This window comes from Marmota flaviventris, chromosome 2, assembly GCF_047511675.1.
Source record: "Marmota flaviventris isolate mMarFla1 chromosome 2, mMarFla1.hap1, whole genome shotgun sequence".
In the NCBI taxonomy this organism is placed as follows: Eukaryota; Metazoa; Chordata; class Mammalia; order Rodentia; family Sciuridae; genus Marmota; species Marmota flaviventris.
Window position 1 is genome coordinate 78,825,076 of NC_092499.1, and position 144,179 is coordinate 78,969,254.

General features: G+C 36.4%; 1 protein-coding gene across 6 annotated transcripts; it reads left to right on the forward strand.

The window, feature by feature from the left end:
• Window positions 1-27,155: 27,155 nt before the first annotated feature.
• On the forward strand, window positions 27,156-103,930 carry Ddhd1 (DDHD domain containing 1). 6 transcript variants are annotated; one of them, XM_071608038.1, is made up of 14 exons: window positions 27,156-28,152; window positions 54,834-55,007; window positions 55,714-55,734; window positions 64,063-64,191; window positions 65,437-65,584; window positions 70,955-71,061; window positions 75,156-75,262; window positions 83,795-84,057; window positions 85,808-85,883; window positions 90,214-90,363; window positions 92,493-92,745; window positions 93,741-93,932; window positions 96,438-96,521; window positions 101,291-103,930. In XM_071608038.1, the coding sequence occupies exons 1-14, from the start codon at window positions 27,303-27,305 to the stop codon at window positions 101,470-101,472; spliced, it is 2,736 nt and encodes a 911-aa protein (XP_071464139.1). In that variant the 5' UTR covers window positions 27,156-27,302; the 3' UTR covers window positions 101,473-103,930. The 6 variants fall into 6 exon arrangements, with proteins under 6 accessions (XP_071464139.1, XP_027785435.1, XP_071464140.1 ...); XM_027929634.2 differs by lacking the exon at window positions 55,714-55,734 and adding an exon at window positions 61,932-62,033; XM_071608039.1 differs by lacking the exons at window positions 55,714-55,734; window positions 96,438-96,521 and adding an exon at window positions 61,932-62,033.
• Window positions 103,931-144,179: the final 40,249 nt, after the last annotated feature.

Sequence of the window (144,179 nt, forward strand, 5' to 3'; positions counted from 1 at the left end):
CCAAGAAGAGACCCAGAAAGAATTTATGGCTCCTTCAATGTTCCACATCCAGATTCCTACTCTGGTGAGGTCTGCTTGTCCATTTCTTTCTTTGATCCATTAATAATCAATGCTCTCTTTTTTGCTTAAGCTAAGTTTAATAGGTTTCTGGTTTTTGCAACCAAAATAATTCAAATTAATGCAATGGAATTTTAGATATTTTCCTGGGATCTTTTGACAAACAATGGATGAGAATAATAAGATTTCCAATTGACATGTGAACAGTGTTTTTGTCAGTTTTTTTTCCCACTGTGACCAAAATACCTAAAAAAAACAACTTAGAGGATAAAAAGTTTATTTGAGGCTCCCAGTTTCAGAAATTTCAGTCCAGATATGGCCAATTCCATAGCTCTAGGCCCAAGGTGAGGTAGCACATCATCGCTGAAGGGCTCTGCAGGGGAAAGCTACTCAGTTCATGGCAGGGTCAGGAAGCACAGTGGGAAGAAGGACCCGCAGAAAAGATGCACCTTTCAGGTCACACCCCAAATGACCCACGTCCTCCAGCCACACCCCATCTGCCTGCAGTTACCAGCTACTCAGTCCTTTCAAATTAGGATGGACTAATTAGGTTATAGCTCTCATAATCATCTCTGAATATTTCTGCATTAATAGGAGTTTTTGGGAGACACTTCATATCCAAACCATAGCATTCTTCCCCTAGCCCCCAAAAGCTCATGTCCATCTCAGAATGCAAAATGCATTTAGTTCATCTCCAAGAATGCCATAGTCTTAACAGTTCCAGCACTGCTCAAAGGTCTAAGTACAGAGATTCTCTTGAGATTCAAGATAAATTCTCAGTGTGAGGCCCTACAGAAATCAAAATTAGGTTACAGATATGCAATATACAGTGGCATTGCAAAATCAGGGAATAGGGACATAGAAACAAAAGATAAGATCAAAACAGTACTGAAACTCAGCCAGGCAAACAAACTCTTCTGTAACTCACATACAGCATCTAGAACACATGGTGCCAATATGTGCTCTCCAAAAGACCTGGGAAGACCCTCCCCTTGGGCCTTGCCAGTTACAGTGTACATGGGCTCTCTTTTGGCCTGGCTCTCTCCATAACCAAGAGCTTTTCTCAGCAAGAGCTTTTCTGGCATCTCTTAAATCCTGGAGTCTCCATTTCAGCCTCAGCTTCACAGTTTCATGCATCAACCTCTCAGGGGAAGCGCACAGGGACTTTAAACCTGCTATGTTTTGCCTGGCCTCCAAATCTTTCTTTGTAGTCTCAATGGAAGCCTCCATGATCCCTTAAATCAAGCATTCTGCATTACTGCAGGACTAGCACCCACCACATGAATGATGCCAAGGTCCGCTGCCAATTCCTGCAATACTTGAGCCCCCCTGGAATCACAACTGCAATGGCCTCTGAGTGCCTGCACAGCTCAGCAGGGTGAAACAACTTTCTAGGTCTCCTGCATACAAAGGATGCTCCCCTGATCTCTTCTCAAAGGAATTTTCCCTTTTATATCCATAAGCCTTCAGTGGATGTGGTCTTGCAAATTCCTGAGGAGCCCTGAAGGCATCTTTCCTATAGTTCCTGTGCAAAGTACTTAGTATCACTATAGGGGCTATTATCTTTTCAACAAGCATAAGTGGTCCCAGTTTTATTTGTACTTTTCTGGACAAATTCCAAGTTTTTAAAATCTTAGTTCTTTCCACTCCCAATTCTCACAGTGAACTTGGCTTAAAGCTGCCAGCAATAGCCATGCCACCCACTGGATGTTGAGCTGCCTTGAAATTTCCTCCACCAGATTAATTAGTCCATCACTTTTAAATTCAGTCTCCCACAAAGTCTCAGGACATTGACAAAAATGTAAAAAAATTCTTTGGCAGAATATAACCTGAGCATCCTTTAGTTCAATTTCCAGGAGAGTCCTCATTTTCCTCTGAAACCTCATAAGCACAGTCTGCATTCCTATTGACATTCTGATCTTCTGAGCTCCCACAGAACCACCCATTAAGCTTCGCTTACAACATGTTAAAGCTTTTTCAGTTTGCAACTCTAACTTTTCAAAATTCCACCAATAAACCAGCTCCAAAAGTCTGAACCACATGGTCAGGTTAATCATAACAATGATCCCTTCCTGGTACCAATTTCTGTTTTAGTCAGCTTTTCATTGCTGTCACCAAAATACCCAACAAGAACAACTTAAAAGAGGAACAGTTTACTTGGGGTCCAAGGTTTCAGACATATCGGTCCTTTGATGGCTGATTCCATTGCCCTAGGCCCAAGGGGAGGTGACACATCAAAGCTGCAGGGCCAAGCAGGAGCCTGTTGCTTGGTTTATGGTGGGGGTCAGGAAGAAAAGTGGGGAAGCAGTGGCACATGCCTGTAATCCCAGCAGCTCAGGAGGATCATGAGTCCAAAGCCAGCCTCAGCAATTTAGTGTGGTGCTAAGCAACTCAGAGAGACCCTGTCTCTAATAAAATACAAATTAGGGTTAGGGATGTGGCTCAGTGGTCAAGTACCCCTGATTTCAATCTCTTGTTCCCCAAAAAAAGTTAAAAAAAAAAAAAAAGAAAAGTGGGGAGGCTGCAGGGAAGACACACCCTTCCAGAGCATGCCCAGAGTGACCCATCTCCTCCAGTTCTACTCCACCTGCCTACAGTTATCCCCCAGTCAGACCATTCAAACTAGGATGGACTGATTAGATTAAGGCTCTAATTATTTTAATCTCTGAGCATTCCTGCATTAACACAGGAGTCATGGAGGGACACCTCATATTTAACCATAACACAAGCCTTTAACAGATGCAAAAATTAAGTTGACACAAAGAAAGTTTTAATAGTTTCCCAAGGATACATAGCTAGTCAGTGACAGAACTTTGGTGGGAAACCTTATACTCAAACCATAACAAATAGACCCATTAGATGTCTATGAACCTTCAGACTCAATTCCTGAGGGCAGGATGCCATCTTGGTCTTTGATCTACCCATGGTACTGTAGAAAGTCTCAGAATCCCTAGAACAAGCACCTCTTCTTGAATGGTAACAATTAGTTTGTGGTCCTGATTATATCAGTAACTGTGATGTCTCTATCAAGAAAGATCAGAAAAACCATCAGAGATCCTAAGGCCTCTTACAACTGATATTTTCTCATGTGTTAATTAAACATACCTCTTAAAAAAACCGCTTATATGCTATTATCCTACTAAACTCCTTCATGGCCACCCCAGAAAATAAATATCAACTCAGGCTGGATCAGCCCAGTGAACCCCAGATCAAATTATAGTGTCCAACTAAGCACTGTTCCAGCTCAGCTGAATTGACAAATTGAAATTGATAATTAAGATGTTGTTTTAGTGGAGACACCTTGGGGTATTTTTACCATTATTGCACAAAAGAGAAAGTAAGCTTCATTATTTCCCCACCCTCCACTGTCTAAGGCCCAAGGGCACGTTTCCAGGTGATTTGAGCCACCAGTATGTAGCAGGGCAGGTGGGTCAGGATGGAGCTAGGTTCTCACCAGCCTGAGGCAGAGTAACATGAAGAGCTTGTTAAATCTGGGTGTTAAGGCTCCATCTCTGCCACAGTCTGGCTGGGCACAAATGCCGCAGTCTGGCTGGGCACACAATCACGAGCCACCACACAGCTTGTAGATTCAAACAGCAACTCTTTATTCCCGAACTCACACCAGCCGTCTACAATCACGTTCTGGGGAAATCCACGTTCTCTGCCCAAATCCACCTCCACTGGGCTTCTATCTCCCAAAAAATACTCTGAATCCTGTGAGAACTCAAGGAGAACTCAGGCAGCAGGATACGCCCTATTCCCAGCAGGAATAATCTTAAACCTTAAACCTGGAACCTAAACTGGGAACGCCCTAAACACGATTATCTTAAACCGGGAACACCCTAATCCGCCCTGGTCCTTGAACAAGGTCACATACATTCAATGTCACTGCAACATGGGGTACGCTGGCAAGGAAATTGTCATACCTACTTGGCTAATGGCTCCCAGCACATCTCAGAATTCCTGGTTCACTAGGTTGGAAGTTTTGCATTTCTAAAATTAGTTTCAATATGACTTGAACTGTTAGTTGTGCAGTTGGAAACTTACTTCAAGAACTATGGAGATAGGAAATCTTGAGGAGTTGATACTTGGAGCCAGGTTTAATTATTCCTGAGAGGTTGTCAAATTGGAACATGGTTATATCCAAGATTGCTGGTGGAGAGAACCTCCACAGATGTTTCACGATGGTCCTTGCCTTTCCTATTTTGAGCTTTCCTAGAAAAATTCTAAGAGCATTCTAAGACATCAGGTGTATCTCTTTTCAAAGTCTTATGAAATGACATACCAATTGAAAGGACTATGTTCCCTCTTGAATCATCTGTCTTATTGCTGTGTAATGTGAGAAGAGCACTTTAATGAAACTCTTGTGTTCCAGCCTTATATCAATCTTTTATGACACATCCTTGATCAACAGTAACACGCCCCAAGTTAATCTTAAAATGTGGTCTTCTGACACTCCTTATGAATGCTACTGCATGTAAGGAACCACAGTGAGGCCAAGGAAAATGCAGGTATCTACATGGACTGCCTGTAATGCAGTTACACTACACAGTGGGAAGAAGGGTTCAAAGCAGAAGAGGGCATGTGGCATTTCAAGAGCGTGAACAAAGTTCTGGAAGAGTCATGAAGGGGTCATAGTTCAGAGAGAAATCACTGAGAGTTTTATGGTATGGATTTTTTGCCCTCAAAGTTTTGAGCTTCTGGAAATTAACCCTTTGTTATTTGGTGTTTTCATATTTTTCACAGTACTATGAATGATTAATCTAACCTCAGTGGTATAACCTTGTCTTCTCTAGGAAATAAAAAGAGAGCTGCATAGGAAAAAAGAAAGTAAAAGGTTACTGACATAAAGGGAAGCCGGAAGTAATGGAAGAATGAGTGGATACTCATAGTAGTTCAATGAGGGCAGGATACCTTCTTGGTCTTTGATCTACCCATGGCACTGTAGAAAGTCTCAGAATCCCTAGAACTTCTCTCTAAACTTTCTCTCTCTCTCTCTCTCAAACACACACACACCTTCAACCCACGATGCCCTTTGCAGCTTAGCCAGAGCCAAGCTAGCTGGATAATTGCAATTTTAGAGCAGCAAAGAGCATGAAACAGGTTATCAGTGCTAGGGGTGTAGCTCAGGTGTGCAGCATCACCTAGCACATGTGAAGCCCTGGGTTCCATCCCCAGCACCACAAATAAAACAAAACGGAAAAAAAATGAGTTATTAATCTTATAAATCAGAGCTGTTATAACAATCATATTTGTAGTTTCACTGGGACCTGCATTCATATTTAGTATTAGAAAAAATGTGCTATGTATACTGATCTCCTGAGAATTCCAAAACAGTGAGAATGAATGGAGAGAGAATGTATGTGGCATTCAAAATGTGACACAACTTTCTCTTTAGTATATATTTAGTTCAGTTAGACATAGGCATTTGATCATACTTAAATTGAAATGGAAAAAAAAGTATCTAATATTTTAAGCAAAAAAATGGGGGAGAAATACCTATACTTTACTATTATATTACAAAGAAAAATTTAACTGTTGTCTCAGTATATAATGTTATGGTTTTCAATTTTATTTAACTACTCTAAGTATATTTCATTTTAAAAGTCAGACTAGAGCAAAAATATTATGATGATGAAGGTAGTTGTTTTTTAAATAACAACAGTTTCCTTTTAGTTCCAAATCCTGGGAGACTACATCAATGAACTGTCTTTTATTTAAATGATTGTTTGATGTATTTACGACCATGCCTCCTAACTGCTGCTGGTGATTAGTCATATTTGTCCATTCTGAGCTAAGCAAGCTTCCCTCCCACCCAACATCAAAGACAAAAGAAAAAAGTCTTAATTATTTATAAAGCAAAAATGGAATCAAGGCAATGATGACTTTGGCAGAAATATGGATATCTATGGGGCATCATAGAAAGCACAATATTAAGTTTTGTTTTTAACTAGCTATAAGATGTTGAATAGCTCATTCAAATCTCTGGGTCTTAGTTTCTTCTTCTATCAAATAGAGTGAATGGACTTTTCTTTGGATTAGATATGGCTTCAGGGTGTCTCCTAAGGTTACATGTGTTGAAGTTTAATCCCCATTTTGAAGTTAACAGGGTGGGAACTTAATCTAGCAATAGTGTTTAAAGGTAAAGCCTTTGGGAAGTGATTTGGATTAGGGTGGAGACTCCCTGGTGGCTTTATAAGAGAAAGACCAGAAAAGACACATCCATAGTTCCTGACTCTTATCATGTGATGTCTTGTGATTATGATCAAAATTTGACAAGCAAATCATTACCAGAGGCAGGCCCTTGAATCTTCAGAATGAACTGTGAGCTATATAATCCTCTTTTCTTTATATAGTTACATAGCCTCAGGTATATCATTATATAAATGCAAAATGGGCTAATACAGAATTGTAATTGTAATTGGTCCTGAACTATAAGCTTCAGACTTCTCAGTAGAGTTTGTTAAATGTATTCATGCCCATCCTCCCATGCCAGCTCCTACACTCCAGAGCACTCCATCAGAGGCCTGGCAGGTACATTTCTAAAAGCTTCTCTATATAATACTGAATGGTCTTCTTGTTTATCTTCTCTACCTATCACCTATACTTTTCTAAGCTATGAAATATATCTTTAGTTTCTCTCATTTTATCTTAAAGTTGAGTCAAGTAAGAGAAGTACTTATATGGAAATGAAAATTTGGATATTTATTGAACAAGAATGCTTTTTTCTCATATTCTGGTTGAAATCTCAGAATTTTAAGACCTAAAGACCATCACAATCTTAGGATACCTCTAGAAACTTCAAAAATGATATTTGATTCTGTAGCCTTTTAAATCTTCTAAAACTTCACTGCCTTCAACACTTGGTCTGCTTCATACTGAAATATCTATCTAGATAATCTATCTATTTATTTTAATCTTTGTTTAGGAAAAATACATTCTTTCTAGCTTGGATAGTCATTTAATCATAATCAATAACATCTGTTAAATGCTTTCTTGTGCCTGATCTCATGCTAGAAGATATACAAAACAAATTTAAAATAAATTATTGCTCTTCTCTGAAAATGTTTTAAAATCAATACCCTAAATGTCTAGCCTGGAAGATATACAGTTTCATGGTCTGACGCATAGAATTTTCCCTTGATCATCGTGGATTTTTCTCCCTCAAGGGATTTGGATATTTCTTTATTTTTATCCACAGACCCAGCCTCCCCAACCTCCCTGTTGGGGATTGAACCCAGGGCCTCATGCATGCTAGGTAAGCATTCTACACTGGGCAATAGCCCCAGCTCCAGATCAGCCTCTTAAAAAAATAAATATGCATTTTCATTCTGATTCAATAAACTAAAAAGCAGATTTGATTCCTTGTCTTCTGGGAGCATCTCAAGTCTAAGGAATATGGACACTCTTTTAGTCCCCAAAGCCTAGCACACTGCTTGGCACAGAATACATGCTTAATAAATGTTTGAATAGATGGATGTGTATCTCCTTTTTCTGGCTAACTCTCAAAGGCAAGAAAACAGTAGTCTGCCTCAACTGTTCTGAATCTTCACACATATTATCAGGAGAATGAGCATCCATCTTTCTTGTCTTGAGGTTTCTGATTTCTGGCATTTCTTCCCAGTGGTGATGCCGTGAACAGACCAAGTGAGGAACTGTGAATGGGCAGTTCTATAATTTATTATTTCCATTGATTTTTGACTTCAAGGGTTCTCATCACTGCCTGCTGATTGCTGAGTTGCCTCAATCTGGCTTACCTTTTGTAGCAACTGGAACAGCTACAACTTCTGAATAGTTAATATCTGCTAACAGCTGTTCACATTTATCTTTGTCTGTACAGCATCCAGCACAGTGCTTGGATTTAATATCAGTGGGTTCAATAAATGTTTAAATTAAACTGAATTGCAGAAGTCAATGTGTTTAAAAACTATGAATGCTTGGCTCCTATGCCTAGAGATTCTGATTTAATTGGCCTTTATCAGAGTGTTTAAAAGTTTTTTAGATGACTCTAAGGTACAGCCTAGGCTGAGGATTATTAGATATTCTTTATAAACACTGTCTATAGTTAAGAGGGAGATTCGTGGTTCATAAAAAGCCACAGGGTGTTAAAAAGGGATTAACATCTTAACAGAAAATTTTCTCCCTAATGTAGTCAGAAAGCAAAGCTCAGAAAATAAAGGAGGTACAGAGAGAAATTAGCTCAATTGACACTCCCTTTATTAAACCTTTCAATGGTATTTTGATGTTCCTAAGATAAAATCAGAGATTCTTAGCATGACCTACAAAGCCTCTGTCATGACCCTAATTTGGCTGTCCATCCTCATCTGGTGCTATTTCCTCCCTTACTCACTTTGAAGCCAGGTTGCTGGCCATCTTTTAGTTCCATAGACTGCCAGGCCTCTCCACTTCCAACCCTCCCAGATGCTGTGTCCCTCTTCCTGGAATTCTGCCCACTCTTCATCCATACTCTGAGCCCACTGTGGAAATCCCCAATTGAATATCACTTTGTCATGGAAGAATATTTTCCTTGACCCCCTCAGGCTAGAGATTGCTAGTCTCTTAGCACTTGTCATAGCACTCATTATAGCTATTATCAATGATGTATTAGGTTCATTGTTTAATGATTGTCTTCTCCATATAGGAATGGGATAGGATCTGTCTTGTTCATTCATTAATAGGGCTGTGCTACTGAATCAATCTATAACTTTGGGCATATTATTTAACCTCTCCAAGTTTCAAGTTGCTTATCAGTAAAATGGTAATATCAATATACCTATCTCATAGGATTTCTATAACAACTAAATGAGATCATTCATGCAAAAGGCTTGCAGCCCAAAGTCAGTGCTAAGAAAATGTTTAGAGTGATTCTTCTGAAGAGGTCATTAGCTTAGATGTGGTTCCAGATGAACTCTTAAAGTTCCTTCCAAATGCCATCTCACAATTGTATGATGCCATGTAGCTTTGGAATTTAGGAACTAAAGTTAAATATCAAAATGTGAACTTTATAGTAAAATACATTGGAATGACTTAAAAGATTAGTCGCTGTTATTCAATTTGAAGATGTTTCTTTGTTCGGAAATACATCAATCCTCTTATTTTGGAATTTAAATGTCTTTCTTTATGAAATAATGCCAATAGTTTATTATAAATCTATTTTAATTTTTTTTACTTGACAGAATTAAAAGTTGGCAACCTTAAATTAGTCTCTTCAAGTTTTGTTTTCAAAATTAACTTATTCACGAAAAGCAAATATCTAGAAACCACGGAACTACAGTGGAATGCTCTTCCTTTCATTTTTTTTAAAGACATTAAAAATGAGGAGATATATATATATGTGTCAACTAATAACTTTTAGAGTATTATGAATGCTCCTGCCCCTTTATCTATATAATTTGCTTTGCTACAGATGAACATCTGAGTAAAGTTCCATTAAGGACCCTCCAGGGGTCTGGAAGCCTGTGAAATTGTCTACAGGTTAAACAGTCTTTGCTTATAGGCAATTACACTACTTATTTTCCTAGACTTGGTATCCAGTAGTGTTGAATTTATGATAAAAATTACTTGATGATGCTAATATCTAGATGACAACTCTTAACATTCTCCATTACTTGACTTTCAGCTGAAGCACTGATCAAACAAAATATGCACACATGACTGACGGAAAGACCTTGGAAGATACTGGATGAAATTGAACCTTATTCCTATTTTCAATCAGACCTTATGAAATTGCTGTTACTAATACGATGCAAACTCATATTTTGAAATAATTTTGAGATTAAATAAGGAAATAAGAACCTATGTTATTAAGGAAATGAAAATTCATGTCAGCAATGAAGTCTACGAATTCTATTGAAATGAACTTGAAAAGTCTAGAGCATGCTTCCACGATTCCCTTCTCACTTACACTACAGCATTGCACATTAAAACTCTGATTAATTCTGGCCATGACCACACTTAAATGGTAACATGATATAATGTGAACTAATGGCCTTTTGCTTTAAACTAATACGTGGAGGAATCTTTCACTATTAAAACATCTGAACTGCTCTAGCCCATTTCTCCCAATCAGCTCTGAGCATCAGGCTTCTTTGAATGGACAAAGGACTGGTCTCTTGTCTGACTTTTGATCTGCCTTCCATGACAGGCCTGCTTTGAAAGGAACAGAGAGATTAAGGAGATGAGTGGCTGCTGGGAATGTGACAAGTGACAGTTTCCATCAGCATTTATCACTACTTGGCAAAAATCTAGGGAAGTCTTAGAATCAGTCCTCTGTGAACCATGACAACAATTATAAGCCACACTGAGCTGTGCTTCCAAATCCAGGAGTACATGTCTATTATCATAACCAGATAACAAGCCTCCAACTGTGAAAATCACTAGAATTTAATCTTTCCCCCGTAATAAAACAATCATTCATTGACAAGGAGATGTGTATATGTTATCTTTAATCATTACAATAACCTCTAAGATGATCTTTATTTTATGGTTAAGAAAAACAAGACTGAGAAATATTTGGTCATGTGTACAAGAGCATACAGCCATTAAGCATAGAGGGCAGGAACCAACTCAGGCCTGTCCAGCTCTGAAGCCCAGGCTTCAGCCGATGTGCCCACCTGTCCCTTACTGTACACAAGGTAAGACTGCTCTCTGCAAAACTGGGCTGTGCTTGTGAAGCTATCTTTCCATTAAGCTTTGTCCCCAAGTACCCTCTTTGTACTCAGAGGGGACCAACCCATCAGGGATTCTTAAGTGTTAGGCTTGTTTGTTCGTTCCTGTCATTTTTCCAAAACCCAAAGCTAGGCATAATGTGTGCATTTGTTTCAGGGCATCTATTTCCCCCCGGGGTCTTAAATTAGCTCATCTCAACCCTCCCTTCACCTCAGAAAAGTCTCTCAAGCAAGTTTATTAACCATCAGCCTATAATTCTTTTGCCTGATAATGCTTCAGTGTCTGATCCTGAAGATGTGTTCTGCTGGTTTGCCACCAAGAAAATCAGAGTCATAGAAATTTGTCATTTATAATATTTAAATTAACTAGTTCCTAGTGATGGAAGGATTACAAACAAACTTGTTAAAAAGAAGTTTGTGTCAACTATAGTTCTTATCCAAAATATGGTATGTTTGTCAGTGAAGTGATTGAAGACAAATTAGAGCATAGCTTTAACACCTTTGTTTGTGTTCTAGTCCCAGTGTGACTGCCAAATCCACCTCCTCATGTTTGGGCAATAACATTCCAAGGGGAGTCCTAATGTTTGAAACACACATCCAATGTCTGGCAGAGAAAGAAGGCTCAGAATTAGGAAGGCAGGAGAATGGTGCCTAAGTCCAAGAGTTAATAATCTGACAGCTACTTACCTGATAAATTTGCTAAGGAGACATTGAACCAGTTGTGCTCAGGTAGGCAGGATAGTGGAAGGCTAAGTATATTCCAGGTAATTCCTGTGCACTGAGCCTGGCCTACTTACCTAAGCAAAAGTGGAATGAAAGGACTCAACTGGCTGGGTATGGTGACCCACGCCTGTAATCACAGCTGCTTGGGAGGCTTAGGCAGGAGGATTGTGAGTTTAAAGTCAGCCTCAGCAACTTAGCAAGGCACTAACTTAGCAACTAAATCAAGAACCTGTCTCTAAGTAAAATATTTTAAAAAGGGCTGGGTATATGGTTCAGTGGTGAAGTGCCCCTGGATTCAATCCCTGGTACCAAAATAATAATAATAATAATAATAATAATAATAACCACCCAACTGTGCTAGAAGATCTTAGAGAGAAGACTATTACAACTTTTTCACTTAGAATACAGGCAATCAGAAGTGATGTCTGAAAGGCATTATTTTTAAAGACCTTCTTTGTTCAACATATAAGGAATATACTAAGAAGCTACCCTTGAAAGTAAATTCTGACTATATTTCAAAATCAAGAAACAACACACATACATGGAAGGAAATTTTTTAAAAATATTGAAGAGACCACTTCCCTCCTCTTGTTACCATGAACCTCTAACAATTCTGGTTTAGTATCTTTAAGCCCACTACATATACGAAGCACACACAAAATAAATGTCTTTTCCCATTCCTTGTTTTGAATCTAACAAGCATCCCCTATTTCTCCACCAGCCCTGTCAATGGCTTCTTCTGACTGTTGCTCTACCAATTCAGTGCCCAACAGCCATGTAGATACCCTCTCACATCTTGTCCTCTCATTTCTGCCCTAGAGCCTGGGCAGTCTGCTAGGTCCTTCAGTTCTCCCCACTCCCTTCTCTGAATTGTTCCTCCTTTTCCCGATTTGTCCCAGAATTTCATTAAAAAAGGGGTGAGGGTTCCCTATCTTTTACCCTAAACCATGTAGTGGTTGCTCCCACAGGGAGAAAAAAGTAAAAATTTCTCCCCGACAATGATCTTAAATTCCATCTACAGTGATGCATTCCTTTCTGTTAACTGTCAACTTATCCATACTGTCCTCTTTTGGTTTTTTGTTTTTGTTGTTGTTGTTTGTTTGTTTAATTTTAATTTCTTATAGTAGAGATTGAACCCAGGAGTATTTTACAACCAAGCCACATCCCCAGCCCTTTTTTATTTTTTATTTTCAGACAGGCTTTCACTAAGTTGCTGAGGCTGGCCTCAAACTTGCTATTCTCCTGCATCAATCTCACAAGTTTCTGGGATTATAGGTGTACACCCCAATGCCCAGCCATACTGTTCCCTTTTAAAATTTAAATATTCCCATAAGGACTTTTGTTATGATTGAATTTATCTCAATATTTTCCCTCAGGGCAGAGAAAACCAAGATAACAGAAGCACCTTAGGACTAGAAAGCAATAAAAGAAAGAAGAGTGGGAAGAGAAGTGGTATGCAGTATCATCATTCTCCAATTTTGCTGTTAGGACAGCACTGGACTTGTGAAGACAATGTCCTGTAAAAGGACAATGTTCTTTTACATCTTTAAAATAAAAAAGTCAAAATAGTGTAACAGTCTATTATTTCTTTGCAGTACTGGGGATTGAACCTAGGGTCTCACACATGCTAAATAAGTGCTCTATCACTGAGCTACATCCCCAGGCCTGGTCTATTATTGCTGACTTATGCTCCAAATTAGAGACTGTTGAACCATGAATTCTGGTGTAGTGGAATAATATTTTGAGATATTAATCTAGAGTTTCTCTTTTTCCTCCATCCATCCTTCCCTCCCCCAGCCCACTCAGCCAGTAGTTCCTAGCACCACCCTGCCCTTCCCTGAGTCCTGGAAGCCAGGGCATTCCCTAGTCACTGTCTTTTTTGGCGGGGTGGAGGGGGAAACCAGGGATTGAACTCAGGGGCACTCAACCACTGAGCCACATCCCCAGACCTATTTTGTATTTTTTAATTTAAGACAGGGTCTCACTGAGTTGCTTAACACCTCACTTTTTCTGAGGCTGGCTTTTAACTCAAGATCCTCTTGCCTCAGCCTCCTGAGCTACTGGGATTACAAGTTTGCACCACTGCACCCGGCCCTAGTCACTGTCTTCAGGGTAGAGCCTGGGCAGCCTGATAGGTGAGATCTTTCAGTACTCATTCAACCAGCTGTCAGTGAGTAGAAATGGCTGTGTGATAGTTCCTTTGCTCAGAGGGCCTGAGATAGCCTCACAGAATTTTCTATATGCCACGTGGCACTTAAACAATGTTCTAAATGTGGCTCAGAGAGGTCTAGCGGGTCTGGAGAGGCCTTGAGATTGGGACAAAGAAGATGCAACAGTGATCTATCTGTAACAACCAGGAAAACTGGTTGTTCCTGGACCATCTCGCCAGATGTTCCAGGAAGCAGAAATGATAAAGTTATAACAGATGCTCCCAACTCTGACCCCCCTTGGCACAGGGGAGCACCCACAACTCAGACCCAGAGATTTGTTTTCATCCATGTGGAAAAGAGAAAAAAGAGGGTACCTTTATCATGTAATTGAATATGTAGCCAAACATGTATACCTACTACATGGGTTAGCGGAACAAATTACAATTTAGCTAATAGAAAAGCAATTTTAAGAAATAAAAAGGGCAAAAGGTTTACATAGAAGTAAATTTGGAGCTTTTGCCTCATGTCATGTGAGTCACACTGTGACACAGGATCCTGTTCCTGGGACCCCAGCACTAGAAATTCCTGCTGGAGCAACACTACCCACCTCCTGCTCCAGAGGCTTTGCCCAGCGTATGCAAATTGTCTGGGATTGTAGTTCAGTTTGCAAGAGTTACAATACACTTCTTTCAGACCCCAAATTCTGAAAATTCCTTTGCAAGAACACTGAAGCCTAAATACTTTAAGAAAGAGCTTGGAGTTGAAAGAAAAATATTGAATAATATAAAACATAAAAATAAGATACTAATGAAAAAAAGAGAAATATAAGCAAGACATTTAATACAAAAAATCATTAAACAGTTCTATGCCATAGTCACCCTCTTCCATTTCCTAGAACACCCCCAGCACAGACTATTTCAATAGTCTTAGTTTCCTCTGGATTAACATGATATATCAAAGTTCAATTATCTACATCTTGGTTGGGGCAAAGAGTGGCATGCTAGATTCCCCCCATTTGGCACAAGGGCAAACAAGTTTATGTAGTCACAGATGCCAAACTTGGAGGCGGAAGAAACAATCACAAAAGGTCACAGCTAGAAATAAACTTAGCTCAATTTCCTCAGATAACAGACTAGAAAAGTCAGACCAAGTGAGGGTGAAAGAGTTGCTAGAGATCACATGTCTAGTTAGTGACCAAATTGAGTCTAGAATCTAGGTTTCCTAATTTTCTGTCCCATATTTATTCCTCCCTTTCATTCCAACGTGGTGCTATTAGCTATGCATCTTGAAACACAGGCTTTCTCTGATGTCTAATTAAGAGTACTATTATGGTTTGGACCTTTAATGTCCCCCAAAAGGCTCATGTTTTGAAAGCATGGTCCACAATACAACAAGGTTCAGAGATGGGGCCTTTAGTAATGATTAGATCATAAAAGATGCAACCTCATTAGTGGATTAATCCATTTGATGGATTAATAATTTAAATGGACACTGGGTGGGAACTGTAGATAGATGGCAGAAGGAGGTCACTGGGGATATACCCTTTCTCTCTGTTCACTGGATGCCATAAGCTGAACAACTTTCCTCAGCCCCACCCTTCTGTTATGATGTCACTTTGGGCCCAGAGCAATGGAGACAGCTGACCATTGACTGAACCTCTGAAACTGTGAGCCCAAAATAAATTTTTCCTCCTCTAAGTCATTCTTATCAGGTATTTTGTCACAGCAACACGAAGCTAAGACAAATACCAACATTTTTATTCCCATGTCTATAAAAATAAAGGGTGTTGCTAAGGACAGCGGGGATCAGTAAGAACTAAAGTGCCTTCCTCCAAAGAGAAAGTTACTACAGCCCAAATATTCTGTTTCCCACAGCTGGAGCTTTGTCTGGAAGGGTTCTGAAAAATACTTTTGCAAAATAGCAGTAAAAATGTTTAAAACTGTTAATTAGCAATTAATTATTTTAATTAAGTAGTAATTTTCAAATATTAATAACTTGAAAGCTATTAATAATTTATTTTTCTTAACCCATCACTTGAATAGAGCTGGTGGTCTACAGCAACCTTTAGTTGGGGAAAGGACAAACCATCATTGCATCAGCATGTCCTTAGTGGGCTCTAGGGAACAAGATTAAACACAGAAAGTAAACACAAGAAATCTGGGCAGGAAAGATGGGATTTTTCTCAGTGTTATTGCCAATTAAACAGAATTGTTATTCAGTTTTTTCTTTGAAAGAAAGAAGTAACAATTATGTTCACTTAGGGAAAGATATCTTCTAAGAAACTTGCATTATTTTTAAAATTATGTATTAGAAAACTCTTTGCCCTTGGGGTAAAGCCAAACTTAAGGAAGCCTAGTTTTGGTGGGCTACAATGAAACAGAGGACCACCATTAAAAATATATGGTATAGTCATTTTAAGGAAGTTGAAAAAAATTTCTTATGTTCCACAGGAAATGAGGAAGAAGGCAGTGGCAGAGGGGCACTTTTTGAATGCAGATATCTTTTAATATTTGTGGAAAGACTTTCTTTAAAAAGTCACTTCAATTTGAAAATGAGTTATTGGCTGCTTTTGTATGATATCATTTTATATAGAGTACCAAGATTCATTAGCATCCCTTATCAGGGTACAAGGTCCAGTGAGAGACAGTATAACTGAAGGAAGAAATCAGTGAATAATTCAGTCCTGTCTCATGGGTTTTTCCAATGATCTCCCATGGCATGCTTACATAAACCATTTCTCGAAATACCCCCTCACCTTTACATTATAGTAGCAATCTCATCTTCTTTAATTCATCCTACACTGACTAATTAATCTTCCTTTAAAAAATAGAAAAGAAGATTTAATGGATGAGATATTACTGTCCTGCTAAAGTACTTTTCAATATCTTTATATTATAGACAATAAATTCTAGTCTCCTGGGCATGACATTTGGGGTCCTCTGTGAAGGGGTACAAACTTTGCTTGGCACAATGTGATGTGCAAATACTGTTTTTATTTTACTTTTTTCTTCTTTTTTTGCTAATGTGCTAGAACATTTTATCTTATTCTTCTAACAGTTTCTCAAGTTTTCCTTTTCTCTTTTGCCATAACTATTCATAGCTTCTGTTCAGTATTCTGATGAAAACTTATTACTTTGTCCATCTTAGTAACTATTTATTAAAACTTACAATCTTGTGCCAGTCATGTTTATAACAAAATTTTCAGTTTGTTGATTATATTAACTTACAGGTGATTTTATTTCTAGGGCCAGAGTTTGTCCTCCTTTTAATTCAGGTCTGGAATCTTTTGAGAAACTCTCTCTGTATTCTTATTTTCTACTCAATTCATAGTAACTACCCACAGTTCCAGTTCCAGGTACAGCTGTCCCTCAGGATCCACAGGGGATTGGTTCCAGAACTTCTCAAGGGTACCAAAATCTATGAATATTCAAGTACCTTATATAAAATGGCATAGTGTAATTGGCCCTCCATATCCATGGCTTCAGTCAACACTGGATCCAAATATTTGGGAAAATCAAATTGTATCTGTCCTGAACATGAGTCTTTGTTTCTTTTTGTCATTATTTTCTAAACAATACAGTAGAACAACTATTTGCATATCATTTACATTATATTAGGTATTACATTATATTAAGTATCTAGAGATAATTTAAACTATGTGGGGAGATACAGGTAGTTCATATGCAAATGCTATGCCAAAAGGTCTTGAGCATTTTAGGATTTTGTATCCAAGGCACTAGGGGAGTGGGGGATCCTAGAACTAATCCCCCATAGAAACTGATTATTGTATTTGCAAACAATGTACATACACACCCATCATTATACTTTAAATCTCTCTAATTACTTATAATACTTAATACAATGTAAATATGATGTCTGTAGTTGTTGTACTGTATCTTTTAGAAAGTCATGACAAAAAAAATGTTTTTTACATGTTCCATACAGAATAATTTTTTTCTGAGTGTTGTCTATCAGCTGATGGTTGATTCACTTCCGCAGAAGCACCAAGAGAGCTAATTTGATGTTATACATCAACATTGACTGGTCTTACAAGTTTAGACTCTATGTCTTTGCCAATCTGATAAGGATTGTTGTGTTCGTGGAAAAGACCTACACTTTTCCTTCTAAGTGGCAGAAGCTCCTTTGTGTCCAAGGTGATATTGATGGACCTGAGTCCTATATATGTGATACATTCTGCTTGGAATATTTGTCTGTACCACCACCCCCATCCCCCAACCTGCTTTTTAGTTACCTTCTATTCACCTTTCTGGTCCTAGTTTAGGTATTTCTTTTTCTGGGAAGGTTTTTGTGACCAAATGTCCCCCCATGTTTGCCCTCCATAGATGGTTTGAGCATGCCTCTAAATGTTATAATAGCATCCTTCAAGGCCCCCCTCCATGACTCCTTTCACATACTACAACTGTATATTTAATTGTCCACCTCTCCCATGAGACTGTAAATTCTGTAAGGGTCAGGTTATCTTTGTGTGTAATAACCCATAGGCATAGCGGGCATTTGATATGCATTTGTTCATTGATCTTTTGTTAGTTGCCCCTAATAATTCAGAACTCTTAGAAGTCATTTCAGTTGTTCCTTATCTTACAAGTAGGAAAATATTGCCTGACCATTATTTATAGTAGGTGAAAGATGCCATTGAGAATAAAATTATCTTTGCTTCTTTTTCTCCCCTAAGAATTATAACATTGAATTCCATATTTTCACCTCTAACTTAAACTATTAAGTCATCAAATCCAAAAACTCCAAGAAAGTTTCATTTAACTTAAAATTCAAATAACTCTAGTGGGGTCTCCATAGTTTACATGGTCTTTGAAAGAGATTTGATATTTATAGGCACGAAGAATCTTACAGATCCTTGGATTCTGCAAAAGAATATTTCAAACCATATTAAAGAGTGTGCTAAATTTTAGTTCTGAAAACACCATAGATGGGGCCACTGGTGTAAGATGGCCAGTTGTATTAAGTAGGGGACAGTTCAGAGTTGCAACAAGGATGCCACGTGACCTAGAATTCAGGTCTATGGCCTATCCAAGAAATTGCATTAAGATAGAGGAAGCCAAAAAGAGTTTGTCAACCGCTCCAGAGAAATGAATATGAGTAATTGCAGGCACTTTCGAGCACTGAGACCTTGAGTTCCTTTCCCTGACCTCTGTATGGTCTCACCAAGAGTTCTGGAGAAAAACATGGTTAAGTGATTAAGGAATCCCAGGGCTAGAGAGAAATGCAAATAAATAAGGTATTTTAGATGCTAAACACCTTTGGTTCTACTTTGTAAGATTTATAGATAATAGGAGACCAAAGGCAAAAACCAAATCATTTTTAAATATAAGAAAGTCTTTAGTTGCATAATGTATTTTTGACAGCTATGGCAAGTGACAGTCATGGGAGATATCACAAGAGCTTTCACATATACCATCTCATTTGTGTCAATCTTCACTGCAACAATAAGGCAAGTGTTGTTGTGTTATTATTCTCACATACCTGATGAAGAATCTGAAGCTCAAACTCACGTAGATATTCTTTGTCAGAACTGAAAATGGAACCTCACCCTGTCTGCAATCTACATGTGACTTCTGTGACACTTGTAGATAGTGATTTTGTTCCAAAATGCCACTTAGCTAGATTGACATGGTCATGAAGGAGAGTACTTGAGAAAGAGAAATCTCTAAAGTGGGTAGGCATGGTTGATTATTAAATAATATTATTTTCCATTTTATTTTACTTATTTTAAAAGCTAATTTTTAAACTTTAGAAGTAAAGTACATATGTATGCTTATTGTATAAAGTTCAAATAATATGGAACCTAAAATCTACCTTTATTTCCTTTCCACCATCCAGAATAAGTATGTGGGTTGTTTAGAGCTTTTCTTTCAAAGTTTTACCAGTGCTTTACATATATGTAAAGATAAATAAATATGTGTGTGTGTGTGTGCATATATATAGTGTAGATTTGTGGGATTTTTCTTTGTATTGTTTTTGTTCTTTGGCTATATTGAGGATTAAACCCAAGGCCTCATGGATGTGAGACAAGCACTCTACCACTGAGCTACATACCTATCATTTTCTTTTAAAATTTTGAGATACGGTCTCAACTAAGTTGCTTCAAATTTGTGATCCTCCTGTCTCAGACTCCTGAGTAACTGAGATTACAGGCATGCATCTCTGTGCTCATTTTGTTCATGTTTTTGATGTAAAAATGAAAATAAACCAGAGATAAATTTCTGCAACTTGCAATTTTCATTTAAGATGCCTTGGAGATTTCTGGGCCACTACAATCTTTTAAATTGTTCTTTGCATAGTCATATTATGCAATAGGTTGTTTAACTATTTTGCTACTTTCATTCTTATGTCAACATATTTTCTATTACAGATGGCATTTTGGTTTTGTTTAGTTTGTGATAATTGTCAGTTTTCAAAACAGAGATGGTATAGAAATGATATTGTCCTGTATTTATATCTATGTCAGTAAGGGTTTATGAAAGATAGTGTCTCTCCATCCTCCTTCCCCAAATATTTTGTAAAAAAATTTTGAGAAATTACCGATAAGAATATCCATAACCAAGTAGTATAATACTATGTTTATCAACTAAAATTCAGGTGAAAATCATAATTCCCTTTGTCAAATAATACTTTATTTCCTTGTTTACATATAAAGAACAAATATCAATAACCAATTATTTCATCTTATTGAGACTACAAATCATATAACTAATCTGCTAGAAGACTCAGAGCCAAATTGTGGCCCATCTCCATTTTCAAATATATAGGACTTTACCCAATATGTTTCATTTCCTGAATTCTTATGTTTCTAAACTCAATTTTCCCCTTTCTCCAATTCTGTTCAGTTTGTTGTTGGAATGTATTTTTAGAAATCACCTTAAATCCTAACCAAAAAGTGAAATGATAGATAATTGGATAGACAGATAAATGAATTGAAAGGATTGAGTCAAAAGGCACCATTTCCTGAACTATCCTCTCAAACTATTTTTTTTTGCAATGAATCATTGCCTTTATTATAGTAGGCTAATTAAACAATCTTTTTTATATTATACCCTTTTCTGTATTTGGAATGTTGAACTCCTGCATCTGTATGTATGATCATTATATTTACCATTTTCATTTTGATATACAAACGTTCCCCAAGTAAAACTTTAGGTTACAACTGTTAAACAATGTAGATTAAATATTAGAGTTTCCATATTCATATTCACAGTTCATAATTGGTTGAAGAAAGTATCCCCCACCCCGCCAGATTCTTGTCTATCTGGACCCTCAAAATGTTACCTTATTTGGAAATACGAGTCTTTGCAGAAGAAATTACTTAAGATGAAGTAATACCATGTTAGAATGGATCATAAATCCAATGACTGCTGTCTTCATAAAAAGAAAAGGGACTCAGTGACATGGAAAAGAAGGCCATGTGGCTTCAGAGGCAGAGATTGGAACAAAGCAGCTACAACCAAGAAACACAAGGAACACCTGTAATTGTTGGCATCCACCAGAAGACAGGTGAGAGGGATGGAACAGTTTCTTCCTCAGAGCCTCTAGAAGGAACACTGCTGAAACATTTATTTTAGACTTCCAGCCTCCAAAACTGTGAGAGAAGAAATCCCTACTGTTTTAAGCCAGGTAGTTTATGGATTTTTTTTTTACAGCAGCCTAGAAAACTTATCCTTCTATATCTTCCTTAAAATTATCTCAAGAGCAGTTGTTGTTTATAATTTCTAACATGGTGCTGTGGTTTGAATATAGTTTGTCCTCACTAAAACTCATGTTGAAGCTTAATTTGTCGGTATGAAGGTGCTGAAAGGTGTTGGTACCTTTAAACGGTAATTAAGTCATGGAGGCTCTATCCTCAAGAAGCAATTAATGTAGTTCCCACCAGGTGGGTTAGTTATCTCTAGAGCAGCTTATTATAAAGTGAACCTGGCGCTATTTATAAGCCTCTCCAAAACCCATGGCACTTGCTTCCCCTTTCCATTTCTCCACCATGACATGAGGCAGCATCAAAATACAATACAGCATGAGGCCCTCATCCTAAGCCAAGAAGTTGTTAGCACATGTTCTTACCCACTTACAGAATCATAAGCTAAAGTAAACTTCTTTTCTTTACAAATTACTCAGTCTCAGGTATTTTGTTATAGCAACAGAAAATAGACAAAGGCACATAAGTAGAAATATGAGTGATCAAAGTTTATAATTTTTAACTTACCCAGGAAATTAATATTAATAATCAAATGAAGGACCATAAGTTCTCATCGATGATTAAGAATTAGTTTGAATCTTAAGTTCTAAACTTAAGTGAAGAAAGAATGAATTCCAAATGCAGGGCCATTAGTACTCATTTCTTATATCTAAAATAGAGGTTGCTTAATCTTCAAGATAAAATTTCTGAAGAACTTTGCATTCCTACCATCCCTTTAAAATTTGTTAAAATTGTATCCAATGGTTAGCTAGTATGGTTCAAAAATGTAATAAGAGAACCATGGAAAAGTTTGCAAGATTATGAGTCTAGAATATTTTTGTTCAAGCTGAAAAACTTTAAATCTGAAATGCTGACATAAGAATAAACATATTTTCTTAAGCAGCAGATGTAAAAACAGTAAGTCAATTCTGCCACTATAGAAACTCAGCAAATTACTCAGAGTTGTGCTAGTAGAAACCCCTATTGGAACATAACTCCTCTTTTCCTAATTTGTTATATGAAAATCAGGATAAAACAAACATATTAAAATGGTACTTATAAATCTCTCTCAGCACAATATTATTACTACACATTACTGTTACTGAAGATTCATATGAATCATATATTTTATACTTTGTGAAAAAATATGTGCATTTAATTCAGATCTGGGGTGGGGTAGTAAGAAAATCCTAAAGAATAGAAGTCATTGAATACATCTATTCTGTATCTCATGGCATTCTATGGCAATGGCTTAACTCACTTTTCTATTCAGAAAGGGCAGGAATATAGATAGCCAATCTCTTTCTGACATTAAAAAAAAAAGCTGATGAGGATTTTGTGTTGCTTCCATGGAATATGCATCAATATTGTATTGACTTACATTTTCTTTCATTTGAATATATACTTTCAGCACCACTGACCTCTAAGGGATAGAGGAATATAAACCATTTTTATGGGGTATTGGTAAGAACAATTTTGTGGATATGCCTTTCATAAATCTTTGGGTAACTGCACTTGATTATTCTAAATTTTCAGTGTGATTTCAGTTAAAAATAAAACAAAAACATCTTTAAAAGAGCACTAGACAAATATTTGTTGAATAAATAAATGGAAAGATGAATGACTTTATTCATTATGTATTCTATGTTCCTTCTGCTCACCATCTCCCTTTGGATTGTAATTTGTTTCCTCTATTGATCTGTCTTTTTTCTTTTTTTTAAAGAGAGAGAGAGAGAGAGAGAGAGAGAGAGAGAGAGAGAGAGAATTTTTTTTAATATTTATTTTTTAGTTTTCGGCAGGCATAACATCTTTGTTTGTATGTGGTGCTGAGGATCGAATCCGGGCCGCACGCATGCCAGGCGAGCGCGCTACCGCTTGAGCCACATCCCCAGCCCTCTCTATTGATCTGTCTTTAAGGGAATGACCTCTGTGTGGTGGTGATGCAGCTATACTAGCCTTCCATTTATGTTCCTCGTAAGAATGAAAGAGTTGCTATTGTAGTTTTATTTAAAGATACTACTAGACCATGAATGCTTGACTTTTGAGCCTAGCAGAGTGCCTGAAACTTGGTAAACACCTGTTTGGGGCTTAAGTAGCTCCCAGTAATGGTTCACAATTCAAGAAAGATGCAAGATTCTATATGCACACCATTTCCTGCCTTGTTTGGCTTCTTTTCTCTGAATAAAAAAAAAAAACATTTAAAAATGCATCAGCATTGAATCTTAAGATTAAAGTCAGATACAGTGGTACAGTTACATAATCCCTGCTACTCAGGAGGATGAAACAGAAAGATGATAAGTGTGAGGCCCACCTGACCAACTTGGCAAGACTTTGTCTCAAAATGATAAAATAATGCAGATGTAGCTCAGTGTTACAGGCCCCTGTGTTCAATCCCTAGTACTGGGGGAAATAATCTTGATCTATCTCAGGTATTTTTTCATAGCCATAGGAAGCTAACACAATACCTAATATGCATCCAGCGAATGTTCCCTGTTTCAATCAAGGATGTTGTTCTATTTAGTCAATACACTGAAAACACTCTCATTTTATGAAATGGGATAGATACTAATCCTAAACAAAAGGAAGTAAAATTTAAAATACAGTGGGTGACTTATCAAACGAGATATAGCAGGTGAGCAGTTTGGTTATATGTCTTCCTTCTTTCTGCGTTTTAAATGTATGTATTTTCCATTGCACACTTTGGAGAGACATTTCAAGTGTGAGTGTGGGGTACTGACTCAGAATAAATTACATGGCATAAGACTGTCCCCGGTATTATAATACAGGTGAAAACAGGTTAAAATGAACCACAGGAACAAGCTTTATAAGTAAAATGGAGAATAAAAGGCAAAGATGGCAAGAAACTGAACCATGTAAATTTTGAAAGGTGAGAAGGGTAAGATGTCCATTGTTGCCAGATAGCCCCTGCCAGACCCTAATGGAGAAAAAAGGATGGTAGAAAGTGCAGGTGACCTATTTATCTTTTGTAGTACAAAGCAACTGGCTTTACCTCTTTTTTCCTTTCCACACCAAGAACTCCCTCACACTTGGTTCTACACTGCTAGTTCTAGCAGCAGAAAAGCTCATTAATGTCAGAAGTCTGAATCAACACATATTTTCCTTCTGCAAAGGAGGCTTAGTCTTGGGTAATTAAAATGTAATAGAATGCTTTACACAGACCTAAGGAAGTTCAGATACTTATGTGTCCATTGAATGAATTAATTATGTGGAATTGGTGAGGAGTCACTTGAAGCCTGTTTTAGAAGGTGGGGAATGAGGGTCCCAACCACTCTTCCCTCTTGTCAAGATTATATAACCTGAAAAGATGCTTTAGAAAGTGAATGAAGCATAGCAGCAGGAAGCCTCAGATAAAATATGACTTTCTAAAGTGCTCCGTCCACGGCACTAAAGCAGAAAAGTTGAGAAGAACAGTTTCATAACCTTTTTCTTGATATGGCTAGGAAATGAAAAAGAAATAAACACACACAATCACTTGAAATTAGATACTATACTTTCAAATACCTTTTGCTTACTTTTGGCCTGGAACCCACTACAAGTTGTCCTCCTAGTCCTAGCTAAGGGTCAGAAACAAGTTCAACACTCACACCAAATTCTAGACCTAGATAGCAAGTTCAGAAGAGAGGTGAGGACACCCTTCTCCTGGCACCCAGATTATGTTGAGCATCAACTTCTTCAAGAAAGATCATTCTAAGAGTGTGACTTTACCCAGTGAATCACAGGAGGATAATCTTTTCAAAATAATCAAGTAAGCACAATACTTAACAATAGAAATATTCATTCAATACAAGGCAACGAGTATTTTTATTTTACAGAGGATAATATTCACCAATGGGAATAGCATCATCCTTAAGAGTAAAATTTAACTAAAATAATCTGACCAGATAACTATACAGTTAGGCTGTATTCTATCAAGAAACATAAAGAAATAAGATTTTTAAATGCTTTGATATATTTAAAAAAATTTTTTTGTAGTTGTAAATGAACAGAATGCCTTTGTTTATTTTTATGTGGTGCTAAGGATTGAACCCAGTGTCTCACACATGCTTGGCTAGTGCTCTACCACTGAGCTACAGCCCCAACCCTTGATATCTTATTTTTAAGCCCTTTTGTGCTATCTTTCACACTGTACTATAATTTACCTGTTTACTTATCTATATATCCCACTAGGCTACAGGTTCTTGAAGAAAGAACTTAAGTCTCTTCCATTATCTTTTGTATCACCAGCTAGTACAGAATTGCCTAGCACATAGGTACCTATCAAAACACTGTAGAATTAGTACTTTCAGGGGTAATTAAATAGATGAAGGTGCATATGCAAGTTCATATTCTGCATATTGTCAACAGAACCATTAGCGAAGAAATTGAGATTCAGGTACACAGAAGGCATTATGAATGGAAATTGATCTTGGATGCTTTGAATTAGGGCTGCAGTGTATAATTGGTCAAGTTGTTCACTACACAACATTAACCAACCAAAAGCACAAAGTGAAGCAGAAAATCTAGCCCATGCTTCACTTGCCAACCCATGAACCACAACATCACTCTGTATTTGCTTATAGGAAGCAATGCCTTTTTTCAAATTGTCATAAAAGTATTATTATACATGCTGGAGGTGGTCCTGATTTTGTGTGTGTGTGTGTTTGTGTGTGTTTCTGATTTTGTAACTCATTTTCTGGGATCTCCTTTATATAGTTTATTTATAAAATAAAATAAAATTTTATTCATCACCCTGTGTTGAGACTACAGAGAAAAACAATGAAATCTCTGATAAGAAAATTGCCCTACCAACCTGATTTCATTGCAAAGAGAGTAAATGAAACAGTGAGGATTTCTATTCTTGAATTGAAAACACTGAGGCTGGAAATTGTTTTTCTCTGTAGTCTAACACAGGGTGATGAATAAAATTTTATTTTATAAATAAACTATATAAAGGAGATCCCAGAAAATGAGTTACAAAATCAGAAACACACACACACACACCTAAAAAAAAAAAAACCTGAAAGAAATCTTTAAAGGTCATAGACTTCATCACTACAAGGAATTTTTATAGCTCCCCTGGTTCAATAATCTCTTAATTTTACAGATAAGGAAAGCACAAAGATCAGGGAGATTTGCCTGTAGTTAGTTAACAAAGCTGTCTAAAACCTCTATTCTAAATTTCAATTGAATAATCTTTCTACTACATCTGGATGGACTTGCCATCATTATCAATAAACATTGACTGTGCACCTATATGTGGGAAAAGCTGAGACTTACACACTTGGTTTCCATCAAAGGCCTTACAATGTGGTTGAGAAAACAGGAAGTATTGAAAGGTAAGCAATAATATGTGACATACGAAGGGAGGTTGACTCCAGTTTCTGAATGGGAGTGGTGACAATTCTGGAAATGCACTAGGTGACCATGAAGGCCCAGGTGAGGCTGCACGTGGATTTGAAGTCATGAAAGTGAGCACGCAACTTCCTGGGGCCTTTTGGAAGCACAGCTGAAGCCTCCGGTTCATGACCCAAATTGTAAGGATGAGTCGGGGAAAGCCTCACCACAGTTGGGATGGGAACTCTTAGGGCGGGGACAAGGCAGCAGTGTAGCAAGGCTGGAGAGACTGGGACAGGGAGCTGCTAAAGCCCAAGGTTGGCGGATGACCCGAACCGACCCTGAGCTCCGGGCCCAAGGGATACGGAGGCGTGGCGCCCACGGAAACCTGGCTTCCGGGGCGGTACGCGAACGTGGGGCGGGGCCGGGGCGAGTAACGCCCACGTCTGGGTGCGTCACAATGGGGCGGGCCGCAAAGCGCGGCTGCGGCAGTCGCTGGCCTCGAGGGGGCGGAGCTGCCGCTGCTGCCGCCGCCGCCGCAGCAGCACTGTTCGGGATTTGAAAGATTAAAAACTCCGGGTGGAGAGGCCAGCGGCGTTGAATGTGTGGCGGAAGCGCCTGGGGCCACGGCTCGGCGCGCGGCCGGGCAGCCGGCAGCGTCTCCACACCATGAATTACCCGGGCCGTGGGTCCCCGCGGAGCACTGAGCATAACGGCCGGGGTAGCGGAGGCTGGGAGCTGGGCTCGGATGCGGGGTCGGCATTCGGCGGCAGCGTCTGCTGCTTCGAGCACCTGCCGGGCGGGGATCCGGGCGAAGGCAGCGTGCCCCTAACCCTGCTGCGCGGGGAGCCCGGGCTGCACTTGGCGCCGGACGCCGAGGACCTCAACCACCTGGCGCTGGAGTCCTGCCTCAGTGACGAGAACTATGATTTCAGCTCCGCCGAGTCGGGGTCCTCGCTGCGCTACTACAGCGAGGGCGAGAGCGGCGGCGGCGGCGGCAGCGGCAGCACCCCGTCGCTGCCGCCGCCGCCGCAGCAGCCACCGCTGGTCGCGACGAACTCGGGGGGCAGTGGGGCTGCGGGAGGGGGTTCCGGGGAGAGGAAGCGAACCCGGCCCAGCGGCCCGACAGCCCGGCACCGCTACGAGGTGGTGACGGAGCTGGGCCCTGAGGAGGTTCGCTGGTTCTACAAGGAAGACAAGAAAACCTGGAAGCCCTTCATCGGCTACGATTCTCTCCGCATCGAGCTGGCTTTCCGGACCCTGCTACAAGCCACTAGCGCTCGGCCCCAGGCCGAGGACCCGGATAACCAGCATGTGTGCGGCCCGGCTTCCCCGCTGGGCCGGGCCTCTAGCTCCGGAGAGGAAGACGACGAGGACCGCGCCTGCGGCTTCTGCTCGCGGGCGGCTGGGCTTGAGCCCCAGATGGAGGAGCTGGTGAACATCGAGCCGGTTTGCGTGCGCGGCGGCCTCTACGAGGTGGATGTGACCCAAGGAGAGTGCTACCCAGTGTACTGGAACCGTAAGTAGCAGGCCAAGGTTGGGGCGGGACGAGCTGCCCTGCAGGGCCCGACACGCACTGGAGCTGGTTATGTGGTTATGCGCGGGGGGTCTGACGTTTGGTCGAGTTAGGATGGAAATTGTTCAGGGAGAGCCAGCCTGTGAAGGTAATGGAGCAGATGGCAAAGCCCAGGCTGTTTAGGGTCAGGAGGAGAGGATTCCGCCCGAGGTAGCGTGTCCTGGGTGAGCCAAGTGCTGCTGCCATCCCTTGGAGGTAATCCAGGAACCGGTCCCCAATCTGAAAGGTTTCATTTCATGATCCTACCAGAGCTTTGTCCACCCGGGCATCTGATTCGGTCTCATCTACCCTGAATCGCCTATTATTTAAATAGCAGCATTTCCTCTGGCTGTAGGAAGGTTTGAGAGGATCTGTATGAGAATCAACAGTTCAGTTATGGATTTAGCGGGAAAAAAAGATTAATCCCTGATGGGAAAGGAAAGGTGATATGTTGTTCCCACTGGGTGCATTCAGGAGAGGTGGAAAGCACTGCGGTAAACAGGTCTGACAATGGGTCCTCGCACTCTCAGGAATACTTTATTTTTTCTGCAGGTTCTCATTTATATATATTAATTTTGCCGCTCAATCTTGAAAAATGACAAGCCCTATGCCTCGGTTTCCTCATCTATAAAGTGGGGATATTGTAAACGAGAAAATATACCTAAAGGGCTTGGAACAGTACTCAAAACACATGTGTTATATGAGTATAAACAATATTCCCTAGACAACAGCGCAACTAGGCTTAGAATTAAATTAGGAAGAAGGCGATCAGAAATATCTGTCACTGAGTGCAGATGTTATATGTGCAATATATGGTAAGTATTCAGTAGTGACAGAAACTTCTGGCAATCAGTAATTTGAATATACAATATTAACTTTTATGGGCCCAATGCAATGCCCTGAAATGTTTTCATTTATTGTCATTATCTTTACAGTTTCTGTACATCTTATAACATTTTACATTGTATTAATTGTATGTATTGATCACTTAGCTTCCTTTCAGTGTGTTTAGTGACTTATGGACACAGTCTATCACCTTTATCTTTGTACTCTCATAAGGCCTAGTGCAATAGGTATTCAATAACTATGTATTAAATTACAACCAGTGATTCTGATAATATTAAAACATTGATATGTTAAGCACAAGTTACTAAGATAGCAATTACAACCTGTGCCAAATCATCAAACTAAAATATGCACTATGTCCTATTATGCTTTAGATGACACTAAAGGCATTTGTTACCATGTTTTTAAGGTCAGATCCTTGGGAAATTCTGTTACATCACCCTTTTGATTATAAGCCCACTACGGATGGGGTATGCTTGTATTCATTCGTGCAGTTCTTTGGTATTTACTGAATAATTGTATGTGCTGACACAGTACTCCTGTGAAGGTATTAGGAAAATTAGGAAAAAGAAAAATTCTTACCTTTCAGGGGCTTCCCACTTAGTGTGTCTTTAAGTGACCTAAACATCCTTGTAGTGTTTTTTTTGTTTCCTGGAGATAGAACACAAAGATTCAGTGGAGCCAAACAGTAGAAGAAAAATGCAGATCATCTTTTGAGTGGGGACTAGAAACTGAGAAATGAATCTTACCCTTAGGTTAAACTGAAGTGTTCATCTAGAATACTGTATGTTCTTTTGGTTAATGGTAAGATTTGTAATGCTAGCTTGGTGCTTCAGTTTACAAAGTGATTTTTGACATTTATTCTTTCTCTGTATTGGCAAATCAGTGCTAACTTTCAGCATAGGAAGAAATGAACTCAGTGAAATTAATGAACTTGTCCAAGGTCACTCAGTAGACAGTGATAAAGCAGTTCATTAATCCAGTGGGGAATACAGTGAGGTATCCAAAAAGCTTCTGACCCATCCAAGGGTGAGGATATCAGGAAAGCTTCCCAAAGGATGTAGGTTTCAATTGTTAAGTGCTAAAGGATGAATTTAATCAGGTGGAGGAAGCAGGGTGACATAAGGAAAAGCATTTCAGCTAGATGGAATAGCATATGCAAGGACATAGAGGAATGAAACAGCATGGCATTTTGAGGAAATGAGGGTGGCACCTGCAGGGGCCAAAGACACACTGGATGGATTTGGGAACTGAGGCTTCTCCAACCTTCTTTCCTGAGATGGAAATATTTAAGGGCTAGTGTTTGTTCTGGGACAGAATGCAGACTGTGAAGCACAGTTGGGAGAGTACCGTACAGTCTAAATGTGCAGTGCGAATAAGGCATTTGGATTTTATTCTGTGAGTCACAGAGATCCAACCAGTTGAAAGTTCTTTGAATCTCAGGTGTGATAAGTTCCTATGCAGTGGTTGGATTGGAGAATGGGAAACATTTGTCATTAGAATATTAGTGTCATAAATTCATCAAGAAATGGTGAGGGGCCTATAAAAGTTAACCTGAAGGTAAGGTGAACTGAGGCTTCTCCAGCCTTCTTTCCTAAAGCAGATAGCTATTTAAGGCCAATTATAGCTTATAAATTAAGAAAATAATTTATATTATTATCATAAGAGCAACACCTATTTTTTCCTCCATGTTTGTATTTTCTAAATAGCACTCTACAAGATAACAACCCTGTGTGTCCCAAGAACATCATACAAGCTAAATGAAAATATTATAGTATTTTTATGGTGCTCTATTAAGTATTCCATTTCTCATAAAATCCACTGTAATTTTGTTCTAACTGGTTCTTTAGATGTCTGTATTATATTAGTTGTCATACCTTGCATTCAGTTCCAGAGTGGTCTCTTCATCATTTCCTAAAATGGAGGAACTCTTAGGATACTTGCATCTTTTGATCTTTACCCCATTTCGGTAAAGAATTCGGTTTTTCATTTTAGCCTCTTTTGGAAACTTTCTGAATAGTGGTAATGAAAGTTTTAAAAAGAGGGCTAAGTTCCTACGTAGAATCCTACAAATTCCTACATAGGAATTACATAGAATGTAGAAGTTCCTACATAGAATGGTGGTAGGAGTCCATTGGCCATTTAGATTTTTGTGTCCTAATTTATCCCACTGCTTCTGGATGTCAAGGTGAACAAGTTAACTACCCTTAGTCTAAAAGAAAGGAATTAATTTGTTCTTCCTTTTGAACTTTACTTGCAGATAAAATTTGAAGTACTTGGGCACACAAGAACAGTATTTGACTTTTATAGATAAGAAGTCAGTATTATGTATTAAAAATTCAGTTGTCCGAAACTTATTTTTGTTTTATCATATTGTTTAGATTTTCTTCTGGCTACATGTGGGCATTTTAGATAAAAACTGATCATTGCTGAGTAATGGCAAAGTGAACTCCCCTGTTTCCAGTGTTCCTCCTAAGCTGCTTATATTAACTTCATAGACTTGTTTTGAGAATTAGTATATACAACATGCTTGAAACAGTAGGTTGGCCCATAGTATAGTGTTAACTATATCTATGTGGATCTCAATAACTATGCACCTTAGTTAACTAGTTCAGTGCTCACAGTTTGGTGTTACTGGCCTACACCTCATCAGAAGTGAAAGACTCTAAAGGATATTGGCAAGAAAGTGGCCAAAGCATTTAGTAATAACTGAAGACATATAGAACATTATAGATATATTTCACAAGCTTACAATAATCTTGTAGCAAGTCCGATGACATTGATATATTGTGCAGTATATACTACTAGATAGAGAGTATGTAATTTCTATTCATTGACCAAATCAATAAAATTACTTAATTGATCAAAATTGTATATGACTGTGTAGTTTCCAGAAGCAGTCAACTACAAATCACAGGTTTCTCCTCTACACTTTCTGGTATACTTTTATATAAGGTCTACTTGCATTGTTATAATTTGAAACCACTTTCAGTTTCAGATACTTTAGAAAGTAATCAGTTGTCTTTGTGATATGTTGAAAGGGAAATTATATTTCCAACAAAATGAGAGAAAAATTGGAGCTTTCCCCAAAAATATATGAGGTTTATTAACTTGGCATAGATGTAACCAGCTATTATTCATTCAAGAGTGAATAAGAATTCTTTATGTGACATAGAGCATCATGGGAAAATAATGGAGTCCAAGTGGGTTTTGTGTTTTGTTGAGATCATTGATAAGTTTCTGCCTCCGGAACTGTAGGAAGTAGAGACCAGGCATTAATATGCCTGATCTTGAAAAAATGTTGGAAACTTACTTCCTATTATTTTTTAACTGTTTTAAGTCCTTACTAGTCCACACTTGAAAGCAGCCTGGGCTACACTGGAACTATGACTCCTCAAGTTTACAGAACCCTGGCAGAAGTCTTCTGAGAATCCACCCTATCCCAGATCAAGTCTTCTGTAGAGTGCATTTTTCAGTGAAAAAGCACAGGAATGTGAATAGTGACAAAGATGGAGGACGGGACTTAGCACTACCTGACCAATGCAGTCAAGGTTTCCATTACCTTTTGCAATGTGCCATTAGTTTAAAAAATGATCTAACATCATTTATTGATGTGTCTTATTACAATATTACATTGTAATAATAATAATAATAATAATATGTTGTACCAATGCTTTATATAAATGTTTGGAGTAATTAGTATGATTTTCTTTCCTTTGTCAAACTCTTCTTTCCTCTTGTACTATTTTGTTATAAAACAAGCTTTTTGTACTCTTTCCTCTTCCAAATTTTATTTCTTGGGTCTCTTATTTTCTCATCAGTTCCTGTGGTTTGTGTTTTGTGTTTTGTTGAGATCATTGATGTCTGGAACCCTACAGCTGATCCTTTTTGGTAGAGAACAAGAAAAAGCTGGATGTGCTAGTCGAGGAGTGATAATGGACACCAAGGGGAGAAGAGTGGGAAGACAGGGAGAGGAAAGGGAAATGGGGAATGTATTCATAGGAAGCCTAAGATGAAGATTTTTGGCAGAAAAGATTGGGAGGTAAATAGAATCCCTGATAATTGGGGAATCTGTTTTTAAGACCTTTATCTTTTGATGAGTAGGATGGAATTTAAACTGTACATGTTATAAAAAAAAAATCTAACAACAGTGATAAAAGGTGTAGATGCAAAGAATTCTGTCTTTTTTGCCATGATCCATTCCTAAAAGGTCAGTTAAAAAGTAGAACATATTTTACAGTACCTCTCTTTTGATTTTGCATCTATAAGGAGAAATTGGCCGACAAGAAAATGTTGAATTACAAATGACTGGTTATTGGGATGAAAATCTTAATACAGATACTTTTTGATGATATCTCTGAGTTAGGGAGCAAGTGAAATTTAAGGTTAAACAGTTGGAATTGCTTGTGCCAGAGAGCTATAGAAACACATAGAAAAACTGATAGGATTGTATAGAAGTAATTCTATTTTAGTGTATTCTTCATAGTTTTACCAGATTGCCAATAAGAATAAATTATGTTTATCCTAATGCTTTATTATATTAAGCTGTATCTAGATAGTCTTTATAATCATTGTTCTTGTGCATTCAAATAAGCTCTGTTGATTGACTGCCAGGGGCCAGGCCAGACTTTGGAAATTACATTGGTATTTATTTTTCGGTATCCCAATACCTCAGATATCTGGAGATCTTAAGAGAAATTTAAGTTTCATCTGAATGGTGGATGCATTTTCAAATAGTTGTAAGTTAAGCTTTTATGTGCTAGAATATAATTTTAACTCTTTTGAGTAGAAATTCATTACTAATTCTCCCTTGATGTGCTTCTCAATGAATCATTATTCTGAACACTAATGGAGAACAGTCCTTGAGACACATGATATGGGACAAGAAGTTGATGAACTATGCTAAAACTTAAGGTTTCTGAATCATAAGCTGTGAATGTGCTGCTCAGCAACTTCATATGATGCACAGGGAACAGAATTGGAATTATTTCCGAACTTTAGTGTAGACATAGTTAATACAGACTCACTCTTATATTTTACTACGTAATAAAAATGGTTAAATTTTGGTTCATATTTTATTGACCGAATCCTTTATTCTCATTCTAGAGAATTGCTTCTAACTAGACCTCTGGTAAGACCTGCATTTTAAAACATTGTGTTTTTACCTTCCTCCAAGTTTGTTTATGATTTGGAAAACAGTTTTTGCTTCAAATCAAAAGACAATCATCAGAGAGTCTCCTTCAGAGTAAACCAATTGAGCACCATTCAAACTAAGAAATGCACAGGGTGGCTGCTGAAGAACTGTCTGTGGTACTCACTCTTCCAGTGTGGCTATCTGGTACTAAAATGAACCTTTACTGTATGGCTAGCACTGAGACAAGAGTACATATCTAGGTTTATGACCAAGTGCTTGCCTTTGCTCATCATTCTCATTGTACTGCCAACCACTGATAACACTTCTTACGTAGGATTAAGATAAGTTACCTATATCTTGCTCTTAGTCTTTCACTAGAAAAAATGGGACCTCATATTTTAGAGAATCTTTTTAGATATAGTTGCAGTTTATTCTTTAAGCTGTTTACATTCATTTAGCCTGTGTTATTGTTTTGTATAAACTACATTATCTATTCTACTTTCTTTGATAGGAAGAAGGCTTAACTCTACCTCATAGTGTGTACCCCAATTCTGAATGTAGGCTTGACTTTTTTGGAATTCTGATTGCCTGGCATGTCTGTCTTTTAAGGAAAGATTTACAACCCACCAAAGAATATGGTAGGCCACACCTAAAGAGTAGACTTGGTTCACATTTGTTTTCAAATCACCTTTCACCTTAACACAGCTTGTCAGGTTTCCTCTTTGCTGCCTCCATTCAATTATAAACTAGCTTTTCTAGAGAGGCAGCATTGGGTAGTGGTTAAGAATGTTAAGGGCCATGGGAGCCAGACCATTTGGGCCCAAGTCCCAGCTCTGCCATATACTATTTGTTTGACTTCAAGCTACTTAAATTCTCTGTGCCTTAGTTTCTTCTTCTGTAAAATGTGGATGATAGTATCTGCCTCTTAGAATTATTTTAGTAAATGAGTTAAAACATTTAAAAACTTGAAATATACCATGATGAATATATTGTAAGTTCTATATAACTGTTAATTATTACTGTTTCTCCATTTTCCTGCGTTTTCTGTGACTCCAGATTTATACCCTACGTGGCATTCTTGACTCTTTTGTTTTTATTTTTATTTGTAGTCTCTTTCATGACTTTATATCTTCTTGACCTGCTGTCTTGGTGATCACCTCTTAAATAGGCAGAGCCCTGGAGCCCCTGTAACTGTCACCTGCCCCTGTGAGAAGCTGTCATTTTTGCTTGGCTTCTCAGGCCTAGAAAGATCTGTGCTATTTGAGTCTTCCTGACTTGGCTCTCAGAGAAGTGTACCTGTCATTCTCTTGTGAATCTACTGCCTATGGGAAAGAGGAATTTGTTCCCATTAAAACATTCTAAATTCTTAAGCATCTACTTTTATTGATTGATATGTAGATCCTCTCACCAAATATAGGAGGAACTGACTCTACTCCCAAAGCTCATTTAGATCATCTCTACCCCCTACCAAGATTTTTGATACAATTGAGAACTTTACAGTTTTCTAAAAGACTGCTCAGTTTTCAATTGAGCAGAGCCAGTAGTGTTCTTGGTTTTCTGCCATGCTGGCAAGGGGAAAATGGCCCACAACAATCCCTTACAGTGCAGGAGACCTCAGTATGCAGACTTTGATTTCTCCTGACCTGCAGCTGAATGAAGAATGATAGGGACAGCAGCTAGGCTATGGCAACTAATATAAGATGTGATTTGAAATAATCTTGAATCTACCGTTAGTCAGGGATTTGAGGTAGTCCTCCCTTCCCTAGTTTGGCAATAAAATCTGTATGTGTTCAGAGAACAAATCTTTATTGTCAAATTGCTTTAGTTTGAATCTTTGATTTACTATATGTAGCTCTTTGACTTTGAACAAGTTACAGTCTCTCTCTGGCCTAGTTTCTCCTTTGCAGATGGGCATTACTCTTGCTCCACCGAGTTATTATCAAGATAATTATGATTTCTATTACGACTCTGTTGATGTCTCACTAAGTTGCCCAGGCTGGTCTGAAACTTGCCATCCTCCTGCCTCACCTTGTAAGAAGCTGGGAGTGAAATGTGCCACAGTGCCCAGCTCAGCAGACAGTTTGTAAGAGATTTTAATGAACAATTTTGCTTCACTTTTGAAAGGTATTTGTGCAGGGTTTTATAATCCTCAGCTAACATTTTTTTGTTTCCTTTAGAACTTTAAACATGTCACTTCATTGTCTTTCATTGTGGTTTCTGATGAGAAGTTTACAGTTATTTTAATATCTTCATTCTTTGGGGTATCAGCATTCTTATTCCTGGTTTACCCCCCATTTATCAATGACTTCTAGCAATTTTGTTATAATGTGTTTTAGTGAGATTTTCTTCATATTTCATCTGGGTAGTATTGTTGAGATTTTAGGAACGTGGAGTTTGTAGTTTTCATCAAATTTGTAAAATGTTGGCATTCTGATTTTCATTTTTTTTCTTTGTTTCATTTTAGATAGTTTCTATTGTTATGTTTCTATTATGTGTTATTGAATGAATATGTCCTGTTGCTATGTTATGAGCTTAAAGAATTTCACTGACTTTCTGCAATGTCTGATATAATGTTGATCTCATTTAGTTATTTTTCATTTTTAATATTGTATTTTCCATCTCTAGAAGTTCAATTTTAGTTTTTATTTGTTGTGGTTTTTGGTTTTTATCTATAAAGTATAATGTTATTTTACATATTTTTCTGCTAATTTTACCACCTGAATGTGTTTCTGTTGACTTGACTTTTCCCTGGCTATTGGCCGAGTTTTGTGCTTTGCATAGCTTAGGTATTCTTTGGATTTTATAGGATTCCTGTAGTATTGTTGAACTTTGTTCAACGTACATAATTAAGTGAATTCGTGTTAGTTTGATTTTATCAAGACTTTCTTTTAACCTTTGGTAGGTCAGAACAGTTTTTGGTATGGAAATGATTTATTCCTACCACATCAAAACTTTTCAGAGGACATTGGTCAATTCCTTGTGGATTAGGTGTTCGTATTCTGGCTGATTGGAACAGAAACTATTCTAAGCCCTACGTGGACTTTAGAAATGTCCTGCCTTTCCATGGCTTCAGGCGTTTTTCTCCTGTGTGTGCATAAATGGTACTTGGCCAAAGACTTTGGAGGGACTCTTCTAGAGATATCCAGCTCTGCCTTCCCGGATGGCCCTCTAGCATATAGTAGGTGGTCAATAAGTGGTAATTTAAATTATTTTTACTTAGGCCTCTCAATCAGAATCAGACCAACAGTGTTTAATACTAGATTTTTTTTTTTTTTTTAAGCATAAGAAAGTACCTGACTTTTCTTAGGACTTATTTCTTTAATATTTTCCTCTAAAATTAGTAACTGCTTTAGTAATGATTTTGGCAGAAAGGTTATTTGGGATGTTATTAGAGTAGGTTACCTAGGATTTGAGAAAAACTGTCTGGTTGAACAGGTACCATCTTCATTCACATTTTTATATTACCTAAATTTCAAACATCATGTGTAGGAAGAAATAAATAGCCTCTGAAGGACTGTGCAAGGCAAATGTATAAAAATATCTGTATACTTTGAGAAAAAGTGCCCCTGGCTATTCTGATATGTGTCCATAAATATTTATTTGAATGAATGGATGTCCAATCCCTTTCCCATATTTTGCTTCATAAATTCTGACCATTTTGTCCTCCCTCAACTTTTGAGTTGTTTTACAACTCAACAAGATTGCTAGTTTTCATTGGATTACCTCTCTATATACCATAACCTGAAATCCTCTCCAGCACTAAGCATAGACAGCAGTGGGAATCCTCTTAGTCCTTCTGCCAGTTGTACAGTATCTTAAAATCATCATTCCATATATTTTTGTCTGTTTTTCTATTGCTTAAGGTGGGATAATAAATGTAGAATGTGTTACTCAATCCTTGCTGGAAGTAGAAATGTGTCCTTCCAGTTTTGCAAATTGATTTACTCTCCATATTTATCTTTTTATTTCTCTACTAGGCAAAATGTAGTACTCTCATATACTGCATGCCTTCCTGCCCAGGAATGTTGAAATGGAGAACAGTAACACCTTTAGTGAGCTGATATAAATTAAGTGGCTGTTTGCCAGAGTTGACTTGAAATGACTTCTACAACTATTTTTATGGGCTTTAGGATAGAAGTAATTGTTAGAATTTCATATTGAAACTGTTTGCTAATGGCTCTTTTTTACCTGTGGCCTAATTGAGCCAATTGCTGCATTTAATGATTCCAAAATGGACTGAATGTTTATAACTCCCCTAAAATTCATATGACCTTCGAGGTGATGATAGTGCGTGGAGAGAGTGGGCTTTGGGAAGTGATTATGTCATGAGGGCTGAAAGGAATCAGTCCTTTTACAGAGGAGCCTGAGGGAGCTTGTTTGCCCCTTCTGCCATCTGAGGACAGGTCCTCACCAAACACTGAACCTGCCAGTACCTTGATCTTAGATCTCCCACTCTCCAAAACTGTGAGAAATATAAATTTCTATTGTTTATAAGTCACCTAAATCTTTTGTTGTAGCAGCCTGAATGGACCAAGACAGCTTCCTAGTCTCCACCTTTCTTTTTCAGTCTTGTTTTTTATAACTCAGTGTAAAAACTGACTCTTACAGATCTGTTTTCACATCAGAGTACCTGCTTTTTACGATACCATCAGGAATGAGCCAGTCACAGTGTGTCCACAGAGCTCTCCTCTTCAAGTCTTAGCATATATGCGATTCTTGGTTCTCTGGACCTGCTTCTTCATTTTTTCTAGCATAGAGTTTTCATTTTGGAATTTGGGGAAAAAATAGTAGGAAAAATGGGCTTTGGATAAACCGAATGGCTAAGACTTCCAAAAGACTAGTCTTTCCCCACTATCTACTTTGATACAGTGATTGAACCCAGGGGCATTCTACCACTGAACTACATCCCCAGCCCTTCTGCTTTTTATTTTGAGACAGGGTCTCCCTGAATCTGGGGTTGTTCTCAAACGTGGAATCCTTCTGCTTCAGCCTCCTAAGTAGCCAGGATTACAGTTGCGTACCACCAGACCTGACCAGAAAGCTACTCTTGATATAACCAGGTTTAACTGCTACACGTGGATTTAGAAACTTTACAACATACTCCATAAGTCAGAGTAATGCCAGAGCATGGAATGGCATTTTAGAGTTTACACAGTGCTTTTACATGTTATTTTATTAATGCCCATTGTTGCCCCTCTGTGAGACAATAGCTTCGTGTTACACATGAAACACTGAGCCTCAGAAAGGTTAAGAGATGGAACTGGAATTATAGCCCAGGCTTCTGAGTCCTTAACTAGTTCTCTATTTTGTAATGTCTGTGATCTCACAATTTACACCATCAGAACAGATATGAAGGTTAGGTTGTCAGCAGTTCCTAATAGCCTGGATTATTTTGTAACCTATATAAGGCTTCCTTGTCCTACTTTATTACCATTTATTCCACCTGTTTGATGATTTTCTAAAAATAATCTTCAAATAAATTTCTTTTTTTAGGAGTGTCTTATGTTTTCCTCTGCTTCTTTTTGCATATGTTTAAGCTTTGCATCTGTGCTCATTAGCATTCTGAATTTGACTATACAAATCTGTCTTTTCTCTTTTTTCTCTAGTTCCTCTTTCTTAAAAAAGATTTTGGTTTTTCTTTTGATTTCTACAAGGTTTCAAGTTTAACTTTTTTTCCAAGCTTAATTTTTGAGGTGATTGTTTCATTTATAGTTAGTCCTCCTAAAGAGTAAGTATTTGACAATCTGACATTTGCCATCTTCCTAATGTACTTTTCTTTTGTAACATGAATTGTTTTGTTTCAATACATGTTTAAAAATCTTAATTCATCTATTCATCTGATGTCTAGTAGGTTAAAAAAGAAGGGTGGGAAGTGATCAGCTCTACTTAAAGTGAAAAACTCATAAGAGAAAATTGTGCTTAAGTCTTAAAGAAGGGCATATTATATATAGGCTGAAGGAATGTCAGGTATAAAGACATGGAGTCCTAAAGAAGGCCAGTACATTCAGAGGTTCTGTTTGGAAGGGGCATTAGGAGTATGGTAGAAGAAGAAAACTAGATAGATAGGGACTAGAATTTTGTCCTGTAAGAATAAAATATTGATAGATATAAAAATGGAGAAGTAACTTGATCAGATTTGCGTGTTTAGATTACCACGTTGACCGCTGCATAGAAGAATCAAGGAAAGTTGGAAGAGTTAGTTTACAATGAGGAAACTCACTAGTTTTCTAAGTGAGACAGGGAGATTCTAGGGTGGCATTCTGGTTATTGGAGGGATGGAGAAAGATGTCAAGGTGATAGAATGTGCAATATCAGCATTGCAAGTAAGAGGATGTGTGGACCAGGTTATCTCTGTTTTTTACTTGGTTGGATTGTGGGAGAACAAACGTTCCATCCAGATCCTCTTTGGGGTGGCAGAGAGAAGCTAAAAGTTAATTTTGACATACTGCATCTAAGGTAGCTACTGCACAACCAGGTGGAAGTGTCCAGTGGACAATTGAGTTATAGATTTGGAGCTGAAAAACAGTGCTGGAATTCAAGATTCAAAGATCCTCAGTTATTTAAACCAGTGGTCTTTAAAATGGGTTATGCAAAACAGTGCATTTGGGGGGTGACATAATAGAAATATTTGAATTTATATTTATTTCATTTAACATTTCTATTTTTGTATGTCTTAGAATGGATAAAACATTTCAGAAGAGTAATAATGCGTGTGTGTGTGTATGAACATGTTCAAAATATTTTTAGCTTTTAGCTCTGAATGATAAAATTTGGAAATAACTGATTTAAACTGGTTGGGAACCATTGGTCACTTTTGAGTACTTTATAATACATAATCTGAAAAATCTGCTTTAAAAATACATGTTTCTAGGGCTGGGGTTGTGGCTCAATGGTGGAGCACTTGCCTAGCACGTGCAGGGCTCTGGGTTCAATCCTCAGCAACACATAAAAATAAAATAAAGGTGTTGTGTCTAACTACAACTAAAACAAAATATTTTTAAAAATACATGTTTCTATTGGGCATGCCAATAGAAATCAGAAGGCTGGGGCAAGAGAGTCATAAGTTTGAGGCCAGCCTGGGCAAATTAATGAGACCTTGTTTCAAAATAAAATTTTTCTAAATGCTTGGGATGAAGTTCATGATAGATTGCCTAGCATGCTCAGGGCCCTGTGGTTCAGTCCCTAGTACCAAGAAAAAAATACTTATTACTGTACCCTGTCTCCAGAAACTCATTTATTAAATTGTGTGAAGGAATATGGAAAATCTTTTAATTCTTCAGTGCATATGAGAGAATTAATACTCAGCCAGGTTTGGAAATCACGGATTAAAACATGGAAAACATATTGAGTAGAAAGAGTAGACAAAGTTTGAATAACACTCTGCTTATTTTAAAAGTTTCAGTTATATCACTGCATATTCTTATTATTTCAGGCACTATTTATTGTAGGTAGAATGGCTATAGTTAGCATAGAATTGATGATCTCCACTAAGCTAAAATTAGCATTGAGAATTCAAATATCTGTTTTAATATTGTTTATTCCATCTTTTGGCAGAAGTTTCTGTCCCATATCTATGCAGAGTCTATCAATTTTTGTTTTTTGTTATTGTTTGTTTACTTAATCGAATACCTAGAGAGAAAAATTTCCCTAAGCCTATAAAATTCTGCATTACTTTCACCAAAATATTATTTGCATTACCAAAATATTATTTGGAAGGCTCAGTATAAAATGGCCTATGATTTAAAGTCTATTCACCGTATTGAAATGAGATTGCTAAAAATGTCTAAAATCTGCCTTTTATGAATTAAAATTTGAGAAAAGAATGAGAATAATGTGAATGCCTCAAAGGATCATGTAACAAAACTATTGAGAATCACTATGGGTTGAATTGTGTCCCCCTGAGATTTAATACATTGGAGCCCTAACCATCAATACCTCAGAGTGTGACTATATTTGCAGTTAGGACTATAAAGAGGTGATGAGGTTAAAATGAGGCTATGAGGTTGGACCCTGATCTACTCTAATGCAGTCTGGACTGATATGCTAATAAGGGGAGGAAATGTGGACCTCCAAAGGAAAGACTATGAGAGGACACAGTGAGATGGTGACCATCTACAAGGAGAAAGAAGTATCGTAAGAAATTAAACCTACTAATACGTTGATCTTGAACTCAAAGATGCCAATTATAAAAAAAATTAATTTCTTTTGTGTAAGCCACCCATTCAGTACCATTTTGTTATGACAGCCCTAGCAAACTAATACAGAGATAATAAACCAATTAATCAATTTTACAGTTATATGGCTGAAGAAAATGCATGTAGGTTTAAAAACCCATTTAGCAGTATTTCTTAAAAGACTTGGTGTTTAAGGTATAATTATATTGTCCAGAATATCTTACCTTTTGAGAAATTTGCCTGAAGTTGGTCAATGGAGATATTATCTTTAGCCTAAGCCCTCTTTAGTATTCATAGTGTGATTGTTGCTTTCAGATATGACCCAAGGTATATTTTGAGGTATTTCTTTCATAAAATAGAATTTTGTATAATTGCTAACTCTAATCCAACTTTACAGTTATAATATTGTAGCCAAGCTAAATAATGTTAGGATATTAACTATGGCTACTTTTGCCTGCATTATTCCCTCAGTGAACAAGCAAGTATTCAGGTGTTTGAATGTAAGGTAATATTTTGATATTTAGTTCCTAGTTTACTTCCTTTCATTTCATTTACCAGTTAAATAATGATTAACTCTCTGCTTAACTTTTTTATCTTACCAATCACTTAGGTACTATCAGTTTATTATTTTAATTGTTTATTTTATTATGATAGATTTCAAACATAAAAAAACAACATAACCAATAATCAGTAATCCCTTAAACTAGCTTAAATATTAAAATTTACAGATAGAATCAAAATCTTCCTTTCCTTTAATCCAGATGTGACTTTTTTGAGATTTATCCATGCCAACATATCTAACTCCAGATATTTGTTTCTATTATGCATAGTACTTTTCCATAGCATAAATATAGCATAGTTTTATTTTCCTCTTTGGACATTTAAGTTGTTTGGAGTTTTTTTGCTATTGTAAACATTGCCATAATAAACATTTTTATATATCTCCCTTGTGCATGTGTGCCAGAATTTCTCTAGATTACATACTTAACAAATGTAGTGTTTCAAATTCTGTTTCTCTCTTACCAGTGAGTCTGAGCATATTTTATGTTATAAGTGTATTAATTATTTTGTTATATCAGTTAAAGTCCAATGAGGAGTCAGAAACTGCTCATTCATTTCTAACCAAGGAAGTGTAACATAAAGACATTAATGGAGGAATAAAGTAATGGGGCAAAAAGAACCGTATAAAGAAATAGCAGATACAGGTCGCAGCCACCACCCTGAGACTGAGAGCACACAGGAAGAAGACATATTAAGATTTATACTAGTTCGAGAGTAGCAGTGGTCACTGGAGTGCAGTCCCATTGAGATTGCTAGAAAATCTGCTCTGTTAGTGCTGGAGGAGAGCTTCACAAGAAGTCATGTTGTCTTGAAAGCTGCCTTAGAGTGTGTGAAGGGCAGTTCAAGGGGTGGTGCCTAGCAAGCAGGTGATATTCCACTATAAAACTCACTGGGGAATTATGGTATCAGGGGAAGCTGCACATGAGAATATGCCATGTCTCAGCACCAGAGCAGTGCTGAAAATTGAAATGTGCATCCTGAAGGAGCCCAACAAGGTAAGCACACTGGCACCAAGAGGAGAAATCCCTTCCTCTTTCAGCATTCTTCCAGTGTCACCTGGCAAAGCCCAGCATTGGGTCAGCTGGCAAGGGAAAATTATTTAGAGTTCATCTCTTCCTTAGAGCATGTAAGGAAGGGTGGATTGGGAGCTGAGAGGCAATGAATTGGTAACATAAATAATATCCTTTGCCCATATTTTAAAACTGAGTTGCTTACATTTTTGATTTGTAGAAGTTTTTTTTATTTTTAAAGAAAACAGAATGAAGGCATTTTGTTTTTTATAATCACATTTAAATTCTTACATACTATTTTGTCAAGTGACTTTAATTTAGTTTATCTTCTTTATATTCAAGCACTCCAGGATTTTCAGTACCATGAATAACATGCTAACAGTTCTGTAAAAGTCAAGCCAGGGCTTAGTGATAAGTGTGAAGATGGTCTGCTATCATTGTGATAGTAAAAAAAATTGTAGGCTCCTTACTTGCATTAGTGTAAGTGTAAGATGCTCTAATGACTATCCCATGTATTAATGCAAGTAGGATTAGATATTTTGGTAAACAGATTCATGAATTATATTAATAATGTAGAATCATAGACTAAATATGTTGGATAGCATGGACATTGAGAGAGTATGCAAAAAAGAATATAGTTTTATTTTTGGTAAGGAAATCACTTGAGAAAAGAACTGTTTGAAAGACTTTGATATAGTATAATTTAACAAAACTCCATTCAGTCTAAACTAACCTGGATAAGTTGCTAACTTGTCTGAGAGTGATACAGAATATCAGTAAAGAAAGTTGACAGTAGCAACTTAGACAATGTTTGATGTATTTCGGTGGTCAAAAGCTCTTCAACTCTGTTCCCACTGCAATATCCATATCTTCCACAAGGCTTTTATAATAAAGGTGTTGGCTAGAAAATGTACAAATCCATTTAGCATATTCAATTTACTAAGGGGAAAATGTTAAATACTTTAAAAAGTTTTCCATACTTTCTGGGTTATCAGTCAATTTTGATGACATCTTAATTATTCAGATTACTACATTTCAATAACCAAAGTATTATTGCATGACACTATTTTTTTTATTATTAGAGCTTTATAGTTATACATAGTAGTTGAGTTCAGCCTGACAAATGGATACATGCATGGAAATCAATTTCAGTACATGATCTCTCCTTTTCCCTCCCCCTTTTCTCTCCTTTCTGTTCTCCCTCCCCTCTCCCATTCTTCTTCCTCTATTCCACTAGACTTTCTTTCACTCCTGTATTAATTCGTATTTGATTGATTCACTATGTTGTCTTAGCCTTCCCTCCCCTTTTTTTATTTTACTCTAACTTCCACATATGAGAGAAAGCATTTGAGCTTTGAATTTCTGAGTTTAGCTAATTTACATGTAGCATGATATTCTCCATTTCCATCCATTTACTGACAAATGCCATACTTTAAATTCTTTTTTTTGACTGAATAGAACTCCATTGTGCGTGCGTGTGTGTGTGTGTGTGTGTGTGTGTGTGTGTGTATTGCCATTTCTTAATCTCTTCATCTATTGATGTGAATCTGGGTTGATTCCATAATTTAGCTATTGTGAATTGTATTACTGTAAACACTGAGGTGGCTATATTGCTGTAGTATGCCAACTTTAGATCTTTTGAGAAACTACCAAGTGGGATAGCTGGGTCATATGGTAGTTTCATTGGTAGTTTTTTGAGGAATCTCCATACTGCTTTCCAGAGTGGTTGTACTAGTCCAACCAACAGTGTACACAAATGTACCTTTTTCTCCACAACCTCACCAGCATTTATTGTTATTTGTATTCTTGGTCATTGCCATTCTGACAGTAATGAGATGAAATCTTACTGCTAATTGCTAGAGATGTTGAACATTTTTCATCTATTTGTTGGCCATTTGTGTTTCATCTTCTGAGAAGTTTTCATTTCATTCTTTTGCCCATTTATTAATTGGCTTATTTGTAGGTTTTGGGTTTTTTTAGGGGAAGCAGTTAATTTTTATGAGTTTTTTATATATTCTGTATATTAATTCCCTACCATAAAGGTAGCTGGCCAAGATTTTCTCCCATTATATAGGCTCTCTATTCAAGCTCTTGTTTCCTTTGCTGTGCAGAAGCATTTTAGTCTGATGACATCCCACTTATTGATTCTTGGTTTTATTTCTTGCACTTTGGAGGTATTATTAAGGAAGTTGGTGCCAGTACCTATATGATGGAGTGTTGACCCTGTTTTCTTCGAGCAGTTGTAAAATTTATGGTCTAATTTCTAAGTCTTTGCCCCATTTTGATTTGAGTTTTGTGCAGGGTGAAAGATAAGGAGTCTAATTTCATTTTTCTACATAGAGCTATTCAGTTTCCCAGCATCATTTGTTTAAAAAGCTGACTTTTCTCTAAGATATATTTTTGGCACCTTTTTCAAATATCGGATGATTGTAGGTACATGGATTTGTCTCTGTATCTTCTATTCCATTGGTCTTCTTGTCTATTTTGATGCCAATATCATGCTGTGTGTTTCTACAACTCTCTAGTATAATTTCAGATCAGGTATTGTGATGCTTCCTGCCTTGCTCTTTTTTTTTTGCTTAGTATTGTTTTGGCTATTCTGGGTCTTTTATTCTTCCAAAGGAATTTAAGAATTGTTTTTTCTAATTATGTAAAGAATATCATTGGTATTTTTATGGAGATTGCTTTGAATCTGTATATTGCTTTTGGTAGTATAGCCATTTTGACTATTAATTCTGCCTATTCAAAAACATGGGATGTCTTCGCATTTTCTAAGGTCTTCAGTTTCTTTCTTCAGTGTTCTGTAATATCATTGTAAAGTTCTTCTGCCTCTTTGGTTAGAGTAATTCCCAAGTATGTATATATGTATGTATATATGTATTATTAGATTATTGTGAAATGGGATGGTTTTCCTGGTTTCTTTCTCATCTGTATCATTGTTGAATTATAGGAAAGCAGTTGATTTAGGGGTAGTGATCTTGTATCCTGCTATTTTGCTAAACTCATTTATAAGCTCTAGAAGTCTTCTGGTTGAGTTTTCTGCGTCTTCTACATATAGGATCGTATCATTGGCAAACAGAGATAGTTTAACTTCTTTTCCTATTTGTATCCCTTTGATTTCCTTTTCTTGTCTGATCACTCTGGCTAATGTTTTTAGGACTATATTGAATAGGAATAATGTGAGTAGACAGCCTTGTCTTATTTCTGAAATTAGTGGAAATACGTTTAGTTTTTCTCCATTTAGTATGATATTGGCTTTGGGTTTATCGTAAATGGCCTTTATGACATGGAGGTAAGTTCCTTCCGAGCCTAGCTTCTGCTGCATTTTGAATGTGAATAGGTGTTGGATTTTATCAAAAGTCTTTTCTGCATCTATTGGGATGATCATGTGATTTTTGTCCTTAATTTTAAGTAATGAATCACTTTTATTGATTTGCGTATGTTGAACCAACCTTGCATTTCTGGAATGAAACCCGCTTGCTCATGTTGTATTATTTTTTGATGTGTTTTTGAATGTGGTCTGCTAATATTTTATTAAGGATTTTTGTATCTATGTTCATTAGGCATATTGGTCTATAGTTTTCTTTCCTTGATGCATCTTTGCTGGTTTTGGTATCAGGGTTATACTGGCCTCATAAAAAGTACTTGAGAGTGTTCCCTTACAATTTTGTAGAATAATTTAAAAGAATGGTTTTAGTTTTTCTGTAAAGGTCTAGTACAAGTCAGCTAAGAATCCATCAGGTCCTGAGCTTTTCTTTTTTTGAAGACTTTTAATTGCTGTTTGAATTTCATTGCTTGATGTTAGTCTATTTATGTTTTCTAGATCTTCGTGATTTAATTTGAGGAGGTCAAATGTGTCTAACAAATGTATGACACTAATTTGAATGGGGTTATCGAGCAAAGAAATTGTATCTGAATAATTCTGTAAAGAGGAATTTTTATATTTTTTATATTTTTTATTCTAATTAGTTATACATGATAGTAGAATGCATTTTGACACATCATACATTCTTCTGGTTGTACACATTGTAGAAACACACAAGTCATGTAATCATATATGTACATAGGGTAATAATGTCTGATTCATTCAACTATTCTTCCTACTCCATACCCCTCCCTTCACTCCCCTCTGCCTAAAGCAAAAGTACCTTTATTTTTCCATAGCCCCCCACACCTTATTGTGAATTAGCATCTGCATATTAGAGAAAACATTTGACCTTTAGTTTTTTTGGGATGGGCTTATTTTGCTTAGCATGATATCCAGCTCAAGTATATTACATATTAGGCATTAAAGTGAAAAACTTTTTGTTTGACAAGTCTAATATATTTGTTTTTGTAACCAAGTTTAAAGATAGTTACCAAAATACCAAGTTGTCTACTCTAATTTTACTAATGCTTAACAGCTTTTGCATGCCCTACACAGGGAAGTTGAAGTCTTTTAGAACCTGGTGCCTCTGCTATAGCTCCAAGGAAGTCATTAGCACCATTACCTACTCAATCCTAGCTGCTGTTAAGAAACAAAAATTTTACGGGATATAGTTTCTGTCCTAGAGAAGAAATATATACCTGGAGGCCTTAGAATGCATTTTTCTTTAAGGAAACCTTATAAAAGATGGCTTGGTAGAAATAGTGCATTAATACATTAAATATATAATGGTTTAAGGAGGCCTCTGTGGGGCTAAGCTGGGATCTGAATCATCTTTTTTTTAATTTTTTTTTTTTTTAGTTGTTGATAGACCTTTATTTTGTTTATGTATATATACGTGGTGCTGAGAATCGAACCCAGTGCTTCACACATGCCAGGCAAGTGCGCTACGGCTGAGCCCCAGCCCCTGAACCATCTTTTATAGCATTAATTCTGTAAGAAGTATATTCAGAGTTCCTAGATAGTAAGTTTACAATAAATCTTAAAAATGAATAACAGCATTTTCCTTAATTTTCTACCCTTCTTGTCTTCCATGTCTCCATTCTCCTCTCTTATTTCTTCTTCCCTTGAATACCAGTGCTTCACCATTACTATTACTATTTTCTGTGATTTCCTTCTTCCTTAAGTCAAATGTGATCAGATGTCCATTATAAATTTTTGCATAGGTGAATTTTAGCCATGCCTTGGATCCTAAATGGGGAAAGCTCTAGGGGCATGGATGAGCTCCAGGGAAAAGGCCCTTAAGACTTCCTTTCTGTTCTTATCATATATTGCAAAATAATGTAGATATAAATACTTTATTTTTTTTTAATTCCAATAAAGGCCTTTCTTTAATCATGTTTTGCTAAAGTTATAATTACAATAATGACTTCGGGTTTTTTTCTGATAAATGGTTTTTGTAAGTGCTGGTCTGCCGCAGTCTGGCTGGGCACAAATCACGAGCCACTGAAGCAGGAACAAACTTTATTTTTAAACTGCAGGAAAACACTTCACACAGCTCCCGGGGAATCCTCCCGAACGCGCCAGGAGGCTTGTCCAGGAACCCCCAGCCGGAAATATCTCTCCCGGAAATCCCTCCTCCTGCACTTCCCCAACCAATGGGAACTCTCGGGGAATCCCCGGAAATCCCCACGAGAACTCCAAAATAGTGCGAGAACTCAAAAGTTGCGGCAGAGGCGGATAGTAATGCCTCACCTGTCAATCAATACTGTTGGCAAAATGCCAGGGGCCATACAGACTCAGCCGTGGCTCTCAGCACTGGTCTTTACATTAAGTTTAAATTGACTTTCAGTGACTATTGTTGTGAACAAAAAAAAAAAAAAGCAATATTTTGAATCTCTTGTTCAAATTTATTCTTTGCATCTGTTAATCCTGAACAAAATTTTTCTCTGGTCCCTTTCTATATGGTTCATTGTGTAGCAGATATGCTCAGGTCTTGCCAATCTGTAACTACAAAGTGATGTCACATTTAAAAACTATATATGTGCAGGTGTATATCAGTTAGCAGTAGGTTCTATAAAATATGATAAAAAAAGCCAAAATGATAGTGTCTTAAATGAGTACAGTTCTCTCCACATAAAAGAAGTGTAGCTGTCCAAAGTCCAAGCCTATGTGGTAGGTACTATGGCTTGTTATTCACAGGAGGAATCACCATCCTTTGTAAGTGACTTAGTTCAGAAATTCAGGGCATACAGGTGACACAATTGCTTCTGAAATTAAACAAGTAGAAAGTGGGAGTGCGTACTTGGATTAGACTGAAGCCTACCTAATGAGTAAGGGATAAGTTTTCGAGTGATTTGGGAGACACAGTAAACACAGCTTAGTGTCCAGTTTAGTTGTAAAAAAAAGCATTTAAGGAGGGCAAATTTGGATAACTCCAAGTTTTCTGACTTGATCCATCAGCTAAATACAGTCAGCATGCCCTTCACTAAAATAGGGAATACAGGTGGAGGAACAGATTTGTGTTTTGTTTTGTTTTGTTCTAGGAAGTGAAGTGTTCCATAATTATTTGTGGTTCAGCACAACTAAAGAACCTGTATACCCTGGGAGAGAGCTAACAGGGTGCTTTTCTATTTGGAAAGTTGCATAGTTTAAAATAACTTGAATGAAGTTAGGAGTCACTTTAGGTTGGAATCTTGTTTTACACATTGCCATTTATGTGCTTTTGGGCAGGTGATTTAGTTTCATTAAGACTCAGCTTATTGGGAAATAAAAACTATAAGATTATTGTTAAGATTAAATGAGATGAGCTTCTTGATCTGAATGAAAGACAATGGAAGCAGTTGTGTTAGACCACGATGCAAAGACCACGGACTCCAACTGAAATCAAATTAAAGCAAGCTTATAATTTCAACCAGCCGGGCAGGAACAGAAGACAGCCCTGCAGCTTGGAGCACAGCTTTATAGCACAGAAATTTACACGAAGCGTGCTTTGAGAACTTACAGATAACAAAATTTTGACAAGCGTAGCACAAAGGCTAGTTAATATTGTAGCGGGCCCTGATATCAGAATTTATGAGGGTCATTAGAGCTTCAGAGAGGGTCGTTATCTGGTCAGGGAGAGCCAGGCATGAATTCAAGGCATGGGCAGGCATTCCAAGCAAGTTTAGAAATCGCAGTAATTTATAGTAAACCGAAATTAGCTTTTCATGCCTTTTGGCGAGATGGCTCCTAATCTTAAAAGGGAATTAGGCTGGGTTTATCAGTTGTCCAAATCTAAATCTCTCCAGTGTCTTGACAAAGAACCATAAGACCAAAAAGGATATTCCTCATACCTTCAACATTGCTATGATATAGGTACCATGAATTTTTCATTACCTTTAATGTAAACAAACATCAAATTTAAACAGTTCCGGTTGCTGCTATAAGCCTGTGAATGTGAAGAGTTAGGCAAGAGGAGGCCTAAGAGGCAATGAAGAGAAGAGGAGAGGGGAGATAGGTTAACATAAACCACGGTCGCCCAAAGAGAGAGAGTACCAACAGTAACTGCTAAAATACAAATCCTATAATTAGCTACAGGGAAGGTGTGTGAGGGAGGGGAAGGGAAGTGAGAGGGACCAGAAGTAGCAGCAGCTGAGAAGTAGTGCTCCTGGAAAAGGAGATGAAGAAAAGCATGGTAGTGCGTGGAAAGAAGGAAGTAAGGACAAAAGGGAAGGGCCCTAGAGAAATAAAAGAGAAACAAGGCCCAGCAGCACATCCCCCCAACTCCACCCTGACATTGTCTGTTAGAGGGGCCCCTTTCCAGTGTGAAGAAGCAAAGATTCTTAAACTGAGAACTCTGCCCACAAAATGGCCAAGAATAGAATGAATTAAATGCTATACAAAGCTAGTTTAAGAAAAAAACAGAAAAATGTGAATGAAAACATTTCAGTTGGTAGAAATTCTTCCCCCCCAAAGCAAACACAAAACAAAAGGAACTATATGTCAGTGTTCCAACCTAACAAAATATTCTCAAGCTAACTTATGGACATACTCAAAACAAAATACCACTTAGAAGCAAAAATTGAAAAAATCTAAGAGACTACAAAAAAAGGAAGAACTGTGACGTTTGATTAAATTCAAAAGAATTGAAGAAAAAGGCAAAGCTGGGCATAGGGATGTAGCTGAGTGCTGGAGCACTTGCCTAGCAGGTCAGGTGCAAGGCCCTGAGTTCAATCCCCCACAGGTACCCCCCCACCGTCAAAAGTAAAGCCACATTATATCCAGGGGAGATTAAATTCAAATAAAAATTTAATTGGAGGACTGGGGACGTAGCTCAGTTGGTAGAGTGCTTGCCTTGCATACTCGAGGCCCTAGTTCAATCTCCAGCACCACAAAAAAAAAAAAAAAAAAATCTAATTGAGACCATTGATGAAAAGAAGGAAAACAGCTAAAAGAATGAAATGAGATACAGAAAGAAGTAAATAAATAAATAAAACAAGCAAGCAAGAAAGAAAACTTTATAGAGTAGTTAAACTACAGATACAGGCAAAAGAAGACCCAAACACTTAAAATTTCCTTGGATTATGATTTAATTAGTCCCTGAAGAATAAAAGTCAGTAGAACAGAACTAATTAAATCATGATGCAAGGAGAAAAAGTATCTCACTACTAGTAAAGAAAAATTAGAGAAATAAAGGAAAATTAGAAAATCAGATTCCTTAAGAACAATATTCAAAAGAAAGCTACAGTAGAACAGCATTTTTTACAACTCTAAAGTGCAGGCAAGTGCAGTTTGAATGTGTAAGAGTTTAGGGACTACTTAGTAAAAATTTAACATACTTAAATATAAATCCAAGACTGAAACAGTGGTGGGGACATGAGTGTAATTGTTATATGGTCTTACAAAGGGAAAATAAAAATAGAATAATATAATTCTCTATTGTATACAGAGTAAGTTGGAGTCATATTATCATATAAATGGACAGACCAAATAATAAAAGGTTAAGTAAGCAAAAAGGAGATTTGACACACACAAAGGTATACACTAGAACAAAAATGCAGATCTTTCTTAGACCAAAAGAAAGTACAAAACCACAAAAATACCATATAGAGAAAAAAAGAGGGGCTGGGGTGGTGGCTCAGGGGTAGAGCGCTTGCCTAGCATGTGTGAGGCACTGGGTTTGATTCTCAGCACTGCATATAAAAAAATACAAGTCCATTGACAACTAAAAAATATTTTTTTTAAAAAGTATGATGATAAATTTGGCAATTATAAAAGAATAAGAGTTGAGTTCAAATATAATATAGCTATATCAACATTACATAGCCATATAAACATTAATGGACTTATTCAAAAGAAAAATATTTTCAAATGACATCATAAAGCAAAACCCAATTGGATGTTATAAACAAGAGACATGTCTAAAAATGTGATTAAAAAAAAAAAAAAGATTTAAAGGGATGTAGCCAAGCATTGAGATTTATGCCTATAATCCCAGTGACTCGGGAGGCTGAGGCAGGAGGATCCCAATTTCCAAGGCCTACCTCAGCAACTTAGTGAGACCCTGTCTCAAAATAAAAAATAAAAAGGACTGAGGGTATAGTTCATTGGTTGAGTGCCCCTAGGTTTAATCCCCAGTACACAAAAGATAAATAAAGAGTTTCACAGGCAAATGGAAATAATAAGAAATCAGGGGTTGATAAATAAAGTAAAATCTAGGTTTAAAAAAAAAACTTGACAGAGTACACTTATAATATTAAAAGTCATAATTTACAATGAAGTTACAATGTTTTTTGTATGCACTAAATATTAGCAAACACCACCATATAGCAGAATTACTATAGCAGAATATTGGAGAATGCAGGAAGCAACAGAAAAACATAAGAAAATTTTAACATCATAGTTCAAATCTAGTAGGGCCAGATGTTTCAAAATCACCTTGTTCATTTCCTGTTCCAAACCTAGAATTAGCTATTTTATAAAGGAGACTTGGATTCTTGTGAGAAATATTTGGAGATCTTTATATTAGGGGGGTGCTCGCATATTCAGTCTTTGTTTCTAGACTTCTCTAGCTTGAACTTTTTTTTTTTTAAATGCATCCTTAGTTCATGCTGACATTTATAATTATGATAACAAGGGTTTTCTTTGATTTTTATATTTGTATCTCTTGTTAAAATTCTAGTTTCCTAATGATTTTAATAGATCAGTACGTTCACCTTAACCTATGGTTGAAAATGAGCAGTACCAATTTTCTTGTTAAAAGTGTGATTAGTGCAGAGAGTTTAAGATAATATATATTGTTCTTTATGTCCTTAAGATATTTCCTAATATATATGTTTTAAGTTAAGTTGAAATGATTTCTCTTTATACGGTTAATTTACCAGCTCCCTACATAGTTTTTTTTCATTTTGCTTTTTACTCTTAGAGTTTTGTTATTTTTATTCTGATTTATTTTTGCTTTATTTTAAAACTTTAAGGATTCAAGCAAGATAGCTTAACTAACAGTAGAAATAAAAGTTAGGCTTTTGGAAACAGTGTTTAATTGGAGAAAAGTTATTCAAGAAAATTATTCTTGATTTTTTTTTTCTAAAATTGATGAGCAATTTATTAAAATTAAGAGTTTCATTTATCCCCTGTGTGCTAACTGGGATCCCATAACTTTCAAGGGATCCCTAAAAAGTATATCACACTACTGTCATACACACTATTTCCAAATACTAGTTCTGGGATTTTAATCTCAATATATTCGATATATTTGGAACTCTCAGTAAAGCCTTGTATGAAACTTCTTAACCCTTTAGTCTCCTTATTATGGTTACTCAAGTCCTCAGTTATATAAATAGTTGCTTATCTGTCTGTCTACTGCTAAAGTAATCTTTATGTGTAATATTGAAGTAAAATTTATGCTGATATACCCTGGCTTGAAATCTGGATTTTAAAACTTTAAATGATTATACTGGGTCATGAAAGTCTGGTTTTGTGACAGTAGCAACAATAAGTAAGATTGTAATTATTGTGTCTCATTTTAAGTGGTTTAATTCTACAATGTATAATTTTATCATTTTTCTTTTCAGAGGCTGATAAAATACCAGTAATGCGTGGACAGTGGTTTATTGATGGTACTTGGCAGCCTCTAGAAGAAGAAGAAAGTAATTTAATTGAGCAAGAACATCTCAGATGTTTTAGGGGTCAGCAGATGCAGGAAAATTTTGATCTTGAAGTATCAAAATCCTTAGATGGAAAAGATGGTAAGACCAGTTAATATATTTAATACATTCTGTAAATTGAGTAAATTATTGATAAAGTTTAAAAGTAGCTCATAAATTCGGTAGTAGTAATTCAGGAGGATTAAAATTTGTAAAATTTTGTTTGTTTATTTTTTGTGGTTATGGGGATCCAACCTAGAGCCTCAACATAGTAGGCAAGCACTGTACCACTGAGCTACAATCCCCAGCCCTAAAAATATTTGATAACTATTCTAAAATTAAAAACTGCTATAAATTTCAGAGCTGTCTCAATATTTATTTTACTAAATATGTATGTTTCACTGCATGATACTAACACCATGTATTGCAAATATATGTATATATTGTACTCCCTAAATTAGTCTTTTTTGGCAGTTTTTTAGTTATCCAAAAAAACCTTGAACTTAGTAGAAAAATTCCTTATTATGTCAAAGAAGCAGTTTTGTTAATGTTGGTTCTTTTCCTAAAGTTTAAAAACCTGTAACTGCTTTTGTGTATTCTTAACTGTCTCTCCAATGAGAACATATCAATTGCTAATTCGAAATAGTCTGCCCCTTATATTTCCTTATTCAGTATTTGGATATGTTTGCAATAGTTAAAAATATAATAGTAGCAAAGATTGCTGTGTTTTCATTATGTGTCTGAATCTTGAGTAAACTTTAAATGCATGGTAAAGTTAAAAATACTTCTATTGTTCCATTTACTGCAGGCAGTGGGATCAACTATTCTGGTGAGTATAAATGTACAGGTAGATTAGAATGTATAGCTATCTCTAAATTTTTACCTTAAAGAGTTTCTTCATCCATGCTTGCCTCTATTTGGAAGGTTTCTTGGCAAGCCCTACTGAACCTAGTGAATTGAGGAAAAAAAAATACAAAGTGAGAGATTTCTTTTCTTCCTCCTAAAACATTTCTAATGCAGAAAAACTCAATATTGATCAGGTAATTCACAGACTACAGCTTGAAAAAACAAATTACATGGCTGGAAATGATTGTTCATATAACAAGTAATGGCAAAACAATAAGCTTTATATTAGCCGAAAATTTTTTTTTATTAGTAAGTTCTCTTTTTCTCTTTTCTTCTCTTTATTCTTTTATCTTTTTCTGAACACACACACACACATTGACCATGAGCATGTAAATTAGACAGTTTAGCTTATATCAAATTAAAATATCTTTTGTATCTACTTGGTTAAAAGTTTGTATAACTGAGAAAAGTTGTGACTTCTTAATAAATTTACCAAATTTGTATAATAGTTCTGTTATGTGCAGATATCATATTCTAGGAATTTGAAATTTATATTCTCATTTTCTTATCTGTAGAATCAAATATGTCCTTATTTCACTGTAAAATTCAACATGAAGGTTTTATATATCAATATTACAAAGCAGTTCAGTATAAGAACCATAGCTATATTCCTACAAACTGCTATAGAAATAATATTTTATTCTTGTTTTAAGAAAAATATTTACACAAATAACTTTTGTATACTTCTGGTTTTATGTTAGTGACTAGAATATTTTATAACCTCTCATCACTACTACCAGAAAAATCTCAGACCTACTTTATAATATCTCAAAGACGGACCCATTTTATCATAAAATAGTTTCATTGCCTTTAGTGAATTATGAGTTTTAGAAATTTTTTCCCCTGTGTTCTTAAGTCTTCTACCTCAAAAATGTTAATTCACCTTAATACTCGTGCATTAAACAAGTCTAAGAGGTTGGAGGAGGAAAAAGATGAGTCTGTAAAATATTAGTACAATGTTCTCCTTTCTCATACCGTGTTGAAACATTTGCTTTGTCATCCTGTGGAGGTGAATCATCAGCTCTGTTTCACTTGTAGATCCCTGGTCTTATCTATTTGGAATCTTTTTTCAATTCAAATTAAACTTTCATATATCCATTTACTCTTCTCCCTGATTAGATGTTAAATGTAGCAAGATTCTTCAGTTTTCCTCAAAAGTGCCCCAATTTAAAGAAGTCTGATAGGAGAACATGGTTTATTTGTGTAAATAGGTTTTTTAGTGTATGTCTTTGATGTATCAATCCAGGATATTATAGTATTGTGGGTTTTTTTGTTATCTTTAAAAATATACATTGAGTAGTAAAATTCTAATTAGTAATAGCAATATGGTTAAACTGATAAAGCATTTTTGCATTGTAATCTATCAAAAATAATGATTCTTTGAGGTTCATTAGAAGAAAATTTTATTTTTTTTAAATATGCCATGACAGATTCAGCATGCTTTGTTACTACAGATTACAAATTCAATTCAGAATAAATATAACACTCATAATTTTCCATCATTTTGTTATTCAGTATTATATTAAACATACATTTATGTATTAAAATGTGACATTGACTTTGAAGATTATAGGAAATTTTGTAGTACATTTGAAAATTATGGCTGGTCTTAAGGAAAGAATATAGCCCCCCGAAAAGCTACCATCATTGGGAAAATAACTCAAACTTAATCCTGTCTAAAGATTAAAAAATATGATCTTTTAATTATTTTGCTCTTACTTCTAAGCTTTTAAATTTTTATGTTTTATTAGTCAGTGGAGGAAATGAACTTCTCACCTTAATTGTCTTGCATATAAAGCCTTGACTCTGCATGTTGTCAAGAGATTTTGAATGCTTTCTTGAGTTAATAGTATTGTGGTAGGCACCTTTGTGAAAGAATAAACAAGGTTTTTTGCCCTCAAGGAATTTTCAATATTTTAGAGAAGAGAGTGACAACATGTGAGGATAGTTACAAAGTAAGTACAAGGTAACACAGTAGACAATGAATATTAAATATTCTGAAAGAGTTTTGGAATAACTAGAGTCAGTGATTACAGTGCAGTGGAGTAATTAAAATAAGGTTTTCTGGAAAATCCCATTTAATGAAAACATTTAAGAATACTATATTCAGGGACTCTTACTAAGTGCTCTGAGGAATTTCAAAGAAACTAAACAAAATTCTTGCCTTCAGAGACATTAAAATAAAATGATAACTCCCTTTTTCCTGGCCTTATCTAGTTGGGGTAGCTGTTGCCACAAATGAATTGGATGTGTTTTCTCCTTATTAATATTCCTATTAGTCTCAACATAAGCATGGAATTAAATATATTGATGAAAGTTTGATATAACTCTTTCTACCATCCCAATAAAAATAACCTACAAAACAATTACTTTTTGTAATTTAAATACTTGAATCTAAACTTAGTTCTTAGCCAGGCACAGTGGTGCATACCTTTAATCCAAGTGACTGGAGGTTGAAGCACAAGGAGGATCACAAGTTCAAGGCCAGCCTCAGCAACCTAATTGGAATCTTAGCAACTCCATTGTCAACATTTAAGAACACAAAAGGACTGGAGTTGTAACCCAGTGGTAAAGTACTCCTGGGTTCAATCCCTAATATCCAAAGTAAAATAAACTTGATTCTCTCTGAAAACTAAAATGAAAAATTGATTCTCTTTACTCTACCTCATAGCCTAGGAAACATCTATAGCCTAACAAATGAAAGTTCATAGTTTCACTTGAAATGAGGTGTAGAAATCACCTTCAAATAAGGAATTTGGTAAATATTAAAACCTAGTAATGATTACTCTTTTACTCATTTACAATTCATTCAAGCACATGCAATAATTTTAAAAGAAAAAAATAAGTTGAACTACATGGGTTAGTGTTGTACACCACTCTGACAAAAAAATGCATAATCTCAATTCCATAGTGAGAAAACATCTGATAAACTCAGATTGAGGGCCATTCCAGAAAATAACTAACCAATAGTCTTCAAAGTCATAAAAGACAAGGAAAGATTGAGAAATTTGTCACAGGTAAGAGAAGACATGACAACAAAATGCCATATGGTATAGTAGATTAGGTCCTAGAATAGAAAAAGACATTGTAGAAAAATAGAGAAATCTGTACAAAGACTATATATTAGTTGGTAGTATTATACCAGTTAATTTCTTAGTTTTGATAATTATACTTTAATTATACACAATGCTAACATAAGTGGAAGCTGGGTAAAGGAAATATGGTAGGTAATTCCTTGTACCGTTTTTCCTACTTTCTATTAAGTCCAAAATTATTCCAAAATGAATTGTTTTTAAGGCCAGTAGAGGAATTAAAACAAAATACTAAAACTCTTAGCCCCAAAACAGGGAAAAAGAAACAGAGAAACAACAGGTGAGACAAGGGAATATATAGTTGGCCTGAATTTACCACATCTGTAACTATAATAAATGTGAACTAATACTCCAGTTAAAAGTCAGAGGTTGTCAGATTTGATGAGAATGCAACACCTGGCTAGATGCTCTCTGTAAAGAGTCACAGTAAAGTCACAGATAAGTTTAAAGTAAAAGTTAGGGTTTTTACAGTTAAAGCTAATTTGAAATGCTGTGACCATACAGATGCTGGCAGCTCTCTGACGTTATAACAGCTTGCATTTTGGAAGGCAAAGTGTGTATTCCCATCACTTGCTAGATAAGGATATCCCATAGTATGAAAATAGCATTTCAGGAGTCAGTTTAAAAGATGGGGGAGTGTAGTAACCTTCTAACCAGCTTTCCTTTTCTTACTTGGGTGATTAAGATTTCTATCTTCTAGCATTTCGTTATTATTTTTTTATAAATTTATCTAACTTAATTTCTCTGAGATCCAAGAAAGATTGCTGGGAGTTTTCTCATTATCATTAGCAGATTTGGGAAGCACAGGCTGCCTTCCAGAGACTGCAGTTTTCTAGGTTTCCCACTTTTATACAGGGAAAGGTTCTTGAGTTTTTCTATTGGAAGGATTAATATATCATCAGCCAACCCCCTTTGGATATTCTTACTGCTTTCAGAATTATATGAAAATTTCTTTAAGAGGTGAATTAGTAAGGAAATATCAATAGTGTTTTAAATCTTTTTCATTGCTGTATAAAACTAATATTTGAAAGACTATTTTTTTTAAATATTACCATTTAATAAATTGACATTTTCACTTGTATTTTTAGTTCATGCATGTTTGCTAATAAGATTTACTAACTAAAACATGTATGTATGTATTTATGTATCTCATTGCTGGGGTTTGCACCCAGGGCCTCACACATTCTAGGAAAGTGCTCAACCACTGAGCCACACCCCTAACCCTAAAAATTCATTTTAAATGAAAAACAAGTTAATTAGTACTTTCTATCCTTGTGTGGATTGATAGTGAAACTTTTTTTTTTTTCTACTAAGGGTAGTACCTGTAATACTGTGCTTTGGGTTGAAAAAAATTAAGCTCTTTGCTACAAAATATTTGACAAATAAAATAAATGATGTTCAAATGAAAACAAATTTGGAAGGTAAACCATATCTATTTAACTTATGGAAATGTTTTCAATATTTTTCTATTTTGAGGGTAAAAAACTTTTTTTCTCTCTTTCTCTGTATATTGGGGTGTTATTCTTTTACTTTAAGTTACTATTCTTTTAGAGAAGAAAACCTTTATAAGATGGTATTTGGTTCATGTTAGTTTTACTACTATATTTATAAAATCTAATTTTTGTTTCTCTGTATAATAAATTCTTGAGTTTATGTCAGTTTGGTCCACTTTGGTGTGTTAGCTTCATTTCCTAATTTAAAACTGTTTCATGGCTAAGTGGTATATCTCTTCCTGAATAACTGACCAGAAGGCACATGAAAGAAGAAACATTTCAGGGATGAAAATTGCTTCAGTTGTCATATTTTACCTCTGTAACATTGAAATCTTTTTATAATCCTGACGTAGAAACCCAGCTTTTAGCCCTAGTCTGCAGTGCTTATAGCCATATAATTACCTAGAGATATAGTTATTAAGTATATAGGTATAGTTATTAATGCCTGATAAACATTTCCAAAATTCCTTTATTGCACAAATCTTTGCATAATACCACATCTGTATATACAACAGATTTGTTATATTCTCATATTATATAATAAGAATTTTTTATTTGAGCAGTATTTAACCTTTGAATGTCAAATTAATGTAAAAAGGGAGTGAGCATGAAAATTAGAACGTAAGTTTTAACTAAATCAAAAATATTCTGTTATTTATTCAACTGAACTGCAAATAAATGATGTGTAAAATTCAATTCCAGGCAGATTTTAATAATTGCATACTTTAAACATAAATCTATGAATATATACAGCTAGCAAAGTTTGGCAGGGACCATGTGGATTTTAAGGTTATCTACTGATTTACCAAATATCAAGTCTGTGCCTTGCTTTCCTCTATGTTGTCTGTTAAATGCTTTCAAGATGTCACAGCATACATTTTTACTAATGATATTCTTTTTATTCCTAAACACCATAAATCTTTCCAAAAGGGATAGTTAAAAGTGTTTCTGATTTGGTTTTCTGTTTAAAATATTCATTTTTTAAAAGTCTTTTAACAACTTAAATGGAGTTATGAAAAGACATTTGTTTCTGAGGGGGACCTCGGGCCACTGCACTTCAGTGCTAGAAAGCATCAAATGAAATGTATACTGTGCTGTCTTCTTAGACAAGCTGTGTTAGAGGTTAAAATGTTATTCATTGCATTCTCAATTTGTACAGTTGTTGGCTGTTTCAGAGTCACAAATTTGGTGAGAGTAAATAACCTTAGTATAAAGATGGAGTTTATAAATCTCTTCAACATTCAAAAATACCATGTTCTATTTATGCAAAGACAATAAATGATAATCACATAACTGTAACTAATAAATTTAGCTATCATTTGCCTTTGTTTTTTTAGTAAACATAGAGCATATATTTGATAAACATTAAACTAATTTTTGCTTTACTGAATTTTAACTAAAAAGTATATAAATAAAACATTTAGAATAATGTTTGTCAAATACAACTCTTTTTTAAAGTTAATTCTAGATCAAAAAGGCCAAAGGACAAAACTCATTTAAATTTACTTTGAAGCTCAGTGTTTTTGCTTTCTTAGTTGTCCACCACCTCCCTCCCTTCTCCCTCCCTTCTCTGTTCAAATGGAGAGGATATAAGGAGAGTACAGATGCGGCAGGTCTTAAAAGAAAGCGTTCCCAAGGTACAGTAATTGTAGTTTTATTTCTCTGTGTAGTTGTATTCCCAGCTTTTAGCATTCAGTTGTGTTTAAAGTATAGAAATTTTAGTTTTCTTTTAAATGTGTGCATTATGCTATTTTGCTTAATGTTACTTAATTTATTTTATATGTTTATAAACATTGTAAACTATGTATGGCCCAGTAATGAAATGTGTACCAGTATTAAGATGTTTTACTTTAATACAATATGTAGCTGATTTTAAGGAAGAACAAAATTTTGCTGACATAACACTGTTCTCTAAATAGTTCAATCTTATAGTTTCAATATTTTAAGCATGTTGCTGAAAACTTTTTTAACAAAACTGTGGTTTACAAACAATTGTTAAAACCTTGCACAAATTTTTTAATTAATGAAGAGTTCTTCTACTTAAAAAGCTGAACTTGTACATTGTTTTCTTTGGAACTGAAGATATTATTTATTGGGTTAATTGAATCTTGATCTTGGTTTAGTGTCAGTAATATATCCTGTCAGGTAAGTAAAATATAAGTTGGTTTTTATTTTTTTCATTAACTTTTGAAATTACGTTTGTAGCATATCTACATTTTCTTATAGTGTATTGTGTATTCTAATAGGAAGTAGGTTTTCTTTAAAATGTCTTTTGACCTTAGATCTTGACCAGGGCTGTATCATTTTTTATATTTAGCTTAAGGTTATTTTCAGCTCCTCTTCAAATCAGAAGAATTAGACTCTGCCAGTAATTAGCTTTGTGGCAGGTAATTTAATCTCTTTTACCTCTATATCTTTATATATGTAATGGGGGCTAATATTTTGCCTTATAAGGAGTTTTTTTTTTTTTAAAGAGAGAGAGAGAATTTTTTTTTAATATTTATTTTTTTTAGTTTTCGGCGGACACAACATCTTTGTTTATATGTGGTGTTGAGGATCGTACCTGGGCTGCATGCATGCTACCGCTTGAGCCACATCCCCAGCCCTTAAATGGAGTTTTAATAGATAAACTAGATATAAAGTGGAAGCCATTTTCTTGGAAGATGAAAATTCAAATTTTTCTTGTCTGTGTGTCAAGAGATAGAGAGGAAAAGTTTAAGGCCTTCAGAATATAAGAATATGAAAGTATGAGCCAGGCGTGATGGCGCACACCCAGACCAAGGTGAGAGGATCGTGAATTCTACGACAGCCTGACAGCATAGCACAACCCAGTCTGTTTTCTCAATTTTTTGCTTCCACAAATATTACTGAATTCATAACAGGTTCTAGGCACTATGTATTTTGTGCTAGGGATACAAAAGTGATCAAGATACATTCCCTGCCTCACAGAGCTTATAAAGTCCTGACACATAATAGGTTTGGATTTCTTTCCTTAAGACCTAATTTTTACCAAGCATAATCCTGTTATAGAAATGTAATAACCATAATGATGAACATCAATGGATGAACATTTCTTTAATTTTTCACTAAACATCTATGACTTTGGGTTTCTTCTGTGATGAGCAATATCCAGTGATAATTGGCTTTAGTATACATTCCAAAATTACCCTATATTCTAATAGATTATTCTCTTCTGAGTATCTTGTTCTGTCTTGTACCAAGTGACATTTTTACAGATCTTTTGATACCTTTAGTAAAATCAACAGAAAAATTGAAACTTAATATTTCAGTGTCAGTTATTGAGGACTTTGAAATAGGTATATATTCCTTAGACCTAAGAGTCATATCACCTGGGAGCACAGTTTTTAAATAATCAAAACAGCTATTATTAAGTACATATGAGAGGCTAAAATCATGGTAGTTTCACCAGTCACTCTGTTGTTTTAACAAGTTATCATTTCCCTATGGCATTATTAATCCTTTATAAAGTCCTTATCTATTACTTTCTTGACTTAAATTTTTTTAAACAGAGTATTTTTTCTGTTGAACTGAATATATTTATGAGGTTTTAGATAATATCGATTCAAATGTCTGAGCATTTTAATTTTTCATACAAATGAAGTTTGTTTTCAGACCTTCAAGTTAATTTTTTCCTTTTTGTAACAGCTATTTATAGTTTCAAATTGAGTCGAAACCATGTGGACTGGCATAGTATGGATGAAGTATATCTTTATAGTGATGCAACCACATCTAAAATTGCAAGAACAGTCACCCAAAAACTAGGATTTTCTAAAGGTAATTGTTAAATATTACTACACTTTGTCAAGTTTTGGGGAATTGGGATGGGTTTTTTTCCCCTTATATCCAAAGTAGACAATTCAAATTTTATTTTTATTTTATTTTATTTATTTTTTATATGAATGTATAATCTTTTTAGTTTATTTTAAATAGGTATTAAATTTAGTGTTAGATGAAACTTTAAGCTGATTGAATTGACATGCATTCATCAGTTAATAATTATATATTTAGATTGATCTGACAAAATTAATAGATTACTTTTATACTTCTTAATGCACAAAAAAGTCAAACCTGAGGCAGTAAAGATAAAACATGGCAATTGGCAATTGAAATATAGAGTCGAGGAAAGTAAAGTCTGAAAAATTTCCATTGTATTTAGTGACAGTGGAGGTCACGGGTAACTTGGTGGGGCAGAAGCCAGAGTGGCATGAGTCTAAGCTTAAGTGGAAGGTGAGGAAAATGAAGGCAGTGAGAAAGACTGCTCTTAAAAGAACTTTTACTACGAGAGAGAGATTGATTGAGATTGGTACCTGGGGAAGAGATGAGAGTACTATCAAAAAATAAATTTTAAAAAATAATTTCAAAGTCTGACAGAATTTTACTATCTCCTTTTTAATTTTAATTTCTTTAAAATGTGCTAGAATATCTTTTCATATGCTTACTATATTTATTTTGAAAATTACCTTATCATTTCTTTAGCCCATTTTACTATATAAATGATGTTCTTTTACATTTTGATTAGCAAGATCTCCTTGTATATGTAGGGAGTTGACTTATTATGTGTCATATTTTGCCTAAATTTTCCTAGTTTTCCATTCATCCTTTTAATACTTACTAGTATTTTTTTAGTTTCAAAGAAGTTTTTAATTTTTATGTATTCAGTTTATACTTGCTTTTCTTTTTCCTAATAAGTTCTGGCTTTGGTATCATGTCTAGTTTACTTTATATCAACCAAACCAATATATCATCTTTTTAAAAAAATGTTTTTAGCTGTAGATGGACATAATAACTTTATTTTATATATGGTGCTGAGGATCAAACCCATTGCCTCACACATGTTAGGCAAGTACTCTACCACTGAGCCACAACCCCAGCCCCCAATATATCATCTTAAAAATGTTATTTCCTCCTCTGTACACCAGTATAATTTTTTCTTTATATTGTTATTACTACTTCTTTAAACACTGTAAAAATTCTGTCTCTCAGAAAGATGGTAAACTAAGAATCATAATTTTTCTACAGCATCAAGTAGTGGGACCAGACTTCATAGAGGTTATGTAGAAGAAGCCACAGTAGAAGACAAGCCATCACAGACTACCCACATTGTGTTTGTTGTGCATGGCATTGGACAGAAAATGGACCAAGGAAGAATTATCAAAAATACAGCCATGTGAGTTCTTTGATGAATATACTCTACATCTACTCTAGAATGCAAACTTTTATCTAGGGTATGAGAGCTATTAATAGAGTTTACTTGTTCTGCATGTTTCTCCAATGGCAGCTATTCTAACATTGGCCAAGTTTCTGAACCAAATTATGAGAGTGATTGTTATCTAGATAATGATGATGATGTTTTGTTCTTTCCCCTACTGTATGCAGAAGAGGAGGGATCTGAAAGCCTTTTTAGACTAATAAGTTAATTTACATTAATCTAAGGTTAAACACAAGAGAGAGACCTGTGTTAAATTTATATCTTAATCTCTGAACTTCAGAAACTGAGAATATTTCAAAGTTGCACAAGTCTGAAAGGGCTCAGAATTATTTAAATTGCCAGTTAGCAGCTTAACCTGTCCAATTAATTGCCACCAGAGAAAACATTGGCTACTTCACCAACACACAAGACAAGTCATTTATCTCATTAATTTAAAGAGATTTGAGCATAAAGCTGAATCAGTTATAGAAGTATGGATGTGTGGATTAGTGTGTATCAAAAGATTTAAGTACTTGTGTTAAAAAGGAAATATTAAGGCTAGAAGTTCCACCACAAATTTGGCCCTGAGCCATTTCTTTAAAGGATAGCCACTATAGAAAAATCTGATAAGGTGCAGATTTATGATATAATGAAAACAAGTCAGTTGCTATTTAGAAACAGTTATCTGATTCTGAGGCTTCAAGTAAGTGTTTCTTGAGTCCTTATAAAGCAAATAATGTGTGATGCTAAAGAGTATGTCCTCAGCAATATTGCTATAATAATATAACGTTGAGAGTTTCATTTTACTTTTTATTATCTTAATGCCACCTGATAGATTAAAGTAAAAGTATAATACAACATTTAAAGAGAATTTTGTGCCAGGGATAGTGGCACAGTCCTATACTCCCAGCTACTTGGGGCGGGGGTGGCAGAGGTAAGGCACGAGGATCACAAGTTCAAGGCAAACTTAAACAGCTTAGCAAAATCTTGTCTCAAAATTTAAAAAATTAAAAAGAATAGGTAGAGTGGCTCAGTGGTAGAGTGCTTGCCAAGCATACACAAGGCTTTCAGTTCAATCACCAATACCAGAAAAGAATATATTTTTTTTTGATGAATTCTGCTAAGCTACCCTGACCTTTTTTATTTCCATAGCTTTTATTATAGGAATCTTCACTCTGATCCTAGTTATAGTTTCTGATGAATTGTACATTATTTCCCATGATAATTATATACTGTGTTCAGATGTTCAATCTTTTACTTGAATATCTAGGCTCCTAAGAACTAAGTGTACTGACATATTCTCTCTGGAATAATTGATAAATAAGAAAGTTATTTCTTTGGATACAAGTGAAGGAAAACTTAACACAGAAAGGCTTAAGCCACAAAGAGTATTTAGTAACTCATTATGCTAATGAGACTAGGAGTGCTACTGCCAAATAAGTCACCAGAATTCCATCAACTTTACCCTGCTTCATTTTGGAGCTACTCCTGAATGTATATTGTGGTTCCAGATATGGTATGTAGCTATCTTCTATTCATATTCAAAAATAAAGGACAAGTCTTTCTTTCCAGAAGTCCCAGTGAGTCTGTCCATTTCATTGACTGGTGATATTGCATCCAAGAACCTGAATTTGTACATGTGGCCATGCAGAGTCTGGCCAAACTTGTCATAGTCTCTTTCTTCCGGTTTCAAAGTATCAACTAAACATTCATTGCCTGGCAGAGAGAACATGAAAGTTTAATAAGCTTCTAATAAGACTGAAATCATGATTTATGTGCATAGCATTATAACAGCATAATTTTGGTTATAGTTTTAGCTATAGTAAGACTCAAGATTATTAAAATCAAGAATAAAAAAGGGGACATTTCTATCAACTACCAACCTTATAGAAATAGAAAGTATTATAAGGTAACATTATGTATAATTCTATGCTAGTAAACTATTTAGTGTAAATAGACAAAATTTCTAGCAATTATAAAAACGACCAAAAAAATAGAGTGTTCAAATAGATCTGTACAAAGTAAAGCACTTAAAATAAAAATCAGAAAACTGCACTAAAACAAACCAAAAAAGCCCAGAATAGATGACTTCACTGGTGAATCTACCACATATTAAAAGAAGAATCAGCACCAATTCTTCACAAATGCTTGAAAATGTAGAAATTTTCCAGTTGATCCTAAGAGGCCAGTATTATTCTGATATCAAAAGCACTATTAGGAAAAAGAGACGAATATTCATTACAAGTACAAAACACAAAAATCTTCAACAAAATATCAGCAAACTGAGTCCAGAATATATAAGGAGAATTAGATATAATGATAAAGTGAGATTTATCCCAGAAATTTAATTCTAACTGTGGTTACTCTTAAAGAGAAAGAGAAGGAGAGATGAAAGATGATAACAGAGGAAGTGGGGACAGAGAGTGGAAGAGAAAGATGGATATGTTGTAGCCATGTACCCAAATTTGCCTTCCTAGAAATGATGCACATTAATTAATAGAATAAAAGGGAGAAAGTACATCATGTGGTTTTTGATATGCAAAAGGCATTTGACAGAAATCTAACAACCTTTTGTAATAAAAAGCACTCAGGAAACTAGAAACACAAGGAACTTTCTCAGTCCAATAAAGGAAACTCTAAAGAGCCCTCAGCTAATATTATGCTTTCTCCAAGATCAAGACAAGACAAGGATGTTACCTGCCACCACTTCTGTTCAACATTGTACTGTATGTTTAACCCATGACAGTCAAGAAAGAATGGGGGGGAAAAACATCCAAATTAGAAAGAAGTAAAATTCTCTGCTTGTGGTGACATGATGTGAACACAAACACACACACACACACACACACAGTGTGAAGATGTGTGGGCTAAAATAAAGTCAATAGATAAAAATTGTTATGGAATTCCGTTAACTATAGTATCAAAAAGAATAAGGAATAAGTTTAACAACAGAATCATAATATTTGGGTGCTAAAAACTATAGTAAACCCTTGAAAGAATTTAATTCTAAACAAATAAATGGAGAAGACATCAATGATTATGGATTAGAAGATAATGTTAAAATACTTTTCAAGTTTACCTAACATTAATGCAGTCCCTAGTAAAATGCTACCTGTCTTTTTGTAAAAATTGACGGGCTGATTTACATGGAAATGCACAGGACCCAGAATAACCAAAACTATCTTGAAAAAGTCCAAAGGTGGAGGACTCTGACTTCTGATTCTGCAGCTTACTGCAGCAAGGGACACTGTCAAGAAAATGAAGACAACACTCAGGATAGGAGAAAATATTTGTAAACCACAGATGAGGGTCTGGTGTCCAAAGTCTTCTTACAAGTGAACCATAAAAAAGAATTCCAGTTTTTTTTCAATGGCAGGATTTGAGTAGACATTTTGTCCAAATAGGATATATAAACGCTCAAAAAGTACATGAAAAAGATGTTCAGTATTATTAGTATTAAGAAGATTTGATTCACAGTGACAGATGCCCACTTTGATCATTCTTTTAAAAAAATGAGAAACAAGTGTTAGCAAGGATGTGGAAAAGTTAGCAACCAACAAAAACCAACAAAGTTGTTGTTGGGATTGTAAAGTAATGTAGCTGCTTTGCAAAACAGTTGAGCGGTTCCTCAAAAGGTTAATTGATAGTATATGGGCTGACAGTATCCCTTCTAGGTAGAACTGAAAACATGGCCACACCAAAACTTCTCAGAGAATGTCCTCAGCAACATTATTCATAATAGCAAAAAAAATAAAATAAAATAGTGGAAGCAATGCCCATCGACCAGTGAATAGATAAAAGTGGTATATCAAAATATTATTCAACAGTAAAAAAAACAGTGAAGTACTGATTCATGATACAGAGTGGATGAACATTGAAAACATGTTAAATGAGAGGTCAATCACAAAAGGCAGCATACTTTGATTCCATTTATACATTAAATGTCCATAATAGGCAAATCCATAGAAGCAAAAAGTAGTTTAGTAGTTACCAGAGGCTAGGGGGGAGAAGGATGGGGAATAATGCTAAAAAGTATGGTATTTCTTCTTGAAGTGATTAAAAAAAACTCAAATTAGTTGCATATTTGTGAATATAGTAAAAGCTACTGCATTATTCAAAAAACAACAAAGAACCAGTAAGGCTATGTCAAAAGTACTGAAACCAAAACTCACAGACCAAGAATAGGAGACAATTCAACCTTCATTAAGGCACACAGCCACAGTGGATAAAATGCCCCACACATTTAAATCTATGAATTAGTAATGGCATGTGATATGGTCTAGATATCATTTGAGTGACCCTCAAAACTTTGTAGGTTGACATTTAGTCCCCATTTTCAGATGTTAATAGGGTGGAAACTTAATCCAATTATGGTGTTTGGTAGGGCCTTAGGGAAGTGATTAGGAACCATATAATGTAACATCAAAATTTATATCCTAACAACTTTTTATTTTGAAAACTTAGTAAAATGGAAGAGTTAAACATTTATCCTGCTTTTTTAGATGAACTGTACCTCAATTCTTCAGAAATTATCTGGTTTTCAAGGTATCAGCATATAGATTACATTTTAGAAACATATACTATTTACAGATAAAATTATGTGATATCTGGAATTTTCTCTAAAGTATGGGAGAAGAAGCCCTGCACAGTAGCACACTCTTATTTTCTAGCAAATGCGAAGGCTGAGGCAAGAGGATCACAAGTTTGAGCCCAGCCTCAGCAACCTAGTGAGATCCTGTTTCAAAAAGGGGCTGGGGGTGTGTAGCTCAGTGGTAGAGGGCTTCTGAGTTCATCCTTGGTACTGCCCCAAAATTAAATAAATAAAATATGGAGGAAAGGTATAATTGTTACAAGGGTAGTGAGAAGGAGTTTTTGGAATGAACTGTTTAGTGCCTTGATTGTGTGGTGTTAGCCACAATCTATACATATACTAAAATTTATAAATTTATATAACTGACAGTAAAAGAAACAAAAATAAATTCATTGATCTTAATTTCTAAAATAAAATTTATATTATAGGGGAAATGAATTGAATAAATAAGAAAAGCCGTGACTTATTAATATTTGGAGGTAGATGATGGCCCAGGGGTAATCATACTATTCTGCCTACTAAAAATTCATATAATAAAATGTAAAAAGTTGGAGCAATTGAAACCATTGATGGAAAATTTAGGAAGGTAACTTTGAAGGTATCCTAGTGCTGCATACTTGCTTCGAGTAGCAATAATTAAAATATAATTAGACAAATTTATAAGGCAATGGAAGTATTGTGATTAAGGATATTTTATATCATAAATACATATGTGAAGTTACTCTCAAAGTTTTGTTTTGCATTTATTTTATTTTTAGGATGAGAGAGGCTGCAAGAAAAATAGAAGAAAGGCATTTTTCCAACCATGCAACACATGTTGAATTTCTGCCTGTTGAGTGGCGGTCAAAACTTACTCTTGATGGAGGTATATTTTGTTTCAAAATCAAGATTTTTAGCCATTGGTAAACTTAGCAAAGTAAATGTAGAAAACTTTAGAAACAATTTTTGCTTGTTGGGAACAAAATACCTTCCATTTGATTTTCTTGGCTTATACTCACGCGTTGCTCTAGATTATTTAAGAAAATAAAATCCATTGTTTTGTTTTGTTTTTTAAATAATTGTATTGATTTTGTGTCATTTGGACCATCATATGATTTCACAGATAGCACTGTTTTTGTATGTCTTCTGTGGGTTGGGGGTAAGGGGTAACATGGAAGGAACAAAAAAATTTCTAAAATCCATCTTTTCTAAATCCAGGTTACCACATTTATCATCATGCTAAAATGCCTCCTTGATGATTTTCAAGGATTCTTCCAGGTCTGTGATATTGTCTCATAGTCAGGAATGTCAGTTGTAGCTTATCAAGCTAAAATGGAATCAAAGGTTATAATGGGTTGTTAAACAAATTCTAGTGACCAAAAAAGAGCTCCCAGCAATAATAGTTCATACATAAAGTTCTGTAAAATAAAAAGTGTCCTTGGGCTTTCCTCATTCCCCTGATAAATTTCTTAGGCTATTCAGGGATGCAGACAATGAGGATGAATTAATATTTACTAAAACCCCTGAGTTTGTCATTTCTGTTAGGTTTAAACTACTGTGGTAGTTTTGAAGTCACTATGATGAGTGAAAGAAGCCTATTGTGAAAAAATATATACTTGGTGCTTCATTTTTATGGTATTAAGAAAAGGAAGAACTATAGGAACAGAAGTCAGTGTTGCCATCTGATGGAAGGGGAAGGGTTTCAATTCAGAGGGGCAGCATGTAGAAGCTTTTTGGAAATTGAATAGTGCTGTATCCTGATCATGGTGGCGGTCGCATAAAACTGAATGCATTAGAACTCAGTCAATTTTACTTTGTAAGTTTTTAAATGATAATAAAAACATGCTCTAGCAAACATAAGGGTACTTATGAGTGGTGAAAGGCTAAAAACTTTTCCTTTAACTCAAGAATATGCTAAAGATGCCCATATTTAACATTCTGCTTTGAAGCCTCAGCATTGCAATAGTTTAAGAAAAAATAACAGTGATAAGGAATCAAAAAACATCTGATCTGTTTGTCTATCCACAACATATAAAAGAATACAGAAAAATTTTTAGAATTAGAGTTTAACAAGGTTGTAAAATAGAAGATCCATATAAAAGTAATTTCATTTCTGTATGTCTGAAACAAACAGAACTAACCAAAATACAAGGTCCCAAGAAATAACTAACAAAAGATATATATTTATATTAAAAAATAAAACTTAAAAATATTAAATTTTACTTATATATAAATACAGATAATTTTCTTAGGTTGGATGATTTAATCTCATACAGGTGTTGATTATTCCAAATTGATGCATAGATTCCATGCAATTCTAGTCAAAATTTCACTGGAGTTTTTCATGAAACTTGATGTTTCTAAAATTATTACAGAAGAACAGAGGATCAAAAGAACACAGAACAAGGGAGTAAAAGGGGAGTCATGACTACTAGATAGCCAGACCTATTATTTAACTTTTGTAATTAAAGCAGTTGAGTATTGGCAAAGGGAAGACAAATAGACCCCTACCCCAGAGTAGACTTCCTCAATAGACCTGTTCCAAATGTGGAAACCTTATATATTTCAGAGCTGGCATTACAGCTCATTGGTGAAAAGTAAGTTCTGTAAGTGTGCTTGGCAACTGGTTGTCCTCTGGGGAAAAAGGAGAAAAATAAAATCCCTACTTAGATTCTAGATGTATAAAAAATCATATTATGGAAGCTAAGACTTTAAAATCTTTTAGAAAAAACTCTCAAAAGAGTATCTTTATGATCTCAGAGTAGGGAAGAAATTCTTAAAACATAAAAATATCTTAACTATAAAGTAACTTGGGTAGATTTGATTAGATTAAAATAAGGGCCTCTCTATCAATAGACTTTAGACCACAAAGAATGAAAGAGAGTCCACAAACTGAGGAGAAGTGTTGCCTCAGAGTAACAGTCAGAGCTACCAAAGGTTTAATATCCAGAGTAAAGAACAGGAAAAAGGAAGAGGGAAAAAGTATGTATAGATCATATAGGAGAAATACATAACACTAATAATCAAGGAGGATGCAAATTAAAACCACAGCAAAATATCATTCACAGTAATAGGAGAAAAATTAAGAAAATGGCAGTGCCAAGTTTTCTAGTGAAGATTCTCATTCACTGCTGGTAGAAATTTAAATTGGTACAATCATTTTGAAAGGTGACATTATCTTATAAAGTTGGGTGTGCATTGACAGATACTGTGGCACAGCAATTTCTGTCCTAAATATTCACCCTAAAGAAAATCATAAAGAGCTAGAAACAACAAATATGTCTCTCAAAGGAGAGGATAAATTGTGTTCAATGTGTGGACTGGGTTGTAATCAGCAGTAAGAATGAGTAGAGGGCTGGGGTTGTGGCTCGGTGGTAGAGCACTCACCTAGCACATGCGGGGCCCTGGGTTCAATCCTCAGCACCACATAAAAATATATAAAATAAAGGTATTGTGTCCAACTACAACTAAAACAAATTATATATAATTAAGAAGGAGTAGAATACAGCCAAATGCATCAACATGGGTGAATCCCAAACCTGATGGAGAGGGAAGCAAACCATGAACAATTAATACAGTGTTCAGAATCAGGCGAAATGGAATAAAATATTTAGGTACTGGCACATAGTAAATGCTATACATACAAGTCATTGACTGTAGTTATTAATATTATTAAACATGTAGTAAATCTTTAAGGAAAGAAAAGCACAATTAATCCCAGCTTCTCTTTGGTGATTATATCTAGGAAAAGAGAGAGGTCTGATAAATTGTTTTCTATGTGTGGACTGGGTTGTAATCTATATTATATATTATATTTGTATATATTATATATATTTATTTATATATATATATATTTATATTTTTATATATAGTGGGCGTTAGACAATGGCAATATTCGTTTTGTTTTTGGTGATGGTGCTAGAACTAGAGCTCAGGGCCTTACACATGCAAAGCATATGTTCTCTACCATCAGGTTACACCCCCAACCCAATGGCAATATTCTGAGCAATGTGGTAGAATTGTTTCCTTTTTGTAAATTGTTCTTTCAATTGCTCATATAATATATACTTCTTTTGTATGTATGTGAATTTCACAATAAAACTTTATTGAATGTATTAAAATGAGATTTAAACACTTTTTATATCAGCAAGGTAATCATACCTTTCACTTTAGCAATTTAAAAATAAGTATCATGTATAAATACGTTGTATGATCTATGCACAGCCACAATTTTTCCCTTTACATCTTTGAAAAGACTTCTCTAGTCTCTGCTTGTCATTGCCTTCCATTCCTTATTACATTGTATTAAAGTGGGGGAAAAAAATAAAAACAATATAACATAACTCAATGCAGTAAAAAACTGAAAGATAAAAGAAATTGGAGTTACTAAAATTGTAAGCCTTCTTCTGTCCACCTTGTGCTTTCAAGTAATGATATTCATCTATATATAGTCTTTTGTCATGTTTTTATTAAGAAATCTGAAGTTTTCTGCATACTTTTATTAGGTGACCTTTTTTTTCAACACAGTAAATTACCAGCTTTATCTTGTCTATTGAAGAATCCATTGCTAATTTATTTCACTTTATGCATATCTGTCATTGTACAATTCTTGCCCATAGAATCTTTGGTTCACTAAAGATAGATAAATGAAAAGCATGGGAAACTCTTCTTTTTTTAATTTGTTGCTATTAGTGGCAGCAGGCATTCCACATGGACATTTCTAGGCCCAAGACACTTAGATCAAAGAAGTTTTGATGACAGTGGACTTCATCCTTTAATAATGTTCCTTTTCTTTTCATGTTCCCTTTTGTTTTTTATTGTTTGGGTTTATTGTTTTTCTTAGAGAGTTTGGCAGGAAGGGAAAATCTGTTAGAATCAAAGCCAGTCTTGAATATTTTAATTGTTAAATTGTTATAGAAAACAATTTTTCCCCAAACTAAAGACCTCATGTTTAATTTTGTTCTCATTTTGTTTTTGTAGATACTGTTGATTCCATTACTCCTGACAAAGTACGGGGTTTAAGAGATATGCTGAACAGCAGTGCAATGGACATAATGTATTATACGAGCCCACTTTATAGGGATGAAGTAAGTATCATTGTCTTATTGCTGTTGAGTATATTTTCAAGTGATAGCACATAAATGACCTAAATTTTAACATCTTATGGTCTTTTTTAAAAAAAAGCTAATGAGAAATTGTAGGAATCAGTTAAATAGCCTGTATTTAATAGTGAATTTGATACTTCAAACTAGACATTGTGACCCTTTCATAAATGGATAGTCCCTTGGGTAGAGGATTGCTTAGAAAATAGTTATTTGAAAAATACCAGTTTTTGCAAATCTCATTAATTATATCTCTGTTGTCTTCACAAAAGTTTGAGACACTTAAGAGATTCCCCTCAAATTATTTGTATGCAGTAGACTGACTTTCATTGCCCCACTTCTCTAATGGATCCAGGTAGCTGTCAAATGGTAGTGTTGCTCATACATCACCCCGATAACACTGAAGCAGGTAGGAGGTAAAGGTTTATTCAGTGGGGTGAGAGAAACTCAACCAAATGTGCCTTGTCACTTTTTTGGAGAAGGAATTCTGTTTCATAGGAATAACAAATACTTGTTAATTACCTAATATGTATTAACATCTAACCTCATAAAAACCCTGTGAAGTAAGTGGGATTAATATCCTCACTTAAAAGGTAAAGAAACTAATGGAAGGAGAGGTTAAGGGCCTTGCCCGAAGTGTCTCACCTAGGAAGTGGCAGAGCCAGGGTTTGAACCAGGTGATAGAGCTCCATAGCATGTGCTGTTCACCACTCCTCTCTTCTGTGTTCACAGTATGGCCAATCTGCTATCTATTCACTGGTTGTTTTGACTTCTCTGGGCCTTTAACTTTATCAATACATATTTAGTGAGTGCCTACTCTATACCAAATACTGGCTAACATTGGGCCACTTTGAACTGTTAGCCCTTATTAGTAGAGAGACAGGGAGTGTCAGTGTAGGTGTTTGAAAGTAAAATCAGTTGCTTTGGCTAAATTCTTTTATCAGGAATCTTAAGTAAAATTTCATATGCTAATCAGCTGCTAGAAGAAATTTTGAACTAAGGAAATTATCAACACATTTTATTGAAAATTTGTTTATTGAGAACTTATTATGTATAAGATAGGGTACACAGTGGAAGAGGAGGACAAAGATAGGAGGACCTACCCCCAAGAAGGTTTAAAACAGTGTGTTACAGTACAGTGTGTTACATGAGCACACAGTCCTGAAATGCAGTATCTGCAGAAAAGAAGTCATGGAAAGTTTTAAAATTGTTCTTTTTACTCCCTGAAAAATATTTTAGGCTTATTGTTATAATCAAGTTTGTATTTTCATATTTCTCCTTAATCACATATGGCCCCAGTGTTTTTTTCTAAAACTGCCATTGGAATTCTTCAAGTTGTATAGGGGCATACAGACTTCTTGATTCCAGGCCACCTGTAACACATAATTTTTGGATGACCTCTCCATCTGCAAAATGGGTGTTCTAACAGTAATTACTTTATGGGGTTCTTGTGCAGATTGAGATAATACATTAATGTGGCACATGGCAGTCAGTAATTAAGTTATTACAGTAATTAATAGTTATTACTGTAATAATAGTAAATCGTTTGATTCTGAATCCCGTCAAAATTCTCCAGTTATGAAGCAGATGCACTACTTCCTGCAGACACCTCTACTTTGATAAGAGAAGGAAAGGCTTGATATTTCTATCAAATATCTTTTATTAGTTTTTAATCTAAAAACATTCCTGACTTCAGACAACTTGAAATGGAGTGAAGCCTGGCAATAGGGTTTAATGTATATGTTGCCGAGAGTATACAAAGGTCATACTTTTTTTTAGTAACCTATAGCTGTCTTTATAATAAACATGTAAACCATTTCAAAACTACTGAGTTTATTGTTTTATATGCATTAAATTAACTTATACATTTAGTTTTTTGAATATTTTCTAAGCACATTTTTGTTTTTCTAGACTATATAAAGTGACTTGAGTTCGCAACGTTAGTAACAGATAGTATTGTTTGTCTTGTCCCTCCCATTTTTAATTTTCTTGGGGGGAGGGAAAAATGGTTCTATTCCACACCCCAGTTCTTTGTTCATAAATGCAAGCAAGAAATGGTGTAAGCCCAAATAATGTCTAAAGGAATAAAGAGAAGCAATAAATTCGAAATAAATTATAAGAGACAATTAAGAGGACTTGGAATGCTTTGTTATGAGTAATGACAAGTTTCGAAGAGGCAAAGATGACTTGTGATTTCTAGCTTAGGTAGCTGGTAGATGGTTCTGATATTAACCAGCAGTGGAAGAGGAGAAACTAGATACTTTTGTGGGTGAGAAGGGTAAAACATTAGAAAATAATGAGTTATGCTTGCTAAATTTTAGGTATGTTTAGTAAGATTTTTCTTCTGGAATTGTATAGTATAGACTTAGACAAACAAGGCTAAAAATTAGCTTCAGAAGCATTCATATTCAGGTTTCTAAAAAATGTAATGGCCTTGAAAAGTAAGATTGTCCAGAAAAAAATGTAAAATAGAAAGAGAAAAGGGTCCCAGTCAGATATCTGAGGAACTTAAGTTAGAACACAGGAAAAGAAATCAGACAGTAAGAAGATAACCAGATGAGAGTAAGTTGCTTAAAAGAAGAAACTGCACCCATTTTCAGATTAGGCAAAAAGGAGAAGAGATCATTCTATACAGAGGCTGAGAGTAAGAATTGCAAATACTTAAGAGTTTTGTAATTGAGGGTAGTAAGAGAGCAATTAGAAGAGTTTGGACTGAACCATAGGGAGAGGAAAATTTGGAGGAAGAACTTGGCGTTCAGGAAAACAAGATGGAAGAGGTAAAGTTAAGAAGTTGTTTGAATGTAAATGGGTAGAACTTAAAAAGTTCCAGTTAAAATTTGGGGCACAATTGTTTTCAGTGACATCAAAATTTTGACCCAGTAACTGTGATAGGACTTAGGGCCAAAAGAAAATTTTAAAATGTTTGCAGTTGTAGTCAATCAAAGCTTCTGCAAGTTATCTTTCAGAGATAGAAGCCTTTTCTTTAGTTTTAGTCAATTTCATAATGTAAGAACTCAGTGGGCCATGTATGGTGGCAAATGCCTTTAATCCCAGCAGCTCAGGAGGCTGAGGCAGGAGGATCAAGAGTTCAAAGCCATCCTCAGCAAAAGTGAGGCACTAAGCAACTCAGCAAGACCCTGGCTCTAAATAAAATACACAATTGGGCTGGGGAGTAGCTCAGTGGTCTAGTGCCTCTGAGTTCAATCCCCAGTTACCACCTTTCCCCAAAAAAGGGACTCTATGCTATTAATTTTAACCAAATTTAAGAATTACTTACCCAGAAAATTTAACCCATTTCAAGAGGAATATGCTTGAATTAATCTCTTCACTGGAGTTCAGATTGTTCTAAGTAAAATCCTACAAAGGTTTTTATTGTTGATGTATGTGAGTTGTCTTCATCCTTCTAACAGAATGAAGACTTTGTTCCTTTCAGTGTTTACATATTAGGCTATGGATAATTTGAAGCACTATATTCATGGTGGCAATAAATTACAAATAACTCACAACATATTTTAGTCAGCAAGAAACTTAATTGTAAATAAATTATTGGCTTTATTCCTTCTACAATTGGCAGTGTTACTTGGACATATAAGTTTTAGGTATTTGGTGGAATGAATGAAGCTATCCAGCAGAGCTGCTCTAGGGTGCGTAAAGCCAGTGCATTTTTTATTTTGTTCATTCAGTAACTTTGAATATCATTCTGCATATCCTTTACATATATGTAGAAATGTTTATTTGGTTGGTTACCAAAGAAACCTCCTTCTGTCCTGGCTGCCATCTCCTTAATTTTTCTCCATCTATACCAGTATTGGGCAAGGTCTGCATTGAACTTATTGGCAGAAGTGAGAAACAAAAAGGGAAGAAAAATATGGCCAATTCTACCATATTGTCCACACAGTTTACAAAACTAGTATAGGTCTGAAATAGAATAAAGAAGATGTTAGCCTCCTAGACACCAGCTAGAAGTCAGCAATGACTTCAGTATATTCTTTACTTACAGGCTAACATACCATTTACCAGAAGGTGAGAGAAGCTACAAGAAGAATTACTATTCTGAACCTAATTCTAACCAACAAGGAAGGCCTATATCATGGAATAGAAACTAGCAGTTATGTGTTCATAGTCTTTCATTAGTATACAGTGGGCATTGTTAGCTATGTGCTAAGGTTAGGAAATTGAACTATAATATTGTAAATGGAACCATTGCGGTGGAAGACAAAGAGAATGACTGAGAACATACTTTTACTATTACATACACACACATGATTGGTAATATCCCTAAGAGGATATGATTAAGGTTAAAATGTGCTGAAGCAGGTTCCCAAATAGTAATAATAAGAGCATTATAAAGCTGGCATTAATAACAAGAATAGGAAAAAAAGTGTCTGATTCAAAGCTCTGACCACTGGCTAATGACATTTGAGAAATTCCATCACTTTTTATTCTGTTCTTATATCTGCAAAGATAGTTATTTTCAGAATGAAATCAATCTTTGACAGTGTTTTCCAAACATCCCTGATTAAAACTGTCACTTGGTTCTTATTCAAAATACAGACAAAGAAGAGCCTTATGGGGGAGACTAGAATTGAAGGTATCAGTCTGAACTCAGGATATCTAAAATTTGTGCATATAGATATTATGTACATTTGTAGGTGAATGTGTTTATATACTTGCATGCATTTCCAAGCTTGGTCCACTAAATGGCAAAAAATGCAGAGACATCCTGGTCATAGCAAACATACCCAGCACCTAGATCTTTGCCTTGAAGTATTTACTGTATTTGCAGTAAGTATTTACTGCCCCTGAGAAACTCTAGGGTTCCTCATGGAAGTGGCCAATTCTGGGTCTAGGACAACTTGTTATGATAGAAGGTGGGAAAATCTTCAAAAAGACAACAGGGCAGGTCTCGAGGACACCAGAGCCCAAGCAGCAGTTCCCACTGGCCAAATCTAGAATAATTTGAGGACCAAAATGTTAACTAATTATTTGTATTTATTGTAAGGAATTGTTAGTATATTTTTATGGAATTATAATAACGGATTAAATCACTTAAAAATCCTACCTCAAAATTAGTTATAAATAGATAAATGGGAAGAAGGAAAGTTCCTTGCTTACAGTAGAATGCCAGAGGCTGACTGGAGGGATGCTGGAATTGGAAAATCATTTGCAGCCATCATGGTAGGATCAGATTAAAGATGATTAGGCACAAATCATCAATGGATACTAAATTAGCAGCAATTTTTTGATGAAGAACAGGATATTTGCATTATCTTAAAGTGTATCTGTACAAGGCTGCTCATTAGTTTAAAAAGCAGAAAAGGTAATTATACATGGGAGAATTCAGGCAACACTTACACTAGTATTCCTGAGGGACAGATGGACATTATGTACCTCCTGATACTGTACCCAGAGGAGGACACAGTGTTACTTATGCAGTGTTCTAATTATGAGGAAACATCAGGGACACAAAATGAGGACATTCTAACAAAATGTAGGAATAGGACTGTGTTCTTTAAAAATACCAATATCATAAAAGATAAAGAATGGCTTTGGAAAATATTCCAGATTAAAGGAGGCTAAAGATAGCTAAATACAGTATCCCATGCTAGGCTGTATCCTGTAATGGATGAGGGAAACTGCAATAAAGGACTGACTGGATTGAAATGTGAATGGCAAACTGTATAAAATATTGCATCAAAGTAAAGTTATGAAATCAATAAGTATGTTATGATTATTTCTAATTTTAGGAAATATAAAATGAAGTATATAAGGGTAAAAGACCATGATATATGCAGTATATCCTCAAATGTTTCCCAGAAATGTTCATGTGTGTTATGGAAGCAGAGATACAAATGATAAAGCAATTAACTATAATGCTAATAATAGGTGAATCTAGATAAAGAATATATGTGTGATGTTTGTGCTGCTTTTTATTTTGCAACATTTTATGCATTTGAAGTTATTTTTAAATAAAAAGGTACAAAAGGGAAGTACAAAGAAAAGTTTTCCCTCCCCTGGAGAGTCTAGTCCAGTGGATCTGAGATGAACCTGTGGATTTATATTTTAAGAGTTGCCCCGGTGATGCCATCAGGGAGTTTTGGGAAGCACTGCTTAAGGCATTTTGAAGGACAAAAGAGGTGTGTAATAAGTGAGAAGTGGGCAAAAATTATTATTTCTTTAAAAGGAGATTAAAATTCATCTAACATGAAGTCAATGTTAGGCAACATACTAAAGTAAATTATTTAAAAGTATACATTTCCACAAAGATGGGGGTGGACCTCATGAAAATTAAAGGGAGCTCTAGAGGAAAAAGGGACCAAGGGTAGAAGTGGGGAGGGAAGAGAGGGAGTGCTGGGGAGTGATATTGGCCAAATTATATTATTATGTTGTGTACATGTGCAGACACGTAACAACAAATTCCATCAAAATGTACAGCTAGGGGCTGGGGTTGTTGCTCAGTGCTAGAACTCTTGCCTAGCATGTGAGGCACTGGGTTCAATCCTTAGCACCACATAAAAACAAGTAAATAAAAGAGGTATTGTGTTCATATACAACTAAAAAAAGTATTTAAAAAAATGTACAACTATAATGCACCAATAAAACAATAAGAACAAAAGTGGTAGAATATTTCTGGGTTCAATCTCCAATACTGAGGGGGGGGGGCAGAAACCAGGGGCAGGAGATGTAGCTTAGTATTAGAGCATGTGCCTAGCATGTACAAGGCCTGGAATCAACCCCAGCACCACCCCAAAAAAAAAAAAAAAAAAATGTTGTCACTTCTAAAGGAATTTATTTTATCTAAGCATTAGGTCTTTCTGCACCTCCATCATATAGATTGTAAATCAGGAAAATTACAAAATTTTAAGGATTATTGATATTCTTATAAAAGCCAAATCCAAAGAATTACATGATAGCTGTAATGTAATTCAAACAGCCCTATGGTTTCATATCTCACTGCATACCTCTGAAACTACATTAACCAGACATACAGTCCAAGTCTTTTGAGGGTCTTTATGTGCATTTTACACTGAAATAGTTACTGAAGTGTCATCCCTATGCTAGCAGCATCAGCACCTTGTGGGGACTATTACAAAAGCAAATTCCCAGACCCATCTCAGAACTTCTGAATCAGGAACTCTGGGGTGGAGCCTAGCAATCTGTGTTGACCAAGCCCTCCCGGTAATTCTAATGCATGTTGAAAAGTGGAAAACGATAGCACAAAATCATAGAAGTAAAACTCGTGCATTCCTCCTTAGAAGAAATGCATCTTATAATCCTTCCACATTCTACCACCTCATCTTATTCTGCTCTTTCTTCATTGACTGGATATATTTCAGCAGACATGATATGTGGTTTCAATAGTTTTAACTAGATGTCAGTAATATGTTATAGAGTTCTGAGATATCAACAAAGAGTACTTCATGCCTTCATTCCTGTCATTTTTATCCCTGCACAATCATAAAATGCTCAAATGATTTACATTTATATCAGCAGGTAAAGAATGAATGTTCAATAAAATTTGATGGAGGATATTTGTCTCTTGATATAATAACAAGATTGAAAGTAGATGCAGCAAATACTAATCTTTGTATCAGAGTAGCAATCGACATACTAAGATATACTGATATGAGAAATAGAACATCAAGCAGAATATAATCAAAGAGAAGTAAATCATGATAGGAAGATGAGAAAACTGCCTTAAAACCAAGTCAGGCCCCAGTATAGGTCTGAGTAACAAAAGAACCTTATTCAAAATCTTATGGATGGGCTGGGGATGTGGCTCAAGCGGTAGCGTGCTCGCCTGGCATGCGTGCGGCCTGGGTTCAATCCTCAGCACCACATACAAAGATGATGTGTCCTCCAAAAACGAAAAAATAAACATCAAAATCTTATGGAATATTTCAGTAATACTTGTTGATGCTTAATTTCATATAAAGCAGTTTTACAAAGAAAAATTAAAAGATACTTTCTACTTATAAACCTCTAAATTTTAAAAAAAAAACCCTGCTTTTTAACCATAAAAATCAACTTTTTACTCATTTAATAAATATCACCAATATAATGAAGATTTTAGAATATCAAGTATATTAGTATATCACTTATAAACTTACATACTCATTTTCTAAAATTTAGTATGACTAAAAATCACAAAGCACAAAAATTTGGAATTGCATATATATAATAAGTTGCAATGAGGAAGAAATTTCCAGGGGCCTTTGGAAACCTAACTGGAATCTTCATGGAACTTTTTAATCTGTAGAACTGCTGCCTCCTATAGTTGATTTAATGACATAATGGATCTTTGTGGATAATATCTGCATATATATTCTGTAGTGATGATTAGGACTGAATATTACATATATCTTCATTCCTGCAAGGTTGTAAGTCAACTGAGTTAATTCTAATAATCTAAGTATATTAGGTCAGTATTATTTGTTTCTCTTTATATATTTTAGCTTAGAAGTAAAGCTTATAATACTCAGTGATAACTCTAATATATTTTCTTATTTCACACAGCTAGTTAAAGGCCTTCAGCAAGAGCTGAATCGATTATATTCCCTTTTCTGTTCTCGGAATCCAGACTTTGAAGAAAAAGGGGGTAAAGTCTCAATAGTGTCCCACTCCTTGGGATGTGTAATCACTTACGACATAATGACTGGCTGGAATCCAGTTCGACTCTATGAACAGTTGCTACAGAAGGAAGAAGAATTGCCTGATGAACGGTGGATGAGCTATGAAGAAAGACATCTTCTTGATGAACTCTATATAACAAAACGACGGTAAAATAGCCTCATCCATTGAAAGAATTTTTAATGTCTGTATGGAATTACTAGACCTCCTAGAAGAAAACTTCAGAATTTCCATGAAAAGAAATTATACATTGTTTAGGATACAAAGATTACTAGATAACATCCCTAATCAAGCTAGAGACTGTTAATTTTCATGTTAATTATATGTATTTTCCTATAGCATTAAATAGTTTTGGAATCCTCCTGATTTTCCTTCCATCTTTCCTCACAAGTTACTAGGAGTTAAATCTAAAACTGATCCCAGCCTGAGTCTGTGCATAAGAACCCTTATTAAAGATCTTCACTGGTTTGTAGATTGTAGTTTTAGTGGTCTATAGAGGCAGATCTCTACCTTTTTTCTTATTGTTCTGGAAACAATTTTAAAACACTTTTTCTTGGAAAGATGTTTTTAAATATGTTATATAAACATAATTGTATATATTATATAATTATAAACAGATGTTATTTAATCATTTGTGGCCTTCCTGATACTATCTTTTAATTCTTTGCTGCATTCTCTCTAGTTAATAACCCATCTTCTTTGTTCTCTTGATGACTACATTCATCTGATACATTCTGATAAAACAATGAAAAACCATTCATTTTGATAGTATTATATAAAGACAGCTGAGTTAATTGACTATAATTTTATTCAGGAAGCTTTTTTATATTTTAGTCTTAGGGAAGGTATCCAAGAATTTCCTTTAAGATCTTATTAAGAAACAGAGGATAGACAAGTAAATATTTTAGTATCAAAGTAATTGATAGTTTTGAAAGAAAATGTCATATCTGACAAGACTCAGCTTTTTGTTTGCATTCCCCGATACTGGGGAATCAAACCCAGAACCTCACACATGCTAGACAATTGCTCTACCACTGAGCTATACCCCAACCCCTACAGCAGCATTTTAGGTGAATAAGTCCAATTAAATTTTGTTGAAAAACAGGCAGAAAATTAACTATAGTTTATTTTATTTTTTGGTGGGGGGTAACTTAGTTCCATGGTTTATTAAGTATAAGTTAGTAGGGAAATTGAAATGAGAAAAAGATGAAATAACCCAAATATTCATCAACAGAGAAGGGTCAAACTGTGATTTGTCATATGATGTTATAAAAATTGAAGTAGGACAGGAAGCAATGAAATGAAAAGAACTCTTAAGATTCATTTAGGAAAGGACATTTTAAAAAGAAAAGATAATGGACAAATGAGTATTAACCATATGGTGTAATTTTTTTAAAGATATGTATGTGCATATATATATATATATATATATATATATATATATATATATATATATATATATAATGTCTGATATTTTACTAAAAAAATTACTATAAAAATAAAGATGGATTGGGTTTGTAACTCAATGATAGCATTTGCCTAACAGGCCCTGGATTCAATCCCCAGCATGGTGGGGGTGGGAGAATTTAATAGCAGGTGTCAAGTGAAGTGGTGTTTTTATCTTTATTTTATTTATTTTTTTCTTTGATATGATGCTGAGGATCGAACCCACTGCCTCACACATGCTAGGCAAGTACACTGAGCCCCAACCCCAGCCTATGAGAAGAGTTTTGAGTCATTGTTTTTATAAAATATTGTCAACAGGAATTATTGTTAGGGATTGATAAAGTGTCATCATTTGCTTCTTTATAGACATTTTAATAAGTGTCTAATGAGATGCTAACCCTTAATGATACATTATAAGTGTGTTTGTGTGTATAATCTCATGCCACTTCCTAGGCTGAGGGAAATAGAAGAACGGCTGCATGAATTGAAGGCATCGTCCATAACACAAACACCTGCCTTAAAATTTAAGGTAAGGAAAAAGTGATCAGTTTTTTATTATCTTGATATTTTTTAAACATTTAAATATGACTATGATGCAAATGAATGTTTAATCATGAATGTTATTGAACACATTTTCTGAGATGGATACTGTCAGTTTATGGGTTTTACAAAGAAAAGAATGGACAAGATAGTTCTTCAGCCTTCAGGGTATAACAAAGTATTATTATTATTATTATGGTTCTTCAGCCCTCAGGATATAACAAAGTATTATTAGTGTATTAGTGTCATCAACAGTATACAAAATGATACATATACAGGAGAGGGAAGTTTTAATATTGCTTGGAGAGACGCAAATGTCTAGCGCACTACATTACATCTTCTTTCTCATATCACAAAGGAATGATATTTATATTTAATCTCTGAGTAGATTAGATTTGACCAAGTGAAAAAAAAATCAGAGATGCTATTCTGCATAAAAGGAACAGTATAAACAAAAGTGTGGAGGGATATAACTTGATAGTACCTCAAGAAACACCAAATAATATAGAGTAGCACGGAATAAAAATAGAGATCTAGGAAATATAAATATTTACTATTTAGAATTAACAAATCTTAATGACCAACTAATGGTCAGTGGTGAGAAAAAATAAGTGGAAGTATAAAAGCAGTGATCCAGGAATGGAAAGCTGGAACTTCAATCAATGAAGAGTATATGACAAGAGCCCAAGACACAGATTCACAGGATTGGTTTGGCTGAAATTCTCAGGACTTAGCAAGGGGACTATAAGCAAGCAGGAATAGCTAGAAATAAGAAATTTATGTCTGAGATGGGCAGTGGGAACCATTTCAGAGTTTTTGAACATCAGAATGACCTGTAAGAAGCTGGGGCTCAGGAAAATATAAGATAGCAGAGAGATGTTGGCATTGACAGGTCTGTTGGGAAAGATACACCCTGTAGCTAAACAACAAACAGCTGTTTGTAGTAGTAAGTGGAGGATGCTATGAATTTCCTAGGACTTGCTTCCTTTTGAATATATGTTCATGTCTAGTGTATTACATTACCTCTTCTTTCTCATATTCCAAGAATTTAAAATACAAGTTTAACGTGTGGAGTAATGCAGAAAATTTTCTTAAATGGATTTATTGACTCTATTGATTTACAAAGTTTTTTTTTTAATACATTAGAAGATCATATGGTAGGGCTGGGATTGTAGCACAGTGGTAGAGTGCTTCCTTAGCATGTGCGAGGCACTGGGTTCAATCCTCAGCATTACATAAAAATAAATAAAATAAAGGTCAACAACAACTAAAAAAATTTTTTTAAAGAATCATATGGTAAACTTGTAACATTCATTTAAAGAGCACAGTCTTTGGAATTACCTAAACCTAGAATTTATCATTATATAATTAATAAATTATCATTATATAATTAATGCTAACTGTATAAAATTGATCTGGTAGAAAAAGTACACTCTTCTATTTTATGTTCTGGGTGTTTACAAGTTGGGTATGATCCATTAAATGTGTAAGGATCTCAGAATTCAATACCACATTACTAGAATACATATACTATAATTGAATATCTTTCTGAAACATAGTCATATATAGTCTTAATATGGGTTTTTAGTTGTTATTTAATTAGAGAAATGATACAGAAACTGAATTTAGAAATAAATATCTAATGTATTGGCAAATGACATTTGCCAGTTTAAGAGTCCAGGAACTTAAAGGGAGCAGAAGTTTTCATGCCTATAGTCAGGAGATGGATTTACTTTCAGAATACTGTTGTTAGTTCTGTCACAGTTGACCTCTGAACTTAAAAGAGAAGAATATTAACAAGCATCAGTGTAGAGAATGAAAACTTTGTTCTGGCCATTGGGTGTTCCCCTAACTAGAGAAATCATTTAACATTCCTGAATTTATCTTTTTGTTCATCCCTGAACAAAGGTGTTAAACCAAATGTGTAAAACTCTTTTTTACTCTTAAAATTTTTGATGGCTAACAGATATCACTAAAGCTGTTATACCCTTTTATGAGAGAATGACCCCTTTGTTTATCAAACTGCAATCTCATCATTATCAAAAGAATAAGTTGTTTATTCTAGGTATAACAGTTGAGCAAGCATTTATGAAATGTCTGACAGATATGTGAAGCAGTTTGATAAGTAGAGCATACGTGTGCATATGTGTAATCACTATATACATCAAGCAGAAAGAATTTACATGACTTTCTCTTGTGCGACTATTTTTTGTATCTTTTTTGATACTACTTTTCTCAAGTTTTAGAAGAAATGAATGTTATTCCATTCAAAACTTAGTATTATCCTCTGTGACTCTATTACTTAAAATGCTTTTTCTTTGGGCTGGGCATGTAGCTTAGTGGTAGAGCACTTGCCTAGCATGTGTGAGGCCCTGGGTTCAATCCCCAGTGTCACAAAATAAAATAGAAGGCTTTATTTTTAATTTTTATCTACATAAGTAATTTTTATCAACCTTCAAACTTGTTGAAAATCATCCTTTAAAAAATATGTATGTATATGTAAATTTTTTGATGGGGGTGAGAGAAAAATCATTCCAGAGTCTGTTGAGAAGGATTAAAGGTGTATAAAATTAGAGGCAAGGCCTCTGTCACAATATAGTTCAGATGACAGGTGATGAGGTGGAATGTTCGGGTTAGAATCTGTTAGAGTGACTTATTGAATTTGGGAGTGAGAGGGAAGGATGAATGTGGGATCTTACTCATCAAGACAGGACATATGAGAGTTTAGGTGGATTTGGGCAGGAAAGATGTTATATTCTCTATATTACCCAGTGCTGTTGGCCACCCAGATTTCCTTGAAACCCTCACTTCCCTTGTCTTCCATGATCCCACTTTACCACCCTGTCCCTTTCTTCTTTTTCCTATCTCTTTTGTAGCTTCCCTTCCACCTGCCAATTAAATGTAGATACACGTTCTACATATAACCCTTTTCTTATTCTTTGCACTTCCTAGGCAAGCTTACTGTTATTTTAGTTTTTACATGCTGCTTCTATGATGGTGATACATAGACTCGGATAACACATCTTCTGTATCTCTTACCCCAAAATTTTAACTACATATTACATGTTACAGATACCTCAAACTTATTGTGAACAGAAATGGAATTTACCTGGAGATTTCTATTACAATTAATGGAACCATTGTCCTCTCAGTCAGGCAGACCAAAATCTTGTGAATTGTCTGTCGCCATTCCTGATCCCCATCTCCATTCCATAATGTTATCTCACTCTGTCCTCATATTTCCATTTATGAATGGAACAGCTTGTCCTGCCTTATTTAAGATAATCTCTTGCCTCAACCTTTTCAGTATATTTCTCAAAGTCAGTAATCTCTCAATTTTTTAATTCATCCATACACTACTATCAGGTTTATCTTCTTTTTTTTTTAATATTTATTTTTTAGTTTTCGGTGGACACAACATCTTTATTTTATTTTTATGTGGTGCTGAGGATCGAACCCAGCGACCTGCGCATGCCAGGCGAGCGTGTCACCGCTTGAGCCACATCCCCAGCCCCTCAGGTTTATCTTCTAATCAGACAAATCCTTTTCTTCACTACCTGTAAAATTAAGCCTGACTTCCTTTTTTTTTTTTTTTTAGCTCAATTTTCTTAATCTAACAATGACCTGAGCATTATCATCCTTACCTGCATTTGTTCCATACATAATTTTTCAGTCATTTAATAGAATATCTATTTCTATTCTCAAAAATAAGGACTTCCCCTTCCTCTTTAGTTCATGTGCATCTGTCATTCTTTTCAGCTCCAGTGTCCCAACCTCATCTGTAGAAATTCTTTTCATTTTTACTGTTTACTGCAAATACTGCCTGTCTCTTAGAGCCTTAAGAGTTAGAATTAATAATTCCTTTCTTCACTCTTTTATGGCACTCTTTCCACTTGTTAAGCCCTTATTTTATTCTTCATAGGATTGCAAACTCAGAAGAACCTCTTACTAGTCCTTTAGATCTTGACCCATTCACAATACCTAGCATATTCATACAAAGTAGTAGCTCAGCAAATCTTTGAGTATAATGAAACACAATGAAATGGTCTTCTTTCTCCTTAGTTTTCTTCTAATTATATTTTGGCTTTTGTAAGATTTGAAAATAATGAAATCCTTCCTGAAACAGATTGTTTTAGAGTGATAAATGGTTGACATATAATTAATAAGTAATTCAGATACCATTTGAACAAAGCTTTTTAAAAACAAATATACTTAGAGATAATTTTGTTATTTATATTTCACTATTTAACATGTTATGTCCAAATTCTGTTGAAAAATAACAATCATTTTTAAAATTTAGGATGCCTTATTCATTTTAGGTTGAGAATTTCTTCTGTATGGGATCCCCACTAGCTGTTTTTTTGGCATTGCGTGGCATCCGCCCAGGAAACACTGGAAGTCAAGACCATATTTTACCTAGAGAGATTTGTAATCGGTTGCTAAATATTTTCCATCCTACAGATCCAGTGGTGAGTTATAATGTACATTTTTTTTCTCAATACTAAATTATTCCTTAAACAAAATCTATAGAAAACCTTGCCCCAGGTATCACTGAATTTACAAAAAGAGTTTATCTGATTTATTGCAAAAATTTATATTCTTTGTGTCTTGGTTCATTTAGAGCTCATGAAATAAAATGCTTCAGAAATCGTCTGTTTATGTTGTAATATAAGGACATAATGTTGCCCCTGGCCAATTAATACAAGAGATAAGGGTCTACCAGACTTTCAAACCTTAAACATATTGTGTTATCAATAATTAGGAACGAGAAATCTTAAAAATCCTGATTTTTAAATACCTTTTTCTCCTACACATGTTCCAATATTAGAAGGTTTTATAGATCCCCTTAAAAATAAAAATATTCAGATATTAAATATGAAAAAGTGAAACTATTTTAGCCTAATAGAAATGTTGGATTTTTTCCATTCTCCATTTTATTTGTGTTGTAAATAATGATTTTTAATGTATGCACATTCCAAGGATCTTGCATCTAGGTAAACTGTGTAATGCCAAATAAGATTTTTTAGACAAGAAAAATACTCTGGGCCAGGGATGTAGTGCATTGGGAGAGTGTGCTTAGCACACAAGAGGCCCTGGTTTCAGTCCTCATCCCAAACAAAACAAAACAAATATGATTCCAAAAGTCCTTTGGGAATGAAGGCTAGGAATAACTAAATAGTAAAACAAACAAAATGGCATTCATTCTCTGAATAGTAGCTTTTGTTATAATTCTGTGAATTCTTTCAAATAACCCTTAGCCAGTACCAACTAATATGCTATTTACTAATACTCAAATATTAGAAAATCTCCCATATACTGCCATATTTAAGAAACAAACTTCACCTGGAATTAAATAACTGGAAATAAACTTCAACTAGATACATCTGGGAGTCTCTGATGTTAGACTCAAATATAGACTACACAATCTTGGCTAAGTCATTTCTGAGCCTGTATCTAATGTATATGATGCAGTTAATAATATTTTACCTTACAGGGTTGTTTTGATTAAGTAAAATGTGTGAAAGTACCCAGCTAGACAATAAGCATTTCATTACTGTATGTTCATCTTACCATTTTTTTATAACGTGAAAATGCATTTGAGTTTATAGCTGAACTGTGAGCCCTTTTCTTAATATGTTAAATTTGTATTTTTTTGTTTGTTTGTTTGTTTGTAGTAGGGCCAGAACCTTTCACATGGTAATAAGCACACTGAGCTATATCCTCATTCCTGTGATCTTTTTTACATTAATATGTTAACTTCTTTTCATTGTTTGTCAGAACTGTGCTAGGCGATTTTTACAAGTATTATCTGTTCTACTTCACATCCCTGTAAGGGGAATGCGATCCTTTCTAATCAGGAAACTAAGGCTCTGAGATCTTGTGACCTAACAAGTATCAGTTAATAAGTAGCAGAGGCCAGAATATAAACTTGGAGGATTCTGATGCTACTACATCCATTGACTTTTCTGCTACATCATCCCAGCTTTACATTGGGCAAATAGTCTTTTTTTTTTTAATATATATAATTTTTAGTTGTAGATGGATACAATGCCTGTATTTTATTTATTTTTATGTGGTGCTGAAGATCTAACCCATTGCCTCACATGTGCTATGCAAGCGCTCTGCCACTGAGCCGCAACCCCAGCCCTGAGCAAATAGTCTTTTGTTGGCATTTAATTTATGCTGTTACTATATTAATCTATTTGAAAATCAAGTTTAATAAGAGATTCTAAAATATATAAAATTGGCCTTATTTGTTGTACTCCGTGTTAGCATTTACTTCATTTTATGAGACTGTCATAAATCTAATTTTTAGATATCAACATAATAAAATTAATCTATACCTCTAAAAAATGAATTAATGAACACTATTATCCTAGACTAAGTCTTATTTTTTTTCATAATCTAATCATTAAGGGTGCATATTAATAACCCGGGCACATATTATTAACAGTGAACAAATAAAAAATACATGTTTGAAATATCTGCTTTTTAAATATCATCTACTTAATGTAAAATAGTATAAAAATATACATTGTCTTAATATTCAAGCATTGTGCATTAATGTTGTGTTTCTTTGAACTTTTTTAAAATCAAGGCTTATAGATTAGAACCATTAATATTGAAACACTACAGCAACATTTCACCTGTCCAGATCCACTGGTACAATACTTCAAATCCTCTACCTTATGAGCATATGAAGCCAAGTTTTCTCAACCCAGCAAAAGAACCTACCTCAATTTCAGAGAATGAAGGCATTTCAACCCTACCAAGCCCTGTGACCTCACCAGTCTTATCCCGCCGACACTATGGAGAATCTATAACTAATATAGGCAAAGCAAGCATATTAGGTAATTTCTCTTTTAAGCATTTTTTATTCATGACTATAAGCATATTTTTATAGATATTAAATTTGGGAAACTTGGAAATACTTGGTGTATTCATTAAACTTTCAATAGCTAATCTCCTAGAATTAACTACCCTCCAACTGCCAGTTGAGGACCAAAAGTTCTAAAGTGCACTGATTAGATCAGAGCCTGAAGTTTTATGTGAGATAAGAAGAATGGATACAGAAAAAGCATAGTTCTGAGAATCAATTTCATCATTTTAATCTGGACCATATCACCTACTAGGAGATTTGGAGCAAATTCTATAGTTTTTTATGTTCCACTTCCTCTTCTGTGAAATGTGTTGTAAGAGCCTCCCCTCACCCAGTCCTCTGATCTGTTCTATGTCTCTTGAACTGTGCTTCCTGAGAGCCACAAGGACATTTTGAATGATCTCCAGTACTAGTGCAATGTTTGTATCACTTAATTCTGTGCTTGAATTTGTTCATTGCTTTTGGTTGCAAGCGGCCTTAATACAAAATGCCACAAGATGGCACTAGAAATGAGCTTTGTCTACTAGGCTCATTTGATGTTTCACTTGGTCATAGGCACAGATGGTTTATTAATGGATTTTTATAATATATCTGCTTAACTTCAGTAGTAAGTATATCTGTCAATAGTAAATTGATACCATGTCAATGGCATGGTTCTCTTATTAAAGTTTTTAATCTTGCTAAATATTTCAATAATGGTGATCACTTAAATAAAATAACATCGTTATTCCTTTGTTTATATTCCTATAAGCTGGACTCCTAGAGTTTATACAACTCTCCTTCTTTTTAACACCACTTGTATTTAGAAACCTACAGGATAAATTGTAATTTTCTTATGTCTCCACCCTGGAAAAGCATGACTAGGACTTGGTCCCTCTGCCAGTTGGCTGCAATTATGGGTGGTGCTCTTCAGCTTAGTGTGTGGTATGTTTCAACAAAATGACTACCCTGTTTTGTAAAATGCAGGAGCTGCTAGCATTGGAAAGGGGCTTGGAGGAATGCTGTTCTCAAGATTTGGACGTTCATCTGCATCCCAGCCATCGGAGACATCAAAAGACTCAATGGAAGATGAGAAGAAATCAGTTCCTTCTCCTTCTACTACCACCGTGGCAACCCAGACCCTTCCACATAGCAGTTCTGGCTTTCTTGATTCTGCATGTTAGTTCATATAGTTCTTCCATTGAGTTTATACTGCTGTCTTTTTAAAACTTGAGAAGAGCAGGACATTTTAAGATATTAGCACTAGCTCAGATCTAAAGCATACCTTAACTTAAAAAAAAAAATACTTTCCTCCTCCTTATATTTTTAAGGTTACTTTCCATGTAAATGCAGTTTCTGTTTCTGCATTGGTAAATTGATAGTTAGATCATTAATAATCAGGGCGTTGTGGTACAAGGCTCTAAAATATCAAGTATAAACAAATCTCTTTGGGGTAAGTACCCCTGATTTTTATAAAGTTGATTTTTATAAATATGGTCTTCTCAGTCTTAAAAATTGCTTCAAATCTATGATGTATCTGGTCTGAAACTTTTTAAAACTGCTCTGCCGGAGCCATCCTCCTGCTAATTCCACGTTCCCCTCATCTAGCCTAATTATGAGACCTTCAAAGCTTAGAATTTTTATTAGTTCCACTGTATGGCTTCCAGTCCTGTCCCAGTTGGGCTTAGCATGAGAATAGGACTTTAATTTTTTCTAGTGGACTTATAAAGTTTAAAATCTTGAAAAATTATGACTCACTTATGTACTTAGTATATACTCAACATCCAAAAAATCTGAACTTGAACATTATTTTTAAGTGTTCAGTAAAATAAAACTAATAGTCAAGGCCTTTTTTTCCTTTGAGATGTATAAAAGGAAATGAAGATTCTGGAAAAAAATACACACACACACACACTTATATACATTCTAAAAATGTTCTATAACTATAGAAAGAGGGACAATTGCCTTCTCTAAAAAAATTTTAAACATATTTCAGTTACTTGTATCATTGTGTTCTTTCTGTGTCTGGTGCTCTGAATTTTAAAATTACCAGCATTCATTGCCATCCATAAAACTTGCTTAAAAAGGAAGCAAGTTCAAGTTTAATGGTCTAAAGAGGATGGATATTTCTGCAGCCAGCCCCACGCCAGCGTAAATTGTCAGTAGGGTTGTACATTCCTAACTAGGCAAACAGCATTTTTTTTTTTAATTTGTTCTTATTAAGAACTGAAAACATGATTGCAGGTCTTTTGAATCCTTTCTAGAAAATTCTTCTTAAACTTTAGTATTTGTATATAATAGTTAGTTTTCCTGTAAGAGTTTCTATACTATTGCTGATTTCAGTTGTCATTTTTACTTAATATCAAAAATGTGATTGTGAAAACAAAATTTTGTCATGACATGCAGGTGTCAAAAGATCACTCTAACTTCTAAAGAAAATTAATTTCAAAGAATTTTGTGACCTGACAGTTAAATCACAGTTCTTTGTAATGCTATTAAAATACAAGAGTGATGCTAATTAACAGAGTAAATGAGGAAACAAGAAAAGCACACTAGGAGTTGAATCCCAGAAAAACGGTAATGAAAACATGTAATCTATAGGATCCAAAGGAAGGAAACTGCTTCAGTTTGTTGTTTCTCAGGGCTTTTGTTTGGGGTTTTTTTTTTTTTGTCTCTATTTAACATATTAATTTCAAGATGATAATAGAGAAACCTTCTACTTCTAGAACATTCCATAAAGATACTTGGCTTAACACATATTCTGCCATTCTTGCATGTAAATTCTTTGCTTGTCCTAATGGTAAATTCCTTGTCTTCTGTTGTCTCAACTAAATCTGAGTTAATCATGAGTCTTAATTACATATATTCATCTCTAGAAGACATGTCACTATTAAAATTGGACAACTACTACCAAAATAGAAGTCTACCTTTTAAATCAGATCCTCAGAATAGGCTTAATTCTTTGACTTGCTTCAATAACATACCGTTTTATGTAATTTTTGACTTAGACAAATTTCTTACATCATAATTGCTGTCTTGGCTTTATCTTGTAAATCAAAAAATAGTTCTTCCTTAATCTTCTTTCTGAAATTTGGTGGTTGTGATTAGGTGATTGCCTCAGTTCTTCTGGATAACCTTTCTTCTGAAGCTACTCTCTCTCTTGTTGTCCTCACTGTTTTAGGGTAAGAAGGCAACAGACTTCGAATTTGTGGTCAGTCAGGGCTTTTGTCTTTGAAGAGTAATGTGGTCAGTTGAATCAGTGTTTCATCAAATTGAAGCATCTTATACATCTATTATATATCTATTCTTTGTTTCTTTTAAAAAGTCTAGGCTTCTTTTCAAAAGATTTGTGGTTTCATTTCTTGTCCTTCTGTGTTTGTAAAATAATTATGAAAGGAAAAGATCTGTTTCTTTTAGCATTGCTCTGGGTTGGAGCCTAAATTAGTTGTAAATGTGGGGACCATCTGGGTAATAATAAATTATAAAATTATATTTCAAAGTTAATTATGCTTGCATTTTTCATGAAAAAGCACTTCACAAAAACCAAGGGGTATACTTCCTTATGTACATTATATAGTCAGCTTATTTGGAAGTATTGTTCTAACTTTTGACCACTGCAACATTGAAGGCCATTTTTAACCATTAGCCACATCTTTACAGCATCTTGTGTTTTTTTTTTCACAGATTTCAGACTTCAAGAATCGTTCTTTTATCTCCCACAACTTCTTTTTCCGGAAAATGTAATGCAGAATAAAGATAATACCCTCGGTATGGTATATGACAGGAATAGCACTCAAAACACTATAAAAACGATCTACCTAATCTTCTGTAATGGAAAAATTGGGTCAAATCATCTGAGATCACCTTCATGTTACCACTATAGACTATTTTATATGTATTTCCCTCCCATATTTTCTAATCTTCCTGAAACCTGGGTATTGATTATCTGCTTAATGTGCTAAAGTATATAATATTCTTGTTATACTCCTATAGAAAAGGAACCTTTTAGATAGGTCTGTTTCTTTCTATCCTTCTTCTATGATACTGGGGATTGAACCCAGGGCCTCAGGCATGCTTTATCACTGAGCTACATACCCAGACCTTTTTTATTATTTTTTTGAGACAGGGTCTTGCTAGGTTGCCTAGGATGGCCTCGAACTTGTAATCTCCTGGCTGCAGCTTCCTGAGTAGCTGGGATTACAGATGTGCCACCACACCTGGCTCCTCTTCTTTATTATCCTATCACATCTTAAAAGAGGTTAACTGTGCTTTTCATGTAAATATAAAAAAGATTTCATAATACAAAGAACTTAATCATTCCTAATTATTTCAGGATTCAGTGATTTTTAACACTTAGGGGGTTGTAAATATATTGATATCTAGTTTCAATACAAATATTTGAAATACTTTAAAGAAGTAGATTCACTTTTTAAAATAGTATTATTGGAGGTAAGAGATACTTTCAGCCTCTTTGTAATTTTATTCACATTCTCACACCAAGAACTAATCTTAACAATTTAAAATATTTTTTTTTTATTCTCATTCCTTTTTTTGTAGCTTCTCTCTTTCCTGTTTTTAATATTAGATTTTGCCTTTGATTTTAAAAATTACCTTTGTCTTTGGATATTTTAGCTACATTTAATATTACACTCTGCTGATTTTTATAAATTTTTTTAATAGTCAAAAATGGCTTATCAAGTTTTAGTGTAAGAAGCTTTTTTTTGGGGGGGGGGCTTCATAGCAATATTTTGTATTGATTAAATTCAATGAATTCCCCTCAAGAAATGATCTTATGTAGGAGATCTCTCTGGTCCTTGCTGATCAAATTAGCCAGTCACTTTAATAAAGAAATAATTTTATTTGTGCCTTTTGCATTTTCAGTTAGAGGAAGGAAAATTAACCTACTCATATATTTGTCCTATATTAAGAAGCCCAAGCAGTTAGATCACTAATCATATCTGCATCAAACAGATTCAGGTGGCAAGATCTATTTGACTTTCATTTTCTCTTTCCTTGTTTTCACTTATCCAATACCTTTATTAAATGTTACCATGAGCCAAGATATCATGGTAATCACTAGAAAAGATACCAAGATGAAACAGACTTACAGACTTTAATACCATAACTATTAAATGCTGTCATAAAAATTTAATATTTTATGAAGAGCATATGTCCTAGTAGGGAAGGTGCTAGTAGGAAGGTATAGATAATTGCATATCTATAACTTGTGGTAGCATGTGATGAGTCACACCTAACAGGCAGAAATGAAAGGAATCTTGTCAATTCTGAGGAATGAGAGCTGCTTTCACCTGGAGAAATTAAAAAAGACTTTGTGAAAGAAGTGTGGTATGGACATGCAGAAATGAAAAGACATTGCAGGAAAAAGAAACAGCAGGGGCAGAACTAGGGCTGTGAAGCATGGGGGATGCGTAGAGAACTATGCATTAGTTTTCTTGAGAAGAGGAAGGGAGTGGAAGGGGGAGTAGTTCTGAATTGAATATGATTAGAAAAGTTTGTTAACCAGCCTATGTAGAGTCTAACAACTCTGGCTATTTCCTAGAGTTTTTAATACTCAAAAAGTGTGCCTATCTGTGGTCATCTATTGAGAATTTGAATGTCTTCCAGAATACTTTTTATTTTGAGAAAAAAAAATTTTGGCAGAGATGACAACTGATTATAAAGCTGATTTTGAAATTTTTGTTAGTATTTTAAAATAAAGAATAGTTGGAAGAACCAATACTTAACAAATTATAAATATTCCTTGCATGTTAAACACTTAACTACATGAAATGTTTAGTTGCTCTGAGGCCACTCAGAAATAAATAACTTGGGATCAAGAACTCTGAACACATAATCTTTCCTTTCTGGGTAATCTTTTACCAGTTATAAAAATGAGAAACTCATTTATATACTTATATAAATGAGTTTATATAACTCATTTATGTACTTCTTATATACCCAACCCTGCTTTGGCCAAGAGCAGGTCACATTGCACATGTAGAGGATGCTGCCATATAGAACTCCACTCCCTTGGGAATTCCCTGATCTACATAAAAGAGAGACAGGCACAGGCCTACCAGTTCCATTCATTTTTCCACACAACCAGCATAGATAACCACACTTATAGGTAGATTGTATGGAGTAAACCTTTTAAGGAGGATGAGGGACTGGAATAGGTTCATGAGGTATATGCTGGCTACTTAAATTCCCATTTTCATCAGTACAACCCAAAGATTAATAGAAAAGGAGGGGGAGCCAATCTATCAGTGACATTGATTAAAGTTCCTATAGGTGGTAAGAATGACAAGGGCACATGGTATAACAGAACAAAAATTAACATTTGAGTGTCTGTGAAAGATAGTGTTATAAGACAGTAGAAACATATTAAAAATAAATTTCAGGGCCACAAAATTAAATAGGAGCCAGAGAACACTTGTAACAGGGAAAATCTCCCTTTTACTTAAAAACAGGAATTCAACTAAAGACTTTGGACTAGAAGCTATGATGCAATGGCATTTGAAAATGAGTTCTTAGTATAACCCAGTATAACCCAGTGGTCCTTACCAATCTTAACACATATGTTTTCCTATCTCTTCTGTTTTCCCTCCTCTTTTTTCTTTGTAACCAGTGTCATCTGGACTTGCCTTCATTATACTTGAGAATTCCAGTTTTCTTCTCTTTTTTCATGTTCCTGACTGTTGTGCTGGAATGTGCCTACGAATGTAATACAAATGTTCATGGAATATATGTTAGAAGGTTAGGACATTCCCACCTCACAAGTCCACGTGGATATCAGCTATTTCTGATTTATAATGGATTAGCTTAATTAAATGAAATAGTCATAATCAAAAAGAACTTTGTAAAAAGCCTAAGTCAATGTATTTTACAAGTATCTTCTAGCCTAATTGGTATTTATACCTCTTAATGTAAACCTTTCCTGAATATGTTCAGATAAATCCATGAACATTTCTTGTTAGAAAAACATAATTGAATAGCAAAATAATAACTATATGACCTTTTAAAAAAACTTTATTTTATTTGTTTTAATTTTTTTTGTTGTAGTAGTTAAACACAATACCTTTATTTTATTTATTATTTTTATGTGGTGCTGAGGATCGAACCCAGCGCACCTCATACATGCTAGGCAAGAGTTCTACCGCTGAGCCACAACCCAAACCCCATGTGTAATCCTTTTTAAACTGCCAAATAATATTCTTACAAAATACCCACTTAAAATAAGCATTAAGTAAGCACTTGCTTCATAGAGTGGTAGGATTTGTGTGTGTGACTACCAAATTCCTAGTATAAAGCAAAACCTAACGTTTTCTCCAGCCTTCTTGATTTTTACTAATTCTTACTTTTGATCATCTTTGGCACTTTGAAGAAAGAGCAGACTTTAAGCAACGTCTGGTTGGTAGTGACTTGATGTTTTTGTTTTATAAGACAGACCCTTCATACCACATGGCTCATGCAGTTTTAAAGGAGTTCCTGAAGATCAAAAAGTCATCTAAATGTTTTCAGTAAGGATTTATCAAATAAGTCCATTGAGATTCTCATAAGAGTCTAGATTTGTTTAAGGGGATTTTTCTTCTAACAGGTATTGTAAGGACCTTATGTAGCTTTTAATAAGAGACTTAATAAATTCATTGAATTTTTTGTGGTGGGGAATACCAGGGATTAAACTCAGGGGTACTCAACCACTGAGCCACATTCCCCAGCCCTGTTTTGATTTTATTTAGAGACAGCATTTCACTGAATTGCTTAGCACCTCTCCCTTGCTAACGCTGGTTTTGAACTTACGATGCTCAGCCTACCAGACCACTGGGATTTCAGGCGTGTGCCACTGCACCAAGCTACTGAATTATTTGAGGATAGCACTATTGTACGCGTAGTCCTTCTCCTAACAATTACCACTGTTCTCCCAGCTTCTCCTGCACAGACACCTAGGGGTTCTAACATTTTAATGAGCACTTGCTGTTTCATGCTGACTGAATGCAGAGTAGGGTGTGTAGTGGTGGCCTTAAGGAAGGAATTCAGTCTAGTAGGGAAAAAACATTTTGACTATGATAAGATGGTTATCTTTGAAGACATAGGCCTCCTATATAAGGAGCCATTGAATGATCTGTTACCCTGCAGTGGGCATTATGCATGCAAGCATGGCCCATAGTTCTTCAAGGGGAGTGTTTTTATTTAACAGATTGGGAACAAAGAATAAAAGGTAATGCCAGAATTTAAGCCCAGTTCCTTTTACTCCAAAAATGTGCCATGGTGCCTAGTGAATTTTTTTTGGCCATCTTCCTTTGTTGTTCCATATTGACTTGCATAAACAGAGGAATAGACTCCACCAAATAGAATCCAGTGCTACTGAAGCTCTTTCAGGTGTTTGTTCCATAAGAATAGAGTAAAAGACTTCTTTTTTAAAAAGGGCAGTTAGAAAAATCATGTTCATTGGCTAAATTTTTACTCTCAACTGTAAAAGTCTATATTGAACTATCTTATTATAATCATTGTTCATTTAACTTCTTTCTTCTTTTTAGTGGAATTGGATCACAGGATCGATTTTGAACTCAGAGAAGGCCTTGTGGAGAGCCGCTATTGGTCAGCTGTCACGTCACACACTGCCTACTGGTCATCCTTGGATGTGGCCCTCTTTCTTTTAACTTTCATGTATAAACACGAGCACGATAATGATGCAAAACCCAATTTAGATCCAATCTGAACTCTTGAAGGACATTAATGATCCAAAACTGATTTTTTTTTCTGTTAAAATATGTGTGTCAAGATATGAAGATTTCAGGGTTAAGTATGTTCCAGTTTTGTTTGGGGCAAGAAATATTTGAATTTAAAAGCACTTTATTTAAAAAAAAAAAAAAAACACATTTTCAGTTCTAAAGAAGTTACTTACAGTTCCATTATTTCGATTATGAATCTGACAGAACTCCCTGCAGAGAATCAAGTAAGACCTGGAAGTGAGGAAGGTTTGGGTGAACTGCATGTAAAGGTTACAAATTACAATCTAATTTCACCAAAATATAAAATCATATTAATGGGTTGAATCTAATGTATTAACCAAAATATGTTATAAGTCTAAAATGTTCAAGGTTCAATGTAGTCTGTAAAGATTACAGTGTGGTATATCATTGTTTTAAATTTTATGAAATCTTCCATTTTCACAATTCCTTTGAGAAGAGAAACTAATGCTAAAAAACAATATTTTAGTTGAACTAAAAAGAACAATATTTGAACTACTATATTTATAATTTATGACCTCTGACTAATTGCTTTATTTCAGTGTATGAAACATTACATTTTTTAATGTTTCCTTTGAATTAATTTAAGAACCACATTTAGTTTCTATAGTGTTAAGACCCTTTTTTCTCAGAATTCCATCTTTGTACTCTTCAGATGAACATATAGACACTGTGGTATACTTTCGATATTTTTTTCATTAAAAACTTGTGTTTCATACAACACTAGTTCAGTTTTTCTTTAAGTGAACTTTTTATTATGTCCCATATATCTCAAAGAAAGTAAAATTTTTCTAAACTTGGCAGTACTCCATATTGGGTACATTTCATTAACTTTATTAGAAAACCATTAGACATCTTTGGAATAAGGAATATGAAAACAAAAAAAATGTATAAACATTTATGTGCCAAATATTAACATAGATGAAGGGATCTAGGGCTACTAACAAATTTTTAAAGTATTAAAACAGAGTAGGCACAATGAATCAAGACACTGAGGCCCTAAAAGGGTTTTTCTCAGCCGTGATTGTTTCCACAGTGCTTTTCATCTGGGGAGCTCAAAGGGCTTTAAGAGATGTGCATTCAGCAATGTGGGTAGTTGCTCCTCCAGGTAAGTAAATGAGCATTGTTTTCATGTTACCTGTTACTACACCAAGGCACCAAAACGTTTAAAGTGCCTTGCATTAGATTACATAGCAAATCAGGACTTGGATGAAGGCAGACCATATTATTTTACATGCTGTTTAAAATTCACATGTGACCTGTTAGTTTGCAGACAATAGCAGAAGTTGAAGAAATGACTGTGTAACCAATATATTACCCTGCATATCCATTCTTGGGTCTTCACACACAAAGAAGTTTTTTTAAAAGAGCGGATAGTAGCCATCTCTGCCACAGCCAACCCTCACTTCTGAGTGCTTCCACTAGGTTCCACTCAAGGTGCTGTTTTTATTTATCTTGCAAGGAATTTCTTAGCTTCCCAGCAGTCACTGTTGGGGGGTAGGGGTAGTGGAGTCCGTCAGTCTCACATCCCACCTCCTCTCTTTATAGGTTAGTAGAACCTCTGGTTTATTCAGAGGCTTTATTCCACACCATCAGTACTATTGGCTGTTTTGGCCTTACATTGAATTTGCACAATATGAAGCACTTCTTTTTAATATTTAAAAAAGTCTGAAGGCTCCATGACCAAGTTCATGACTCAGTAAGAAGCCCTTGCTATAAAAGGCTTTTGATGGTATCTTAGCAAAACTGAAGCAATCCCCTTTTAATTCAGAGTTACCTATGAACTCAGGTCATTTTCATAGCCTGTTTATTTTTTAGGTCTAATTTAGTTCTCAGGAAAATTAAACCCATGTCATATGACTGTCTTTAAAGGTACTTGAACATATGTTGCTGTATTTGGTTTGACACTTAAATGCCCAAGAGCTTTAGGGGTTCCTTCTTAACCACTGCAATGTGAAGAGCCTTTTTTTACCTTAAAAGAGTAAGATTCCATCACACATTTTAATTTGATATTGAGAAGAAAAATAAGTTACCATAACTGAAGGAATATGTCCACTTTCTTTACTTCATATTGGAAAACAGTCAAATTTTACCACTCAGAGTTTACTTGAATTCTTGGAAAGAACAACATTCAAAACCTTCTTTTCAAAATAGATATCCTGGACCACTGGGCAGGTGTTTGTTTCCAATTATTTCCTCGATGAGAGATGGTGATTTTAGTTTTATCGTATTCTTGTTTTCATGTCTCTGCATGTTTATCATGGGATGTACTTGTATATACTCAAGTGATATACAGAGTATGTGTAATTCTGGCTTGATATAGAAGCTAAGTCCGTTACTGAGTAACATTTTGCAACTTTATTCCAGCAAGTACTAAATTGGCCAAAAAAAGTCCTGTTTTTGATACTATTAAAATTTTATTCTCTATTTTGCGTATATGCTATGGTTCTCTTGAGTACTGATCAGATTATTCAACTTTAATCCAAAGAGTAGTTGGAAATTAGAATAAGGAGAATGTTTTGGAATAAATCTTACTTTATTTTACCTTTAAAATTAGCCTTTCTAAGCCTTTTGCTGGTTCATAACTATCTTCAGCAATAATTTTGCTTATAATTCAATATTAACTGTATTTTAGAACATAATCATAAAATAATACTGGATATTCCAATAACAAGTCCTTTATATGTGAAGCAAGGTTTTTAGGAACCTATGTTTTACTTCTACTAAATTGTCCAATTGGTTTTTTACTCACACAAAAGGCCTCAAGACACAAAAACTTTGATCAATCCTTCTCTCTTCCTCCTTCCCCCCTGCCTCCTCCCTCCTTCTTCCTTCCCCTTTCTCCCTCCCTCCTTCCTTCCCCCCTTTCCCCCTCCGCCTCCCTCTCCTCTCTCATCCTCATTGGATGAGAGCATTCTGGCCTATAAGATATGTAACACATCACATCCCAGTTTTGCATCCCCCAAGAGTCAGAAGGTGCAGGGTCACAGCCCAGGCCACTTGTCAGCTACCTGAGCCCCTTTAAGAGGCTTTAAGTGGAGTCAGACCAAACAATGGAATCTTATGTAAGGTCTAGAGTAGAGTCATTTAATTTCTTTCTTTTTTTTTTTAAAGAGAGAGAGGGAGACAGAGAATTTTTATTTATTTTTTTAAGCTTTCGGCAGACACAACATCTTTGTATGTGGTGCTGAGGATCGAACCCGGGCCACACGCATACGAGGCGAGCACGCTACCGCTTGAGCCACATCCCCAGCCCGTCATTTAATTTCTTTATAAAAGAGTTATAGAGTTTTGTCTCCTCAGTTACTAATGAATAAGACTTTTGGAAACTTGAGAAAGCCCACTCTAGTCCATATCCTTAAAATTGCTTTTTAATGATCTTTCAGTGTTTTGAAAATGGGACTAAAGAAGAAAGGAGATGTTAAGGAAAGGTCAAGGTAGAGCTAAAAGAGAATATAGCAATCATATACTGAAAAAAGAGAAACTAGAATCTTTCTAAACAGTGTTGGACCGTTGACTTCTGTGGTTATTCTGAAGTTTTCTATCTCTTCCATATTTTTCTGTCTTTCCTGAGTCTCATGCCTCTGCCAGGAATCTGACAGTACTCTGCCTGATTTGAAACACATGAATTTCATCTCGAAGTTCTCATATTTAGTAAACGTTGGTACTGGGATGGTGACAATCTAGGTTTATACACCCTATATTAATCTACCGTGAATGCTTGTGAATATTTTCAGAGTTTATGGATTTCAGAGTTCTAGTCCAAACATGTTTTAGTTTCATAGAAGCCATTTAAATATCAGTAAAGGTCCTGATGAGGAGTAAAGTGAAGCTGCAGACTCAAAGACCAAGTCCATGGTGATAAGAGGGAAGTGGTAGAGTGTCTAAGGGAAAATACTAACCAGGGTAGAGTTTACAGCTAGAAGGTTGTTTAATCATTTTCCAAAGCATGCTATGCAAATGTTAACAGTGTGTCAGAAAATAAGTCTGGGAAAGCCAAATTTAAAGGTTCCTGTAGAGAGGACTTTGGGAGCCTCTACTAAACTAAATGCATTACAAGTCTACCTGACATTGCTTGGAAAATTCCAAACTTATTTAACCAAAAACTCTCTTTATTTGGAATATCCTTAGAGAAATACTGATGACATTAAATGCCTTTGTTTTACAGTTTCATCCCCTCACATAATGCCTTCCTCTTACAAGTCAGTGCTCCTGCCCTACACAACCTCATTCTAAACCAGTGACAGTCAGAACTAGTGCCTGATTACCAAGCTGTGTTTTATACCAGACTACCTGTTTCCCCTAATAAGGAATTCCTAAAGGGCAGAAGCTGCCTCTCATAGTTTGTTGTCCCATCTATCTTATCTCACACACAGACCTCTTGCATAACCTGATGTTTTGCTTGCAACGAACTATTAGTAAAAATGTCTGTAGACTTCAGTTTTCCAGTTGGCCTCCCTTGTTCCTCCCAGGCCCTCATGAAAGAGTCCTGCAAGGTAACTACAAACTTAATGTCTCACATTCAGAACACCCGGGAAGGAAAAAAAAGAAATGCAAAACAAAAAGGATATAACAAAATATCCAGGAAAGATTTTATTAGTTTTCCATTTCAATGACAATGCAAATTTAGTGTTAAATAATGTTTAAGAGTTGCAGTGTTAAATAATGTTTCTATCCCTTTCATTCCTTCCCATAGTGTTTACATGTTGATTATCAATCATGACACTCCTAAAATTTCCAACATAATCTGGGCACTGTGGTGCACTCCTGTAATCCCAGCAATTTGGGAGGCTGAGGCGGGAGGATTTCAAGTTCCAGGTCAGCCTGCCAACTTAGATCTTATCTCAGAATAAAAATAATGATAATAAAAAAGGTTGAGGATATAGTTTAATGGTGGAGCACCCCTTGGTTTAATCCTTAGTACCACCAAAAATGAGACTGTTACAACATAGTTTAACTCATGGAAATATAAAAATTTAGGTGCTGTACTTTTTGGAGACTAGAAGAGCTTTTGCTAATCTCTGTGTATGTGTGGTGTGTGTGTGTGTGTGTTCCCACTAATAGTTCTTGGCAGACTGTTAGCATGAACTCTTCCTCTGCCTTTGTGTTTGAATAGGGGTGGGTACATGCTCAGTATTGTGTGTCACCTTATGGTTTTTCATTTATAGGTAACAGAGTGCAGCTTACTTCCTCCCCACCCTACAGTACTCAGGATATGTTGGGAAATATTCCTTAGAAAGATTATATCTGTCCTTCTGGTTGGAGTACGATGGAAAAAAATGTATTCATCTCTGGGTGTCCATGGGAATTGTTTCCAAGACCCCATGCAGATATCAAAATCTGCAGTTGCTGTAGTTCCTTATATAAAACGGCATAGTTTTTGCATATATCTTATGCTTGTGCATCTCTAAATTACTTTTAATTTCTAAAATAATATAAATGCTGTATGAACAGCTCTTATACTGTATTATGTAGGGAATAATAAACAAAAACAGTCTACTCACGTTCAGTACAGATGCATTTTTTTCCTGATGTTTTTGATCCTTGGTTGTTAAATACATGCATGCAGAACCCAAGGATAGGGAATACTAATACACTGCCTTTAATGCTCTCCTGGAGCACATCAGATATCAAAGATCATCCCTAAAACCTCTTAACATTCATACCCTTTTTTTCTCTGCTTGATCTCTAAAAATATTTGATTCCCTGTGAGTTTTATGAAAGAAATTTGCTGTTCCTGAGGTTGTCATAATAAATCCATACTCTGCCAGTAAAGTCTAGGAAGGTTTTTGCTTTTTGCTCAGATAGTATTTCTCAGAAAGAGCACTATTACTCTCCTGAGACTTGTTTTCCCTTTCTTTGAACTCCTATGACCTCTTATACTCCCTAGTTATCAGATCTAAATGCTCCTCAGTGACTGCAGTAATAACTCTCAGAAGGTGGCCTTTTTCCTTTTGTTATCCCTACTTCTCCCCTCCTCCCAGTAGTGGAGATTGAACCCAGGGGGCTTAATTTTGAAAGAGGGTCTCATTAAATTGCTGCCACTGTTGGGGCTGGGGATGTGGCTCAAGCGGTAGCGCGCTTGCCTGGCATGCGTGTTGCGCTGGGTTCAAGCCTCAGCACCACATACAAATAGAATAAAGATGTGTGTCCACCGAATCTCCTCTCTCTCTCTCTCTTAAAAAAAAAAAATTGCTGCCACTGTTCTCCAACTTGGTGAACCTCCTGCCTCAGACTCCCAAGTCACTGTGATTATAATTCTCATTTTCAACAATCAAGGCAGGTTAATTTTCTCATAATCTTTAGAATCTTACTGAAGCATCCTTTGGTCTCTGTAGTGATCAGCTTGGATGGCATAAAATTAAAGCTTTCATGCTAGCTTTCCTAGTTGTGATTTTTCTCACCTGGAACTGGTATTTGCCCATTTAACAATAAAAAGTTTATGAAGATTAAGAGACTAAAATTTCCCTCAACATCAAAGGATGATGACAAATATAAGAAAATATTGACACATTCTTATCTTACAGAGTAAAATTCATTCACAACTTCTCTGTCCAGGGTTCAAAAGTAAACCATAGTTCTCAAGTTTTCAGGCTAACTCCAAGAATCTGCAGACTAGAACCAGCCACTACTATGTTCCCACTCACCTTTCCAGCCCCCACACAAATTTTGGTTAGTGCCATTGTGACTAAAAAGAAATCCATGTGTATTGTTTGAAGAGTCCATGAATTTCAGTATTGGACAAAAGTAATTTACTGTATTGAGATTTGAAAATGTTGGGGAAAAAGGAGAGCCATGTGTGGTCATGGAAATCTTACAACATAAACATTAATTAGGAAAGTTAGCCCAGAGGCAGTGTTTCTGAGGGTACAGGGTCTCACGGGTCTGAACACAACATTCTTCAACCAAAACCCTTAGATGACTCCACTGGTCATTTAAGGCTCCCCACAACCTAGTGCAACCTCACTCTCCTGCCTCATCTTCCTACTAACTCTTCCTGTTACGAACTATGCATATTAACCTCAGTATGCTTGCATTTTATTTAATGTAGTGACTACCTATTTTTATCTGCCTGACATCCTATTTCCCCTCCTTTTGGTCCTCTCCTACCTTGTGAAGTACTACACTAGCTCTGCCTACTGCACAGGATTCTAGTAGGGGCCACAGAAGTTTTCTGAAGGCTTTCTCACCCCTAGTTAAAATTTTTCTGCTTTATGGGATCCTATGAACAGTAACCACTCAACACTATCTGTCCTGTGGCCAAGGAATTAGTGCATGACTCAGGCCAGACCTTATTTGCCACCCATGAGCCACAGTGGTTAGCCAGGAAGTGGGCACATAACCATGACTGGACATGAGCAAACGCCTTCGTGGGATTTTATTTTCTGGCCCCCAATAGCAGATAGCTTTCTATGGCTGATAAGCCCATCCATTTGCACAAAGTGTGATAGGCGTATAGAGCCATCTGTTCCCACTCACCTACTACTCCCATGACAGTGGATCATGTCCATATACCATGGAAAAGAAGGAAGCCTGCACACATCAGACCAAGAATTCCTGGAGAACTGAACTGAAGCAAATGCCAACCCCAGATTCCTAGCTGTGCTTGTTTTTACTTAAGCAGTTTTGAAATAGGTCTCTTTCTCTTGAATCTTAGAAGAGTTCAAACTAATCATCATTCCATCAGAAATAACTATCACATCCCTAATGGAAATTGTCTTTGAGGACAAAGTCTACTAAAGCCACCTCTCCTCTGGTTGAAATTAATCCTCTGGTTGTGCACCAGGGTTGATTATATGTCTCTGTCTCACTTGTTCATGGAAGATGAATAAGGGGCATATCTTAACTATCACTGGACCCTCCACAGAGTATCATAGGTGCTTGAGTTTACTGAATTAGACTGGTACCACATACAGGCTTTAAGTGCTGGGAATAATCATGAATTTAAAAACACAAAAACCCTGCCTTCACAGAGTTTACATTCTAGTAGGAAAATTATCTGAACAAAATTCATGGAAATTGCTGAATTAGAAGAAAACTTGAGAAAAGGCAAACACTGCATGGAAGCAAGAGGCTCAAACAAAAGGGACCTTGTTTTTCCTTTAAAAAAAAAAAAAAAAAGCAAAATCTGTAACTGTTGGGATATAGCAAAAAAGTGGTAAATACGTGTCTGGATGAACTTGAAAACAGCACTGGAATATACTAATTTTAAAAATTGTATAAGTATGTGCCAAAACTAAAGTGCCTAACAAAGTATAATTATGGCCACTCCCCAACTGTGCCCCATAGAAACTCAATGGTGGTTTCCCACAAAGACCAAGAAGCTTTCCTTCCTTGCCCTGTGCTGTCCCATAAGCCGTCACTCTGGAATGTGTTCTATTTTCCATTTATTAAACTTTTATTTTGCAGTCGTAATCACTGCATCTCCATGTGAATATATTTCCACTGCTTCCTGATACTGTCAGCTACTGTTTTCTGTCTATACTAGACATTAACTTACGATTCACCAACTCTGCATCTGAAACATGTAAGTAAAACAAAGTAAGACTGTTATAATATTGTTGTTTAACACTGTTCACCAAGGCACAAAAAAGTTAGGAAACCAGACAACAGTTGCACAGAAATCCTTCAGACAGTTCTCTAAAATCATATGTGGTTATATATATAATCATCTATAACATTATATAAAATTATTTTATATGTATAATTATATAAAATTATTATATATGTATTACAACATGAAGGCACTCAATTTCTCAGACATGTAAAGGTCTCTAAGGATAAATTTTAGATTAAAAATTGTCATCCAAATCTTAGTAGCTCAGGAGGTGGAAGCAGGAGGTTCATGAGTTCAAATCCAGCCTCAGCAAAAGCAAGACACTAAGCAACTTAGTGAGATCCTGTCTCTAAATAAATTACAAAATAGGGCTAGGGATGTGGCTCAGTGACTGAGTGCCCCTGAATTCAATTCCCAGTACCTCCCCAAAAATATTATCACCCAAAGGAACTGAATCGATTATTTTAAATCATGTTTTACATTTCTCTGAGAGGCTCACCAGACTGATTTCCATTTATCTGAGGTTTGCAGAGACTTGTAACCACAACATTTAATCATACTGAAGGCAAATTTCAAGACCCAGGAGTACCTGAGTCATGTCTATAAAAAGTATTCCTCATATAACTTGGTTGAGATCAATTCTATTAATGAAAGGAGAATCATGAAATTTGTAGTATCATTTTCCTACATTTAAAAATATCTTCTAGCTTTATATGCCATAAGCCTAATTTATTGTAACAATTTCCCTTTTTCCACAGTTTTATTGACTTTTTATGACAGTGAAATGCATTACAATTCATATAACACATGTAGAGCACAATTTTTCATATCTCTGTTGTATATAAAGTATATTCACACCAATTTGTGTCTTCATACATGTACTTTGGATAATGATGACCATCACATTCCACCATTATTTCTAACCCCCGCCCCCTCCCTTCCACTCCCACCCCTCTCCCCTATCTAGAGTTTGTCCATTCCTCCCATGCTTCCCCTTTCTACCCCACTGTGAATCAGTCTCCTTATATCAGAGAAAACATTCAGTATTTGTTTTTGGGGGATGGCTAACTTCACTTAGCATTATCTTCTCCAACTCCATCTATTTATCTGTAAATGCCATGATTTTATTCTCTTTTATTGCTGAGTAATATTCCATTGTGTATATATGCCACATGTTTGTAACAATTTTCTTTTGCTGCCTGTTTTTCCTGACCAATCATTAATTTCTCACATACCAATAGTTAATATTTACAGCTAAGGTGTTGCCATCGTACGTGAATAAAAGGTGATACACAACTCCATCACTTCTTGCTGTTTTCTCAGGAAAGTCTAATTTCATGACTTCGGCAACAGTCTTTTTTTTTTTTTTTTTTTTTTTTTTTTTGGTACTAGGGATTGAACTCAGGGGGCACTCAACCACTGAGCCACATCCCCAGCACTATTTTGTATTTTATTTAGAGACAGGGTCTCACTGAGTTGCTTAGAGCCTCACAGTTGCTGAGGCTGCCTTTGAACTCTCGATTCTCCTGTCTCAGCCTCCCAAGCTGCTAGGATTACAGGCATTTGCCACTGCACCCCAGCGGCAACACTCTTAATGTTCAACGAATCAGTGAGATCACCATACTGAACAGCTATCTTGTTTATAACTCATCTTTATCCTCTTACCAGCCAGGCTTTACAACCAGCTCTCTGCCTTGATAATTAAATATTTCATCACTCACATGCCTTCAATTTCATTGCTTAGAACTTGCCCCAAGTTTTTGCGTTTAGCCTTTGTCCTACTTTCTGGTTGTCACTAAACAGGCTAAGCATTCATTAAACCATACACTGTTCAGATTCTTGCATAACATTCTAGTTTAGAACACAGGAGTCTTTTTGTTGCAGAAGAACAAACTAAAGAACAAGCTAAAGAATGTTCTTGTTTTTGTGGTGGCAGAAAACTCAGATGTTACCTAGGTATGCATATGAGACTGCTGCATTTTTAAGAATAGTTTAAATAAGTCAACTCTTAATTGTACTTGGCACTGAGGAGAAAAGTGTTGACTAAAAAAGAATGATGAATACAATATTTGCTTTGCCATTGTAATTAAAAAAACACTTATATTTGTGCCTACACATATTTGAGTCCTGAGTAATTCAGGAACTAATGCAGTCTCCTTCTCAGCTCTCTCAAGATGTCTGTATGAGGGCGATGGTATTAGGCACCCAGTTTATAAACTGTACTAGTCAACTCTTTGTCACTGTGACCAAAATACCTATAAAGAACAAATTAGGGGGCTGGGGCTGTGACTCAGTAGTAGAGCGCTCACCTAACACACGTGAGGCACTGGGTTCGATCCTCAGCACCACATAAAAATAAAATAATAAAGATATTGTGCCTACCTATAACTAAAAACAAATTAGGGGGCTGGGATTATGGCTCAGTGGTAGAGCACTTGCCTAGTATGTGTGAGGCACTGGGGTCAATTGTCAGCTTTGTGTACAAAAAAATAAAGGTCCATTGACAAAAAATATTTTTTAAAAATGTACAGGGGTAAAGTTTATTTTGGCTTATGGAATCAGAGGTCTCAGTCCCTGGTGAACTAATTTCATTGCTCTGGGCCTGAGGTGAGGCAGAACATGATGGTGGAAGGGCATGGCAGAGGAAAGCTGTTCAATTCAGGAAGCAGAGAGAGCAAGGAGTCAGGGACACTGCCCAAGAGCACATCCCCAGTGACCTACTTCCTCCAGCCATGCCCTACCTGCCTAGAATTACCACCCAGTAATCCACTCAAAATCATTAACTCATTTAATGGATTAATCTGCTGATCGGGTTGTGATTCTCATAATCCAATCGTTTCACCTCTAAACATTCCTGCATTGCCTAACATATGAGCTTTTGGGGGTGGGAGGCGGACAGTAAAGATCCAAACTATAACATCAAGTTTGGGCTGACCTTTATTGAATGGCCATTTATCAAGTAAGGCATTAAAGATAACTCTTCAGTCCATTAGATCTTTATTTAAAGACTTGAAGATCCTCTGGCTGGAATTCCAGTACGCCCAGGTGTGCAACAGAAGAACATTATCTCACAGGAAAACATTATCTCACAGGAAAACATTATCTCAAGATCTTTGCCTTCCATAATCAATTCACAAATTCCTCTTCCTGTTTACACCCTTGTGCCAAGACTTTCTGAACACCAGTTCAGTAGAAAGCTTACTTAAAACTGCCGTGTATCTAAAGAGAATAGTCCAAAAACCTTTGAGGAGACCAAAACCATTGATCCCAATGTCACATTCAGGAAGCCACTTATCCAAGTACCATATTCAGCAAATTCCCAGGCATGACTGACCTTGCCACCAAACCAAAAAAGAGAAAATCTGGGAAATGGGCCAAGATCCTGGGTGTCATTGTGCAACATTCAAGCCAATTTCAAATTTCAAAATTCTTTTGAGATTGCTACTCCATGATTGGAATGCATTCCACAGTGCTTGGCCACAGATCATCACACAAGAAATACACTGCAGAAGCGTGCTTGTATTAATTTAACTCTTGGTAGAAAAACTTTTTTCTTGATTTGCATAAAATCTGTTGTCAAGACGTTGCTAAATAGTAGGCCTAAAACTTTCCTAATTGGATGTTCTAGCATATTTAATATTGGGCTAATCCCTATCTCATATCTGCCCTGCTTAGTTCCCAAAGTTATTGTGAAGAATTAATAAAATAACATTTTACATGAGGTATCATTATTGTCAAGCACAAGGAAAGCATGACTCCAAAGATATGGAAAAGAAATGGTAAGCCTTCAATGATAAGCTTCAGCAAGCGAGTAATAGTCTCCCTACATAATTCTAAGGAGAAAAAAAAGTAATGAGGATGATCAGCCCCACTATAGACTAAGTGTATAATGCTACTGTGGTCAAAACACTATAGGAATAACATATGAAGAGATGAGAGACCAATGGAATAGACTTCCTAGTCCAGAAATATATCAAATGCATAGCAAATTTTAGAATATGATAAATATGACAGGTCAAATCATTCAATAAGAAAAATATACAAAGTAAATTAGATACCACTTTTTTCCTGTAAGATTAACAGCGTTCAAAAAATCTGATAACATGCACAGTTGAGGATATGAGGGAAAAAAATATTCCCAAACATTTGCTAGTGGAAACACAAATAGGTACAACCTCTTTTAGAAGGTAATTTGGCAATATCTACCAAATTGAAAATGCCCCTACCCTTTAACTAATTCTGCTTCTATAAATTTATCCTGCAGTAATAGTCTTACCCCAGGTCAAATGACTTGCTTATCAAGTAATTTATTGCAGAATTGTTGGTAACAGCAAAAGATTAAAATAAATGTTAATGTCTGTTGATTTTGGATTAAAAAGTTGTGGTTCCTTTATTAGTGGAATAATGTGCAGATAAAAATGCAGAATAAGGATTTTTTAAAAATTAAAGATAAGGCAGTCCTGCATGAACAGGTATGGAACAATCACCAAGCTATATGGTTATGTGAAAACCCAAATAATGAACCTCTTCAAAATTTCAAAATGCATAAATCACCCATATTTCCCTAAGGAGAGACACAAGAGCTCAAGTTAATTCACTTAGAATTTCAAAAGAGATGGTAATTTAACTGACATCAGGGTCACACCTCCCTGAACTCAAGTACTGCACTACGAGATTGTGAAAGAGACAACAAACACCCTTGTCTACCAACAGCATGAAGTAAGCACACTGTTTAACAGCCTTAAGTGGGAGTGCTTGGAATTATCCACTCCTCCTTCTAAAAGTAAACTTCCAGAGGGTTAAGCTAACCCAGTCTTCAAATCTGGGTCAGTAAATCAGTCATAAGATCATTTAATTTACCTGAAGATGTTTTGGGTTAGGGTCTCACTTAGTTGCTGAGGCTGTCCTCAAACTTGTAATCCTCTGGCCTTAGCCTCCCAAATCACTGGGATTAAAGGTAAGCACCATAATACCCAGCTCTGGAGATTTTTTTTTTTTTTAATACTTGCTTTCTCCAAAAAGCTTCCTCAATTCTTTCTCCAAAGAACTTTGTATGTCATTACTTCTAAAAATCTCCCTATGTTCTTAGTACTTTTTTGAATTAGATCATTTATATTTAAATCTATGTTGACTTATCTCAAATTTGTTTTGGCATACAGAGTGAAGGAAGGGGACACAACCTCTTTTTTCTTTTTCTTTTTTTTAAGATGATCACTCAGTTAATTGTCCAACCATTTTCTTTTTGAATAATTAACCACTTTTTGCCTAAGAAGCAGGGCATAAAGTTTTCTTTGCAGAGGTGACATAAATTTCCCATGTAAAGGTGTGCCCTTCTCCTGTGCCACAAGGAGCAGCTCTTAACACCAGAGGAGGAAAATCAGCACTGGGATGAATCTGCGTAAACCAGACCTTACTAAATAAGCCTTATCTTCCATGAAGTTCTCCCATAGATTTCCTAGTCACTTTCCCACATGTACCACCTCTAGAAGACAAACAACCCCCCCACACACACTTAATTTTGTCCGGTCAACTCACAACCTTTTGTTATGGAATATAAGCTGCTGGGTCTAACTGCTTTTTTGGGTTCTTCACTTTTTTTCTTTGAATCTCCATGCACATAAAATTGGGGTTTGGGGGGGTTTTTTGTTTGTTTTTGGATATTGGGGATTGAACTCAGGGGTACTTGAACACTGAACCACATCCCCAGCCCTATTTTGGATTTTATTTAGAAACATGATCTCACTGAGTTGCTTAGTTTCTCGCAAAACTGCTTGAGGCTGGCTTTGAACTTGCAATCCTCCTGCCTCAGCCTCCCAAACTGTTGAGATTACAAGCATGCACCAAACTGGCCTTCTTCTGTTCCCTAAATTCTTTTTTTTTTTTAAGAGAGAGAGAGAGAGAGAGAATTTTTTAATATTTATTTTTTAATTATCGGTGGGCACAACATCTTTGTTTGTATGTGGTGCTGGGGATCGAACCCGGGCCGCACGCATGCCAGGCAAGTGCGCTACCACTTGAGCCACATCCCCAGCCCACCCCTAAATTCTTAACAAATTATATAATGATTCAAACTATAATATGAAGATCAAGGAAAAATATATCCCTCAGACACATAAAACTATTAACACTGATAAAATGTGTAAGTTTTTATCTTGTTAATCTATTTACAGTTTAGCTTAAAGTGTATCTATTCAGTTTAACTCAAATATGAAATCTTAGAGGATAAAGTAAAACATTTTTTTTCATCCCCTATATATTTACCTTTGTTGAAATTTGGTGTCAGGTATATGCTGGTTTTATGATGAGAATCTAGAGGCTTTTCTTCTTTTCTGCATATTCTACAACATTTGGTTTCTTATGTGCCACCTAGAAGGTGAAAGAAATGTGCAAGTAATATATGCACATATCAGGTAAGTTTACTATTTCTTACTTGAAACAGTTAATTCAAAATAATCTGTGACCAGAACATTATTTGTTATTTTTTGTAGGAAGATTGATAGCTTTCCACGTTTCTCTCATAATAATCATGTTTTCTCTCTCTTCTGAGGACAGCATTGAAAATATTTACTGAAAATCATCCATCGATGCATTTTAAAAGGGCTTTTTACATAAAGCTAATAAAAAGGAGCTTTTAGAAGTCTTTTAATTTCCTACGTCTGCAGTTATTAATCCATTTCCATATCCAACTTTTTAGTATATTTGCTTTCTCCCTCTAAAACGGTTATGTAGAGTCTGGGAGTATAGCTCAGCAACAGCACAGTTTTCTAGAATGCTCAAGGCCCTGGGTTTGATCCCCAGCACCATCAAAAATAATTTTTTTTAAAAATGTTAACCATCAATTTGTAGGGTTAATTTATTATCAGTACTATTTTTCTGATTTTTAAAATTTGTTTGTTTTGGCAGTGCTGGGATCAAACCCATGTCCTCATACATGCTAGGCAAGCACTCTGCCACAAACTGCTGTTCTCTAATTTTTTAATACAAAATTTTTCTAATTTTCTAATTTGAAAAAGAAATTTTTAATTCTTTTATCTTTATGCATTCCTTCCTTCCTTTTTCTATATTACATGAAAAAATGCCAGTTTGTGCCTGATGAAGCATTTTGAAAACTATTTAAACAAATAAAAATTTAATATCCCATTTCTATTTTTCTCCATATGAAGAATTTTTTAAAGAAAGAAAGTTAAACTTCAGTGAGATGAAATCCTTATTCTTTCTTCAGGTAACTACAATGACAATTTTACCTGTATTGCATTCTTTGATTTGGGAATTGTTAAAAATTCATTTTTCCTAACCACAAACCTAGTCTGATGTAAGAGTTTGTTTTTTTAAATTTCCTTTTGTTGGCTTGCTTTAAACTGGCCTTCTTCTGTTCCCTAAATTCTTAACAAATTATATAATGATTCAAACTATAATATGAAGATCAAGGAAAAATACATTCTCAACTTCTCTTTCTGCCAAAAATCTGCTTTATTTATTGATTTGTTTAAATATGTAGCAAATGTTCCTTCTTTGTATGTGGTTTTGATATTATGGGTCAATTAGTTCCTTCTTTTGGTTCAATTCAATCCAACAGTTATTTACTATGTGCGTACAACTGTTCTTGCTGGACAAACTCAATTTACCAAGGCTCTCCACCTCTGCCTCCCAACCCCCACCCTAGGAGCCCACAGCCTGTTCTATTGGTACAGATTCCTCTTCTGCCCTCAATGAGACTACAGAAATATGTGTCACAAGGAGAAAGGAGAATGGCTTGACCCAGATCACTTGCCATTTCTGCAAAAAACAAGGAACAAAAGTTAAAACTGGTTAATATGCATGCTTAGTAGTCAGAAAGATCCTCACATCAGTGTTACTTGTACCAACCCTCATTAGTCTGAATGAAGCTCTTATTGGACTCTAAATCCTTCCAGTACTGAATCCCCAGATTGGATTTCCCAGGGAGATGATTTGGTCCTTTGTGCTCTGCAAAGGAGTTAAAGGTACAGAAGCCTCTATTTCCTCATCCATTCCTCTCAATTCTTGATGCCAGTGGACAGTAGGAGTTGCAGCAAAAGAGCTTAATTACCTCAGAGATTTTTATTTTCTCACAAATGCAAAATATCCTCAACTATTTCAATTCTTCTTTTATATATATATTTCTTTAGTTGTAGATGGGCACAATACCTTTATTTATTTTTATGTAGTGATGAGGATTGAACTCAGTGCCTCACACATGTGAGGCAAGCACCCTACCAATTCTTATATGCCACCTAGAAGGTGAAAGAAATGTGCAAGTAATATATGCACATATCAGGTAAGTTTACTATTTCTTACTTGAAACGGTTAATTCAAAATAATCACACATCATCCTCAGAAATACTCTGGGATAGAGCACCTTGGACCTTTCATGAAATTGCAAGGAAAGAACCTTGGTTTGTTCTTATTTGAACACATTAAAACCAGAAGGCAAAGCAATACTCTTCTTTTTTTTTTTTTTTTTTTTTTTTGGCAGCGGGTGTGTAGGTTTACCAGGGATTGAACTCAGGGACACTTGACCACTGAGCCACATCCTCAGCCCTATTTTGGATTTTATTTAGAGACAGGTTTCACTGAGTTGCTTAGAGCCTCGCTTTTGCTGAGACTGGCTTTGAACTTGCGATCCTCCTGCCTCAGCCTCCTAAACTGCTGGGATTACAGGCCTGTGGCAACCAAGCCCAGCTGCAATTCTCTTTAACTCAAACTAAAATGTCAGTGTAGATAAGATTATCAGCATACTGAACGAGAGTGGAGCTGGGTAATGCCTAACAGAGTCTAAGTTGGCATTAAGGACTTGGAAAAATATTAAGGGAGACTCGCTGTATCCCTGAGGTATGCAAGTCCATGATGTCCTTCTTTAAATGTAAATGCAAACAGAAAATGCAAGCTAAGGAGCAAAGGAATCAACAAGAAAGCTAGACAGGTGTCAATTACTATAAACCAGGCTGTATCCACAGGAACTGAGGTAAGAATTGGTGCCTGTGTTAGGGACTATGGAGTGGCAAAGAATGATACAGCAATTTATGTCTCCAGATCTTGTACAAATTGATAGGTTTGATTCTCATCTGAATTAAATTTCCCTTCTTTGCTTACTGCAAGATTGGGGTGAGGAAGTAAACATGAGAACATACTGCCCATAAGAGTCTTAGGCACTGAGTTCCTCATTCCCATCTCATGAGAGAGGGTACTGGGCTACTGATGGAAAAGGTTTGCTTCTTCTCCAGGCAATGTGCCCAGGCTCTGTAATGAGTAGCAATCCAACCTCAGGTACATGTGGGACCCAGAAACTAATTGGAACATTTTTCAAGTTTCCTTCCTGTTCAGCAGATTTTAAACTGAGATGAGTTCCATTAGAGGAGGTGAAAAGTCTCTGGATTGTTCTCAGGGAAGGAAAACAAAAACACCTATCTCATTATATTGTAAACTGACATTAAACTTGCATTAAAATTTTTTAATGAGAAAATTTCTGGTGAGAACTCAGAAACTAGAAAAGCAGGATATATGTTAAGAGGGCCCAAGGATTTGGGGGCAGCCTGAGATGTGGACAGAAATTGATTGCTCAGAGACTCCAACAACTTGAACAGCATCAGAAGTGATGAGCAGAGTCCTCTGAGAGAATGGCAGAGAAAGTCACACCAGTATAAATTAAGAAAACCAGTTTCCAATTCCCTAAGTTTAATGGTGGATTCTGAAGTGTGACTGAAGATCAGCTGACCCCATTGATTAATGGGGAATTTGTCCCACCAAAGGGGAAAAATGACATTTCTGAGGTTGTTGGGGCTCAGGGAGATTGTTTAGTTGTTGTTGTTTGTTTGTTTAAGTTTCCTTTCTTTAAAATACAAGGCAGTTTGTTTTGCAGTGTCCTGGATTTTTATATCTGTGAATACCTGGAGTCACACAGGCTCTGTGGAGGGCAAGAAAAATTAATAGGATTTTGAGCTATCCCTATTTGTTTCTGTAAATACTCAATTTTGCAAGGCAAGGGCTATTGATTTTCATTCCTTTTTCCTCTTATTTTCTGTAAGCTATTTTCAAAGAATTACGTAACTGTTTCTATATAAATGCTCAAAGCCTGTCTTACCAAACCAACCACACTATTTTGGATTTGCCTCTTTTTATCAAGAAGATTTCTAACCAAGGCAGAAATTAAAAGATTTTTGTTTTAGAGCTTCCTGGCTTAATGCAGTGAGCCTTTGAGAAGTTGTAGAAAACACTCCACTATGGCCTTAGGATGTTGTCTTTCCTTCTGAGTGTATGACTCAATCTTAGACCAACTTACCTTGGGGGAAAGGCCTCTACGATCACTCCTTCAGACCCTCAGTATCATTCTCTGGCCAAACCATTTCCTGGCCATTGTCAGGAGGGTCTGGGAGTTCTGGTCACCTCTGTCCTCTGTGGAGGGAATTTCTCCTGTAGGGGCAAAGGGAAAGCTTAAAAATTGAGTCTGCTAAAATAAACTGAAATAGACTGATAGCAGAAAAGACATGCAAATTTATATATGTGCATGTGCATAAGAACCACACAAAATATGAGGCTCAAACAGGGCCAGATGATTGAAACTTCAATAGCATTATGGGCTACAGAAATTAGTGGGGACTTGAAGGTTCTGGGGGGAGATAAAAACAGGAAGGAATAGGGGTCCATGGCCTCTGGTAGAAGAACAGGCCATTGGGAGGGTGTAAGGAAAAAATGCACCATGAACAAAGGCTGTCTTTGCTGTGCAGAAAAAGGCTTTCTGTAGTTGTCCTCTGAAGTAGGTAGTATATTAGTGTAGATAGGTTGAGATATTTAGTCTCCTGCCAGTAAATGGACGGAGTTGGAGAATATCATGCTAAGCAAAATAAGCCAATCCCAAAGAATCAAAGGTTGAATGTTTTCTCTAATATGCAGATGCTAATTCACAATAAGGGGGCAGGGCCCTAGAGAAGAATAGTGTTACCTTAGATTAGGTAGAGGGAAGTGATAGGAGGGGAGGGGAGGGGATGTGGGGATAGGAAGGTTAGTAGAACGAAACAAACATTATTACTTTATGTGTATATGTGACTGCATGACCAATGTGATTCTACAACATGTACACTCAGAAAAATGAGAAATTATATCCCATCTATGTGTTATCATATAAAGTGAATAAATGTCTGTCATGTGAATAAAGTACTATCATGTTTAACTAATTGAAACAATAAAAAAATTAAAAAAAAAAAAAGCCCTGGGAAGGCACAGCAAAGCAAGCCTGGCTGTGTGTTCCTGGAGACCAAGAAGATTTATTTTCTGGCTGAAAGAATTTATGCAAGGAACCTGTACACCTGAGGCCTAGAGATCAGGCCAGAGTGATTTCTCTAAATCTTGCAGGGACATGAAAGTTAAAGCAGTAGTTGGGTGGATGAGGGATTTTTCTGGGGAAGTTGGAAGAGTTTTAGGCATTAAAGAATCTTGCTGACAACATAGAGCCAGATTTTGAGGAGTGTGCTTAAGCCAGGGGCCCTGAGATTCAAACAATCAGATGGTCAGGGACAGAGAATTAGGGGTAAATGGGAGTATGGGTGAGTAGAGAGGAAGATGTATACTGGGCATAGATTTTAGCTCTTGTTCTTAGTCTAACTTCTGTTCTTTAATCATGCTGAGGGAGACCCTAAAGCTTGCCATTGCATTTCTGTATCCTCATTTCAATCTGGCCATCCCACGGGTATTAATGGGACCATTTTTGGGGTGAGAGCTCTCTAAAAATTTTTCAAAAGTAGAAGTTTTACCAGTTCAAAAGATTCATCGTCTGGCTATTAATGAATAGAATCTCTAAGGGTATATTTATTCCAATAGTAGATAAAATCAAGAGGATTTTTCATGGAACCCCAGAAGCATATGGGGGTCTGCATAAGAAAACAAATACCAGAAGAATACAGAAAAAAGAAAAAAGAGGGTTTCTTGCTTCTGTCAGAGGCTGTGATTCTGCCCATCAGTAGGAACAGGGGGCATTTAAACAGGAGATTCAAAGGCTACATTCAACATGTTCTTTGTTGGAGTTGTAATTCACTTATTAATTTGGGAGCTAGCTAGTCATTTTTGAGATCTTCTGGTACCATCCCCAAATTCTGGATACTTTGCTCCTATGGTGGGTGTGTACACAAGGACAGATAATCTGGGAGGTAACTTTCTAGGCTTACACAAGTCTAAGAGGCATCCCTAAAGTGGGTGCAGAAGGTGCAGCCTCCATGATCCAAAAAATGCTACTTATCATCTGCTGCCTTGGGCTCCCAGGTGGTTTTGGACGGCCACCTGACACAACCTGACAATTGTGCCCCCTAGGAAGAGGAGGAGGTCAGAGAGACTATTCTCATTGGTCATAAAGCCAAACTTTCCCAGATGAAGGAGAATTTCATCTGGTTTGATTTTATTGGTGACCCCCCAGCAAAGTCTGTCTAAACAGACACCAGGCTGATGAGAACTCACTGATCTGTGAGGTCTTGTACCTGTGCCCCACCACACAATTTTCCTCCTTATGACACATAATACAAAAGGAAGAAGTGAAAGAAAATAACAGCTGTATCTAGGAGAAAGGGATTAAACAGAAAACAAAAACTTGAAAATAAAATGCCACGGTTGCTTTATCCAAAGAACTACTTTACACCAAGATTTCCTCCTGGTTATCTAAAATTAGAAAGGGAAAAAAGAGAAGGAGGCCCTTGTGGTTCTCTTTGATCATACCTTGCATGCAGAGATCTGGGAAACTGATGAAGTAAGAACTCGAACTTTCTGTCAGTGTCAGAAAGTCACAGGGTCTCTCAGCTGCAGGAGCCCCAGAGCAAGCAGTGAAAACCCCTCCTCATCACCAGAACTACCTTTGTAAGGTTTCCATCTGGTCCTAAGAATTAAACTGACATAAAACAGATTTAAAAAAACTGTTTAAAACTGACATAAAACAGGAGAAAAGCATGAAAGTTTCATGAAATTTTTACATGTACATGGAGGTCTGCATAAGAAAACAAATACCTGAAGAAGTGACCAGAGCAGAAAGCTTTTACACATTTTAGACAAAGAAATGATCATTTGTGAAGAAATAATGAAAGGGTTTAAACTAGGGTCAGTAAGTTGTGGGAAAGAGACTAGGAGTTGTGGGGGAGGAGTAAAACTAGCAGGAGGTAAAGGTTATTTTAGCAAATTTGTACAAATCCATTAATCTCTGGTAACAAAGAAGTTCTTCTCTTCCTGGTACCAGGAGGGCTTCTGGCTCATGAAAAATCCTATGGCTTGTTCTTGGGTAGAAAATGACAGGTCAGAGAGTTCTTCCTGCATCTGTTGCTACTCAAGTGCTCTCGGCACAAAATAATCAACAGGCCAAAGTAGCACCTTTCAGGGTGGCATCTCCTTGGCTCCTTCACTAAATATTCCTAAACTCGAGAGTATCCTCCTGCCCCAGTCCCTGCATTACAAATAGAATACAGCCAGGCACAATGGCGTACACCTATAATCCCAGTGAGGCAGGAGGATCACAAGTTCAAAGCCAACCTCAGCAAAAATGAGGCAACTCAGTGAGACCCTGTCTCTAAATAAAATAGAAACTAGGGCTGGGGATGTGGCTCAGTGGTTGAGTGCCCCTGAGTTCAATTCCCGGTACTTAAAAATAATAATAATAATAATAATAATAGAATACAGCCTGCAACTAGAAGAAATAAAATGGGTACAGAATGTTTAACAAAATTTCAGGAAACCAGAACCCAGTCTTCCAACCAAGATGCATATTTCCTCAGCTGATGTCTCTCTCATCCACCCCCTGCCATCACCTTAGGTAATAGAATCATGTGAGGATACAAAATTTGTCACTCTCACACTGTGGTGCAGAGAGAAAATAAACAATACTTCTGGGGGAACAAGAATTCAGAATCAAAATGAATAGAGAATAGAAAAATCTAAAGAGAACGTTTAACCTCAGGGGAAAAAAATCCCAAAGCAATCTTATAAATACACTTACTGTTTTTAGAAATTCAAACTAAGGAAAAGAGTATAAACGTGATAAACATGACTCAACTTAGAGTAACAATAAAATTTCTTACAAATGCTTTTCACTATTATATAACAATGTTTTAAAAACATGAATTAAATAAAACAAAGAGCTCAAATATACTGTAAAAATTTAAAGTTGAGAGAAAATGAAAACAAAACAATAATTATAAACCAATAAATAAATTTAAATCAAGAAGGAACAGAGTAGAAATAACTAAAATTTGATTTACTAACATAGAACAAGGTCTTAAAAATCTCATTAAAATCAAATTTTAAAAAAAAAAGACTAAGAGATTGAAGAAAGTAGTATATAACACCATAATATACCACCTCATAATAGGCCTTTTGGGTATAGTGGTTATTTTGAGCCATCATGAACACTGTAGTAGTTCTAAAAAGAGAGCAGAAGTTATCCTTTTGTTAGGGAAATTTCAATCTGTATTTATAAAGGAAACCTCCATTTGTTAGGGTGACTCCTTTCTTTACCAGGGAAAGAAGGATGATTCTAAATCACTAGAAACTCTTATAAATAGAGAAGGAACCAACTTAAACCTGCTTAACCAACCTTACGCTTGTTTACCAGGCTTTTCCTGGCATTACACTACCCTGGCCTCCCTCCCTACCCATAACTGGCCTTCTCCACACCTTTCTTTGTTTTAGTGGATGATGGTATTTAAACTTGAAATCAAAGCCACCCTTTGAAATGTATTCATTTCTCTGAGTCTCTCCCAAGTATACATGAGGCATACATGTTCACAAATTTGGTTTTCTTTTATTAATGCAAAATAGTTCCAGCATTGCCCAAAAGTCTAAGTTCAAAGTCTCATCTGAGACTCAATCAAACGCTTGACTGTGAGCCGCTGTAAAGATCAAAAGCAAGTTATATATACCCAGTATTCAGTAGCACAGAATATTCCCATCCCAAAAAGGAGGATTAAGGTCATAGAAAAAAGGGATGGGACCAAAACAAGATTGAAACCCAGCCTGGCAAACAGGTCCCATATTCTATATACAGCATGTACAGTACATGGCAGCAAAATTTGTTCTCCAAAGGACTTGAGCAGACCTGCCCCCTTGATCTTGCCAGTTGCAGCCCACATGGCCTCTCTTTTAGCCTGGCTCTCTCTATAGCTTGCAGCATTTATTGGCAGATAGTCCACATTACTGGCATCTCTTAATTTCTAGGGTCTCCATTCCAGCTTCAGTTTCATCTTTACAGCTTTGCACATCACCCTTTTAGGGACAGCCTGCAGGGACCCATTACACTTATCCTGGCCTCCCTTCCTTTGAAATCTTACTGGAAGCCTCCATAATCCCTTAACTCAGGCATCCTGCATTGCTGCAGAAACAGCACCACATGGATGATACCAAGATCTGCCACCAGCTCAAGCAATAGCTGGGCCATCCAGAATCAGCTGCAGTGGCCTCTGAATGCCTAGGCAGCTGAGCATAGTGAAACAATTTCTTAGCCCTGCCCCCCATAAGCAGAGTACCCTCATGGTCTCTTTTCAAGGAATTTTTGCTTTTATTCCCTTGAATCTGCAATGGGTATAGTCTAGCCAATTCCTGAGATGCCCTCAAGTCATCTTTTCTTTGGTCTCTTTGCAAAGTACTTAACTCTCTCCCTCTCTCTTACTTTATTTTTATTTTTTCTGTACTAGAAATTGAACCCTGGATCTCATGCATGCTAGGCATTAGCATCTCATCAGTGGTAATAGTCTCTTAAACAGCCATATCTTCTTTGACCCAGTTTTACATGCACTTTTCTGGTCAAACTACAAATTTTAAAAAAATTCTTCAGCTCTGTTTTTACTTTTTACTCCAAATTCTCACAGTAAACCTGGCTAAAAGCTGCCAACAAGAGCCATGTCACTGCCTAAATGCTATGCTGCCTTGATATTTCCTCCATCCGATTAATTAGTTCATTACTTTTAAATTCAACCCCACACAAAAATCAAGACATGAGCAAAACAGACAAATTCTTTTCCAAGTCCCAATAGAATTCTCACTTCCCTCTGAAACCTCATGAGCACCAACTTTTTAAAATTTATTTATTTATTCTAATTTGTTATTCATGACAGCAGAATTCCTTTCAATTCATAATACACATATAGAGCACATTTTTTCATATCTTTGGTTGTATACAAAGTATATTCACACCATTCATGTCTTCATACATATACTTAGGGTAATGATGTCCATCACATTCCACCATCTTTCCTACTCCCCATGCTGCCTCCCTTCCTCTCCCTCCTCTTTGCCTTATCTAAAGTTCCTCCATTTCTCCCATACTATCCCCCCCATCCCCATTATTGATCAGCATTCACAAATCAGAGAAAACATTCAACCTTTGGTTTTTGGGGATTGGCTTACTTCACTTAGCATTATATTCTCCAATTCTATCCATTTACCTGCAGATGCCATGGTTTTGTTCTTTTTTAATGCTGAGTAAAATTTCATTGTGTATATAATGCCACATTTTTTTTATCCATCTATTGAAGAACATATAGGTTGGTTCCACAATTTAGCTATTGTGAATTGTGCTGCTATAAACATTGATGTGTCTGTGTCCCTTTAGTATGCTGTTTTTAAGTTCTTTGGGTATAAACTGAGGAACGGGATAGCTGGGTCAAATGTTGGTTCCATTCCAAGTTTTCCAAGGAATTTTCATACTACTTTCCAGATTGGTTGCACCAATTTGCAGTCCTACCAACAATGTGTGAGTATACCTTTTTCCCCCCACATTCTTGCCAACACTTATTGTTGTTTGTATTCTTAATAGATGCCATTCTGACCAGAGTGAGATGAAATATTAGAGTAGTTTTGATTTGCATTTCTCTAATTGCTAGAGATGTTGAACATTTCTTCATATATGTGTTGATTATTTATCATTTTCATTTTTTGTTCATTTCCTTGGCCCATTTATGATATCCCTCATAGAAATAGAAAAAGCAATCGTGAAATTCATCTGGAAAAATGAGAGACCCAAAATAGCCAAAGCAATCCTTAGCAAGAAGAGGGAAGCAGGTGGCATCACGATACCAGATCTTAAACTATACTACAGAGCAACAGTAACAAAAATGGCATGATATTGGCACTAAATTGACTTGTACACCAATGATACACAATAGATGACACAGAGGCTAACCCACATAAGTACAGTTATCTCATACTAGACAAAGGTACCAAAAACATATATTAGATAAAAGATAGCCTCTTCAACAAATGGTGCTAGGAAAACTGGAATTCATATTCAGCAAAATGAAATTAATTTTGTGTATGCTATCTCTCAGCATACACAAAACAACTCAGAGTGGATCAAGGACCTAGGAATTAGACCAGAGACTCTGGGCCCAATAGAAGAAAAAGTAGACTCAAATCTTCATGGTGTCGGATTAGGCCCCGACTTCCTTAATAAGACTCCTAAAATGCAAGAAATAAAATCAAGAATAAATAAATGGGATGCATGCAAACTGAAAAGCTTCTTCTCAGCAAAAGAAACAATCAGTTCAGTGAAAAGAGAGCCTACAAAATGGGAGCAAATTTTTACCACACGCACATCAGGTAGAGTACTAATCTCTAGGATATATACAGAACTCAAAAAACTTAACACCAGAGAGACAAATTAACCCAATGAGCACCATCTTTCCTGTCTGCATTCCTGCCGCAATCTGGCTGGGCACAAAATAACCGGGCCACCACACCACCTTGTAGATTCAAACAGCAACTCTTTATTCCCGAACTCTCACCGGCACTCTACATGCACATTCTGGGAAAAAATTCCCCCTCCACCGGGCTCTGTGTCCCAAATACTCTCAGAATCCCACAAGAACTCAATGGGAACTCAAGGAGCAGGCGCCTGAGGCAGCAGGATATGCCCTATTCCCAGCAGGATCCACCCTAAACCTAGAACCACCCTAATCCAGCAGGATCTACACTAAACCTGGAGCCACCCTAATCCAGCAGGATCCACCCTAAACCTGGAGCCACCCTAATCCCTGAGCAGGGTCACCTTTCAATTAAAAATGCCATGTCATTCCTACTTGGCTATGGCTCTCAGCATCTCCCCCCTTCTGATTAATTAAACAACAAGCAGTATGGCTTAGGGACAGTGCCTGTTAGGTTGTCCAATTCAACATATGGTCTTTACCCATCATTGGATGATCTGACCTCTAGGCGTCAGCCTCCTGTCTTAGGTTGGTACCACTGCAATTGGATCATACCCGTCATTGACTACCGGTCCAGCATACAGCCATACTTGTGGATAGGCCTATGCACCATTGGGGTGGTGAGGTTCTTTGCCTCACCTCTGTTGGCCCCCAAATTTGGCCTTGGTGCCAGTGGGGGGGTGAGGTTCTTTGCCTCACCTCTGTTGGCCCCCAAATTTTAGACCATCACTAGCAGAAGGGGGGAGGATACAGAAATGCCATGACACCAAGCCAATTGACGGCTCCTTTGGAAAAATTGTATCACCGGTGACACCATCAGCAAAGATATGCCAGCACTACCACAATTCGCTGCACCAACAGATAGTTCACAATGCATACAAGTGATACATAGTCCAGGCAAGTTCTTCAAGCAGTTCAAAGTGGAGGAATCTATCAATATGTCCATTTCCTCCCAAAGTAAATCAATTCCTTGATTGAGCATTACTTGTTGAGTTATTATTCATTGATGCATCAGTTTATACAGTTTACTGTGATAGCTATCAAAGAAGCTGTAGTTTGGTTTTATCTTTGTCTTCACTGGCACTGGGATGAAGATAGGAATTCTGGTAATGATGCTAAAAAGAAATTATGTAAATTAAACCATTAAAATCACATGAATAAAAAAAATTCGGATCCATTTTTCATGAGCGCTCCTCATATATGATATATGGACATACGCACACACAGACATACAACACAAAACACAAAAGTGGGGGCTGGGGATATGGCTGAAGCGGTAGCGCGCTCGCCTGGCATGCGTGCGGCCCGGGTTCGATCCTCAGCACCACATACAAACAAAGATGTTGTGTCCACCGAGAACTAAAAAATAAATAAATAAATAAATAAATAAAAAACACAAAAGTGTGCACACATAACATACAACACATAAGACAATAGTAAAGGCCTTGTAGCTTTAACAGGTGAAATCTCCATTGCAATGTTTAAAAACTCCACAGTCAAAAAATAAAACTGATCAGAAAAACATTAACCTAGGTTTGTATGAGCTCAAAAAATAAAATATAACTTTATGATGTGGGAAAAGACAATAATAAAATAGATATTGAAAAAAGCATCCTGGTTAATCACTGTCGCAGATGTAAGAATAGCCAAGCTGGAGCTCTGGATATCAGCTGTTATGGATTTGAGTCAAATCATCTTCTTTTGGGTCTGTAGAAATTGCTTTGGTTAGTCTCTCTGGAATCCAAGTCGGTTGCTGTTCTCCCTGTGGAAACACACAAACAGAACCCCGACTCCAGACAATCACTGGGTCAGGACCTTTCCATTGTCCTGTTAGAATATCTTTCCAAAGTACCTTAGGCTTATGTACATTTTTTGGATACATATGTCTTTCTGCAGCATTAAGCCCTGATGAATCCAAATTTAAAAAGTTTAGAGTAAAAAGGGTTATTTTAAGTTTATCTTTGGGTGATATATACCCCTTTCCAATTCCCTCTTTTTGCTTTAATAAGTACGTTTTGATAGTTTGATGAGCTCTTTCAACTATGCCTTGTCCCTGTGGATTGTATGGGATTCCTGTTATATGAGTAATGCCAAATGATGAGCAAAATTGTTTAAAAGAGGTAGAAGTATAACCAGGACCATTATCTGTTTTTAACTATTTTGGAACGCCCACAGTGGCAAAATTTTGTAAGCAATGAGCTATAACATCTTTAGTTTTTTCTCCGGCATGAAGGGAGCCCATCAAAAATCCAGAAGAAGTATCAACTGTAACATGCAAATAAATTTTAATTTTCCAAATTCTGGCAAGTGTGTGACATCCATCTGCCAAATATGGTTGGGTATCAATCCTCTAGGATTGACTCCAAGGTTAACCTGTGGTAAAAAGGTCACACAATTTTGACATTGTTTTATTATATGTCCGGCTTGTTCTTTAGTTATTTTAAAATGCTTTTGTAAAGTATTAGCATTGACATGAAACCTTTTATGAAAATTTGTAGCTTCTTCTGGTGTAGAGAAAATATGTATGTCATGTGTAGTTTTATCTGCTAAATCATTGCCGAAACTAAGGGCTCCAGGCAATCCTGAATGTGCCCTGATATGTCCTACAAAGAATGGATCTTTTCTGTCCCAGATTAGACTTTGTATAGTGGAAAACAGTAGATGAAGGAGAAATCCTACCAGCGTCTTCAAGGGATACTATAGCATTAACTATATACTGACTATCGGAAAATAAATTAAATACAGAATCTTTAAACATCACAAAAGCTTGTAATACTGCATTAAGCTCTACCTTTTGAGATGATTGTTTGGGTACTAAAAATGTAAAAGTTTGAACAGGGGTAACTACTGCTGCTGTACCATTATTTGACCTATCAGTGAATATATTTGGAGCATTCATGATAGGGGTTATTCTTGTCATTTTTGGAAAAACTACAGGATGCTTAGACCAAAAAGACAACAAAGGATTAGATGGTAAGTGATTATCAAATGAAACATTAGATTTACACATGATTATTGCCCAAGTATTTAACTCATTAGCTAACTCATCAATTTGATCCATAATATATGGAGTAATAATTTTATTGGGAGAAATTCCAAACACTCCCTTTGCTGCTTTTATTCCTTTGAGTATTAATTGTCCTACAGCCTCAGGATACCTAGTAAGAATAGTGTTAGGAGAATAAGATAAATGTATCCACAATAATGGACCTTCTTGCCAAAATACTCCTGTAGGAATATTTTTCTTGGTAGTACAATAAATAATAAAGGCAAACTTATATCAATTCTATCCAAATGTATATTTTCCATATATGTTTCAATAATTTTTAATGCCTTTCTTGCTTTAGGAGTTAACATGCGGGGTGAATTTGGATCTGATGGACCTTTTAGGATATCAAATAAAGGTCCTAACTCTCCTGTTAGTATGCCTAGATAAGGCCTTCTCCAATTTATGTCTCCCAATAACTTTTGAAAGTCGTTAAGTGATTTGAGTTGATCTACTCGTATTTGAATTTTTGGTGGACGGACCATGGTTGAGGATAATAGAAGTCCTAAATAATTAATTGGAAAATTTAATTGTACTTTATCTATTGCTATCTCTAGATTATAATTTTTTAATAAGATTGTAAGTGTGGCATAACATTCCAGCAATGTGTTTTTATCTTTATGTGCTAATAATACATCATCCATATAGTGAAATATTTGTAGTTCAGGATTTTGATTTCTAAGTGGCTGGATTGCTTTGTTAACATAGATTTGACACATATTTGGACTGTTAGCCATCCCTTGAGGGAGTACTTTCCATTCATATCTCTGATCAGGACCTTCATGATTTAATGTAGGGATAGTAAATGCAAAACGTGGACTATCCTCGGGATGAATTGGAATTGAAAAAAAACAATCTTTAATATCTATAGCTAAAACATGCCAGGCTTTTGGCAAAGCAGACAATTGAGGAATCCCTGATTGAGCAGGTCCCATAATAACCATCTCATTATTAATGGCTCTTAAATCTTGCAATAATCTCCATTTACCAGATTTCTTTTTGATGACAAAAATGGGAGTATTATGGGGAGATATGGAAGGTTGTATATGTCCTTCCGCTAATTGTTGTTTGACCAGGTCATGGGCTACTTGTATCTTTTCTTTAGTCAGGGGCCACTGAGGAACCCATACTGGTCTTTCTGATTTCCAAGTAATTTTGATTGTCTCAGTGGCCCCTTCTGAAAACCCAACCCATGTCTATTTATTCCTTGATCTATTTGAATTGGTGCTGCTATACCTTGTTCTTGTTCTCCTAATCTTTTTTCTTTCCTAAAACCTTGTCTAGCCCTAGTAGTGGTCACATTAGGATTGATGTTATTTGTTAACGTCAAACCTAATTGATCTAGGACATCTCGTCCCCATAAATTTATAGGAAGATGATCCAATACATATGGCTGTATAGTTCCTTCACATCCTTCAGGATCCTTCCAATCTAATACCATTGCACTTCTATGGGGATTAGTCGCCACTCCTAGGCCTCGAAGCGTTTGAGTGGCTTGTTGTAATGGCCAATGTTTTGGCCATTCTTGACGAGATATGATGCTAAGGTCAGCACCTGTGTCCAGTAGCCCATTAAATTCATGTCCTTGAATATTTAGTTTTAGCATTGGGCGAGAATCTAAATTTAAAGACAGCATAGCCCAATCTACACCTATGGAGCCTAATCCCCTGGAACCTCTTTCTACACTACAACAGGAAAATTTATTATGCAGGCTGGGTATTATTAATAAATGTGCTATTCTATCTCCTGGTGAAATTACTGATATACCTCTTGGAGAACTAGCTATAATTTTTATTTCACCTACATAATTGGGATCAATTACCCCAGGACTTATCATAAGTCCTTTTAGAGTAGAAGAACTGCGTCCCAATAATAAGCCTACTGTTCCTTGGGGAAGAGGTCCTTTTACTCCTCTGGGAATGATTTGAACTCCCATCTCTGGAGTTAGTACTGCTCTGGAAGAGGCGCAGATGTCCAACCCTGCGCTCCCTCTGGTTTGTCTGATGAGGGATTTAATGGACAATGTGTCCTGGGCTCTACCCTGATGGTCTTGCTGGGTTCCTCCACTGCCCCGTATATTTGTGGTTGTGGGCCCCGGAGCATTGGGCCCCCCAGTCCGTTTTTTGGCAATGGAGCCTGATGCCTTTCTCCACGATATCGTGCATAAATACCTGGTCCTTGTCCGTTTTTTGATAAGGGAGTACCCTCTATGTTGGTTTGAGAACAGCATTCATTAGCCCAATGTCTCCCTCTACGGCATCATGGGAAAACACCTGGTATTCTATTCCTTTGATACCTAGTTTTGTTAAACCCTTTTCCTATGGGGCAATTCCTTTTAAAATGTCCTGTTTGTTCACAATTGTAGCATGTTTTTGGCCTGGCATCTAAAGCCTGTTGTACTGCAGCTGCCAAGACTTGCCCTTGTTCATTAATGTCTCTACATAATTTAATATATGTGTTTAAATCTTCATGTTTCCATGGTCTAATAACCTCTCTGCAGCAACGATTTGCTTGGTCATAAGCCAGTTATTTTAATAATGGCATTGCTTGTTCTGTATCCCCAAAAATTCTGGCAGATGTTTGAATAAGCCTATCTACAAATTCAGCGTAAGTTTCATTAGCTCTCTGTATTACCTTAGATAGCTGACCTTGTAAATCTCCATGTCCTTGTAAAGTCTTCCATGCCCTAACTGCGTCTGCAGCAATTTGTGCATATATAGCAGGATCATATTCAATTTGTTGCCGTTGACCCTCATAAGGTCCTTTTCCTAACAACATATCTAGATTTCTTTGAGGGTAACCGGCTGCTGCATTTCGCCTAGCTGTCTCCGTGCAAAATTCCTCATTGGCAACCTTCCATAACAAATATTGTCCTCCATTTAGCACAGATTTACACATGCTAGCCCAATCTGCTGGCGTCATGTCCAAGTTGGTAATGGACTCGACCATGCTTACCGTGAAGGGTGCTTGGGGACCATAGGTTGTTACAGCCTCCTTTAACTGCTTCACTGTTTCGAAATCTAAAGCATGGTGAATTCGCTGCCCTCCTTCCTGCTCAAGTACAGGGCATGCTAATCTTTGAGGTCCTGTCTCAGGATCCCATTTATCAACCACAGGGGTTGAGGGACACTCAGCTGTCTCCATAGGTGGAGCTGTTGGTTGAATTACGCCCTCTGGTGTTAGAACAGAGTTAGTAGCAGCCTCCTGTTGTAGCCTTTTTCCTAATAGCCCCTTTTCCTTTAAATTTTCTTCCTCTGTCTGACTAGCTCGAGAGACCTTCTCTTTTGCTTGATCTAAAATGTCTTTCTCCATGGTCTGAACCTCTAACAATTTATTTAACACTCTTTCGGTTTGTTTTTTACTAATTTCTAATATACTATAAAGATAACGCAACCCAATAAGATAACACAAAACAAAACCGAAACTGAATGAAACAAAAACGGAATAAAAAATCGTTGTATCAATTTTCTCTTCCTCAGGGCCGACAAACTTCAAACCTTGAGCCAACCATTTTTCCCAGTTTGCCTGAGAAAGTTCTAGGGATAGGCAGCTTGAAACAAAAACAAAACAAATCAAAACAAGAACACATTGTTTTTTGAAATGGTCACCCATTCTCTCGCCTTCCCTCAGGGGCGAGCAATTTCACTTACCTCTAAGCTTCAGATGTTCCCCGCACGGGCCACCAAATGCCGCAGTCTGGCTGGGCACAAAATAACCGGGCCACCACACCACCTTGTAGATTCAAACAGCAACTCTTTATTCCCGAACTCTCACCGGCACCCTACATGCACGTTCTGGGAAAAAATTCCCCCTCCACCGGGCTCTGTGTCCCAAATACTCTCAGAACCCTGAGAGAACTCAATGGGAACTCAAGGAGCAGGCGCCTAAGGCAGCAGGATACGCCCTATTCCCAGCAGGATCCACCCTAAACCTGGAACCACCCTAATCCAGCAGGATCTACACTAAACCTGGAGCCACCCTAATCCCTGAGCAGGGTCACCTTTCAATTAAAAATGCCATGTCATTCCTACTTGGCTATGGCTCTCAGCACATTTCAACTGGCATTCTGGTCTTCGGAGCTCCCACCAGAAGTGCCATTAAACTCTGCTTACAACATTCTAAGTCTTCTCTAGCTTTCAATTCCAAACTTTTCCAAACTCCTCCTGCAAACCAGTTCCAAAGGTTTCTGAACTACATGGTCAGGTTAGTCACAGCAATAACTCCACTTACTTGGTATCAATTTCTATGTTAGACAGCTTTTCATCACTGTGACTAAGATACATGACAAGAATAACTTAGAGAAGAAAAAGTTTATTTTGACTCACAGTTTCAGAGGTTTAGTCCACCGTCAGCCAAACATTGCTGTGGACCCAAGATGAAGCAGAATATCATGGTATGAGGTCATGGTGAAGGAAAATTGTTCAGCTCATGGTGGCCAGGAAACAGAGAAAGAGGGGAAAGGGGCCACAAGAAAGATAAACCCATCCAGGGCACACCCCAATGACCCACTTCTAGCCATGCCCCCCCTGCTTACAGTTACTCATTAGTTAGTCCCTTCAAATTGGGATGGAATGATTTGGTTACAGCTCTCACAGTTCAATCATTTCATCTCCAAATATTCCTACATTAACACAGGAGTTTTTAAGGGCCACCCCATATCCAAACCATAACATGGTGGGACCTTTACCAGGTGATAGCTCACGAGAGGTCATTGAGAGCCCTGCACTCAGAAGGGATTAAGATAGTTCTCATGGCACTCCTGAGCTCGTTCCTAGCAGAAAGCTGTTATAAAAAGAGCAAACCTGCCGGGCACTGTGGTGCATGCCTGTATTCCCAGCAGCTTGGGAGGCAAAGGCAGGAGGATCATGAGTTCAAAGACAGATTCAGCAACACTGAGGTGAGACCCTATCTCTAAATAAAATACAAAATAGGGCTGGGGATATGGCTCAGTGGTCAAGTACCCATGAGTTCAATCCCCAGTAGCACCCCCCTCACACACAAAAAAGAGCAAGCCTGACCTCTCTTTTTTCCACTTTGGCTTCCTATTTTGAAATATGTCTCTCCTTTTCATACATACTCCTACCATTGATAAGCCATCTGCCATGAGGTCTTCACCAGAGTTGAGCCATTGCCAGCACCATGCCCTTGAACCTCCAGAACTGTGAACTAAAGAAACTCTTTCCTTTATAAAGTTACCCAACTTCGGGTATTTTGTTATATCAATGGAAAACAGACTAATACAATCCCTGAAACAAAGAAAAGTGAGCCTGCAGACTTATTAAAGAATGTATTTTGTTTCAGAAAACTTCACCATGAGACATTAAACATTATGACATATCTTGGCCTATTGAAATGCAAAAGCAAAGAAAGAATTCTTCAGGCATTCAGGCAATACCAAATTGTCTACAGGGGATAGACTGACCTTTGAAGTCAATGACACAAGACAGTGAAACAATGACTAGTGGAGTATAACCCAAGGACATCAATCTAAATATGTTTCAGTAGACAGACAAAACAGACTTCCCAAACATAAAAAGAATCAAGAAACACAGTACCCATGATAGCCGCCTCCCTCTCTCTCTAAAAAAAAAAACAAAAACAAAAAACACTAAATGAAGATATCCTGGCAATTAAGAATTAAAATAGGAAATAAAGGAACAGAAGATATATAAAAGGACTTTTTTTTTTTTTGTACTGGGGACTGAACCCACTTGACCACTGAGTTACATTCCCAGCCCTTTTTATTTTTATCTTTATTTTTGTTTTTATTTTTATTTTCACTAAGTTGCTGAGGCAGACCTCAAATTTACAATCCTCCCACCTCAGCTTTCCTGAATTGTTGGGATTACAAGGCATGTGCCACAGCACCCAGAATAAAAGTCTTTTGACAGGGACTCAGGGTGTAGTAGCTTAGTGGTAGAGTGCATGCTTGGCATGCACAGGCCCTATATTCAATCCCTGGCACCAAAAAAGAAAGAAAGAAAGAAAAAATGTTTGAAGAACTCAAAATCTATTTAAATATAAATGACACATTTTTCTCTTTCTGGAGTAGCTTCCACCCACTCCTTCAGGGACAGATGAAAATGGTCTCCAGATGGGGTGTGGCACTTTTGGACCTGGAGTGCTTCACTGGGGCTCCAACAACCCCTTCTGGCTCAGCCTCCAGGGACCTTGTTCAAGTTACCAACAGGCTCTGCAGGGAGCAGGAATGGCTGTGTGGCTGGGGCCCTTCCTACACAAAATCTTTTCAACTTCCTTAAAATTTTCCCCTCATCCCTTCAATGTTTTGGTAGGTATGGAGCCTCTTTTTTTTCTTCCAACTTGTCTAGTGCTTCCAGCCACAGGGAAGACCCAAAACCCTGCAGAACATCCCGGAATGCAAAGCATTTGCAATGAGTCACAGCTGCAGAAGTGCCAACAAGGGCTGTTCCAGACTTAGAGAGGGAAGGGGCGGGGTTGTCAGTCCCTGCAGCTGCAGAGTTTGTGGCAGGAGAGAGGAGCCTAGCACTGGCTGGAATGAGGAAAATACAACAATGAGAAAACAGTGGTATAGGGACTGCTTGATCTAACTCTGCTAGCCAGCCACTTTCTCTAAATCCTAAAAATGTTCACAGGAAAAAACAGCCTTCTGGATTACAGAGAATTGTAAATTGGCTTTTGGAAAATGATCCCTGACAATCTTCTAACCAACAACCATTAAGGACTGAGACCAGAGAGTTTTGCAACGTGCTATTTTAAGATGCACTTTTAAAATGCAGTGGGCGTTCTTGCCTCTTATGCCAAGAGAGAGGGCCACTGGCTCTCTCTGTTGGCACTCACTGGCTCTTTCTCTCTGCCTGAGAGTATACCCTGCCTTTTAAGTCCTGGAGAGAGTATTTGGGTGTCAAAACTTAAGTTCTTTTACTAACAATTATGAATAAAGGATACATTCATAATGTTCACTCAAGTTTTAAAAACTATTAAAAAAAAGTAAATGTTCATCTCACTTCTACCCCATCCCAGTCATCCAGTTCTCCATCCTAGAAGCAAACACCATCACTTATTTCATGTCTATTTTTCCAGAAATATTCCTTGCATGTGAAAGCTTGTCTGATGTGTATAAGGGTTTTGCACAAATAGCATGCATTACACAATGTTTCCCTCTTTGCCCTATTTTGTAAAACAACTTTAGGATACTATTTCATGTCAGTATAAATAGATCTGCCTTGTTTTATTTGGTCATTGAAACTAAATATTTGAACAGTACCCTGTTTATATACATGTTGGTCATTTCAATCTTTCCCTGTTACAAACTGGGCCTCATTGATTATCTTTGAACATATATCACATGCAGGTAGATATATACAGGCAACATTTCTAGAGGAGGGATTTCTGCACCAAATTTTGATAGATATTTTGTCAAATTGCCCTTCATAGAGTTTATAGCAATTTATACTCCCACACATGAGAGCATCTGTTTCCCATATACACAGAGTACTCCAACATAAATTTGCTAATTGGTAGATTTTTAAAAAACGGTATCTCATTGAAATTTTAATGTGATTTCTTTTTATTATAAAACTGAACGTCTTTACCTATGCTGAGAGCCACTTGCATTTTCTGTTCTGTGAACTATGTTCCTGGCTCTATTATTTTAATCTGTTGAACTCTCTATATTAAGGGAAATGACCCTTTGTCAATGTATAAACAGGAATATTTTTTCCAGTTTGTTTTTTTCTTCTCTCCATACTGTCCATGTTAATTTCATACAGAAGTCTTTTGGATTTTATGTTGTTGAATTTTTCTTTCCATCCCTGGTGTTGTAGAAAAGGAACTTACCCCTCACTCTCTGAGGGTTTGATAAATTGAGTCCATGAAATTAATTGACAGTAGACAGATCAGCAGGAGAAAAGGCTTATAAGCTTATCTTGTGCATGGAGCATCACAAGAAAGAAGAGTGAATTCCTAATGACCTAATGAAATTGAGAAGCCTGTATAGTCTCTTTGTAGGCAAGAGGGAAGGGGGCATATAGACAACTCCAGGGAAACTGAATGATTTTGGAGACAGAAAGAATGTGACTAAATAACACGTGAGAGCCTGTGACTAAGTCTGTTTACCTTTGGTCTTCTTTCCTGTGATATGAGTCAATCTCCCCATGATGAGATTCTTGAGAAGGGGCTGCAGGACAATTGAATTCTTTCTGGAGGATGTATTCTCAAGGTTGATAGGGGAAATTCAGAGAAAACCTCTCCCTGTGCTTTAGGGGAGAAGGAGGAACAAGAGTCAGGAGGGTCAGAAAGGGTCAGAAAGACCTCCATTCTCCTTTAGTTCAAAGCACTCGTCATGCCAAGCACATTCTCTGAGCCCTGACATTAGCATCTAGAAAGTTTGGCATTAAGGGAGTATTTCCCTGGAAATTATGAAAAATTTCCACAATATTTTCTATATGAAGATTAATTATTTTGTGTTCAACATCCACATCTGTGATTCAGCCAAGATTTGCTGTAGCATGTGATTAACAGGGCTCTATCAATATCTGTCTCTAGCTGTCTATCAGTCATTCCAAATGGGCCAGGAATCCAGGAATCCTGGATCTTCTGCTTCAGGGCCCTTCACAGAGCTACAATTAATGAGTCAGCCAGGGCTGGGGTCTCATCAGGGGATCAACCAGGGACTGTCTTGCTTTTAAGCGTATTTGGCCATTGGCAGGATTCAGTTCATTGCAGGCTGTCAATTGAGGCCTCAGCTCCTGCTGCCTCTCTCTCAGAGGCACCCTGAGTTCCTTATCACATGAGCCTCTCCATACACAGCTTACTTCAAGGCCAGCAAGGGAGCAAATCAATAGAGTCTGTCAGCAAGGTGGAAGTGACAATCTTCTCTAATAGAATCACAGCAGCCACAGTCCATTTCCTATACCATGCTCTGTTGATGAGAAACAAGTCACAGGTCTGGCTCACATTCAAGGGGAGCAGGAAGAAGACTAGGAGGTGGGATTCATTGGGAGCCATCTTAGAGGCTGCCCCAGTTGGCCCTCTGGCCTCCAATGATTTATGTCCCTTCCACAGGCAAGATGCATCTGTCTTTCCCTTCTTAAGTTCTGCAAAAGTCTCTTCCATTAGAACATCACTTCAAAGTCCAGGATCCCATCCTTTAATTCAGGTCCAGGTGTAGATGAGACTACCAGTTTCTGAAACCCAAGTTCTCTGTCATCTGTGGACCTGTGAAACTAAGGAGACAAGTTACCTGCCCCGAAAACACCCAGGTGGGGGACAGGAAAACGCTAGACGCTGGTGACATTGCCATGCCAGAGGAAGAAAGTGGAAAGTGGAGGAGTCCCTTTTCCGTAGCAACTCACAGGTTTAGTTTTGTTCAAAATCACTGTAGCTCAATAGCAATGTTATGCTATTTTGTCCCCTTGTGATTTTTTCCCTTTATTTTTCACACAATAACAGAGTTCCTTCGCTATTATTTCTATTTAATCATCATCACTATCATTGTCACTTGGTGCTTATTAAGTTCCAAGTTTGTCTTCCAAGTGCTTTCCATATATGAACTTACTCAACCCTACGTGAATGAGGGTAGATACCATTATTATCCTTATTTTACATAAGAACAAAATGAAATGCAAAGAGATTAAACAACATTTTAAGAGGACACAGCTGGTAAAAGGCAAGGCCAGACATGAGTATTCCTGGAAGAACAATTTGTGGGTTTGAGTAAAGTAGGAACTAAACTGGCGTGCTTGGCTGGCAAAATTTCTTCTGTGTTCCTTGTAGCACAAGGGTGTATGTGTGAGAGAGACAGAAACACTTTAGCCTTCTATGTTCCCCAATCAGTGGTTTACACTATGAGACTATTTATAATTTGGTGGTACCTTACTTTACTAACAGACTGCTTTCTACAAATACAGACAAAGTGTGTGTTTCTTCCTTTAACCCACCTCCCCTGTCACTCCTCAATGCCACCTGGATGGACATTCCTGCAGCCAGCCCAAGCAGCCTGTTCCTACTTGTTTCTAACCAGGGTGGATTGGTCAACTTTTTGTCACTGTGACAAATACTTGGGAAAATCAACTTAAAGGAAGAAAGATTTATCGTGGCTTAGTTTCAGAGGTTCCAGGCCATGGTCACATGGCTCCATTGCATCTGGACCTGTGGTGAGGCAGAGCTTCATGGCAGGGAGCATGTGGTAGAGCAAAGCTGCTCACCTCATGGCTGCAGAGGGGGAGAGAGACAGAAGCAGAGAGAGGGAGAAGGAGGGAGGAAGGAAGGGGCCAGGGACAAAATACACCCTTCAAGGGCACACCTCAGTGACTGACCTCCTTTAACTAGGCCCCACCTCCTAAGGTTTTCACCACCTCCCAATAGTCCATTGATCTATTAACCCATTGATGAGGTCAAAGCCTCTGCAGCCAAAACCGCCTCTCAAGGGCCCCACCTCTGAATGAACACTGCTGGGGTGGGAACCGGCTTCAACATATAAGCTTTGGGGGAACATTTAAGATCCAAACCATAATACAGGGAGTGTCAAGTGCCTCCTCATGGTGTACTACAGAGAGTTGGTCTGAGACCACAAGGCAGGTATCCCTCCTGCGGTCCTCACCAGCCCTTGTTGATCTTCAGGGCATCTGGCTACCCTTCTCGTTAGTACCAATCAGGGCTGCTGACTGTCACTTCAGGTTGCCCACCAAGTACCTACTCCCCTTTCCCTCTTATCTAACAGAAACCCAAATGTGTTCAGGAATCAAATGCCCACCTGCAATCCAGAAGCTTTAGGGGAAGAAGTTTCTATCCCTTATTCCCAAAGACTGGACTCTAATCGGCCTAAATCAATTTTAGTAGTTCCTTCTCCCCTCTTTTGCCAGTGTTTGACTTAGTCACCTAGATTTGAGACAAATGGCACCTGGCATCCCCTTTGGTGAGTTACCAATCCAGGGTGAGCATGTGAACTAAGGTGACTCACCAGCACTTTTACTAGCTTTCCATCTAGTAGGTACAACAAGGAATCATGTTGCCAAAACTCCCATGTGTGGCTGTATTAATACAGAACACAACGAGAATCAGCCTTCAAATAAGAATAAGGACAGAGAGGCGAGAAAATTGTGGGTGACTGACAATATTGTAGAGTCAATCATACCTTTGGACTTTTTATTATGTGAGTTAATACATTTTCTTAGTTTTAAAGCCATTTTGAGTCAGTGTCTGTTACTTGCAACTGAAAATTCCCAATTAGTACAGAATTAAAGTCGCTGCCTCGTTTGGTAGAAAATGTAGCTTGTGTTTTTCTTATTTTAGCAACTTCTACATTAGGTTGATTATAATTGCTTATTTTTGAGGACATTCAGAATAGTTTAGTATTTCTAATTACCTTTATAAACTCTATTAGTTCAATCAGGAGTTTAAACTATCAAAAGAACATGATTAGCCAGGCATATAAGTGCACACCTATAATCCTAGCAACTCAGGAGGCTGAGCTAGGAGGATTGCAAGTTCGAAGCCAACTGGGGCAATTTCAAGAGATCCTGTCTCAAAATAAAAACTAAAAGAGGGCTGGGGGGCTGTAGCTGTAGCTCAGTAATATAGCTTGCCTCACATGTGTGAGGCACTGGGTTCGAGCCTCAGCACCACCCCAAAAATAAATTAATAAACAAAGATATTGTGTGCCCATCTACAACTAAAAACATATTTTTAAAAAAAGGTTAGGATGTAGCTCTGTGGTAAAGTGCCCCTGGGCTCAATCCCTAGAAATGCAGAGAAAAAAATTAATACATGCTGTTTTAGTCAGCTTTTTGCTACTGTGACTAAAGGACTTGACTAGCACAATTATAGAAGAGGAAGAGTTTATTTGAAGGCTCACAGTTTCAGAGGTCTTAATCCATAGAAGGCCAGCTCCATTCCTCAGGCCTGGAGGTGAGGCTGAACATCATGGCAAGGAGAAGGTGGCAGAGGGAACCAGCTCACATCATCGTGAAGAGGAAACAGAGATTCCACTCACCAGATACAAAAATATACCCAAAGCCATGCCCCCATTCCCACCTCCTCCAGCCATACCCTACCATTTCAGTTACCACTCAATTAATCCCTATTAGGGAATTAAATCACTGATTGGGTTAAGACTCTTACAACCCAATCATTTCTCCTCTGAACCTTCTTGCATTGTCTCACATGTGAGGTTTTGGGGGAAAACGCACATCCAAACCATAACACATGCATACACACATACATACATACACACTTACATGCATAAAGACATGCATACGTCAACATACAACAAATGAGCACCAGACATGAACAACACAATGTTCTCTTTCAGATCTTGCAATAATTCCAAAGGTTCTTAGGATGCCCTAGGCATAAAAACTGAAATCAGCGAGGCATTGAGTAAATGAATTAAAGGGTAAGTGGAGTATACACTATATATAGCATAATATTTTCAAAACTGTTGCTAGGGTGGCAGGCAGAAAAAAAATGTTGCATCAGGGTTTTTCCCCTTTACTACACATTGTGTCATATGTGCTAAATGTGTTGCATGTTGGTTGTTCTGAAAAGTCTAAGTGGTCCTTACTATCCTTATTCACCTAGTGAAAAAATAGTTTTAGGGTTTTAGGCCCAACGAGTAGGATTGATTTAAGTGAGCCTTGAAGAGGACGGGAGAGAGGTTGAGCTTTAGAAGCAGGCATTTCCCCAAGACTGCATAGCTGGGAAGGGGAAGCTTTTATAGGTTTTCTGAAAGTAAAAAAAGCTAGAAGCCCATTTGCTCACAAATTAAATAATCCTGGATTTTGAGTGAGCCCTAACTCCAATGGCTGGCATCCTTATAAGAGGAGAGGGAGATTTGAAACCCAGAGACACAGAGAGAGAGAAGAAGCCTACCTGAGGACAGAGGCAGAGATAAGGCAGTTATGCTGAGAAGCCAAGGAAGGCCCCAGGCCACCAGGAGCTGGAAGAGGTGAGGCAGAATCTTTCTCTAGAGCCTTCAGCAAGATATGACCCTGTCATAACCTTGACTTCAGATTTTTGGCCTCCAGAACCATGAGAGAATAAATTTCTAATGTTTTAAGTCACCCAGTGGGTTTTGTTACAACAGCCCAGTGATACAGGATTTACAAACCAATACAGGATTTAGCATTTCTCAGTGACTTCATACCATATGATAAGTGATCAAGTAGGATACTTTCCATAACTAACTTAAAAATTAATAACTCATGTCATTTTTCATGATTCTGCATGCCAAAGAAAAACCCTTTAAAATCATATTGCTAACTATAGAACTTTTTTAAAACAACCTTCTTGTGTACTCTTAGAATGCTCTGTAAAATTAGGATCTACAAGAAACACCATCATTTGATGCCTCTGCCAAAAGGTATAAGAATAGAAAAACAAAAGTAGGAGGGAAGCATTTTTAAATATATG

What these genes read in the sequence shown, in the direction of transcription:
- Ddhd1 (XM_027929634.2), top strand. Translation starts at nt 27,303, where the DNA reads ATGAATTACCCGGGCCGTGGGTCCCCGCGGAGCACTGAGCATAACGGC. An exon ending in ATCCTTAGATGGAAAAGATG is followed by an intron (nt 55,008 to 61,931) that starts GTAAGACCAGTT and finishes TTGCTTTCTTAG; the next exon opens with TTGTCCACCACCTCCCTCCC. An exon ending in CTCTATATAACAAAACGACG is followed by an intron (nt 84,058 to 85,807) that starts GTAAAATAGCCT and finishes GCCACTTCCTAG; the next exon opens with GCTGAGGGAAATAGAAGAAC.